We start from the raw sequence: 144,179 nt of genomic DNA on the forward strand, positions 1-144,179 counted from the left end.
CTCTTGTCCAGGAAACAAAAATGCTTTCTTGTAGAGTGGAGAAAATTAAGTTAACCGTGTTCAAGGATTGTGGTGTGCATTACTCTGATGTTGATGGTGCATTGGGTGGTATTGCTTCCTTCTAGAACCCAAGGCTTATCCAAGGTATGGCTATTTTGACTAGGTCTAATCATATTGCCACTAGATTTACGAGTTAAAAGATGGTTCATCTTGGGTCATCTCCAATATTTATGCTCCAAATAGTAGAAATGCCAGAAAATCCCTCTGGAACTCTCTGATTAATGTTAGACAATCGCTCCCCAAGGAGAGGTGGATATTGTTGAGGGACTTTAATACTCCTTTGTTTAATTCTAAGAAATTGGGAGGTGCCCCGATCTATAAGGATAGTAAGTAGGATTTAGCTGATATGATTAACTCTTTGGTTTTATTGGATTTGGACCTAACTGGTGTTAAATTTACTTGGTCAAATAGAAGAAGTGGTTCAAACCTTATTCAAGTTAAGTTAGATCAATGGATCCTTTCCCCCAATTGGCTTCTAGATTATTCTTGTAAACTTTCATCTCTGTCTAGAATTGGATCTGATCATTTCCCATTTTTTCTGAATATCTCGCCCATTGCTGGTATGAAGGCCTCTCCTTTCAGGTTTGAGAAAATGTGGACTCTTAATCCTAAATTGCATGATAAATTGTTGAATGATGGGATGTTAGCATCCAGGGTATAGCTATGTACAGAGTTGCCAAAAAACTTTCTAATGTCAAAGTTAATGTGTAAAAATGGAACAAATCTTCATTTGGTAATATCTTCCAAGGGAAAGATGCTCTCAAAAGGGAACTTGATGGTATCCAACTGCAGATACAAAACTCAAGCAATAATCCCCAAGTTATAGACAAAGAAATTGATCTTCTCTCAAAACTCCATGATATCGTCTCCAAAGAGGAAGAATACTAGAAACAGAGGTCAAGAGCCATTTGTCTCAAAAGTGGGGATAGGAAAACCAAATTTTTCCATATGACCACGTTAAGACATAGGGCCTCCAATAGAGTCAAGAGGATTTGAGTTAACAATCAATGGGTCAATAAATAGGAAGATATGAGTCAGGAGGCTCTCCATTGCTTCTCTTCCCTTCTTTCTAAGGAGGGGCCTCTTGATGTGAGTGCTTAGAAGGAAATATTACGTGAGATCCCTGCTAGTATTTCTCAGGAGATGAACAAGGACCTTACTAGAATTTCATCTTCTAAGGAAGTTAAAAGGGTTGTCTTCTCGTTTAAATGAAACAAAGTGCCTGGATTTGATGGTTTTCCCATGTTCTTCTTTCAATTGTTTTGGCAGATTGTTGGTAATGATATTGTGGATGCGGCCAAAGAGTTTTTTGGATCCCACTCTCTTTTGAAAGAACTCAATGCCACCTTTTTTGTCTTGATCCCCAAGAAGTCGGATGCCAGTTGCTTTCAGGATTTCATACCTATCAGTTTATGTAATTCTATCTATAAGATCTTCACCAAAATTTTGGTTTTCAAATTGAAGAGTGTTCTTCCGCTCCTGATTTCTAAACATCAGAATGGGTTTGTGCCCGAGAGACAAATTATGGACTCTATTATTGTGGTCCATGAGAACAACCATTCACTCTCCATAAACAAGAAATCTAGTTTTTTGCTCAAGATTGATTTTCTCAAAGCTTATGATCGGGTTAACTGGATGTTTTTGGTCAAAATTCTATGGTCTTTTGGTTTTAGTGATCATTTCATTCAATTGGTGAATCAATGCATCTCTACTTTGAAATTCTCAGTGTTGATCAATCGATCTCATTCAGGTTTCTTCTCGGCTTCTAGAGACATAAGGCGGGGAGATCCCCTCTCCCCGTTTCTCTTTATTTTGATGGGTGAGGCTGTCAGCAAGATTATTCAGAGGAAAAAAAGGATCGGTAAACTCAAAGGGCTTCACCCCTCTTCTTAAGCCCAAATCTGTTCCCACCAGCAATTTGTTGATGACACTCTTCTTATGGGAGAAAGCTCTGTTTCAAAAGCCAAGTTATTAAAGTCTCTTCTCAATATTTATGAGCGTGGCTCTACGTAGAAGATTAGTTCTCATAAGAGCTCTATTTTTTTCCTTAATACTCATTATCATAAGTAGATTAAGATTGCAAATATTCTAGGGTGCAAGTTAGGGTCTTTGCTTGACTCTTATCTTGGTCTACCTCTTTGTACAAGCCCAGCTCTTGATGTTTTCTGGTCTAATTTGCTTGATCACTTTCAGAACAAGCTACTAGGTTGGAAAGGTTCTCTCTTGAGCCAAGCTGGTAAGCTTCAACTCATCAAGGCCTCCTTACAAAACTTACTGGTCTATGGTATGAGCCTTTTCAAAGTTCCTTCAAAATTTGTTGATCGAATGGAAAGAATTCAAAAGAATTTCTTATGGACTGGTACTAAATCCAAAAAACGTCTACATGTGGTGGCTTGGAAGCAGGTCTATTTTTTGAAGAAACTTGGAGGCCTTGATCTTAGGCATATTTGTGATTTCAATAAGGCCCTTATGGCAAAGCAACTTTAGAGATACCTAAAGGAATCCAATGAATGGACCTCTATTTTCCATCATAAATATCACATTAATGGCCTTCAAAGTGTGTTGGAAGACTATAATTTGCCCCTCACAGGCTCTTCTCTATGGGGAAAATTCTTCAACACCAAAAATATTATTCTATAAGGATCTAGATGGATTCTTGGGAATGGTAGAAAATTTTGATTTTGGGAAGACTGGTGGGTTGGAGATGGTCCACTGATTAACTTTCAGTGGGCTACTCAACTTAAGGAGAGATGTACGAGGCATATTGGTTTCTGGGTAATTGATTATATCAAAGATGGGAATTGGATCAATCTTATTGGCCTAGACCCATCCTTTCTCCCTCTCCAGTCGTGGCTCTCTTTTATCCACATCCCCTCTTTCCCTATGGAGGAATCTATGGTGTGGAGTGGATCTTATTCAGGAGTGTTCTTTATCTCTAAAGCCTTTCACCTACTCGTGAGATCCTTCTCTCCTGCTCCTTTCTAGTCTTGCATCTAGAACAAGCTATTGATTCCTAAGATTAATATTTTCTTTTGGATTTTTATGCAAGTTGAAGTTCTCTCAATTGACAATTTGTGTAAAAGGGGAATGACTATTCATAATAGATTTTTCTTGTGCAAGGAAGATGTTGAAGATGTCTACCATCTATTGCTCAATTGCACCTTCTCCAAAGATGTTTGGGCATATTTCTTTGAACTATGGGGAATCTAGTGGTGCTTGCCTAGTAATATTCATAATTGCTAGTCCTAGTGGAATTGTCCTTTGGATAACCCTTCCCTCAAAATTTTATGGAGCTTTATGTTGCCTCATTTAGCCTAGGGTTTTTGGAAGGAAAGAAACAATCGGATCTTCAAGGATATTGAGTCTTCTACTCATTACCTATTTTCGCTACAAGCTCAATATGTCTCAGAAGGAGAAACAAGTGCTAAGTATGAAAATAATAAATGTTTTTGTCTAACTTGTTTACTTCATGTGCAGATACAGGAAAGGTAATTTAATATAGCATGTGGGTTAAAATGTGGTTCCCACGAGACTTGAGCCTAGCATGCTGATGGAGATGAATGTTACAAAGATAGATAGATCGCATAAATGTTCATGCTCCATTGCAAAATTCATTTTTGAATTTGGAGAGGCTCAGAAACCTTCAGGTAAAAGCAAACTATAGGGGTCGTGTGACAAAGGAAAGGCCCAAGAAGGACCATTTATCCCACATTGTCCGCACAGAGGAAATTTATCGCATTTATATGCAAGGTCGCATATATCCTTAGTGTCAAAGCTTACGACCTTTTGACAAGGAGCAGTTCAGTGTTGGTGGGCCTCTCGCATACATACGCATCTCAAAGTGGCCAAATTTTGCAGTGAAAGGGAAAATTAATAGGTGAGAAGGTTGCAAAGGATCTGACGGCCATCACTATACCGCTATGCAAAAGTGCTCAATTGTTAATCACCGTGACTTAGCGACTGGTGAGGTGGCATCCAGGTGGAAGTTGAAGTGGCACACGGGTGGATCATGTAGCAAAATAGAGGTGTGCCATGTGGTGACACCGTGGGATAAGAGAGAGACGTTTAGAGAGACTAAAGACCGAGTAGATTCAGGTAGATCAACGGTGATCAAGAAAGATCTTACGGTTGTTGCTATGTTGCGATGGGAAGATAATCACCAAATACTCCCCATGACTTACTGAAAAAGCATGTGCTGAAAAGGGAAAGTTAAAGCTCGAGAAGATCGGAAAGATCAACAACAGATCAAGGAAGATCAGATGGTGCAGTGACATTTGGGGGCTATCCATGACTATTGATGTACTGTGGTTGTGAAGTGCCCGAAATGAATACCCTCGCGACAGGTGGCAGGTCAGGTGGTGTCAAGGTGGACTCTAAGCGTATCACAAGGTGACATGTGGTGACACGCCTCACGATAGGTGGCATGTCATCAAGGTGAATGTCGAACAAACCTTGGCTGTGATAGATCTCTAAATGGTTTCATTGAATGCATCAGTTTCATCAAAATAATAGGTATCGATGAAACTACAGTTTCGATGAGACATAAAAATTGTTTATCGAGGGAGGTAGTTTGGCCGAAAGACTAATGTCGAATAAACTAAAGTAAAATGGTGGGCCCAGTGGTGCTGAGGTGGCAGATGAGGCCGTGCTCAGGTGTATCTAGTGGAAAACCGGAGATTGACATGTGGCACGGATACTTAGAGAGACTAAAGACCGAGAAGATCAGGAAAGATCAACGGTAATCTGAAAGATCTAACGGCCATCGCTATATTGCTATAGAAAGAAGCTCGCCAGTTATCATAGTGACTTGGTGACAAAGCAGGTCCGGAAAAGGTGAGCGGCTAAGAGGTTAAAGATCGAGCAGTTTGAGGATAGATCAACGACCGTCGCTATACCGCATGATGAAGATGCTCGTTGGTTATCTCATGCGACTTGGTGACTGGCAAGGTGGATAAAGGTTAATCCTTGCGACATAGCAACAAGCTGTCAATAGTCCCGACGGTTTCTATTATGTGATGACGGTTAATGTAGGTGGTTAAATCAAATGGTCAGGTAACCGGTAGCGTCCAGGTGAACTCAACGCGAAATGACGTGAAGTTGTGTTCAGTTTGGCTACTCTTTTTTGCAGTTTCAGAAGAGTTTCTCTCTCAGTTAAGCCCCCTGATTTTGAGGAAAAGCTTAGAATTAGTGACAACTGATCCATCTTGGAGCCAAAAATTCAAATTTTTTTTAATTTTTTGCAAGCTTTGGTATAAGTGTTTGTTTTTCACTCTTTTGTAAGGAGTTTGGGAGTTTTGAGATTGTGTAGCAGAAGATACTCAGGCTCCTGTAACTCATTTTTAGGCATTTTTCCAGATTTGTAATGCACAAAGTTCCTTGTTTTCAATAAAGAAGCTGAGTTCCTCCTTAAATTCTTTGGTCTAAGCATTATGATTGTAAGCATTTTGATTAAAATTCTATGATTCTTTTGTAGAATCCTTCATTTTATCTTAGTTCAGATGCTTGGGGCTAAGGTACATGTTATAGTGCAGGTCTCTAATTGTGTATGTGATTTTGTTGCATCAAAAATTGTGAGAACATTATTATTCTCCTTTCTCTGAACATCAGTAAGCTAGCCTTGCAAGAGAATTGTTTATGCAAACATGTATGTTTGAGTTGTGAGTTTAAGTAGTTTCATTAGCTAGGTTATCTTGTGGATTTGTAAGCAATTTGTAGGTCTTTTATCATTGGAGGATCACCTAGTTGTAGTTAATTTTCAGTTTTATGCATATCCTTCTTCCCTTTTCTCAAAAATTCATTTAAGTTCTTTAGGTGATCAAATAGGAAGCCAGCCTATAATCCAGAGGTCTGCTCTCATAATAGGATACCCACAGCCTGAGAGTAGTCCAATGTGTCACTGGATTGCAAGAATTTCAAGCTTGTATCGGATGCAAATCCATGTGACAACACTGCCTTGTCGGTCACTTGCAGGACTCAGAATGCTATCAAAGAAAAAAATTATTTTGTTGCCCTTCTCATAAGGGTGACCCTCCCATTATTACCATATTGCAGGATTGGGATATCATCAAAAGGTGGCATATCAGCTGGGACATATCTATCCCACGGGTAAGTTAAAAAAAGCTAGAAACAATGTTGTTTGGGTCCCCCCTCCTAGTGGGTGGATCAAAATCAATTTTGATGGGGTAGCCAAGGGTAACCCTGGGCTGGCTGGTTGTGGGGGAGTTGCTTAGAACCACAATGGTAAGCTTGTCTCAATGATGGCGCTCCCTCTGGGCACCCAAAAAAACCACCTCGCCAAGGAAAATTCCACTTACATTGGATTACACATGGCAATCAGAGAAGAGTTCAGAAAAGTCTGGCTGGAAAGTGACTCCATGAATATCATTAAATATATTACTAAGCAATCTGAACCTAGCTAGATGATTAAACGCTTAATTGAGAAGTGTCATATCATGATTGATAAGCTCGATGATTTCAAGGTCTCCCATGTGTATAGGGAAGGCAATATGTCGACGAACCACATGGCAAATATTAGTGTAGATTGTGTGGAAGTACGGTGATGGACGGAAAGAGGAACTTTCCCGAAGCACTTATGTGATCTGGAGAGAAAAGATGCCGCTTGTATCAGCTATTGATTACTCATTAATGAAGATAGGTAATCTTTTGAATGGTGATTTTTGGTGGGATTTGTTTTCATATCCCAATATCATAGCGTCTAGACCCTTCCTTAGCGCCTAGTTTTGCATTTTGTGGGTCTGGTTTATTGTGTATACTTCGAATTGCAGAGGCAGAGATTGCATGGGTGGTGACAAAAACAAAATGGAGACCACTTCTTAAGAAAAATGGAAGAAGAATACGGACCTTTGGAATGAAATTTTGGATGGGGGTCTTATTCCCTATCTTGAGAGACTCCATGGGAATTATCCCAAAAAGACTGAAGATTTTGTTAAAGGATGGAATAAGGGCATTCTCACTGTGTTTGGAGAGTAGTTCAGAATTGATAAGGCTTTATTGCAAATATCACGGGCATGCAGATGAAAGGAAAGAAATTATATCATGAGAGGAAATTGGCTGAGGAGGCTATCTCCATCTTCTTTGACAAACAAAGTGAAAGAGACAGGGCTCGCAAAATGGCGGATGGTGGGTATAACAGGAAAGATTTGCAAACCCTGTGGGTGGACATGGCGGAGGTGATAATGAGGTATATTACCCTTGATGGACACTTTGCTAGTATCTTTTCCTATCATTTCATGATTCTTAACCATTTTAGGCATGGTACAAGGATTTCCATTCCCTTTTATTTGCTTTCTTCCCTTGAGAAAAGTCTAGCTAACCATGCCAAGAATCATGTTAATCTTGTTTTACATGAAGGATTAATTGTTCTTATCATGGACTATGCTAAGGATAATGACGTTAAGCCTTCCCCGGTTAACAAAACCCCCATTTCATCCACCAACCCTGAGGTGCGGGTGGTGTCAAATACGGAAATGGAGGGAGAGGAGAGCAGAATGGTCATGGATTGGTGGGATATTAAGATTTAAGAAGACCTTGACTACTGTCCCACTCAAGAGGAGGTTCATGCCCACATGAACCCTGGGACTAGTAGTTGTAGGAGGAACAAACGCTCCAAATGGGCGGCTAGTAAGTATAAGACTCTTGGAATCAAATTGCAAGATTCAGACCCTCCAAAATCAAAAAAGACTAAATCGAGGAAGTCTGTTGACAACAAGGGAAAGAAAAAGGAAATTAAACTTGACATCCCCATTAATGTTGACCAAGGGAAACAGGGGATGGCCACTATTGACTCGGTGCTGAGGAAGCTAATAAAAAAAATTGCTAGTGGGCAAGAGAATTGTTTCCATTGGGTTGGGTAAGGAAATTAACATGCTGAAAGAGGGTATCAAGGGTATCATTGATACATTTACCAATAACCCTAAGCCAAGTAAAATCGATAAGTTGCTCCAGATGACACAAAAATTAACTAAAGATGTGGAGACTATGAAGACTGGCCATGAGAGAAAAATTGGTTATCTGGAATCAAGCTTGGAAGAAATAAAAGGGAGCTTGAAGAATTTAGTGGACATTACTAAGGAAGCAATGAATAGCATTGCAGAGGGCCTCAAGAAGGTAAATGCGATGATTGTTGATCACAAAGCTCAGCCTTTATCCAGCATCCCACCATTGGAGACTAAACAGAAGAAGAAATTACAGGATTCAAGCATGCAAGGAACAGGTTCTCAAACTACGACTAGCCCGTATACTAGAACCAGAAGCAAGAATCAAGAGCAGTTCATTATGGAAGAGCTTGAAGACATAAATTGGAAGATGATCCAGAAGAACTCGGAATTGGTGCACTCTTTCAAGTAGGGTGTTGTTGTTTTATTTTGTGCTTAGCTTGTTTTTTGTAGTTTTTTTACTTTGTGGGCTTGGCCCCTGTTTCGTTTGTTGCTTAGTTATTGATTCTAGTCTGTTTTGTGACTGTTCTTTTGATTGTAAAACTTTGGATTTTAGATCCATGTAAAACCCATTTACCTTAATCAAAAACAAGTGACAAAAGTACTAACTCAAAATCTCACCCTCCTTTTTAGAAAAACACAACTCTTAAATAATATATATTTAAATTATGTCAAATAATTATAAAAAATATTAAATAATAAATAAACGAACCATAAATAATTTACAACATCTGATTTTCATTGATTGACACTATTTTCTCTCACGCCTCAACACCATCTCCTCAACACGCATTCCACTGAATTACCAGCTCTAATACTACTTAATGCTATCACAATTTGCGAGCGAAATTGTAAACAATGAAACCATACAACAATGAAAGTACGAAAATATGTCGGTATGAGGCTAACAATAATCTTGTATATTGTTCAATTATTGATATGGACAATGCATAATAACAACAAGTACAAAATTGACACTAAATTTTATAGCCACCATAATTCAAGCTTTTCCTCTGCATTAGCCGCCCACGCAACCACCAGATCTCCAATCCCTTGATCTCTTCACTACTTAGTCTCCTCCTCTCTATCCTCTCATTATTAATATTATTTTTTATTTACATTCAATTGCCAACTTCATACAATCCCAATTCCCAAGCCATTGAATATATTCTTTCAAGACTGACGCTGAGCTTTGATGAAGATTGCAGCAAGTAAAGGGGAAAATGGAGTAAAAAATGGATATCAGACAGGAGAAGAGTGCGGCTAGGATTAAGGCAATGATAGTAAAAGCAATAGGTACCCACACCCAGAAATACCCACGTTCAAGGAAAAGACACTGTTGACGGGTGAGAGAATAAAGAGAGTGCGTGTTGGAGGATGAAGACAGCCGCAATTGAAGGAAATTTTGTTCACCATGTAATTGTCGGTGATTTCTACTCAAACAGGTGATGCCAAATTAATTGAGATGCTTTTCTAAAATGGCTAAAGATGTAACTATCACAGTATAATTATGGCACCCCTTGACAAGGAGAACCCCCACGTTGGCAATTAAGAATATGTAACTTGCCCATTAACAGACAAGAATAGGAATAAATCCTCAGAGATTACCTCAGTGATCGTCAGAGTTAAAAATGAGAAAAATAATGTTAATGATATCAGATTTTTACAATTCACAATTTTATAAGTTTTTTTTTTAAGATTAGATTGTGTGAGAATTTTTTATATCAATGTTAAGATTCAAAGATTCAAAGATCATGCCAAATTTAAAAGAGAAAATTTGAATTTAAGAAATTTTTTATTAGGATTTCTTAAATTGATAAAAATACAACTATGAATATTGAATATCATAACATGTACCATATTAGAAATCAAATGCAAACACTCAATTGATATTATAAATTCAACACTAATTATTGTTTTTAAATTTTCTTTAACTATTAAGTAACCTTAATATGCATATTCCTAATCTTTCATATAATAGATTTAAGATCACACTCTAAAATAATGTAGATCACCACAATATTAAGATCAACACTCAACATGTCCTAATATGACCATGCAAATATATCTCCAAAATCCCAAGTAATATAGACATGTTACATTGCTCATTTTCCCAATACAATCACCTAATTTAAAGTTCTTTCTTTATCAAATGGGCCCATTGAGTGTCATATGTACCATTAACAAAAAAGAAATTATGATTCTTAATAAATAGGATTGTCCTTCTTAGATAATTAATTCTTTGAAGAAGGTTCAATGTATACTTTAAAATAATATGAAGATTCATTAGATAAATCATTCATTTTCTCTTCTTAGTTGATATTTTTATCAAATTTATTTTAATTTTTATTTGAATCATCATTTGATGCAAGAGAAGATATTGCCCAACTTTTCAAAAAAAATACAAGATCTACAATTCCAAATGTCTCAAAAGACTAACCAAAGGTACTCAACAAACTCTAACACCATGTAACATTTGGATATGGAAATAACCACCCAAGATCTTAAGGTCAAGTAGAAAGCACAAACAAATAAGAAGATCAATATAACAAAAAATAGTATATTCTTGTCAAATAACACAAATAGAAAGATCATTTATGATGTATGAGAAAACCTTGGTTATATAGGCCAAGGTGAGACATTAGATAACATGAGCTTATAACAAGTATTTTAATCTTATGGTATGATATATAAAGTGATAAGTATCCTATGTGTAAACTCAGTAAATTCAACTAAACTAGTGTGAATATGACTTAGGAAATAAACTAATTAGGTAATATCCCCATTAAAATCAAAAATAGGGTTCACCAAAAAGCAAATAAAATTAAACTTTACCTACAAAACTAATCCAATAAAATTTATACACAAACATGATTAACCTAGACAAATTAATTATGATAGCCCTAGAAAATGAGTATTGTGTTAGTAATTGATTACACGATGTAAATAGAAACAAATACATACATAGACCAATAACCAGAGAATGCAAAAAACATGATATGGATTTGAATCTAATATGTCTTAGGATCAAGAGTAATGAGTAATATATTAATAATCACATCTATTAGAATTTTTTGTTGACACTAGGTGGGGATGAGTCTAATAATTTGAGACTAATCTATAATCATTAACTTTTCTCACACTATTGAATTTGTACTATGTACTTTGAAAGCTTCAATTCTTTTCTTTACCTAATCAACCTTGACTTTTTCTTCATCTTCTAATATATGACAAATGACAAATTTGGTGGGGTTATTGTTTGTGTTTCCAATGTTCTTTGCAATCATGAAGACAACTTCATGAGTGTGAATTAGTTGCAAGGCATTAAGATTTTATATCACAATCAATAACATGTGCATAAGAATGAATCCAAACATAAGTATAACAAATCATATGAATGTAGATAAATTAAAAATAAATCTATATAAATATCTATAAAAGGTATGTGGATAGGATAAAATATAAGATCCAATTTTATATAAAATTATATTAAATCATTAATATATCTTTACATCAAAACACTCTCTTATATACTAAATAAAAATACCAACCTTCCAGAATTTGATTGACCAAAAGGCATTAAATACCAACCTCCAAGAATTTGATTGACCATAAGGCATTTTGAGCATTAAAAAAACCAGATTGCCATTAACAAATATTGTGAGGGAATTAACGCAGCTGTATAAAATTCGAAATACTAGTTTCTATCGGTTTACCATTGGCGATTTACTAGTATTAGGTTTATCGGGTTGAAATTCTCTTTTAAGTCTAAAAGGGGTCAAGATAATGCGCGTGGTTGAGTCTTATGGAGATTCCTTGTCTCACAAGAAAATGTTTTTTGTTACAAATGGTCAAGATTTAATCAATCACGGCAAATTTTGGTGCGCCTAAATTCAGGAATTTTTTGACAGTTAAGTAGAAACGCAGCAGAAATTGTTCTTGCACGCACTCATTGAAAGCTACCATCAAGCAAAGAGAAGGCGGAGAGAATATGGATTGGTTCCAGAACGCTCATTCTGCATTAAGCTGTTTGATCTATTTCTTCTTAGCTCTAGCTATGCTTATTTCATGCTGCAAATGCGATTTGTCGGAAGTTACCGGCAATGATGCCCTCTCTTTGGGGGATTCTCTGAGGGCAGATCAGACAATAACTTCAAAGAATGGCACTTTTGAAATGGGTTTTTTTAATGTCAATGGAACCAACAACTGGTATGTTGGGATCTGGTATGCCCAGATCTCTGAGAAGACCATTATTTGGGTAGCTAACAGGGAGACTCCTATCAGAAAAACTCCCGGCATTTTGATGCTGTCTAGAGATGGCTATCTCACTGTGTCTGATTCAGGAGGAAGACAGATTTGGTCTACTAATGATACTCAGCAAACAAAGGCATCCAGTGCTTCCATTCTGGACACTGGTAATTTTGTTCTTTTTGGAGCCCAAAACACTTCTGAGATTGTGTGGGAGAGCTTCGCACATCCCACAGATACAATGATGCCACACATGAAGTTTTGGAAAGGATTACAACTAAGACCCTGGAAGAATCGGAGAGATCCAGCAGCTGGGCCTTTCTTTCTAGAAATAAATCCAGCCCTAGAACAGAAAGACTTTATTCTGCACTACACAAATGGTGTTCCATATTACAGCACTGGACCGTGGATGGGCACCTATTATGCCACCATGCCAGAGTCACTGTCTCGTTCCATATTTCAGGAGGATCTTATAGAGTTGTCTCCCACAAGAATGTACTACATATATTGGTTTACCCCCAAAGCTGGTCCCTTGATGGCCAGGCAAATTGTGACCCCTGATGGTTACTTCCTATCTTTTCTGTGGATTCAGAATAGGTGGAGCATGGATTGGTCGCAGCCCCAAGAAAGGTGCGGTGTATATGGGATGTGCGGGGCTCATGGAGTCTGCTTCACCCAAGCAAACGTTCAATTATGTAGCTGTGCGGAAGGTTTCAATCCAAGAGACGCTGCTGCCTGGCATTCACGACAGTGGTGGTTAAGCGGTTGTGTTCGGAGGACTCCATTGAACTGCTCTGCCTACATTAATGGCAGTGTTCGTACCACCACAGATGGTTTCCTCCAAGTCGGCAATATTTCTTTGTCTGATAATGAAGCTCCCCAATATACCCAAGAGTGGACTCTACAAGGATGCAAAACTGCTTGTCTCAACAATTGCTCCTGCACGGCCTTTGCTCTCACTAATTCCAATCCTGCTGTTTGTAAAATGTGGTTTGGCGATCTGCTAAGCTTGCGGGCAAAGGATACTTCTTCTGAGGGACAGTCCTTCTTTATTAGATTGGCTGCTTCAGATTTGCAGCAGTCATCAGCCCATGTAGGAATTAGCAGCACAGTACTTGCGCTCTCCATTTCAAGTCTTTTGGGCATTGCTGCTTTGGGTATTCTGTTTGTTGGTGTATGGTTGTTTATTAAACGCAGGCGTCGAAGACTGCTTCAGAAACAAGAGGAGTACGACACTTCAACATCGTTTAGAACATTCACCTACAGAGAGCTCAGAATTGCGACAAACAATTTCGCTCATAAGTTGGGAAAGGGGGCATTTGGCTCTGTCTTCAAAGGAACTCTCTCCGACAATACACTTGTTGCGGTGAAAAAATTAGAGGGTTCCCAACAAGCAGAAAAGCAGCTGCGTGCAGAAATAAGCACCATTGGAAACATACATCATGTGAATTTGGTGAGGCTCCGGGGATTCTGCGTGGAGGGGTCTCAAAGAATGCTTGTTTATGAATATATGCAGAATGGGTCTCTAAGCTCTTTCTTGTCCCGCAAGGCCAAAGAGGCAGGCAAGCTTTTGGACTGGAATACCAGATTTGGAATCGCTTTAGGCACTGCAAAAGGGCTGCTTTATCTCCACGAAGAATGCAGAGATCGCATCATCCATTGCGATATCAAGCCAGAAAATATTCTTCTGGATGCGGATTTGTCTCCAAAGGTGGCAGATTTTGGACTGGCAAAGCTTGTTGGCAGAGATTTCAGCAGAGTTCTGACGACAACAAGAGGAACGAGAGGGTATTTGGCTCCCGAGTGGCTCGCCGGATTGCCAATAACAGTGAAGGCAGATGTATACAGTTTTGGCATGACACTGCTAGAAATAATCTCAGGCCGACGAAATCTTGACTTTAGCGTGGAGGGATCTCAGTGCTATTTTCCCACCTGGGCAGCAACTCAAATTGACAAGGGCAATTTTATTTCCATTGTGGACGAGAGGGTTGCCGATCAGGCGGATGTTGAGCAGATAAGAAGAGCGGCTGTGGTGAGCTTTTTGTGCATTGACAAGGATGAGAGTGTGAGACCAAGCATGGGTCAAGTTGTTCTTATGCTGGAAGGCAAATCAGAGGCTGACGGAGTTCAATTTCAGAGGTCCCTGCAACAGCTTGTCGATAACCACTGAAGGCATGTGAGGGCAACAGATCAGAAATCTCAAAACAGGAAAACCCAGGAGGGATGCCATATTGCCAAGTTAAGAAAGTTGCAACTACTTTTAGGTATATTATAATGTAAATATGCACGCATATTAAACGGTTGCTTTGAAGCTTCTCTGTATGTTCTGTAATTTGACCGAGTTAAGGATGAGTCTTCTGTAATTTGAGTGAGTTTTAATAGTATTTTAAAGTCGTTAGTCTTGAGTATATAAAATTTAAACAATATGTGATTTTAGATTTAAAAAAATTAAATCATGTGATGTTATATTTGGGTATCTAGAAAGTAGATATAATGTTGAATAATTATAGTTTAATGTATAATATCTATTGGTTTATTTTTTGGGAGGTTTTTAAATATTTCGACAAAAAGTATGTTGATGTGACATAATAATTGATAATATGAATCTAAAACTTCAATTAAAAGCAAAGGTCTTGCCAAATCGATTATTATAAAAAATGAGAGTGACTTGAAATCATCACATAGAGATTTTTAGAGGCATAAATTCATGGTGCTTGACTACTAGATCCTCTCTCCTATTTCTTTTTAGAAATTGTTGTAAGATCATGTCATGATTGTCAAGTTTAAACATATTATATGATTGATAATAAACTACTTGTAATATCATTAAGATTTAAGCATGTCCTTATTTTTGGTTGAGAATTTAGCAAAGTCGTTTTTATTGATGTAACTATTGGATTATAATGCACCTAAACTAAACCTACAATAGTGTGTCCACTTGTGGGACATTGAAACTTTGCATGGGACATGAAAACAATATTTTATTATTTTCATGCTACTAATAAAGCATTTTCATTTCAAGGTTACCTTTGGATGAAGTTATAGTTTTGTTACTTTTTAAGTATAATACCAAAGGTTTGTATTTTTCAAGTCATTTGCCTTCATTGAAAGAACACAAAGCTCCTACTATTGACAATGATAATGAAATTTGAACCCATGACTAGGTGGACACAACTTGACCAAGTGAGAATATTTCACCCAAGTGGATGACAAACAAGTGAACCCACAATGACATGTGGCCTTGAAACAAAGGTTGAAGGGAGTAGCTTCCAACATGGACATGTTTTACAAAGGTTGTATAATGAGCAACTTGAATATTTCCTTATTTTCCCTTCATTATTGTAGGTTGGATAAAACCCTAAAATTTATATTTCTTTTTGAATTTGATTTGCATTTGATAAAATTATAACCCTGAACTTTGTATTATTAATTGATTTTTATTTAAATCCTAAAATTTATATTATCAATTAATTCTTATTATATTAAATTTAGTTTCTATTTTATAAACTCAATAAACCTTGTACACCACATTTCTTCACAATGAGGCTAGAAAATGAGTGCTAGAGTGAATTTAAATAAATTTATAATGAAAATAGATAGGTTTGTAAGATTTAAGCTAAACTAAAATAACGCAATCGGTAATAAAACTAGGCCACATAATGCAACAAACTTTGCAACATCAATTATTTTTGTAGGGTTGATTTAGTCATATGACTAATACATGACTGAGCTCTTCTTTTTTATTAGATAAAGAAAACACTACTTAAATAATAACACTAAGGTTGGGGACAATGACTAGGGCCTGGATCATTATGTCCACTTTTACCAATGTTATTCTATATATTAGTGCTTCTTTGAAAATTGAGTAATGTGTCTTTCAAGATATGTACAAAAAACAACCTACAAGAACTTACTTTCAACAAGAATAAAACTTTAGGCATTTGTGCTTTATAATTTGCGTGCTTATGCATGTTTTCTCACTTTGTAGACATTTTTACCTTTAGAGTTTCATTTACAAATTCTCACAAAATCCCAATGTTATGATTCAATAAATTTCCACACCCATTTCAAATGGAGGGTCATGAATATTTTTATAAATCTTATAGTGAAATTTAGTTTTCATGTCTACCAAGAATATTTGCTTGAAAGTTTCTAAAAATTTTTCAATAAACCCATTTTGTGCAGATCATGCGATTTCATGTCACTAAATTGTTTTGAGGAATTTTGAAAGAAAAAATGACATCTTAGAAAGACCTTTACAATGAATAATACAACAAATATTCAATAATATAAAAGCTAGTCGCTAAAGAAAGCAAACTTCATCTTCAACAAAGCAAGAAAGCTAAAAAAACACTTCATGAATGGCTCTAACTTCATCCTTGGGCATCCAACTTCAAGAAAAGAATCCACATCAATTTCTTAGGCACCAAGGAAAGATAAAAACTACTTTCATTCCTTTTCCCATTCAAGAATAAAAACTACACAACAAATCTCTCCTCTTAAAATAGGAGATTGTCAAATCTATTTTTTTCTTTAATGTGAAATCTTTGAGTTCAATCCCCTAAATTATATAATCTTGAAACCAGGCACCTATTTTCGAAAAGGTGGACCTGCATTACACCATATCTTCTTTCCTACACAACAAGAAACATGTCATTGACTTCACCAGTCATGTAGGATACCACCTCTCTAAGAAGACCTACAAAGTGAATGAAAAAATTAGGAAATGATCAAGTTCTGATAAATATATATAAACTAAAATAATTCATTTAATTAATTATCAATGTTAGGACTCAAAAGTTGAGACACGTTAATCCCAACATTCTCCAACTTGTCAAAGACTTGTCAAGAGTCTAATGCAAACCACAAAATACTATCACAATTCCATTGTGCTCATGTGATTTACATAAAAAATCAATATAACTTCAAACCTATTCCCAATACACAACTATGAATTCCAAAAAAAATCTTCAAGAAAAAGATCAAACACAAATATTTAAAAAATTCATTAGAACAACAACCATAACTAATTGCTCTTATCAAACTAAAAATCACACATGATTAGAAAAAGTAACCACATCAAATGCCAAACTATCCAATCATTCATACCTCTAAGGTATCAAAAACATCATCAAACTCATGCCATAAAAGAAGAATCCAATCCACAAACCACAAATAAGCTCCATGTGCAAACTTATCAATGAGGAACATACACATCTAGAAACTACCACTGCAAGGGTAAAGCAAGTATAAAAATAACCAAGGCATATAAAGTCTACCAATAATATGACATAGAAGGTGTAACCAATATCATGTTGTACTAACTAACATCCTCAAAGATATGCAAATCATGGAAATAAAACTGCTACATAAACACCTCTCACAATAAGTCTCCAAAGCTCTCCCAATTTCTTCAAACCCAATAATGGAAAAAGAGGAAGAAATGTGATGATTTAGATACAAGTGCCTAGCACTAGAGATTTATCACCTCTAGGAGTTTTTGAACACAAGGGAAATGTCCTATGTACAGTGGTCTAGGTCCCTCCAGATAGCTCTACCTCTTGTGGCCATTCCCCCACCTCGTGAGCATCACCATGGTTGCAGTTCTTCAGCCCAATGTTCTTAGACTCCTTGGTCCTAGGCTCCTCATTGCCACTCTAGTGATGAGAGTGGTTTCGCTGAACAACACTCTACCTCTCCCTCATGTGGAGGCTATGCCTCTAGGTGGGGCTCTGGGGGCTGGGGCTAGATATTGGTGGTGGTAGTGGATGGCCAACTTCTGGTGGTGGTAGTGGTTGGCCTAATTCTTCTAAGGGATTTCCTAGATTGGCTTTAGCTATTTCGCCTATTCGTGATGATAAAGATAAAGACGAAGGAGAAGTTGTTTCTAACAAGGAGTGGTTTGTTCTTGATGCCACTCTAGACTCAACTAATCTATTCAGTAAACCAGATAATTGGGATCCCCCTTTGCCACCCTTTGGGATTGCTCTCATTATATAAGTGGTTAGTCTTTTTATGGTTCTCTACTTCCCAGGCTTTGCCGTGTGATTCTACTTTAATTTCTTGAACTCGGCTTGTTTGACTTTGAGGGGTGACCTTATGCCCCTCTCCCTTTTTTCGTAAATGTATGTATTATATTCTAAATTAATAGAAACTAATATATATATTCATAAAAAATGTACTAATTCAAAATCACATCCTCTTTTTTAATACAATACAACTATTTAATTATATCAAATAATTATAAATAAATATTAAATTTAAGATTTCCAATTTCCAACCATTGACAATATTTTTCCTCTCTCCTCAACACACATTCCATGAATCACTAACTTTAATACTCGTGAATGCACTCAAAATTTGTGAGCTTAATAGAAAACAAACAAATCCATACGACATCACACAATATAACCAATATTGACCGTACCGAACTATGTCATTACGAGGCTGCCAATATCAATGATCTTATATATTGCTCAAATCAATTATTGATATGGACAATGCATAAAAGCAACAAGTACAAAATTGACACTGAATTTTATAGCCACCATAATTGAAGCATTTCCTCTGCATTAGCCGCCCACGCATCCACCAGATCTCAAATCCCTTGATCTCCTCTCTAGTTAATGTCCTCCTCTCTATCTCTCCCTCTATCCTCTCATTATTAATATTATTTTTCACTTACATTGTATCGCCAACTTCATACAATCCCAATTCCCAAGCCAGAAAATATATTCTTTTAAGAGTGACGCTCAGCTCTAATGAAGATTGCAGTAAGAAAAGTGAAAAATGGAGTTAAAAATGGGTATCAGACAGGAGAAGAATGCGGCTAGGATTAAGTTAATGATAGTAATAGGAATAGGTACCCACACCCAGAAATACCCACGTTCAACAAACAGACACTGTTGACAGGTGCGAGAATAATAAGAGTGCGTGTTGGAGGATGAAGACAGCCGCGACTGAAGGAAATTTTTCACCATGTAATTCATGTGGGTGATTGCTACTCAAACAGGTCTTGCCAAACTAATTGAGATGCTTTTCTAAAATTGCTGCTGAAAGATGTAACTAGGTATCACCAAGAATAATGATGGCCACCCTTGACAAGCACACCCCCCACCTTGGCAATTAAGAATTTGTAACTTGCCCATTAACAGACAAGAATAGGAATAAATCCTCAGAAATTACCTCAGTGATCGCTGGAGTAAAAGATGGAGAAAAATAATGTTTTCGGGAAAGCAGAAACTCTAAAGTCCGTGATACTTCTGCATCAATAAATGATCATAATCAACTTCAAATACTTAAATTATAGTATTAACCTTACTTTAAATCATCACAATCGTTTAAAAATTATAATAAGTCTTGTGCATCACTTAGATTTATTAATATTAATATATCATTGATTAAGATCATGAAGATTATTATCATGATCCTTTGATATTTAAAATCCTCCTATTTTTTAATTTATAATATATGATAATATAATAAAATGTTAGAATCGAGTTCAGTTCGTACTTTGAATTCAAAGACAATGGGCTGGTTTGGCACATAAGTTATGAGGGTGAGTTTTCTCAATATCTTTTGGGCATGAATGGATTCTATGAAAATTGTTTCCATTATCTTTGTTGCTTCCTAGGGAAGGTTGGGGGTATCTCCGTTGAAGTGAATGAAGACGTGATTGCTAGCCATTGGTCTTTCAATTAAAGAGAGGATTTGGAGGAAACAAAGTAATGTGATGGACAATAAAAGTTTGGCCTTGTTCTTTAAGGTTGAGGAAAAACCAATTAAACTACAAGGTGGCTTTGACCAAGAGATGCTTATGTCCCCTTGGGACCAAGTATCCCTTATGATCATGAAGTTTTTTAACCCTGGAAGGTAGGTTTAAAATTTACTATTATTATCATCTTCCTCTGTTGAACCACTTCTACCACAATGCCTTAATTTGCATTTCGTTCTTTCTACTCAACTCCCTTGAAAGTTACATCAAAGATGCTCTGGAGGCCACAAAGAATTTTGATAAGAAACTTATTCCACTTCATCAAGGTATTATCTTCAAGCTCTATCAGTTCCACCTTCCACTTTGTCCTCCCAAACCCATTACTATTATTGAGGCCCCTATGCATTTTGACTACTCTATAATGGCCACCATCTTAGACTCCCTTGGAAAAAGCAACAAGAATCACCTTTGAATTTAGGATGTTGGTACAAGAAAAAGACCCATTTCTCCACCCCATCGAATTCTAGCCCAACCACCCCTAAAAGTGTTAAAACCACCCCTATCACTTCCGGACTCCACTCGATGGCCACTGTAGACCTAAAATGGGTGGCAACCTCTCCTTTTTTGCAATAAAAGGAAAAATGACCCTACCTACTAAAAAAGTGAAGCTCCAACCCCACATTGAAGAAATTGAGAGTGGTGGGGAAGATAGGGGTAGGGGAAACACCAATCCCTATATATCCAATAGGTTGGCGGGCAAATCTAAAGGTAAATTCAAAGAGGATATGCAAACAAATGACTCAATTGAAGACCCTGAAGAGGTGGAGGTGACTAATTATGAATAGGTGGAGGTGATTCAGGGAAGGCTACTAGCTCTGAGAGTACTCTTGAGCTCCTGGACCTGACTGAAGTTGTGCATTTATCAAAGGATGAGATCCCAAATGAGAAGATCCACTTAGTGAAAGAGGTACATAACTACATCAAATGTGCTGCCACTATGAAGGACCTCGTTTCTCTAAAGGTGAAAGTGACAAACCTTGAGAAGAATATGGTTGACATTTTCAAGTTCAATTCCAATGTTATGCACAGTTCGGCGACTACCCTGTGTTTGCTACAGAAGAAGGTCCTAGGTGATGATGATGCCAAGGAGGGAAACTATGAGGAGCTCTTTAAATTTCTAACTGAAGACTAGGGCAAAATGTTTTTTTTAATTGCCTGTTGTTCTTTTTTGGTGGTTTTTGTTGTAATTTTATAAACCTGAGTTAGTCTATGTTTAGTTTATGGAAAGTAGGTTATTTGATAAATAAAGTTACAAAAACATAATTGAAGGTGTCATACCAAATATCAATATATCCAATTCTAATTGCATTCATGTAAGTATTGATCATTCCCCCATCAAAATAGGTGTCATAACATAAGGCTTAAAAGAAGAGAATGTAGACTATGAAGAAGACATATAGTGAGAATCTAGAAGCACAAAGAGCTATAGAAGCATTTTCCCTAATCGATGACCTATAGAAGCACAAAGAGCTTGAACTATGTTAATTTTCCAATAGTATGACATTTTTTCTTATCCAATTTTGATAGTTTTGAGTTGGAAGAATAAGCTAAAGGGGAATTTTTGGAAGGTAAAGTATTTTTTTTCTTCTCAAGAAAATATTTTAACTCATCAATTTCCCTCTTATAGTTAAATAATTATTTTCATGTCCAACCTTTGTATAGTGTAAACACTTGTAGGATTATCCTTCTTAGATAATTAATTCTTTAAAGAAGGTTTAATGTATACTTTAATAGAATATGAAGATTCATTAGATAAATCATTCATTCTATCTTCTTAGTTCTTTTGTTTCATATTTTTCTTGTCAATGCCATGTTATACAAGGAAGTCATGAGACTTCGAAGATTTAATAGTTCCCTTCCCATTTTCATTTGTAAGATCTATAATAAAACTCACCTAGAGAAGGAATGTTCATTATCTTCAAAAGGCTCTTTTCATTGTTTGAAGTTTAGAAATAAGCATTGCAGAATCTAGACCAAGTTTGAAGAGAACACTCAAAATTAGTTATGGCTGATCCTTTTTTATTCCATATTGTTCCAAATACAATCTTCAAATATTCAAGTTAGTGAATAAATCCTAAATAGTGTAAAAATTACAAGGGTTCAACCCTATGAGCTCGTTCTTTAAAATAGTCCACACTTCATTTGGTGATTTTATAAACATAATACAAAAGCATAGATCAAGAGTTACTTATATATGTAAGGTGCTAAAATCTTCATCAAATTTGTTAGGCCATTTAGAATTCTCTTCATTATATTTAGGTTATGTATCAATATCCATTATGATCATGTACAATTTCATCTTTCTCATGTGTAGTTCCATTTCATTTCTCCACTCAAAGTAATTATAAGACATGATTAGAGGAATAAACTTATCCATTTTATTTTTATTTTTTCATAGCACAAGAAAATTTGAGAAGAAAACCACGCTTCCCCTTATCATTCAATTGAAGAAGGCCCTAATAAATTATGACTTGGAATTATATAGGTAGTGTAGTTATACTTGTGTCACTTGCCGAAACAACAAAGTGGTTCTCATTTTATTACATCGCATCTATGCCAAATTTCATCACAAAAGTGAAAGTGCATTTTTAATAAAATAAGATGAATTTGACCATACCACTACAAAGTACACAAAAAAAATAATGCACTTTTAGGAAAAAAAACACCAAAATATATTACTATATGAGCCAAAACAAACTTGAAAGTTCTCAAAATGAGACTTCCTAGTAGCACCTACATGAATCTATAAATTCTGAGAAAATCAAGTACCAAAATAAAGAAGCATCTACAACACTATAAAGACTATGAAATTCTACCTCAAATAAAGAAAATTGCTCACAAAAAGGATCTTGGAGACTGAGAAGAAAGCCTGTAAAGTTTGAGTGCCAAATAAAAAATGAAAACAATGAGAGGGGCTAGTTGGGAGATCGATCTATTGATATCATCATCATCATCATCATCATGGATGGAATGTACTCCCTAGTTGTCAAAATATTATGCCTAAGGCACAAAGTATCACTAGTTTTTTAGAACTACTCATATGGGTAAAAAATTGCAATCATTAGGTCACAAAAATAATAATAAAGATTTAAAACCCATTAAAATGTAGGAATAGTCAGTTTATAAGTAACTTAAATTACTTGAAGGTGAATTTTGATGTCAGTTTCTTAATCATCAACAAAATTTTGTGGTGGGGCTTCAATGAAGTTCAAATGAGAGGCCATGTGACTCGTGTGAGAGTCCTAATAGGTCTTCTTGTGTCTTGTTGTGTAGATCTACACAAACCTACACAATAACTATATTTTTAAAATTTTAAAATTGAATTTATTGAAAAATAGATTCACATGGTTAATGCTTGCAAATGCTTAAGATATTTAATGAATTGATAGTCAATCCTTACATTCTTAGACCTCTTGAATTTAATGTTAAAGTTGGATTCGACCCAAATTATATGTACCTTTTGAATCTATCAATCACCTTCCAACTTTAAACCCATGTAGATCTAGCCTCACATGTCCAATTTAGACAAATTAAAACCCATTCTTTTCTTTACCTAATCAACCTTGACTTTTTCTTCATCTTCTAATATATGACAAATTTGGTGTTATTTATAAATACCTTGGTGGGGTTATTGGTGTTATTTGCAATCATGAAAACAACTTCATGAGTGTGAACTAGTTGCAAGATATCAAGATGTTAGATCACAATAAATAACATGTGCATGAAAATTAATCCAAACATAGGTGTAATAAACAAGTAAATAGAATGAATATATATAGATATGTAATCATATGAATGTGGATAAATAAAAATAAGTTTATATAAATATCTATAAAAAGTAGGTGGGTAACATAAAATATAAGATCCAACTCTATATTAAATTATTAATATATCTATAAAAACTCTCCTTATATACTAAATAAATAAATAAAACAACCTTCCAGAATTTGATTGACTAAAAGGCATTTTGAGTAATTAAAAAACCAGATTGCCATTAATAAATATTGTGAGGCCTCGACCAGGGAATTAACGCAGCTCTAGAAAATTCGAAATACTAGTCTCTGTCGGTTTACTATTGACGAAATACTAGTCTCACAAGAAAATGTATTTTATTAGAAATGGTCAAGATATTCATCAATCATGGCGAATTTTGGTGCGCCTGAATTCAAGATTTTTTTGACAGTTAAGTAGAAACGCAGGAGAAATTGTTCTTGCACTTACTTATTGAAACCTACCATCAAGCAAAGAGAAGGGGGAGAGAATATGGATTGGTTCCAGAACGATCATTCGGCATTAAGCTGTTTGATCTATTTCTTCTTAGCTCTAGCTATGCTTATTTCATTCTGCAAATGCGATTTGTCAGAAGTTACTGGCAAAGACGCCCTTTCTATGGGGGATTCTCTGAGGGCAAATCAGACAATAACTTCAAAGAATTGCACTTTTGAATTGGGTTTTTTCAATGTCAATGGAACCAACAACTGGTATGTTGGGATCTGGTATGCCCAAATCTCTGAGAAGACCATTATTTGGGTAGCTAACAGGGAGACTCCTATCAGAGAAACTCACGGCATTTTGATGCTGTCCAGAGAAGGTCATCTCACTGTGTCTGATTCAGTAGGAAGACAGATTTGGTCTACTAATAATACTCAGCAAACAAAGGCATCCAGTGCTTCCATTCTGGACACTGGTAATTTTGTTCTTTTTGGAGCCCAAAACACTTCTGAGATTGTATGGGAGAGCTTCGCACATCCCACAGATACAATGATGCCACACATGAAGTTTTGGAAAGGATTACAACTAAGACCCTGGAAGAATCGGAGAGATCCAGCAGCTGGGCCTTTCTTTCTAGAAATAAATCCAGCCCTAGAACAGAAAGACTTTATACTGCACTACAAAAATGGTGTTCCTTATTACAGCACTGGGCAGTGGATGGGCACCTATTACGCCACCATGCCAGAGTCACTGTCTCGTTCCATATTTCAGGAGGATCTTATAGAGTTGTCTCCCACAAGAATGTACTACACATATTGGTTTACCCCCAAAGCTGGTCCCTTGATGGCCAGGCAACTTGTGACCCCGGATGGCTACTTCCTATCCTTTCTGTGGATTCAGAATAGGTGGAGCATGGATTGGTCGCAACCCCAAGAAATCTGCGGTGTGTATGGGATGTGCGGAGCTCATGGAGTCTGCTTCACCCAAGCAAATATTCAATTATGTAGCTGTGCGGAAGGTTTCAATCCAAGAGACGCTGCTGCCTGGCATTCACGACAGTGGTGGTTAAGTGGTTGTGTTCGGCGGACTCCATTGAACTGCTCTGCCGCCATTAATGGCAGTGTTAGTACCACCACAGATGGTTTTCTCCAAGTCGGCAATATCTCTTTGTCCGATAATGAAGCTCCCCAATATACTCAAGAGTTGACTCTCCAAGAATGCAAAAGTGCTTGTCTCAACAATTGCTCCTGCACGGCCTTTGCTCTCACTAATTCCAATCCTGCTGTTTGTAAATTGTGGTTTGGCGATCTGTTAAGCTTGCGGGCTAAGGATACTTCTTCTGAGCCTGGACAGTCCTTGTTCATTAGATTGGCTGCTTCAGATTTGCAGCAGTCATCAGCTCATGGAGGAATTAGCAGCACAGTACTTGCGCTCTCCATTTCAAGTCTTTTGGGCATTGCTGCTTTGGTTATTCTGTTTGTTGGTGTATGGTTGTTTATTAAATGCAGGCGTCGAAGACTGCTTCAGAAACTCGAGCAGTACGACACTTCAACATCGTTTAGAACATTCACCTACAGAGAGCTCAGAATTGCGACAAACAATTTCGCCCATAAGTTGGGAAAGGGAGCATTTGGCTCTGTCTTCAAAGGAACTCTGTCCGACAATACACTTGTGGCGGTGAAAAAATTAGAGGGTTCCAAACAAGCAGAAAAGCAGTTGCGAGCAGAAATAAGCACCATTGGAAACATACATCATGTGAATTTGGTGAGGCTGCGGGGATTCTGCGTGGAGGGATCTCAAAGAATGCTTGTTTATGAGTACATGCCGAACGGGTCTCTCAGCTCTTTCTTGTCCCGCAAGGCCAAAGAGGCAGGCAGGGCTTTGGACTGGAATACCAGATTTGGAATCGCTTTAGGCACTGCAAAAGGGCTGCTTTATCTCCACGAAGAATGCAGAGATCGCATAATCCATTGCGATATCAAGCCAGAAAATGTTCTTCTGGATGCGGATTTCTCTCCAAAGGTAGCAGATTTTGGGCTGGCAAAGCTTGTTGGCAGAGATTTCAGCAGAGTGCTGACGACAACAAGAGGAACGAGAGGGTATTTGGCTCCCGAGTGGCTTGCCGGATTGCCAATAACAGTGAAAGCAGATGTATACAGTTTCGGCATGACACTGCTGGAAATAATCTCAGGCCGACGAAATCTTGACTTGAGCGTGGAGGGATCTCAATGCTACTTTCCCACCTGGGCTGCAACTCAAATTGACAAGGGAAATTTTATTTCCGTTGTGGACGAGAGGGTTGCCGATCAGGCGGATGTTGAGCAGATAAAAAGAGCTGCTGTGGTGAGCTTTTTGTGCATTGACAAGGATGAGAGTGTGAGACCAAGCATGGGTCAAGTTGTTCTTATGCTGGAGGGCAAATCAGAGGCTGACGTAATTCAATTTCAGAGGTCCCTGCAACAGCTTGTCGATAACCACTGAAGGCATGATGAGGGCAACAGGTTAAGAAATCTCAAGACGGGAAAAATGAGGAGCACGTAGAATGCCATATTGCCGAGTTAAGAAACTTGCAATTATTTTTAGGTGTATTATAGATATACACGCATATTAAAGGGTTGCTTTGAAGCTTCTCTGTATGTTCTGTAATTTGACCGAGTTATGGATGTGTCTTCTGTAATGTGAGTGAGTTTTAATAGTGATATTAAAGTTGTAAATCTTGAGTACATAAAATTTAAATGAGATATATTTTTAGATTTGAGAAGAAACAAATTATGTGATTATATTGTTGTAGTTGTTTCTGAATTAGATTTGAGTGTATGTTTTTTCATCAACGTTTTAGATCACATTCTGTGATCTATTATGAGGATGATAGAAAGCGTAAGTAGATAAAAAAAATACACAATTACAACAACATGATTCATGGATTGTGGAAATCTACTACCATTAAATCTTGTGATGTCATATTTGCATATCAAGAAAGTAGATTTGATGTACAATAAATATAGATTAAAGTATAATAATTATTAGTTTTTTGGGAGTCTTTAAAATGCGTCATCAAAAAGCATGTTGATGTGGCACCTAAAACTTTAATTATAAGCTAAGGTCTTGCCAAATCAATTATTATAAAAAATGAGAGTGATTTGAAATCATCACATACAGATTTTTAGAGGTGTAAATTCACGGTGCTTGGCTACTAGATCCTCTCTCTTATTTCTTTGTAGAAATTGTTGTAAGATCGTGTCTTGATTGTCAAGTTTAAACATATTATATGATTGATAATAAATTTGTTGTAATATAATTAAGATTTAAGTTTGTCCCTATTTTTGGTTGAGAATTTAGCAGTCATTTTTATTGATGTAACTTATGGATTATAATGTATTCCTAGAGTGAACCTACAATAGTACGTCCACTTGTGGGACCTTGAAATTTTGCCTAGGACATGACAAAGGAAAATTTCATATAGATATATATATATATGATAAATTTTATGCAAATGAAAGTGTCTTCATTCAAAGGTCATGTGGAAAGCACCTTGTAATGAAGGTGGACCTTCATTCAAAGGTATTTTCTATTATTTTCATGCTACTAATAAAACATTTTCATTTGAAGGTCGCCTTTGGATGAAGTTATGCTTTTGTTATATTTTTAAATATAATGCCAAAGGTTTGTACTTTTTAAGTCATTTGCCTTCATTGAAAGAACACAAAGCTCCTACATTTTTTACAATGATAATGAAATTTGAACCCACAATTGGGTAGACACAACTTGACCAAGTGGAAACATTTCACCCAAGTGGATGAAAACCAAGTGAACCCACAATCACATGTGGCCTTCAAATAGAGGTTGAAGGGAGTAGCTTCCCAATATGGACATGTTTAACAAAAATTGTAAGGAGCAACTTGCATATTTCCTTATTTGCCCTTCCTTTTCAAGGTTGGGTAAAACTCTAAAAACCCCAAAAGTTATATTTCATTTTAAATTTGACTTTCATTTGATAAGATTTTAAACCCTAAACTTTGTATTATTAATTTATTTCTATTTAAATCCTAAAGTTTATATTATTAATTGATTCTTATTATTTTAAATTTATTTTCTATTTGGTAAACTCAATAAATCCTATACACAACTACAATACACTTCTTCACAATGAGGCTAGGAAATGAATGCTAGAGTGAAGTTGAATAAATTTATAATGACAATGGATAGGTTTGTAAGATTTGGGCTAAACTTAAAAAACACAATGGGTAATAGAACTAGTCCACACAATGGAACAAACTTTGCAACATCAATTCTTTTTGTAGGGTTGATTTAGTCATATGATTAATATGTCTTTTTTATGATTATTTATTATTTATCATCTATCGTGCATCATGTCAACTAGGTCAACCTCGAGGATCAAAATTAGTATCACATTCAAAATATCTAATCTTTGATAATTATTAAGCTATTCATTTTTATCTCATTTGCTTTAGACTTATTCGTTTATGTTATTATATTATTTGATTAAATTTTAAGTATAGTGTAGAATATATTGTGCATATTATGGTTTAGGGTTAGCACTTTATTTATTTGTATTTTTTGTTAACCCAACACACCATCCATATCTTTACCCTAGGTCAAATCATTTCTTCCAAATATGTGATTTGTGCTTTCATTGATAGATCTCATAATTATCAACCTATTTAAACTCATGTTTTTGATTAAAAAAGCAGCGATAACAAGGGCGCTGACCCGATACAAAACTGAACGGAAAACTGAAAAAGAGGAACCAAGAAAGGGTGAAAACCCAAAACAAACAAAGTTAGACAGGGTAAACAAACCCACTGTCAAACCATTGACAAAACAACCTAGCTCAAGGGTGGGGAGGGTCCACACCTTGAAGAAGGGGGGTAGATTTTCCTTTCCGCCTGTGACACACAACCGTCCAGGCAACACTATCATTAGGAATATTCAAAGACAAATCAAGCGGGGGAGACCCCGCAGATACATTGTCAGACTGCTGCAACAAAACACTGGTCGCCTGATGCTGCAAAAACACAGCAGACTGCTGCTGAAGAAGGACAGAATTGCCAGTGGACGAGTGAAGCTGAGGATTAGGAGCAACAGGTGTAAGAGCCAAGGGGACGGAAGAGTCTACCACAGTAGTAGCCTCAGCAAAGGCATCATCAGCAGTAAGGGGCACCTCCTCTCAAGAGGACTCAACCGAGACAGAGTCAGAAGCATGAATTGTCAAGTGATCTTCAGTAGCATCCTTCCACCAAGTAGCAGTGCCTCTGCGGTGGGAGAGAGAGCAGGCTGAAGCCAAGTGTCTCGTTGAGAAGCATCGACGACAACGAAAGGGGAGGCCCTCATAATCCAGCGATTGAGCCCAAGGCTTGTCCCCAACCATAAGCACCACATCCCTGGGGAGGGCTAGAGATGTGTCAATATCAATCAATAGGCAAGCAAAGGTAGAGTGACCCATGGATGTCATTGCATCGTCAACCTTCAGGAAACTGCCAATGGAGTTACCAATAGCCATTTAAACTCATGTTATATTTGCACACATGGTCCATAAAAATGAAAACCTACTTGTATTGATAAGCTAGGATTTATGTCCCATGTGATAACATCCCATCTCTTTTGATTTCTCATGATGTTGTTATCCTTAATAATCGTGTGTAGGATGTTTATCATGTTTTATAACGTTAACCCATATTTCAAATTTTGGTGTTGATTATAAGAAGGGACACACAATTATTATAGAATGTGACACGCTATTTGTTTCCCAACACATGCTTTATTGGACATTGAGGCACTACCTCTGGCTAGCACACGTTACAATTTTTTGGTGCATCACATTGAAACATCAACACAGATGTGCACTGAAAACTCTATCACTTCTAACTTTGTGTTTGTTGAACTTGAACCTCTAAATCTCTAGTATATGATGCGTCATAAGTATTCTTCCTTAACTTTCAAACCATAAGCTATGGAACTCAACTATTGTAGAATGCGGATCCCAACACCATGACAATGCAACTAAATGCACATTTTTGTTCCTGAGCACAAAAATTCAAAAGCATACCATAGTGGTGCAGGAGCACCCTTCAAAGGGCTCCCACCATTTTTTTTGGTTTTGTTCTTGCTTCCTTATGAAGCCATTGTATATAAAATAAAGAGCTATGTGCTCATTGGTCCTAGTTAGGGTCCTAATTGAGATCTTAGGGTCATAAGTCAAGATTGAGATTTTCTTGAAATTTGAGGGTATGTGTGCCTTTGAGGTGTTTAGGGGTCTTTCCTAGCATGGTGGTGTCCTTAGGTTTGCCCAAAATGGGTCTAGGAGTCAAGAAAAGCAACATTGGGAAAGTTGCTCAAAAGTTGCAAAAGTTGCATGACAATTGCATGACAACTTTTAAAAGTTGTCAAGCAACTTTTCCACCATGAGGACAAAATCTTTAGGTTAGCGTGGAAAACCCTAGTATGGGCACACAGACGAAGGAGAGGGTAGTATAAGTATTTGCAAACCCTAAATTAAAGGGTTGGAGGTCAAACATTGTATGGCCCAAGCAAAGTGACCTGACTGAGACTGCAAACTTGTTACCAGTCAGTTTGAATGAAGCAATCGAGCAAGTTAATGGATTGATTTGCGTGCAAAAATGTGTGGAGTGTTTTCTATGGTGTAAATACTTTCATTGTGAGCAATTAGATTAGGTTTTTATTTGCAGGTTGTGTGTGTTTGTAAATAGTGTGTAAATTGCCTTCTCACTGTCCAGTTTTGGACTGGTTTGTGTAAATGGATGCATAACTCCATTCCCCATTGTGGAACCACCATGAAACCATGGGGAATGAGAATGCAGACCTTGTACCATAGTTCAATGCAAGCAGGGCCCTTGAAAATGTAGGGAGGCCATATAAAGACCCACTCCTAGGCGAGACTGAACAATGCCCGGCTAGGAAAGGTCAAGTTGCAAAGGTCTTAGAGAGCAAGGTTGGTCAGAGGAGAGTGCACCCTTTGGAGGAGGTGTAGAGGAGTGTCTAAAGCACCACTGGTGTGAAGGAGGAGCCTCCACCAATCCAGATAAGGTGGCTAAAACACAAAACATACACTGTGACCCAGGCAGACCATAAAAACCCTCACAAAACCCTTAAAAACCCCAAAATTCGCCCAAGGCACTGTACGGCCACTTGGAGGCCCAAAACCAGAGAAATCCTTAAGCCCTTTCCAAATGAATGGTAGTCCATTTTGGGAGTTTAGGTAGTTTGTGCATCGTTTGTGAGAGGGAGCCCTAAAGGATCAGGTAGGAGGCCTAATTGATCCTAATCCTTGTAGCCCTATTTTGTAGGCAAAACACAAAATAGTGAAATCGGTAGGAGGGTTGAAGGTTGTAACTTCTTGGGGGGACATGAATGGGTGGAAAAACCATGAATTAGACCTGACCTAACCTTGCTAAGACCTAGGAAGGTGTGGAACTAGTCAAGCCCTTATTAGCCATAGTAAGTGGTTTTGAGTCTCATGAGTAGGTGAGACCTTGGGAGCAGCATTGCAACTCATTGGTAGGTGGATTGGGCAAGGTCAGGGGATTCCTCAAGCAAGGGAAGTCCTAGAGACCCTAGGGTGTGAAGAGAACACCAGGTGATCCAAGGGAAGGATCCAAGAGCATAGACTAGGCTAGTCTATCCCAAACCCCAGCCCATCACATAGATACCACCAAATAGCATCACATAAGATATACAGTTAGGAACAACTCAAACTATAGCATAATGATAACATTAAGAGAGCTACCTAGCATAGCTTGTCAATCTAGAACTTGAATACTCAATCATCCCATATCATAAGCAATTACATTCAATTCTCATTGATCTACTGATACTTTTGACATCATAAGTTTGTAGCACCTTTCACATCAATGAAAACACAATGTTCAACAATGAGAAGATTCCAAAACATTATAAAGACAAACTTTCAATAGAAAATATAAACTTCCAAATTTGATGTATGTTGCAAATGAATGATTTGATTGAAACAATACCTTCCCAAGTGCCAATATATCCAAGAAATCCTTCAAAATTCAAATATGAAAAAAAAACTTAGGGATGAATCTAGAATAAAGTGTATGGATGGCTTGATAGAGCTCCTCAATACCTTTTCAATATCAAAAGAATACAAAAAATCAAGATTGTGGCAAAAAATTATGAGCTTGGAAGCCAAAATATAAGATCTTATTTCAAATACTAATTAATTGCAACTATATAAAAAAAAAGGCTTGCACCGTTATGAAGTTCTTGAAACCATATTTTGAAAATTGGACACTAGCAAAAATTTATGAGATTTTATAAAAAAATCACAAAGAGGGAATCAAGGGGGGGAAATGGCCCCCTAGGAATTGGCTATAGGTCCTCCCATATGACTATCAGCTTAAAAGAAAAATCAAAATAGTGCCACCACCCATGGCAACAAGGAGGTGAAAGACAACCACCAATGGAGCAATGGCTCTCACATGTCACGAATCCATAGCCCCTCACTACAAGCACATAGGATAGCATGTTAAACACAAAAAGAATTGGGTGCAAATTAATTTTAAACTGTAGAAATTAAAATATTAAAAAATTGTGATCATACTAGAGATTATGCAAGTAATATGTCAACATACACAGAGTGTGTGGTGATGCAATGTCAACGTTATATGTGAGGCCGAAAAAAGAATATATCCTTTGCAATAAATATTCCTTTCTATTGACTAGCTTATGTGACCGGAAGATGTCCATAGTAGCAAGACATGTAAAAATTTATACCATGCATATTTTGTAAAAGTGTACAAAAGAATTTGATGGTGAGACAAATGTGTTCAATTTCAATGATTTGAAAGTTGATATTGAGGTTTTTGGACCTTTAAAACACAATGGTAGGGAGTGTTTTGACCCAAAATGCTCCAAAACTATAGCTACTTTTGGATCTAGCAACAACCTCCCAAATTGAAACCCTCATCAATCTGATGTCATATGTCTAATTTGGATGAAAAAGGAAAAATTGAGTATATTGAACACTCCAAATTCAATGTTGAGGTCCAATTGATACTAAAGTACACCCAACAAAAATAAAATCAAGCTTGATTACCTCCCAAATTTGAGATGCATCTTGCAAATCTAAAGTATTGATATCATTTTAGAGTCACCAATGGACTCAAGCCTCCAAGGTCACCTACAAAACCAAAAAGATGCCTTCCACAAGAGAACAACAAGAGCAAAAATATTATCTGATTATCAACACAAAGGATTATATTTATATTAAAATTTTAATTACAATATGTATATATGATTCTTTGCTTATATAGACAACCTTTATATGTATGATTAGACAATATCATAGCAAGTGTATAATTATTTGACATAAGACAACTAAAGATAAGATAAGATAAGATTATATGATAATTAAGACCTAGAAAGTGAAAGCATATAATACTTTATTGATACAATCAATATGCACTACAATGAATAACATTGGCTATTATAAAGTCATCATTTTCCCATAAAACTAACCTACAGGGATATAACTTCCCACAACTGACCAAACTACTAACTATTAATTATAAACTAATTTTTTAATTTTATTTAATCAATTTTATTTATGCTAAAATTAACTGACTAATGTAATATTCTCCAACTTCCACCCCCCCTTCTTACATTACTCCAAACAAGAGTTGAACATTTCAAGGATAGAACACAACCTTCTGGAGACTTTGATGAAGTGCCTTCACCAATACTCCTTGCTCACCCAGGAAACATCAAACTAACTGCATTAGTGGATCTCTTGACTGTAGAACCTGCAACCATCTGCACAACATGAGGTGACATAAAAGTGTTCCCAACCTCCATGCACAATGAGACACATTTCCTCTTAAATTCCACATCTCCTCTGAGTGTGTCTAATGCCTCCTCTAGTGTTGCACATGAGAAACCTTTCCTCTGAAAGTCCACATCTCCTTCGAGTATGTCTAATGCACCCTCCAATGCAGTGGAAACAATACCTATCTATTGTACACAAATTAACAACAAAACATTTGCACATGAGACACCTTTCCTTTGAAAATTCACATCTCCTTTGAGTGTGTCTTATGCCTCCTCTAGTGTTGTACAAATCACCAACCAAACGTGAATACACGAAGTGCATCCACAAGAAAACTAGCCCCCCCTTGCTCCTTGAATGGACACACAATTCCAAGCCCCCTCTTTTCTTCAAGGACACGAATGTGAAAGGTTCTTCTCATGCAATATATCACCCCTAAGCGATAAGCTAGCTTGAGATGATATCTATATACTCCTGCCTTCATTTCCTCTAGCCTTTGGTTTGACATTTGACCCCGTTACACTTTATCCATTTAATGACTCATGTGAGTCTTTGGATGCCTTGTCAAGTGTAGCAAAGATAGCTTTGAATGTCCAATCAAAATTGTTTAAATATCCATTCAAACACTCAAAGGTTCTTTGGAAAATGGATGGATCCATAGGCATAAACAATGTTTGACATATGTAAAATAATGAACATAATAATATTGATTTCAACCAATGACAAGCCCATATATATACCTCCAAAAATAAAACACACTTACTTTTCTTATCACTCCAAAAGAAAACCTACTTATATCACCAATCATTAAACCACTCCTATCACCAACAATGACTACAATGTACTCAAAAACAAACTTGAGCATATTACTCTTGTTATTGGTTGTGTGCTTAAGAACAGATCATTCATTCACTTCTATAGTTCTTGCCTTAAACTGCACTTCGTTTAATAAAGCTATAACTGCAATGAATGTTAACTTGTAGAAATCCTTACTTACCACTATTTGTAATCTTCTTCTCCTTCATACATTGCCAGAATAATCTCTTTTCCAGATTTTTTCATAGCACACAAGCAGGTAAATGCCACTTTCCAGTTACCAAGCGAACTCCATGCTTGGTTTTAGGGTGCCTAAACTTTATAAATTTCACCTAAATACATCTGAAATCTCTGTGATATTGCCTCATGCTATATGGATTCAATATGCACTATTTTGAAACCATGGTACTAATGACTAACAATTCGAGCATAATATAGGGCAAGTAATCTTTCATACTGCTTCATAAACAAGCTGGTCATTACTCGCTACATCTATAAACACATCAATGGGCATATCACTTGCCATCCATTCATTTCATGGGCTCAAATTCTTCACACATATGTCAGCGAGATACCAACTAAAATATATTGTTCTAGACTCAAATAACTGAAAACTCTATTTGTTGTAAGATGGTATAATAAACATAATCAACATTATACTCACATTTTCTTTGCAAATTCCATCACTGTAGATGAAGTGGTCAGCACATGCTTTGATTAGATCTTTGGTCCATTCTCTAGCTTCCTCTTGCGCTACACAATTTCTAATTTAGGTTTTAATAAACCCACGATTATCCATTCCTGACTTGCATAACAAATGATTAGAGGCTTTCAAACTATCATGTGGCTCCAAAATTTTACAGACAGATCAATAGAAAGCAACTCCACTATTATGCGGCTTCAAGCATTTACTGGCAAAAACTTGGCCATCTTCCATATAGCTTCAGGAAACCGCCTCCATATTCCTTTAAAGTTTTCAAAACACACCCAGCATAAAGAGTTACCATATGAAAGCGCAGAATGCTTTATTGATTCAATCGAGATGTATTACAATGCATAACATTGGTTATTATAAAGCCATAGTTTTTCCATAAAAACTAACTTACAGGAATATAACTTTTCACACTCTTTTGTATCTCAGACTTTGAGACTGTTTACTTGCTATAGTTTTTTGTTCATTGAGTGTGGATTTACTATTTATTTGTTGCAAAATCTTGTACTATCTATTTGCTGGATGATCTTGTGTGGTTGTCTGTGTGAAACCACCTCTATGGGCAGCAACCATGTCTTTTTGTGTTGCTATTCTGCTGTAACTTGTCTAGCTGATGTAAAACTTGATGTAGTCCTTTCAGTTATATATATATATATATATATATATATAAACTAAAAATTAACTTTTATCTTATTTAACTAATTTATTTATCCTAAAACTAATCAATTAATGTAGTATTCTGAAACAAAAAGATTCCTAGGTCCTTAAGTAAACTTAACATGTGAATTTATGTGAAAAACGCTTCAACCAATGTCTAGTTAGATAATATACCTTTTTCACAAGACAAATGGGTAAATTGGATAGAAAAAACCCTTGTTCACACCAACAAACAAAGACCAAGGAATACCAATTTCCTCAAGTGCCTATTTCCTTTGTTCTTTCTCAAGCATGCTTCAAGTCAATGATCTTCATTAGATGCTACAATATTATACTTGTCCTTGAGTGGTCTCCAAATTAAACCATCCTTCATCGATGTTTTAAAAATATCCTCATTTCAAGTCAATTCAAATATCATTGTAATCCAACCACCTTGTTGCCTTGTTCACTTTGTCTAACCCACCTTAGCCTCATGGTACTTATATTTCTCCTTGGCCTCCTATCCATGACCCAATTATATCTATCCCATGTGGAGAAGACATTTTCATTTTTCCATTACCTTGGGTCAATGCTCAATTTTCTAAGTAGTCCAATAGATTTTTGTAGGGACAAAACACTATTAGTCATGAAAATATTTCCAATTTATCCCAATCATCTAGCATGTAAGGATTTGGTTAATACCATTGAGGAGTTTTACAATAGATGTAATTGCATGTTAAACTTCAAATGAAAGAGAAAGACAATGTAATACAAGTCTCTGAAATTTAGTTCCACAATCACATAAAATTGTTTGATTCCAATATCCTCCTAAACAAGGGTCATCTAATGCTCTTTCTTCATGCAATTGGACCAACCTATTATATTCTTTAAACTCCCTATGGAAACCATTTATATGTGGAAGCATGATCTCTAAAGAAACCATTATAAAACTCATCAAAGTTAAATTTTACTATAAGCTCTATCTTACATTGGCTTTTGTATTGATATTGATGATTTTGCAATATCCCCCCTCTCCCCCCCCCCCCAATATAAAGAGTGTACAACCAGAACTGTAATAAGGAGCCCAATTTTTTAGTTAGCACGCTCTTTAATCTCACCCATTGGCTTCCCTTTTTATCAATGTTTCAATATTGTCTTTCTCTTTTTGGCAATCTACAAATATAGGGTTACCCAATTTTGTAAAGATATTTGGATTTGTCAATAGATGAGTAGTCATTGCTTTTGTTGTTTTACAACTCATCTTAATGAGTGTCCTTATCTTGATGTTTGGTATGTAATGGTTGTTTGCTTATATCCTCAAACAAAAGAAAGTTGAGATAGCTTTAACCATAGTCATTATATTTAGACATATAGATGGTTAAATGTTGTCAATAGAATCCAATTGATCCAATATTTTTGTGCATTGGTGCCTTCTTTTTTTTGTTTCTATGCACCCTTAGCCTCATCCTATCTCTTTTACTTGTAATTTCTACCTTGGATAGGAACTCATGTTGTCTAGAGATTGATCACACTTGTAAGCATCATATAGTACCACTCAAAATTGGCATTTCTTGCTTCCAATTATGTGTCATTTTGCAATGTCAACAATTATTCTTGTTGATTGATTAACCTACATACATTGAAAGAAAAATATTGTCCATACTATACTAATATTATATGTGCAATGCTTCACTCCCTCCTCAAATCTAGATGACCTAATGCTTAGTCATATTCTATATGTTTTGTTACATGGATGTCATGTTAGTGTCAACTGCCTTTTTCTTAAGTATTTCAAGTTTTATAGCCAAACATCACACCTCTACTTTTGAGAAGCCACAAATTGTACAACACGTGGAATAGATTTAGGAGACAGTGAGGAATGTGTATACACCCTACATCTTGTTTGGTTGTTCCCCTTTAATATTACAACACCTATAAAACAATAGACTTTTGCAAGAATGGTGATATCTCAACACTAAGTAAAATTTTCCATTTAATTAAAAAGCTCCATAATCTTAACTAGTCGCAAAAGCATGCTTGACTTCTCCCCTACATAAGGCATGGACTATGAAATATTCACTTAAATGATCAAGCATGGAAAAGTGTCTAGAAAATTGGATCCATTATGGTTGCTAAAATTACACAACGTATACACAAGAAGGAAGATCAAATCATCTTAGGGAACAATAATCAAAATCAAGACTAGCCCTCAAATGATGAAAGACTATCCATAATTAGTAAACCTTTTGACACTTTTCGAGCTGTTTACATTGAAAGGATCCTCAAAAGTGTTCTTAACCATCATCTAATTTCCCTCACCTCCTTAAAGGGTTTGCCAATCAAATAATCCATTTATCTTCAAGTTGGACCATCCACTTACCCCTTGCAACTCTTGAAGACAAAATTATGTAAACAAGTTATCAAAAGCCTTACTTTGCAAAATCCATATAACGCATTAAGCTTGGTTAGACTAAGCAGTGAAAATGAGTAATTGTACAAGAATATTAAAGTGCAACAAAATATAACAAATCGAAATGATGAGGGCAACTAATTATACTACCATTTCCATGCCATGGACTTGAAGCTTTTTCACCTATTGAATATAAGAGACCTATTGGATACAATCCTACCATTGATGTGCCTTTGCCAGCGTAATTGCATCGAGAGCGACGTCCTATATTAATATCAAGAACAATGAAAATTTCACTAGGAAATGGATTAGACATTTTTTAAATGATAAACATCTATATGGAGTGAAATAACTTTGACAAAATTATGGAAAGAGAAGCAATTTGGAAAGTATCATAAATGTGATAGAAAGAAATAATGGCACTCACTATATAAAAAGATATTTAACTTGAAAATAACCTTTAAGAAGAAAACCTAGCAAAAAAATATATTGTATAAGTTCAATTACTTGCAATATTTACACCGAGAGGCGTAACACTACAGTGGCACCCACCCATCTTTTTAATCCGTGTAATTTTAATGACTAAAAATTCAAAAATAAATTAAAGACTAAAATCTAAATTAAAAAGAAACATTATTATTATTATTTATTATGACTAGACAACGAATAATTTAAAAATAATTTAAAGACTAAAATCTAAATTAAAAAGCAACTTCTCATTATTATTTATTAAATGTAAAAAAAACTATATTTTTAAATCTAGATTTTAAATAACTTCTAATTTAAAAAACTGTGTTTTTAAATCTAAATTTAAAAGAAATTTCTATTTATACCATTGAATGACCATATAGAGCTCTCCTATGTGTTGTGGCCCATAGGGGAGGATAGCTTGATTGTTTTTCTCGAGCAGCTCGTACTACTCAAGAAACATTTTTAGTTTAGAAATTAGGGAGCCCAGGCGGGGCAAGTGGTTCTTATTCTGACTATCGGGCTCATCATTATGATCTGATGAGGACAGTGTACTACCATAGAGTAGGGGGTCGGAGTTACAAAAGTAATGTTTTTTTGCATAGAAATCATTTCATATTCTAAAATTATACTTTAAATCTAGATTTAAAAGAAGCTTCTAATTTAAAAAACTAGCATACCTATATTTTATAAATTAGAAGTTTCTTTTAAATTTAGATTTTGTAAAACTTCTAATTTAAAAAATTATGATTTTAAATCTGAATTTAAAAGAAATTTCTATTTATTTATTTTTTTCATGCAAATCATTTCTAATTTAAAAAATGAGTGTACCTATATTTTATAAATTAGTTTCTTTTAAATCTAGATTTTAAAAAATTATGTTTTTATATCTAGATTTTAAAAAAAAAAAAAATTGTTGTTTTCATGCAAATCACTTCATATTCTAAAAATTATATTTTTAAATCTAGATTTAAAAGAAGCGGAATTTTTTTTTGCATGTACATCATTTCAGATTCTAAAATAAGACTAAATTTTAATAAACCTTAATCATATGAAATTAATTAATCTATGCTAAAGGTTTTAGATCTTTTAAATTTGATATCTCTCGACATCCTTTACATAAATTTTATTTATAAAATATAGATATTCTAGTATAAGATATTTCTCATTGATGTTAACCCTAATCCAAATACAAGCGTTTATAAGTACACAATTATAGGCAACCCCAAATGTATTACAATGCAACAGTTACTAACTATAAGCTCAGAAAACAAGCTATAATGGCCTAGAAGAAAATCAACCCACTAGCCAAGGAGTTGCCCCAATCACCACTAATTACAACAAGGAGCTCAATCTACAATGGCTGTAGAACATTCAAAATATACAACACTATATCAAAGTCACTTGGTCACACAGCCACTTGGTCACACTTCACCATGATCATCTTCTTATTAAAAAAAGCTTTAAGCATCACATGAACAATATCAGCTACACGAGGTTCTTATCATTCAAAATATCTCATGCAATTCTCCACTTCAGCTTTTAACAATCTTTTATGTATTCAAATCCTTTGAATCAAGATGGTAAATCATCAAAAAATGTGTACATGTGCCTAAAGTAACCCAAATACAATTCTATGTTACCTTGCATGACAAGGATCACTTCCTCTATTTGATAATCCAATTAAAGATTGCATGTTTTGCTTCTCTCAATCACTATTCTTTGTTGACAAGAAACTACATTAAACTTGGGCCCATCACTCTTTGAATAATTAAGGTGCACAATAGCCACATTTTCAATTACACCATTTTGTTGTAGGGATTCCCTTAGGCACAAGATGAATATCAAATTGCTTTCCATCACTACTGAATATGTTGCAACCTACATTTACTCCTCCCTAGAAATTCCCTACAATAGAGGATCAATTCACCAGAATGTCAACTAACTTGCCCTTCATATTATCTCCAACACATTGCACCCTTGCCCTTCTTCCAGCTTTTATTTTAGTGTCTTGCCTACAACCACAACCCACTCCATTACTTTCACACTAAATTTAGCATAGTGCACATTTACAACTCCAAAAGAAAGTGATGATCCAAGCTAATTAGGAACAATGTGTATCTATGCTAGGACACTGCCATCTTTGCTTAACACACGAGGATTGAATAATAAATGCCATCAAACCCTAGGGTTTTACGAACCTCAAAAATTTGAAAGCCAAGGACTTCAATCCGGCAATAATTGAAGAGCAAGAACCTCTTATACCATAAAAGAATCAATTCATGGGTCATATCTAACATTACAAGCATAACTGTACCTACAGCAAGGCAAATATGATAAAGTTCAAAAACCACCTAACAACTTTTTACCAATATCTAGTAATATCAAATATTATCTAAAAAAAAAATCACAAGCTATATTTGAAAGAAAACATCTCATATTTATTGTCACTCTTATCTTAGGGCAAACTCCCTAGCGTTCGTAGGAAAAGTTCATCTTTTTCAATTAGTAGAATTCGAATATGAAAACATGCCTTTTTGCCGCTACAATAAATTTGAGCTTGTAAATAACATTTTGGTCACAATATGCCCATCGGCTTAGTCAATGTACTTGAGATGCTGAATTGATGAAGCCCACCAAATTAAATTACCCACATGTACAACTCACATAGATCAGATCTATTTGTTTCTCAGTTCTAACTTCTGCATGATTTGTCCTACAAAGCTAAACCTCAGAGAAGTGTAACAACTTGCCATATCTTCAGCCCTGAATTTGAGGATGATTAAATTATTAGAGTGCCAAAATTACATCTATACACAGTTTTTTTAGAATCATCCCTCTCACCAATTCTTAATAGAATGAAATAAACGGTATCAATTAATTTGCAAGCCTCTTATGCTTTTCCTTGAGCCATCTACATATCAGCATGAATTATGACAGATTCCCATCTGTGATTATTATTATGCAAACCATACATACACTAAAACTTCTTAACTCTTCATATATTCTGATGATTTGGAGAACAAAATTTTCTCAAATTTATTCAAATACTGATACCTCACCATTCCAGCTGCAGGATGCAACCACTGAAGGTAATAAGGGATGGTAAACAACATCAGTAGATGCATGTTTATACACATGCATCTTCCTTAGAAGTTTTGATGATTTATAACTATAGAAATATATACAACCATCTGCCGAACCAGTAACCAGAAGTTCACCATCCTGACTGAAGTTACATTGAATTGGAAAGCCTGAAACTTCATGCTTTTCAAACCGTTTATACTTGTTCAACTTAAATGGTGGAGTAGATGAGAATATTGCAATATAGTTACCATTTGATTGAGCAACAAAGCTATTTTCAACAGGATGATAGCGAATTGATGGGCAAGTATATGCTTCCACATAGACCTGATGAAGCACAGAATATTTCAGTATGCAGTAACCACAAATCTCCTTCAAAATATCGAAACATCTTAATCTATAATCTTCAAATGCCAACAACATTTAAACGGAATATAATAAAATACTTTGTTGTTTTTCTATGTTTCTAAAGAGGACACATCAAAATTGCCACCATAAAATCAACATAAAATTTGTAGATATTTAATAGACTGAACATGCATAAAGCACAAATATAACATTAACATACTTGTTTTGATAAAGGAACTTGGGTTTGGAAATCCCAAACAACAATAGACTTTTCACTGCAATTTGTCTGAGAATTATCACTGGAGGATATGAAATTCTTCCCATCATAGCTGAAATCAATATCCATGATTGGGCCAAGACCCCTCAAATACTCACGAATTACCTTGCTCATTCGGATGTCCCAAAGCCTTATAGTACCTTTTGATCCACCTGATAAAAATAGGTGGAATTCTTGTGGATGAAATTTCACAACACTTACAACTTGTTCCTCACGGAACACTTGTACTTGACTAGAAGTCTCAACATCTGTAAGTCGGGAAGTTTGATCATAGCCACATGTAAGCAGATGAAGTCCTTGCTTTGACCACTGAAGATCTTTAATTGCCGCATTATGATGACTTAACACACAAGCTTTATTCTGGCCCTCTCTGTTCCAAACATTCCAAATGTAAGCAATATGATCCATTCCTCCTGAAGCAAGAAGATGTCCTGAAAAACTGGCAATTGTCAAAAATTAAAGGAAAAATCATGCAGAAATCTGTGATATTTGCAAAGAAGCAATTTACATTGTTTAAGTTTTTTTGTCTTAAATCGATTCTCCCAAAATAGATTTAAGTATAGTTTCATGGACTCTTGGAATTTTATAAGCTATCTCCTCCTTATAGGAAAGGGAATTACAATGTATACCTTCACGTGACAAAAGGATTGGAGGAATGGGTGCAAAAGTTTTCAAACCTTAAAAGCATAAGAAAGATTTGGCATGCAGATGTTTATATTTTGGAAACAGGATTGACTTATAAAACAAGCCTGACAATTTTAAGGAAAATGCAGGTAGACTAAGTGTATCTGGCTTTTTCCCTATAACATAGAGATCAAGAAAAGAAAAAATGCAGGAAAAGAAAAGAGTACACCAATATTCAGATGAATGTCTCTCTTAGACTCATTGATTAGTAAGAAAGAAAAGAAAATCGTATTAATGCAAATAATGAGCAATGCATTTCAATGGGGTTCAAAAGTACAGCAAATTACAATAGAAGACTTAGAATTTTAATATCACTCTAGAAGACTTAGAATTTTAATATCACTCTACAACTACAGGAAAAAATCTAACTACAAGAAAACAACCTAGGAATCAAAAGAACCTTGCATTATAGACTGTATTGTGGACTGTACATTACAGATAATACCAAATAATTAAGTAAAGCTCCATCTCATGGGAGAGCGCTATTGGAAGGGAGTCAAAAGAGAAAAACGATCTAGCCTGCATTAAAGTCAAAGAGTTGAAGAGGAACTAGAATCCCCATGGCTCATTATGAAAGGGCCAATACAAAGTGACTGTACACAGAGGATTGCCTAGGGTTCGAGGACCTACCCAAACCATCTAGGAAGATCAAAGTTCTTACCCCAGCAATGCCACACAACTCCTTAATTGGCAAAGAGATAAAATTTGTATATTATTTCCAAATTTGTACTCTTTCTCTAAATTTTGAGTATTCAAGTGTTTTCCTGACTTTTAAAATAACCCGTGACTTTGGGATTTTCATCAGACCAAGTTTAGTGGCCAGTAAGGAAAAATAACTTGTCAAGTTTGTCCAGTGCTTGACAACTCCTGTAACTATGCCCCCAAATACATCTTAGTATTCTAACCTCCACAAACCATCTTCCTCCAGCAAAAAAAAAAGAAAAAATGTGTACTTCTCTTGTATTGTGGATTGTACGTTACAGATAATTGCAGAAGGGAACTGTCTCATTCAGCTTTGTCCTTCGTTTCTTCCACAATTGCAGAGTCCCCAATATAATTCTCTGCTTCATTGTTGTTTTAGGTTCATATTCACAGTTGTGTAACTATTTTATCATTTATTTCTCCTCAGAAATTTCTAAATCTCTTCCACTGAAAGAGAATCATATGTTCTTCACATACATTAAAATGTGAAGACTACAATGGAAAGAAGAGACTTGTATACGGAAGGCACATAGAAAGAAAAGAAGAATTGTATCTAGTAATATACAGGAAATGAAGGATGACCTATCCTAAATGGTAAGCAGGTGATTACAAAGAGGAACACATAAATGCAAATGCACAAATTGGAGATAGCTCATCTAGTGGTGCAGGAGCACCCGGGCGAACTGGCAATCAGCACCAACACAAAAAATTTCCAGCTTATTTTTGTTAAATTTTGGTTTGTTTGAGTTATTCATCTCTGCAAATTTTGGAAGAGAACCCAAGCTCTTGGAAGGAGGATGTAATGATTAACGGTTTCCATGCATTATCAGATTTGACAAATGACCATTTGCTGTCATAACCACTTTGGCTATTAAAATAAGAAATGAATCTGAAACATTTAATTAATCATATTATAAATTTAATGACAAATTGGGTGACGGTTTGCATTGAGGTGCAAATTGGGTCTTTTGACCAAGTGGAACTGAATCACCGCTAAAACCTTCCTTGCTACAAACCTCTCAAATTCAAATCCAAAACAATTCGAATGCAGTTGGCAGGTATAAAGGCCGATTCAACGACCTTTGCGAGCATCATCACCGCCTATGACAAAATGAGGACTTTGAAACAGGAATGGGAATCCATCAAAACATAAGGATGGAGGAATTTTGGTAGATGTTAGAGTTGCAACTGTCCTCACAGATATGTATGCAAATTGCGTTAGTATAGACAAAGCCCATGAACTCTTTATATGGTTTCATGAATGCAGATATGCAAGAAAAGAATATGTTGAAAAAGATTTAGAATCTTTCGAACAAATGCAATGGACAGGTGTTACATGGGAACTTAATAAAATTAGATAAAGGTCTTCTGTTTTTTACTCCAAAAAAACCTATCGAATTGGAAACCTCTCAGCTCCCATTGTCAATTATGCAATGAATGAAATAAAGGGAGGACATCATGAAGATGAAGTGAAAACGCCACGGGAATTGAATGGCACATCCAATCAAGTTGTAGATCGAGCAATCAGGGATTGGGAAAGGCATTGGTCATTTGGGCTGTTGTCTATGAAAACTGAATGCAGTTTATGAAATGAAACATAAGTTAGCAAAGAAGGGCATCATGGGTGGAATCGGCCCAAGAAAAGGACAGTTGGGAGAAAGACCTGCGTAGTGAAAGAGGAAAAGCAGGTGCGTAGCCAGAGAAAGACATCCACAGAGGCGTGAGGAAGAGAATAGCCTGCCTAATGCAAGAGATAGAGGGAGTTTTGACTGCGTTTGAACCAGATCGAGGAGCCAGAGCGTGGCAATTGGCTGGAAGACAGAGTTATGAATAGAATGCAAAGAGGGGAAAACGTGGTGAACGAACTGAATTTGTATGTAGAAACAGGGTTATAGCAAAGTGAAGGGAATCATTGTGCAGGGAACACGTGGAAAGAGAATGAAATGCATGGAGACAGATTTAAGGTGTGAAAAGAAATAGTGTGTAAGAAGAAAACAGTATATGATTATGTGAACTGTGCATAAATTTGTTACAGATTTTGTAGTTCTTCTGGCAATAATAAATAAAGTTGAATGTTTTCTTCATTATCTTAGTTTGCACTGCATTGAAAATTTAGTTGGATTGGAATTAAATAGTTACTGCTGCAAATTCCCCAAGTCTGGTAAGACTCTGGGGATTTGTCCTTCATCATCTAGCAAAGCAGATTGACCTCACACCACATTTTGTAGAAAGAAGTGGGTAAGGTTTTAGGAAGCACAAAAACCGGCCATCATCTCTAATTAAGACTTGATAATGCCTTGTGAAACAAGAGATCAACTTAGGCACAGGACAAGAACCACACTTTTCAATATGTGAAATATTTAAGAGCATGTTCTATTAGACATTGTTATTGGGATCATTAAAGCATAGATATTTATGTATGAATATTGACGAATTTAAAGGGGGTTCCTCCAATATCTATTTGCAAAAGTAGTAATTACAAATTAAACCAAGTTGTACCAGTTAAGAGACATCCCTATAGAATGAATCCAAAATCCATTATGTATTTTAAACCAAAACCAGTGATTGGATGCCTCTTTGTCATCAATCCACCATATCCCTGTTGGAGAAAGTGAGCAGCACCCAAACCATGATAAGGAGATTACCAAAAAATCAGGTCTCAAAAGATTGGAAGCTCACACCTTATCATCCAAATGTGAGGTCCTAGATTCAAGTTCAAGTTGATCAGGGAAAATAACATGATCACAAAGCCAACATATGAGCCCCAATGCACCAAAAGTCTAGCTCACTGGGGGGTGTTCAAGTAAATAAGCAATAAGAAAAATGTAATACATGAGACTACCAAAAAACCTTGCCACAAAGAGGGTTGATAACTGATGCAAGAGCATCCCAGGCCTACAAGCAATCTTGCATCAATCAAAAAATATTTGCTTTATTTTATTTTTTACTTTTGCAGGTTGTATTCTCTATCAGTCATCAAAAGTGCATTTTCAATTCCAGTCATAGTTATTGCTGATGTCTCATAACATTCTCCTGGAACTAACATAGCTTCTTAGAGGTGTTTTGAACATAACTAGATGTTTGTTTTGATGCTGCAACACATTATGTAAATCATGGTGTGTCACGCCCTTAGGGAGAGAACTTACAGGTTGTGCATCACTGAATTGGAATTCACACCAGCACTTAATGTCATCATAAGCATTATTGGTCTCGAGGCAGTTCATGGTTTAGACTGCACCAAGTTTGAAAGCCTACATCTCACCACACATTGGAAATTTCCCACTGTTTTCACCCACATGTTTCATGGCAACATGTCTAGTTCCAAGGCATTACTTATGGTGAATTCATTTAATATTGGTCCTATGATCCTTATACTACGGCACATGGAACAATGTACTACATTTTGAAAGATATCACTTATAGATATATAAAGGTGGTGAATCATTCAGCATGGAGAAAAAAAGTAAATGAAGCCAATAGGAGCTAGAAGAGCAGCAGCCAGTTCGAAAGAGGGCAAGTAAAGAAAGATAACTAAAGAAGGCTGACAGTAATTGTATGTGAAACCACTTGCTTGATTTTTGCTTGCTTTGGATTGTAATTCAAAGCTAAGGTCAAAACTGACTGTAAACCCTAGAGGCTAGATCTGTGATGTAATTTTGAAGTCTATGAATCAATAAAGTTCTATTCAGGTTGCTTCTAAATCTGTTGTATGTTTTGTACAACACGGGTCAAGTAATATAAGAAATTTGCAAGTGAATTTGTATTAGACTGCACGGACAGATAGTTCTTAATTTAACCGTCCATCCAAGAAGGTATGGGAGGTCCTAAGTCTTAGTCCTAGCTGGTCCAGGGAAATAGTATGATACCAGAGCTAGTTTACAGGCTCAAGCACCAAAGTGTGGCTCAACGAAGGATGTTAAAAAAAAATGAACCACAACAAAACTGTAATAAAGATCCTACCAAAAAGCCCAACTGCAAAGCAAAGCAGGTTAGTCACTCAGTGGTAGATCACACAAGCACCCAAATGAGAGTTCCTCGAGTTAAGTCCTATTAAAACCAAACATGGCAAAAAACAAGGCCTATGAGAAATTGGAGCACAAACAGTACAATTAGGTCATAAAAAATGCCACTATTTATAAGATGGTAACTTGATAGTGCAAAAAAAAAAAGTGAAACCAAGTACTAACTAGCTACTGATTTAAGCATAAGGAATTACTTATTACTAGGAAAACTTCATCTATGTTGCCCAACGTTCCTAACTTATTTAATTCCCCCCTTAATGATTAAATTTTAAACTAGATACAACCCAAAGTTTATCTCTAGATCTCAACCTAAGTCACCAGGTTCGAATTCAAATTCGAACTTCGACAGCTTTGAAATTCGAATGAAGTTCGACAAGGAAACAATTTGAAATGTATAAAATTTGAATTAAATTCGCCATATGTAATTTTTTTTAATTTTTAATAAATATATGTAATATATCTATAAATTTGCCTAAATAGTTTAACATTGATAAATAGATTTAAAATCATTACAAAAAGATGACACGACGGCAGAGGCGAACTAGCAGGGCGTCGAACACAGCGGCAGAGGCGAACTCACTGGATCGAACACTACCACGACTTCCTTCGGCTTCCACACTTCTCCAACGACGACTCATGGCAAACTGAAGATTGTGGGAATATTAACTTTTTTCAATGTACGAATTTTATACTTTGTTTTAAAGTTCGGCGAATTTCGAACTTCAAGGAAGAAATTAGGCCGAACCTGATGACTTAGATCTCAACCAAGTGGTTTAGTCATTAGGTCAACAACTTGATCTTCTATAGGACAATAATAAAGACAAATACCTCCATTCTTGATCAACTAGCAGAAGTAGTGATGATAAAAACTTCAATACGCTTGATTTTGGTGCAATAGACTAGATTTTTCACCATTTTGAGCAAATGTTGATTGTTACAAAAAATTGGCATTGGTGTTTAATCAAGTTGGAGATCAACCAATATTCTTCCCAGTCACATTGCCTTATAACCAATACTAATGCAACCTTTGTATTCTAATTGAATAGAAGATAAGGCAAATGTTGTAGCTTGTTCAGCCAAGAGATTACCCCTAAACCAAGAGTAAAAACATAGCCGGCTGTAGACTTTCAAGTATCAGTCAATCTAGTCCAACCAGAATCAGTATATCTAGAGAGCATGAAATCTATGGATCACTAGTAGAGAATGAAGTACTTATTTTGAAGCTAGCCAACATTCTTCTCACGGCATGGACATAAATCAAAATACCAACCAACTAAAGATACGCAAAATCAGTTACCAATGGAAAATCAAAATCACTGTCATCACAATCGATTTTGATATACAAATAGGAATCAGAATAACTTGTAATTATAAATCTCTATGATTTTGATCAATTTTAAAATAGCAAGCTTAAGGAGCCTGCTTGATTCCATACAAAGACTTAATCAACCTACAAACCAAATGTTATTTTCTAGGAACTTAGAATCCTTGTGGCTGCACCATGCAGACCTCCTTTGCTAAGTCTCAATTCAAGATGACATTTTTGACATTATTTTAATGTACCCTTCATCCGATTTCATCAACAAGGCAGATAATCTAGAAAAATCTGATCTTTGTTGTGGGGGCAAAGGTTTCTTCATGGTCTGCCCCTTCCTATTCTGCATGTCCTTTAGCAACAATTCAATCTTTATACTCATCCAAAGAACCATCTGATTTAACTTTACTTTGTAAAACTATTTACAATTATTGTAAGCATTCATGGCTGTCCTGTAGCAGAGAGCTACGAGATTGTAGAAAAGACTTGTAATTGGTCTTAAAAGGGTGTTGTCAGGCTTTTGAGTAAATCTGTGGACTGTGTCCAAATATTACAAGCCAATTTGAAGTAGTCACTGAGGTTTCTCACTCTTTTGGTTGATGTTTTACCCACAAGAGGTCTCTCCACATTGCTTCTTGTCTCCTTTTTGTTGATGGATGTCTATAATTTTCTACTTTCATGTTTCATGTTACATGTTCATTCTCTAATTGCAACTAAGAGCTTTACAAAACAGCAAACTATATAGGAGAGATGTATGTTTTCTACTCTAACTAAATTGGGACTAAAGAGTCACAACACATGCTAGTGATCTATGTCCTTGGAAGCTGAAATTGACAATCAGATACAAACAAACATAATTAGAAAACTGAAAATGTTTGTTGCAGTTACTTAATTTGGAACCCCTTCTTGCTGGGATCATAACTCCCAGCCCATTAATTTAAACACAATGTTCCCAGATGCATTAGAAAACTTAGGGCATAAACCAATCGGGCCTCCAAAATGCAAAATGCAAAATGCAAAATACAAAACATGTAAAATACGAAAAAAAATAAAAAAAATCTGAATTCTACCCAAGACTGCCACTTAAATGCTATGTTACCCCAAGTTTCCGAGACGGGGACAGCAGGGGACAAGTTTCTGGGAAGGCAAAGGGGACAGCCATATAATATATAGGGAAAAATTTAAATGTTCATATGAAAAATAGATAAAGCATGTATATATACATTATATTCATATGAAAACATGGATAAAGCAGATATATGTACATTATAGAACCTTAACATACCACATTTGTGTTCAAAATTCATTGTCAATGCTCAACATGCATTCATAATTCAGAATTCATTTTCAATACTCAATATGCATTCATAATTGAAAATACATTGTCAATATGCCAACACTTGTTTGCATGTAGTTTTTTATTTCTTTCTGGTTGGAGGATATTTTGATAGTCTTCCATTTCTATTATGACCTACAACCGCTTCTTTATGCACTACAAAGTTCTGGGTGTTTGTGAAATTCTATACCAAGCTGTTATTCATATTTCTGAGTGCTTTTGACTATGATTCAGACCTGTTTACCTTTCATAATTGTGAAAAGTCCAATATTGCAGACCTGCAACCACTTTTTTACACACTATTGAGTTCTAAGTGTTTGTGAAATTTGTTACCAGGCTGCTGCTCTTTATTTCTAAGTGCTTTTGGAAGTGATTCAGACATGTTTACCCATCATATTAGTGAAAATCCAGTTTCACGGACCTATAATAAAATTAAAAAATGTTTTTTTTGAGCATTTGAGTCTCTTTTTTTTTTTAATGTGCTGGGAAAAGGGGGACGGTTAGGGGATGGGGGGACGTCCCCCAACCATATTGGGGACGGGGGGGGCGTCCCCTTTGAGAATCGCTGCCGTCCCCAAGTGTCTGGGACGTTTCCCACAAATTTTGCAATTTTGGGGACAGCAGGGGGACGTCCCTAGCCGTCCTCAAGTCCCCAAAACGTCCTCGGTACGGGAACGGGGGATTTTAGGCCGGGGACACGTCCCTGGGTTACATAGCTTAAACGGCTTGAAATATTTTCTAGATCATAAAAAGCAATATAACATGCAAAAGTTATGATTAAGATGCTGAAAGATTAAAAAAAATTGAAATGAGCCCTAACTGAAAATGTACAGAATAACAAAGCCAGAACTAGTCTATTCAACAGCTTGTATGTATAATGTGTGTGTGCATACTTTTTTCAGTCATATACATACAAAAAAAAAATCTATTGATCCAATAAATTTACTGGGTACAGCCAATATACAGAACTGATCACCTTTGATATTCTTGTGCACTCTGCACTCTAGACTATGCAAGTCTGAACATGTTGATAATCCTGACAGCCCCTCTGTATGAATCTTCCATCACACTGTACTAATGCTACTCCTGAGGGTTTTCATCCCCAAGATGATTGCCTGTATGATTTTGTCTCCAACCACTCAGCTTCTGTAGCAATGTCACTTTCGTGGAAATGAGAGTTGAATGCTTAAATTTCAGAAGTGTTTTCTTTTCTCCTTCAAGCATTTCCTATACTCCCTCAAACCTGCAATCCAAAATCATAGCCAATTCATCCCTTGAACAGTAACTAGTACATCCATCTCTTAGTTGAAGGGGTTAACTGTACAAAACTAAAAGAGTCAACCTCTTCCTTATTGAAGACTCAGTCATTCCTGATTGAAAGACAAAAAACTACAGTGATGCCTATCTAACTGGTATTCCTATGCTGCTAGAATATTCACTCAGCTAGGGACCTTATTCCATTATTCCACTCTCCTAACTGAAAGTGCTTACAGTCCTGTCTAACTGCTAAAAGTAATTGCTACAAATTACAAAGGGGACATTACAAATTTTAAGAATTCATTATGCAACTGACACAGATCAAGAACCAACTACTAGAAGTAGATCAAGAAGTTAGTGATCTCTTGTTGATGATCATACTCCATGCTCTACCTTCCTCAATCAAAGTATTTGTTGCCTCCTTGAGCATCACCAATCGCCACATTACCTGTAATGAGCTTGTTGGCTTACTTTAACAAGAAGTGCAGCAAGCAAGTAACAATAATAAAGAAGAAAATATTTTTTCTTGCAAACAAAAAGTGAAAATCTCAGCCAAAGAAAACGTAATAAATAACTTGTCACATTTGCTGCACATTGTCCCATGACACCAATGGATGTTGACACAGTGGCTTCACACAGTAAATAAAGGAAAACATTAAGATGCAGAAGATACCATAATCAACAACATCATGCAATGTTGTCAAGAAAGATATTGATGATGTGAGAATGATGATGTCAAAAGAGTTGCGCTCAAAAAGAAGGAATTGACAAGGAGACTTTTGCACCAACTACAAATATGAAAACCATCAAATTTGTTTTCTTTCTTGCAGCAAAATTTGGATGGTGCATCCATCAAATGAATGTGAAAAGTGCATTTCAAAATGAGGATTTCCAAGAGGAAATATACAGGAAACAAGGTTAAGAATTTGAAGTTTGAGGCAAAGGAACATAAAGTGTACATCAAAATTTAATGAAGAACTCCTCACAGTTTTTTCTTCAAGGCCTTTCAGATTACAACTTGTACATACAAGCGGAGCATGGAGCATTCTCGTTCAAATCATGTAAGTCGATGATCTTGTGATCTCTCTAAGCCAGCAAGATGGGCATGACAGCCTTTCGATTTTGTTTGACCGATTGCTCTTCTTCTGCATAGCTCAATTTGATCTGCTTGTTGCCCTAGATTAGAATTGTCTTCATCTTGGTTTTCCATGCAGAGTAGTTCAACCCATTTAGTAGTTGTTTACTTGTGAGCATTAATTTTTATCTGGCTCAGTTTTTCCAACAATCCCTGGTTGAGGAGATAGGAAAATGAAAGAAGCAGACAAAGGAAAAAGTTCACCAAAATCCCTACCAATGATATGTGAATTCAAAAATAGCAAGGAAACAAGAATGGGGAGTTAGAGGATAAGGACTATCCACATAGAATATAGGCTAACTGCCCCTTCTGCGTTCTGTTCAACAATTTCATTCATTTTGGAAAACTGGACGGAAACCCCTTCTTGCACAGTTTGGATGTGGCTCAGTTTCTCCAACAGTCCATGTTTGAGGAGATAGGAAAATGAAAGAAGCAGACAAAGGAAAAAGTTCACCAAAAATCCTACCAATGATATGTGAATTCAAAAAATAGCAAGGGAACAAGAATGGGGAGATAAGAGGATAAGGACTGTCCACATAGAGTATAGGCTATCTGCATGCCTTCCACATTCTGCTCAACAATTTCATTTTGAAAAACTGGACAGAAACCCCTTCCTTCTTGAACAAGTTCCCAAGCTATAACTAAAAAACAAACAAATGGAAGACATTAAATTATAACTGGAGGCCATCTTTGAATATCATAAAATGCTTGTTGGACTGCATACCACACAAGAAATATATTGGAAAATATTCTGCATATTTTTGAATTAAGGTCAACAAGCAAAATAGGTATTTTTGGATTATTATTCCATATATGGCGGGGGGGCAGGAAAGATTCAAATGCAGACCTTAACGAATGTATACATATGTGCAGAGAAGCCTGCTGTTTGTTCAATCCAAGGAAATGTACATTGATGTTACCATATTGCAAGTCGGGAGACATTTCTAGAGGTAGATTGCAATCAAAACCCAGCAAATTATGAAAATTAAAGCATCAAAAATAAATGATGCATATCACTTTTGAGTCAGATGGGCCATCATAGAGGTAGAAAAACTCTGCAAAAAATCACAATAACTGGGGAGTAATTAATTGGCTGTCAGCAGGTTTGTCAATCTAATCTAAATTGAATCACTGATGTTTCCTCCATGCTCATGCACCGTCACCAAAATCCAAAATAGAACTCTTATTGCAATTTTATCTCAAAAACTGCAATCTAATCCTGATTTGGCGTGGATTTATTTTTAAATGCATTTTTCTTATTTTTATGAATTTTACAGCATTTTTTAACTTCCTAATTTTTTCCCTATGTTTTTCCAGATTAGTCGAAAAAAAATTATCTTTTTGATTGTTGAGTCAATCCCAAGAAAGATTTTTGTTACAATGTCATAGATGATTCATGAAAGATTTTTGTTACCATGTCATATAGATGATTCATGAAAGATTTGTTACAATGTCATAGATGTTTTTCCAGATTAGTCGAAAAAAAATTATCTTTTTGATTGTTGAGTCAATCCCAAGAAAGATTTTTGTTACAATGTCATAGATGATTCATGAAAGATTTTGCAAGCCATTTCCCATTCTCTTGAGCAGTTGGTTGACCTAAACAGGAGTCCTATTTTAATTGGTTAACAAGCAGCAAGAAGTATTTAAGGCAGGAAAACATAATTAGACAAAAGGATGCAACCATAGAAACAAACCAAGGAAAAATAATCACGGCTCAGCCCTGGGGCCACGCCAGATTAAACTGATTTTTCTCACAAAACTCACAGGTAATTGAAAACCCTACAGGTTACTCAATAACAAATAAATAACTCACGGGTTATCAAATACCAGCAGATTTGTCTGTCATTGCATATGTAGCCTGTTTTTTTCATTTTACACAACATTTTTCGGTTTTTCATTCCAAAGTCAAACTATTTTGGTACTCAGGTGAATAAAGAAATATGTTGATCAGAGTTTTCAAAATATTGTCATCATCAGCAAATAAGAGCAAATTTCAGCCATTGCTCTCTCTCTCAGATTTCTAAATTTTTGGCAAATTAGGGCAACACTGAAGAAATTCTATATTTTTTGTCTTACAATTGTTTCATTTTCTATGCACTATATTTGGCATGAAATATCAAATAATAATAATTTATATTTAAGCCTTTTTTAATTTGACAGGTTGTTCTCTTTTTAAACTGAAGTAATTGAATTCCATTTAAACTTTCTGTTTGCCATATAAATAGAATGCTATTATGGATGCAGCCATTATGTTATTTCCAAAAGACTTTAGGAATTTTGTTTTCATGTGCTTGCATCCATGTTTGCGCTTGGGTGCATTGGAACAGGAGAAGTTGCACAAAGTGGGTACTTTGCAAATAAAAGGATGACCCAAGCCAAGATCAACCATGGCATTAAGGAGGGATAAGGATTGAGCATGATTTATGCAGCGTGTAATTTCTAGTATCATTTACCTATGTTACCAGGTTCTGGAGGGGCATCCCCTGGGTCCTGGTACAGATCTGGTTCCCTATGGGTTTGGACAGGGTCCGTCCCACAGCCTGTGGGTTTGGCCCTGTGAACCCAAGAAGAACCTAGGAAGAATTTTTACGCTTTTCAAGGGACCTGTGATAAATTTGACCAAAATGTTTTTTTTTTTACTTTTTAAAGTCTTTTTTTTGCCAAAAAGGCAAATCCGACCCCCCCACCCTAATTTGAGCTCTTAAAACACTAAAAAGGTAAAACCTATTTCATTTTGCACAATAGAATGAAAAACAAGACTTCTTTGCTCCATTGCTGAACTTTGTTTTTTGCTTGCCATAAATTGGAAAGATAGGGAAGTGCAAAGAAATTTTGACAAAGGGAATTATACCATGTTGTGAATTGCTTTGATGTGTTTTCAACCTTTCCTCTATGTTGATTTGGGTTGGTAATTCTAAAATGACTAGCATATAGCAGACATTTTTTCAAGGCTTTGTAGATTTAAAAAATAAAATGCAATGGTGAGAGTAAAGAATTCTTTCATTTGGATGAATTATTACTGTCCATTTAGGGCTGAAACATAGTTGTCCTATTCACAAATTTATGTGATTATTTTTTATTATTTAATATTGATCCTTTGGTTTATGTTATAGCCATTTAATTCTAAGTTAACAGTTCAGATTGGGATATGGGGTTTCAAAGGGGTATGCCAATATACCAAAACATAATTGGGAGTTGAGTATGTTTTGACTATTTGAACTAAAACTTTAATATATGTCATGACAATTGAGTTTTGACTATTAATATGGTGGTGTATTTTGCTATGTTATTTAACTATTAGCATAGTGGTTTATCTTGAACTTAACTACTGCTGCATATATGTATATATATTTTTAATTTTATATGTTTTTGTACTAACGAACCCAAAACCCCCCCAAAAAAATTGACTGAACCTGCGAACCCAAACCTCAAACCTGAGCATGAGCCCGAACCGGACTGGCAACTTAGTCATTTACAATCAAGCCTATTGTAACATTAATACCTCATCAATCTATGTTTAATTGATCAATAAACCTATAATCTATGGACAAGCCTTCTAATTGCCTTGGTTCCTACACATATTCACACTCTGGATTGTGGTTTGAACAAGGATGGCACACAGAGTTACAAATTAAATAATGAATGCATTCATTAAAGTTTCACTAAGGCATATTTAAGATGTCCAGTTATTCATGATTGCAACCCTACCACAATTTAATAATGAGATTGGGCATGTCTCGATACCCATTAAATACTACTTACTAAAAAAATAAAGATGGTGGTGAAGGCTCAACTATTTTTATTGGTCACATGACTAATTTATTCTAATGGAGTCAGAGAAAAAACTCTGAGGATGTACAGTAATAATGAAAACATGTTTAGAATGAAAGCCATCACTGCTAAGCAATCCTAACTGTCAACAAAGAGCTATTTCAGGGATTTAAAGGCCTGTCACATTCACATGATTACATATTTAACACCAAACATGTGAGACGTGCTAGAGATCTAAGAAGCCTAATGAAAGGGATTACAAGCCATAAGACCCAATCCATTAACAAAATGGGATTTGGACTAATGAAGTCATTCAAGCATATTTGCTTTGTAGTTGTGATGTACATGACCATCTGAGTAGAAGCGAGGGTTTTGACTGAAATAACAACAATCAGCATAGCTAAGTTCATTTATGGAAAATTGTCACATGATTTGGGTTCTGACTTCCATTAAAATTAACCACATTGATAACTGCTTGCTTGAAAATGCATAATCCATTAATGAAACAGAATTAAAACTACAGCAAATATCTCTTATCCAAATTAAATGCCACCCTCAGATTCACAAGATTAAAAACACCCATTAACAGAAATCAATGTAAGAATTGCTACTTGTCTTGCTTATACTACCAGTGCAACTTATTCCAATTCCAATTAGAGTTGGACAAAGTAAAATGCCACCTTAAGATTCACATAATTGAGACCATCCATTACCAGAAATCATATTAAGAACTGATACTTCTCTTGGATATGCTACCTTGCATAACTAATTCCAAATCCCAATTAGAACTGGACAAAGTGGAGTTCACTTTAGTAGCTATGCTAAGCACCTACCTAATGAAGATTCCATAGCCAGAAAAGTTGAAAACAGAAGATGTTTCTGTAAAACTTTCAATGTCCAAAAGTGATTATTGTCCTTGGCTAAATGAAGCTTTGCTTTTGTGTATATGAACTAATAATTAACTTCAATTACATTTAGATGGAAAAAATAGGTAGTCAAAGATGCAAATTTGTCTGCACAAAATATTTGTCCTTGGTGAAAAACATACTGTCTGAAGGTCACAAGTTTATATTAAACTAACATACCAATTTAAACAGTCTATGGTTTCAACCTTCCATGCTACTCCAACTTAATAATATTCCAAAGAGCAAGTTTGGATTCCAAAATCAAAAGGCTTGGGAAAAAAAATGGCACATATAAAAGGAAGCTTAGCTCATTTTTATTACCATGAGTTGGTGACCATTCTACAGCATTTACAGCTTTTGTGTGACCTGTAAGGCTTATTGGGAGTCCTTTTGGAATCCTGTTATGATGTGCATTAACCTCTCCAAATTGCCTCAATTGTGTTCGAATATGAGAAGGCACCTTTGAATCTGAAATGCTACCGACAACTGAAATTCCCAAGCAGCAAAATCAGTATAGACTTAACAGTCACTATATATTAAAAGCTAACAAATTACAAATAAATTTGCCTGTAAATTGCACTATTATGATGTAAAAATGCAGCTCTTACATAAAATAACAAATTTATAAGCAACAAACACAAAGTTTACACATATACTTGAATATTTTTTTTATTTGTTTTTGGAAGTTTATGAGGCTCAAAGCTCACCTGCTCTCTGCACTTATTGGGCTCTCATGTTCAAGCACAGTTCAGTGGGCACTTACCAGCTGTTGAAAAAGAGTTCCCAACAATCTACGGGTTGCAAGTTTACAACAATTCACTAAGGAATCAGCCAATTAAGTGAACGATAAACATGAATAGAATCACCCCTATAATCCTTGAGAGAAGGCAAGCCCATACTCAAAGAGTTATTAGCTCATTATATGTAGGAGATGGTCAAATAACGTTCTTGTACTAACGTATCTAAGATTTTCAGATACTTAGGTTTGGAGAAGCAGTTTGGTGCAGGAGCACCGACTTGTCATCATCTTGGTTTAAGTGTGATTTAGGATTTTAGAGGATTTTGTTTTCTTTTGGTTTAAATAAAGGTCCTCGGTGACCATTTTGTGTCTATCTCTAATACATTTTCTTGTAGGGTCTGTTTTTGTCTATAATGATAAAATGGTATGAACACCAACAGACAATGCTTAAACGGTGGTAACTGGAACACCAACAGTCATGGTATGACTGTTGGTATCCATATTTCTGATGTTATATATGCCTCGAAAGCTAGGAGGCAGAGGTTGTTGAATGTTATTTTATGGAAGGAAGACTAAAGGAAGAAACAATAAAGACTTTTCATTTTCTGCTGTTCAACTTGGTGTTTACTGAATTTCTTTTCTGTTCATGTTGTTCGACCTGTACGGTCTGAAATAGTTTTGAATTTCAATCTAGTTAATCGTGTGATGGATTAATGTCTTTTGAGTCTGCAGGTGTATCGGGTTAAAGAAGTTCGTAGTTACTGTCATATCAGTAACAGGAAGAGCTCATAGTTAGGATCTTAAGCAGTTTTGAAAGACCATAACATGAACGACCTCCATTCCACTATACTGTAGATATTTTCAGGTGGAATGGGTTGTGGTAGGTTTAGTTTAATGGTAGAAATACGTACTGCAGCAGAGGGTGGAGAGGGGATTGACTCTCTTCAACTTTGAACCTAGCATCTTCATGTGCTAGGTTAGGAAGTTTACCGCTGTCTGTTTGATAGGAGACCCTATGAGAAAGGGAGGTGAATGGTGAGAGAGAGATTAATTTCACCCTATGCTACATCAAAGTGGTATCAGAGCTCGGCTGTAGATCAAAAGGGAAGTGAATGAAACTAGGTGCTAGTAAGTCAAAGTCCAAGATGCCTCCAAAAGGTTATTTTGCAGCTAGGGAGATTCGGGAGTTGAAAGATCAGCTACTCTCGAAGGAAAAACTTTTCAAGGAGTCTCAAGAAGCAACCTTGGCCCAGTTAACAGCTTTGGACAAGAATCAGAGAAGAGGAATGGTTAGTGGTGACCAAAGTGATGAGGAGAAAGGGGGTGACGGTAACAACCCTCCAGATGCGGGTCAGCAGGTGCCAGAGCCACCCATAGACCCTAACGAGTTGAGAATGGTAAGGATGCTCAAGGCTGTGAAAGGGGATGGTGTTACCATGGCGAAGGTTGAAGTGCCCATGTATGGGGGAAAAAGAGATAGTGAAGAGCTCCTAGCATGGATAGATGCACTTGACAATTTCTTTGAATTTGAGGAGGTAGAGGATACCGAGAAGGTAAGGTATGCCAAAACAAAGCTGAAAGGTCCAACACTTACTTGGTGGAATTTTGTTCAAGAAGAGAGGGTGAAAGGAGGTAAAACAAAGATAGTGTCTTGGGACAGAATGGTCTCAAAACTCAAGGCCCAGTTCCTACCAGTTGATTATGTTGTGTAGATATTTAGGAAACTTCAGAATCTGAAGCAGAAGGATATGGATGTTATGTCCTATACTAAAGAATTCCACAAACTGAGTTTGAGATCCAGACACTATGAAGATGAGGTGGAGAAGATTGCAAGGTATCTCAATGGGTTGAGATTCAACATACAGGATGAATTGAGCTTGGCCACCCCAAGAACCATGGAAGAATGCTACCAACTCGCTTGTAAGGCAGAAGAAAAGATCAAGAGGAAACAAGAACAGCAAGGAAGAGGGCATAAATTTTAGAGGCAGAGGGAATCATAGTGGAAGAGGACCACAAAAAGATTCAGTTGAGCAGAATACAAACCAAGAGTCTAATGGTGATTCAAGAGGAAGTTTTAGAGGTAGGAGACTGGGAGGCAGAGGAAGATTCAATGGTTCAGGAAGGGGTTCTAATACTATCTCAGGAAAGTGCTATAACTGCAATCAAATTGGACATCCAGCATGGAAGTGTCTTGATAAAGCTGGTACAAGTTCTTATAATGAAGAGAAGAGGAATCAATTAGTGCGGGAGGAGGATGAAGGGAGTGTGAACTCTCCTTCTGTTCATGTCACTCCGGAGACGAGAGAATCTCTGATGATTAAAAGGACTCTAATAAAAGTACCAACCATCAAGGAGCCTCCCCAAAGGAAAGCTTTGTTCCGAACAGCCTGCAAATCTCAAGGCAAGGTATGCAAAGTTATAGTTGATTCAGGTTCAACAAATAATATAGTGTCTTTAGAAATGGTAGAAAAACTTAAGCTGAAGAGAATCCCTCATCAAAATCCTTTTAAGATATCATGGCTTAATAAGGGACAGCAGATACTTGTGAATGAGCAAGCATGGGTAGAGTTTAATATGGGTCCTTACAAGGATAAAGTTCTTTGTGATATTGTTCCAATGGATGTGTGCCACCTTCTTCTTGGAAGGCCTTGGCAATTTGACAGGAAAGCCCAACACGATGGGCATAAAAATACTTATGTTATTGAGAAAGATGGAGTGTCTTATACCCTTGAACCACTACAAGAAGATATGGGTACAGCTCATGAGGGACCTATTGTGAGGTATTCACACATCGCCCCATCACAAATGGGGACCCCCACTTTTTCCTTGCTTTCTAGGTAGTGTCGTGTCTTTGCTATTAGCCTTTGCATTAGAGGGGTATAGGTGCTCAAATGGCCAGGAGTCAGGTGGATAGTCTTGCATAAGTGTGTAGTAGGTTTGCAAAGTCTAGGCATGATGAGTTCAATCATGAGTAAGGAAGGATTGTAAATTTGCAGGTCACTTCAAGTGCTCCTCTTAAAAACAAACTTCACTTCATGAACATTCCTTGTGTAGTGAATTTCTTACATTTCTCCCATGAAGCGAAGACTCACTCTAAGATCTCATGTTGAGCAATTTATCAGGTATTAAAGTTGAGAGCGCAAGCAAAAAAAATGAACAAAGAGGAGTTTGGTCTTGGTTTGAAACCCACTTCATCTTCAAAGACTCAAGAGCGAATTTCACCTTCAAAGCTTCATGAACTCGGGGATTGGAGCGAATTTTACACAAAGCTTCTTCAGGACTTGCTGCCTTGGAGCGAACTTCATGAGTGAGACTCTTGGAGCGAATTTCACCTTCAAAGCTTCATGAACTCAGGGATTGGAGCGAATTTTACACAAAGCTTCTTCGGGACTTGTTGCCTTGGAGCGAACTTCATGAGTGAGACTCTTGGAGCGAATTTCATGCTTGGGAGACTTGGAACGAGCTGCTTCATATTGGAAGTGGAAGAATGAGAGAGATTTGAAAACAATACCTCATGTTCAAACAATCAAGGGCAAACTTCATGAGTTGAGCTTTTGGAGCAAATTTTTCTACTTCATGAGTTGCACTTTTGGAGCAAATTTTTCTACTTCAAGAGTTAGCACTTTGGAGCAAGCTTCATGAGTTGGTGTACTGGAGCGAATTTCACCTTCAAGGATTCACAAGTGAAATGGAAGATAAAGAGCAACTAACTTCATGTTCAAGCACTCACAAGCAAACTTCAGGAGTTAGCACTTTGGAGCGAACTTCATGATTCCACCCCTTGGAGCGAACTTGAACTTCACGACTTGCTTCCTTGGAGTGAAATTCATCAATGAGCACACATGAGCAAGCCTACATGAGCAAATTTGAACATGAACTTCATGAGTTGCTAAGTTGGAGTGAATTCCCTACTTCATGACTTGAGCAAGTGGAGCGAAATTCATACTTCATGACTTCATGTTTTGGAGCGAACTTCATGACTTTGTGTTTTGAAGCAAACTTCAAGACTTTGTAGTTTGGAGCGAACTTCATGATTTCACCCCTTGGAGCGAACTTGAACTTCATGAATTGGACTTTAGGAGCGAAATTCATGAATAGAGAGATTGGAGCAAATGACATCTTCAAGCCTTCGTAGGAAAAGATGGGAATAAAAGGAATGAAGCAAACTCGAAATTCACAACTTCATGAGTTGCAAGAGTGGAGCGAAATCCTTACTTCATGAGTTGAGCAGCAAGAGCAAAATTCCTACTTCATGACTTCACAAATTGGAGCGAATTTTACACAACATGAACTTCATGAGTTGCAAGTTGCAAGCGAACTTCATGACTTTGCATATTGGAGCGAACTTCATGATCTCACAAGTTGGAGCGAATTTTGCATTTGAAGTAACTTCATGAGTTGGAATACTAGAGCGAACTTCAGGTTTGAGAGTCTTGGAGCGGATTTCATGTTTTGAAAAAACAAGCAAACCTAGCAAGCAAGGCGATTGAAATAAGACTTCAAGTGCACACCATTTAGAGCGAAGTTCTAACACGAACTTCATGAATCCAACCTTTGGAGCGAATTTTGCAACTTCATGAGTTGCCATTGTGAAGCGAATTTTACAACTTCATGACTTTGCACTTTGGAGCGAAATTCATACTTCATGAGTTGGGTTTTGCAAGCTGATGGGATGGGGTTTGGGATAGACTAGCCTAGTCTATGCTCTTGGATCCTTTCCTTGGATCATCTGGTGTTCTCCTCACACCCTAGGGTCTCTAGGACTTCCTTTGCTTGTGGAATCCCCTGACCTTGCCCAATCCACCCACCAATGAGTTGCTTTGCTGCTCCTAAGGTCTCACCTCCTCATGAGACTTCAAACCCCTTACTATGGCTAATAAGGGCTAATCTTGTTCCACACCTTCCAAGGTCTTAGCAAGGTTGTTTCAGGTCTATTTCAAGGTTTTTCCACCCATTCATGAGCCCCCAAGAGGTTTCAAGGTTCTAACCCCTTACCGATTTCACAAATTTGGGTTTTTGCCTTCAAAAAGGGCTACAAGGATTAGGACCAATTAGGCCTCCTAACCGGTCTTCTAGGGCTCCCTCTCACAAACGATGCACAAACAACCCAATCTCCCAAAAAGGACTGCCATTCATTTGGCAAGGACTCAAGGATTTTCTAGGTTTTAGGCCTCCAGATGTCCGTACTCTATCCTTGGTGGATTTTAAGGTTTTTAAGGGTTTTTGTGAGGGTTTTTAGGGTCTGCCTGGGTCACAGTGAGTGTTTTAAGTTTTAGCCACCTTGTTTGGATTGGTGGAGGCTCCTCCTTCACACCAATGATGCTTCACTCACTCCTCTGCACTTCCTCCAAAGGATGCACTCTCCACTAATCAACCTTGCTCTCCAAGACCTCTGCACCAACAGCCATTCCTAACCGGGCACTGTCCAGTCTCGCCTAGGAATGGGTCTTTGCTTGGCCTCCCTGCATTTCCAAGGGCCCTGCTTGCTTGGGACTACAGTACAGGGTCTCCACATCCATTCCCCATGGTTTCATGGTGGTTCCACAACGGGGAATGGAGTCAAGACTTCATTTACTCAAACCGGTCCAAAACTGGACAGTAAGACTGCAATTCACAAACTATTTACAAACACACTCAATCGGTAAACAAAAAGCTAATCTAATCACTCACAATGAAGATAGATACATCAAAGAAGACATTCCACACAGGTTTGATCACAAATCAATCCATTTGTTTGCTCGGTAACTTCATTCAAACAGACTGGTAACTCAAAAACAGTCACAGTCAATATAGTTTGCTTGAGCCGTACAATCTCTAACAACCAAACCTTTAACTTAGGGTTTGTAACATCTTATACTACCCATACCTCGGTTGGTGTGCCACATTTAGGGTTGTCCACGCCAACCTAACGATTTTGACATCATGGTGGAAAAGTTGCTTGACAACTTTTTAAAGTTGTCATGCAACTTTTGCAACTTTTGAGCAACTTTCCCAATGTTGCTCTTCATGACTCCTAGACCCACAATGGGCCAACCTAAGGACACCACCATGATATGAAGCATACTTGCAAAACTCGGCGAGCAATTCAAAAACTCGCAAGTAATCGCGATCCATAATGCCGCGCGAGTTAATCGCGGAAATACTTGGGGCAATTTTTTTATATACTCGCCGCGATTTTTTTGGCAAATACTCGCCGTTAATGGCCAAAACCCGCCCGAAACGCGGCACAAAATGCGAGAAAAACACGACTTAAGTCGTAGGCAAAAAAAAAACCGAAGTCTTTATTCCATTTCGCGGCTCGCGCGACTCCGGAAGGCAAAAAACGCCACGCGATTTGCAGTAGGGTTTGCATTTGCACGCACGACCAGGTTTTTACTTGTTTATTCGTGATCTTTTTGTATTGTTTTATTTCGAATACACAGTCATTTTGACTGTGTATTGTTTGCATTTGCACGCACGACCAGGTATCTTTTTGTATTGTTTTATTTCGAATGACTAAGACTGTGTAATACACAGTCATTTGAAAATGACTGTGTATTACACAGTCTTAGTCATTTCAAATGACTGTGTAATACACAATCATTAGTAATTACAGTCATTTCAAATGACTGTGTATTACACAGTCATCAGTCATTTGAAATGACTGTGTAATACACAGTCATTTGAAAATGACTGTGTATTACACAGTCACAGTCATTTCAAATGACTGTGTAATACACAGTCATTTCAAAATGACTGTGTATTACACAGTCATTTCAAAATGACTGTGTATTACACAGTCACAGTCATTTCAAATGACTGTGTAATACACAGTCATTTCAAATTTTCAAATGACTGTGTATTACACAGTCACAGTCATTTCAATTTTCAAATGACTGTGTAATACACAGTCATTTCAAATTTTCAAATGACTGTGTATTACACAGTCATCATTACACAGTCACAGTCATTTCAAATGACTGTGTATTACACAGTCATCATTACACAGTCACAGTCATTTCAAATGACTGTGTAATACACATTCATTTTCAAATGACTGTGTAATACACATTCATTTTCAAATGACTGTGTATTACACAGTCATCAGTCATTTGAATACACAGTCATTTCCAAATGACTGTGTATTACACAGTCATTTTCAAATGACTGTGTAATACACAGTCATTACAGTCATTTCAAAATTTCAAATGACTGATGACTGTGTAATACACAGTCATTTTCAAATGACTGATGACTGTGTAATACACGGTCATTTGAAATTTTGAAATGACTGTGTAATACATAGTCATTTTCAAATGACTAATGATTGTGTAATACATTAATCATTAATGTACATTGTAATTAATGACTGTGTATTACACAGTCAATTGTGAAATACTCATAGTCATTTGAAATGACTGTCAACTGTGTAATGTCAATGTGTATTAAAGTATTTCATTTAAATTTAAATTTGAAGTTAAAAACTTAAAAAAATACACAACCAATTAAAAATTTTAATTTTAGAGAGTCATCTATTAATAGATGACTGTAAATAAAATACAGTTATACAGTCATTGTAATTTTTGGATGTTTGTGATTTTTTTTGGTAACAATGTTATTTATCTCTAAATGTTGCCTCTCTTTTGCTAGGTTCTTTTCCACATCTTTTTGAAAGAAAATGGATTCAGCTTCTACAGTTAAAGTTGGTGGCAAAAAGAGAGACCCTTGTTGGAAACATGGGAGACCAGGTCCAAAACGAGGAGATGTTTTTTGCAACCATTGTAAAAAAATTGTAAAAGGTGGCATTAATAGGTTCAAATATCACCTTGCAAAAATTCAATGCCGAGATACCACAAGCTGTACGGAATGTACTGAAGAGGCTACGAGAGATGCAATAGCAACGCTTGAAGCATATGATCAAAGGAAGGCAACAAAAAAGAGAACAGCAGAGGCAATGGCAGCCCCAAGGGCAGATTTGAGTTCCATGGGGTCACATACAGATGTGGGGACATCTGGTTCTTCCCTTGGGCCACGGATACGAGCAAAGGGAACTTTGGACAGCAACATGGAAAACTTCTTTATTCCACGTAACACTCCTGGTGCACAACCTGGATTGCTTGGCACTGCATGGAATAAAGAGGCTCACCAACAAGCCAAGGTGGCGTGTGCTAGATTTTTTATCTACAACGATGTTCCGTTCAATGCTATTTCTAGTCCATCTTGGGACCAATTGGTCACCGCGTTGACTGTGGCAGGTAAGGGGTTCAAATCCCCAAGCCGTTACGAGGTAAGTGGACCGTTATTGCAGGATGAGGTCCAAAACACTCATGCATTAGTGGAAGAGCAAAGGACTATTTGGGAAAAGAATGGCTGCACCATTCTTTCTGATGGATGGACAGATGGTAGGAACAGGACACTCATCAACTTTCTAGTTGCTTCAGGAGGACAGTTAGTATTTTTAAAATCAATTGATGCCTCCAATGAAGTGAAGAATGCAGAGACCTTGTGCAACATGTTGGATGAAGTGGTGATGGATGTGGGAGTGCAGAATGTCATCCAAGTTGTGACTGATAATGCAGCTGCATATGTGGCAGCCGGCAAACTTCTAATGGCTAGACATCCGACATTATTTTGGAGCCCTTGTGCTGCCCATTGTCTTGACTTGCTCCTTGAGGACATAGGGAAACTAAGTTGGGTAAAGAAAGTGGTTGAAGATGGAAGGAATATCACCAAATACATCTACAATCACACATGGGTCCTGAATCTTATGAGAGAGCACACTGAAGGTAAGGATCTTGTGCGGTCGAGGGTCACACGCTTTGCTACCAATTTCCTCACCTTGCAGAGCATACTTGCTACATTGCCCAACCTGAAGCGGATGTTCGTGAGTGAAAGATGGTTGGGGAGTCCTTATGCTACAAAACCTGAAGCAGAGAAGGTTGTGATTGCCATTTTTGATACTAATTTTGCCAAGATAGTGGAGGAGATCATCAATGTAAGTTTTGAAACTTTAATTGATGATTTATTATTTAATTTTCTAATATTTCAATCTGCTGATTTTGTTAGATTTTTTATATCTAGGTGTCGGAACCGTTGGTGAGGGTGCTACGAATGGTGGATGGGGATCATAACTCCATGGGGTATCTATATGAGGCCATGGATAAGGCCAAAGAGGCAATTCAACACTTGTATGGGTCAAACAAGACCAAGTATGAACCCATATGGCGCATAATTGATCGGAGGTGGAACCATCAACTCCACCAACATATTCATGCTGCTGCCTACTTCTTGAATCCCAAGTTTTTTTACTCTCCGAGTTTCAGAGCAGATGCAGAGGTTAGAATTGGCCTTGACACATGCATTCGGAGATTAGTTGATGATGAGATCCTTCGAGACCTGATACTTGATGAGTTGCAGAGTTATAAGAAGGCCTTAGGGGAATTGTTTTCTTCACCTGATTGCAAACGTAGGAGAGCCACCTTACGACCAGGTAAAAAAAAACATATGTTTAATTTTTACCATTTATTTCTCTCTTTAAGATTATTGAAATCTTTACAAGTTATAAATCACATTTTGTATCCTTGCAGATTTGTGGTGGGAAGATTATGGTGCCACAATGCCTAATCTTCAAAAGCTTGCCATCCGCATATTATCACAGCCTTGTAGTGCTTCTGGTTGTGAGCGCAACTGGAGTGTTTTTGAGAACATCCACACAAAAAAGCGCAATAGGTTGACTCAACAACGCTTGAATGATCTTGTCTATGTGCGGTACAACATTCGATTACATGAGAAGAAGGTGCTAGGGCAAGATTCACATGAAGCACTTGACTTGGATGACATTGATCCATATGCAGCAGAATGGGTTGCTTCTCCTGATGATGTTGATAATGATTTGGATCCATTCCTTACTAATGAGCAGCTGAGTGAGTTGGAGAGGGCAGGAGAGGAATGGGATGCGGAAGTGGCAGCACGTGAGGAGGAGCAGGAGGTTGATCATGCAGCAGAGGCACCTGTTAGTGTTGAGGATGTTGCCACTACTTCAGCACCACCCACCCAGCGGCCACAATCTGTTTTGAGCTTTAGTCGTAGACGCAATTTATGATTTCTTATTTTCATTGATACCAAACTTTGAACTTGATATGTAATCAGAATTTCAGAGGTTCTTGTTTTGTGGTCTATGACTCTATAACTCTATGAGACTGCCACTATGATACGTTGATATGTATTGAACTCTTATACATATGTTGCACTTGGTTTTTAGTTTATGCTATGATACTTGCATTTGTTGCTATGTATTACCAAAAAAATTTGATTTATATATCATGGAAATCATATATGTTATACAAATTTGGTGTAAATGTGTGTTTTTGAATTATATATAAAAAAAAAATGTATTTTCAAATGTTCGATAAAGTTGCCGAGTTTTGCCGAGTTTTGGCGAGTACCGAGTTTTTAAAATTTTTTGGCCTTGCCGAGTTATTGCAAAATCCGAGTTTTTCAAGCTTGATATGAAGGACCCCTAAACACCTCCAGGACACACATATCCTCCATTTTCAAGGCAATCACAATTTTGACTTATGACCCCTAAGATCTCCTCTAAGACCCTACCTAGGACCTATGAGCACATGGCTCATTATTTTATGTACAATGGCTTCATAAGAAGCATAATACCAACAAAACAAGAAAGAGGGAGAGCTTGAAAGGGTGCTCCTGCACCACAAGCGAACTTCATGATGTACAATGGCTTCATAAGAAGCGTAATACCAACAAAACAAGAAAGAGGGAGAGCTTGAAAGGGTGCTCCTGCACCACAAGCGAACTTCATGATCTCACAAGTTGGAGCGAATTTTACACAACATGAACTTCATGAGTTGAAGTATTGGAGTGCACTTTAAGTTGGAGAGTCTTGGAGCGGATTTCATGACAAGCAAGCTCAACAAAGCAAAGTGATTGAGATAAGACATCATGTGTACACCCCTTAGAGCGAAATTTGCAACTTCATAAGTTGCCACTTTGGAGCGAATTTTGCAACTTCATGAGTTGCCATCTTGGAGCGAGTTTCATGTTTGGGACATTTGGAGCGAAGTTCATACAAGTCTACTTTATGAGTTGATGATTGGGAGCGAATTCCATTCAAATGAACTCCATGAATCAATAAAATGTAGCGAACTTTATACAAAATGCACTTCGTGACTTGGAAGATTAGAGCGAATTTCATGATTTGAAAAAATGGAGTGAATTCCCTATGAAGGTGAACTTCATGTTTGAAGGATCAAGAGAAAACTTCATGAATTCAAGGAGGAGAGCCAACTTTACCTTCTAACATATAAAAGTGAACTTCATGAATGGACAGAGGGGAGCAAACTTCATGTTCCGAGCTTCAAGGGTGAATTTCAAGTGTAAAAGTTACGGAGTGAATTCTACTTCATGTGTTCCTAATTGAGGGTGGATTTGCAAGATTGACTACAGGACCACTACATTGAAAGAGATTTGATCATTGGAAGGAATCATTTTGAGTTGAAAAAATCACTTCATGAGAAGCAAGGCAAACTTCATGAGCAGGGGCTTAGGAGTAGACTTCAAGAGCTCCTCTCCACGAGCAAAAAGCAACTTCAAGTGTTGCTTCATGATGACAAATCCTCTTCATATGCTTTAATTAAACCTATATATCAAGTGTATTTGATACTTGCTTGTTTGTTTTGCAGGAAATGAAGCAAGATACAAGGAGAACCTCTTCAAGAAGCTTCATTAGCTTACACAAGAGTATCAAAGAAGGATAACCTACATGATGGAAGGATGTTTTACAATCTTGAATTCCCTTTGGGAATCCAAGAATCAAAGTCAGTACAATGAGGAGCTACATTTAACCAGTTGCATCACTCACAAGCATGTCGAAACGAAGAAAGATCAACCAAAGTCATCACAAGACCTACATCGAGCACGATTGAAAAAGTAGATAGTTTTAGAAGAGTTAATCAAAGTTTGCTTCTCATCATCATCATCCCTTTGAGCAAGCTAGATAATGTTGAGTATCAAGAAATATCTTCATGATGATGATCTGTCAAGCCTTCAAAGTGCGAGTTGAGGTGGAATCCTAGTCATCGTCCCAGTCATTACTTCCACCAATCAGAGAAGTTCCACATCAGCTCATCTTGATTCAATGAACCTAACTCACCAGTGATGGCACAAACTCTGAGGCACCTACCCTTGTTGTCTATTGATTATCTTAAAATGTTGTAATCATTTCATTGGCCGAATTAAATTTGTTATAACAAACCCTAATTAGAGTTTTCATTGTAAAATCTTGGCCATTGATGGAGATTCAATCCTGGCCATTCGTTGTAAATGAGCTCTCTATAAAAGCTCAGACTCTTCATTTGTAAAGGTTAATAGTTGGTTAATAGTTGGCTAATAGCGAAGTAGAATAGTGAATAGCTAGAATAACAATTAGAATAGAATTTAGATTAGGAGAAGGCAAAGATTGTTGCCAAATCTTGTTGTAGAGAACAATTGATTTCATTGAAATTATGGTGAATTTGATTCGTTACTTCAACAACTTGCATGGTCTTTGCTTCTCAATTTGCTTTCATGTTGATTAAATTGAGTGGATGGATTTGTTGAATGTATTCATGTGGAATCCGTTTTGTCCATACCACTAGCCTCTTACTGATTGTAAGTGAGCCTTGCATGGTCAACTGGAATGATATAAGCTTAACTTTGAATCGTTCTACACTCATTGCTTATGCATTAACTTGAATGGTGATCAATGTTTGATGGTATTGATTCGAACATCTTTGAAACGTCCTTAGAAGATTGCACTGAGCTTGTGTCAAATTGTTCAGTTTGATGGTGAGACCTCGCTCAATAGGATTCCATCTAATCATTCACTCATCTTCCTACATTCTTAAGATTATAAGACTCTCTCAACCCCTCATCTTTTGCCATTTTTTTTTTAAACTCTAGCTAATTTAGGATCAAGAGCATCACCATATAGCAACATCAAATGACCAAGTTCCAGCAAATCAAGCATTCAAGCATTCAAATGTAAGTCCCCTTGTGATTCCAGCATAATCACATCAACCAATGAGCTTATCCACATGTAGTGACCCTACATTCATAAACCTTGGAGTCTTCTCGAGTGATCCTTAAGCTAATCTTCAGCATCCGAGAGATTTTGTTCAAGAGAGGATAAGATACTTTTTGGTATTTTATTATGTGTTCGCATGTGCATGAAAAACACATCAACAGGACCTAGTGTCATGATAGTGAAGGAGGAGTTTTTGAAGGACCTTAGGAGGAAGGATGTGGATATGCCATTGTAACTAAGCCAATCAGCAATACTGCAGCTAGTGACAAGGACGAAGTTCCAAGTGAAGTGCAGGGTTTACTTGCCAAGTATGAGAAAATAGTAGTGGAGGAGTTGCCAAATGCTTTGCCTCCAGTCCAAGATGTAAGTCATCACATTGTCTTAATACTTGGTGCAAGTCTGCCCAATAAGGCAGCCTATAAGTTAACACCTCAACAAATGAGGAGATCAAAAATTAGGTGCAGGAGTTGCTGGATAAGGGTTTAGTGACAAAGAGCCTAAGTCCATGTGTTGCGCCAACTGTATTGGCACCCAAAAGGGATGGGAAGTGGAGACTATGCACAGACTTTAGGGCTATAAACAAAATCACAATTAGGTACAGATTTCCTATACCTCAGATAGAAGACCTCATGGACAGCCTAGCAGGTGCAAGGTACTTTTCAAAGATAGATTTAAGGAGTGGTTATCATCAAATAAGGGTAAGAGAAGGTGATGAATGGAAAACAGCATTCAAAACCAATGAAGGCCTCTATGAATGGTTAGTAATGCCCTTTGGGTTATCTAATGCCCCTAGTACATTCATGAGAGTCTTAAGGGATTTTATCAATAAGTTTGTGGTAGTATACTTGGATGACATTTTAGTCTACAGCAAGACAAAAGAACACTTAGACAGGGTGTTGAGAAGATCGAATGAGGAAAGGCTAATGATAAACCTCAAGAAGTGTGTGTGGATGAAAAAGGAACTTGTCTTTTCGAATTTGTGATCTCCCAAGGAACTTTAAAGATGGATCCCACCAAAGTGGAAGCAATAATCAGTTGGCCTACACCTAGGACAGTTGGAGAAGTTAGGAGTTTCCATGGTTTGGAAAGTTTTTACTGCAAATTTATCAAAAATTTCAGTAATATTGTTGCACCAATGATTGATACCATTAAGGGGGAGAAAAATATCAGATTTCAAAGGACAAAGGAAGCAGATCAGAGCTTTGAATTCTTGAAGAATAAGGTATCACAACAGCCAATCCTTACTCTTCCTGATTTTGGTAAAGTATTTACTATTGAATGTGATGCTAAAAGGTTTGCAATAGGTGCAGTATTAAGTAAGGAAGGAAAACCAATTGCATTCTTTAGTGAAAAACTAAATGAAGCTAAAAAGAGATATTCGTCATATGATTTGGAGCTTTATGCCATGGTCCAAGCACTTAAGAAATGGGGACATTACCTTCTACCTAAGGAGTTTGTAGTATTCATTGATAATCATGCTTTGAGTTTTCTTAACAGACAAGAGAAACTAAGTCACCGACACATGAAATGGGTAGAATATCTTCAGGGTTATACATTCACAATCAAACATAAGAAAGGTCAAGTCAATAAAGTAGCTGATGTATTGAGTAGGAGAGAAGGACTAGTGCAAGAAGTGCAGCTCCAAACTATGGGAATAGATAATTTTAGAGGTATGTATGCTACTGATGCAGATTTCAGTGATGTTTTTGAAGTATCTAGCAATTTCAAGGTTCATTTCATAAGGACTATGAGGATTTTGTGATACAAGATGGGTTACTCTTCAAGAGGGCCCAGTAGTGTGTGCCTAAATGCTCAATGAGGGAGAATTTGGTGAAGGAAAAGCACTGTGGTACTTTAGGGGGACATTTTGGTTGTGATAAGACTTTAGAACAGGTCAAGAGGTTTTACTATTGGCCAAAGATGCACTTGGATGTGAAAAAGTTTGTCGATAGTTGTATGATATGTCAAAGAGCTAAGAGTTCAAGTTCCAATGCCGGTTTGTATCAACCTTTACCCATACCAAGAAGACCATGGGAGTCAATAAGTATGGATTTTGTGTTGGGATTACCAAGGACTTCAAGGGGGTTTGATAGTGTTTATGTAGTAGTGGACAGATTTAGTAAGATGGCACATTTCATTGCATGTAAGACAACTAATGATGCCTCTCATATCGCACATTTGTTCTTTAGAGAGATTGTAAGAATTCATGGTTTGCCATTGTCTATAGTATCAGACAGAAATCCCAAGTTCATTGGCCATTTTTGGAGAACCTTATGGAAGAAGCTAGGGACAAATTTAACCTTTAGTTCTGCCTACCATCCTCAAACAGATGGTCAAACTGAGGTTGTGAACAGATCTTTGGGCAATTTATTGAGATGTCTGACAAAAGAGCATAAGGAAGCTTGGGATTTGATCTTGTCATAGGCTGAATATGCCTACAATAACTCAGTTGACCGTAATATTAGTAAAAGTCCATTTGAGGTTGTTTATGGAATGCATCCAAGGGGAGGATTGAATAAAAGAAGTGCACAAGCTGAAGATTTTGATGTGATCATGAAAGATGTCCATGAGCAAGTCAGAGAAACTTTAAAGAAGAATGTGGGAAAGTATAAGGAAAGTGCAGATTTGAGAAAGAAAGATGTCTAATACAAGGTTGGGGATATGGTGTTTGCTTATCTCAGGAAAGAGAGGCTTCCCAAAGGCAAATACAGTAAATTGATGATGAAAAAGATTGCTCCTTGCAGGATAGTACACAAGTTCGGTCAGAATGCATATGAGATTGACCTCCCACAAGGAGTTGCTATTTCACCAATCTTTAATGTAGCTGATTTATACCTTTTTAAGGGATCTGTTGTTGTAGGTCAAGAAGCAGGTGAACCTAAGGATGTTGATGTGGATTGGGTTAAAGATCTTCCACCTAATCAACCTGTGCAGCTTGAAGCTATCTTAGATTCCAAAGTGGTGAAGAGAACAAGAAGGAAGGAGTATAAGGAATACTTGGTCAAATGGCTTGGTTTACCAAATGAGGATGCGACCTGGATGTCTGAAGCAGACATTAATCAGCATGGAGTCAAAGTTGAAGACCTCATTTCATCAGGAGGATGAAATCTTTTCCTCTCTGGGTGTATGGTGCAGGAGCACCGACTTGTCATCATCTTGGTTTAAGTGTGGTTTAGGAGTTTAGAGGATTTTGTTTTATTTTGGTTTGAATAAAGGTCCTCGATGACCATTTTGTGTCTATCTCTAATACGTTTTCTTGTAGGGTCTGTTTTTGTCTATGATAATAAAATGGTATGAACACCAACAGACAATGCTTAAACAGTGGTAACTGGAACACCAACAGTCATGGTATGATTGTTAGTATCCAGATTTTTGATGTTATACATGCCTCGAAAGCTAGGAGGTAGAGGTTGTTGAATGTTATGTTACAAAAGGAAGACTGAAGGAAGAAACAATAAAGACTTTTCATTTTCTGCTGTTCAACTTGGTGTTTACTGAATTTCTTTTCTATTCATGTTGTTCAACCTGTACGGTCTGAGATGTAAATGTAGATTAGATTTCTTAGTAGATAAAATAGAGGTGTCTTTTAATCTTATTATCTCACAATTGATAATCTTCCTAACCTATGATTCTTGCAGGTTGCTACTAGTATGAAGGGAGATAGTATGTTCACAAGATATATTGAATTCCTAAGTTTCAATAATACTTCAAGTGCTGCTGATTATATCACAACTATCGTTGTGTTTAGAATGAGATCGATCTTCTTGGAATTGCACTCATTGATTTCGGTACACTCCTCATCGATCTGTTTGTGAGTTATATATATTAGATGGGGAGGCACATCAATGGATAGACATGTCTCCACTCGTGTGGAGGCATTTATCTCCACCGATGTGTCTGTCCATCTAACATAACCAATACCGATTCATAATCGGTGGCATTAATAAACCGTTTATTGTTTATAAACTAATACCGATTCATAATCAGTGGCATTAACAATTCGTTTGCCATTACAAACAATTAAATAGATATTGATTCATCATCGGAGGTTAACTATTCAGTTAACACAACCGATTCACAATCGGTATGTTAAACTGAAAAGTTAGTCAATCGGTACACATAATCGATTTAGATAAATCGATACACATTATCGATTTATGGTGGATCGAGGAGGATAGTCGATGCTCTTTATTGACAGTAAGTGAATCCTACATGATTTTTGATTTTATACTAGGGAGATGACAGTCGATATATGATCAATCATTAAATCATTTAATTTACTCATGGAAGGATTATGTATGTATATTAATGTACATAGTAATAATAAACTCAATATATTATTACTATGTATGTTGGTATACATATATGAAATATTCTAATGATGTAAGTTTTATTCATGATCATATTTATCTGACCGAAGCTATTATCTTTAACACTCCCTCTTAGCTAGGGAAGATAAAATCTATCCAAGAGTATAACACAATAGATCCATTAATTGTGAAGGAAGATATGGTATGACCAACAATATCAAATTACATGATATTTATTATATCTCCCAATTATCCATATTTATGGTGTGTGCACTTGACATCATGTCTCATGATGCCTACCATAATGAAAATCAGATCATGGCATATCCACAGATATTAAGACTCATAATATCCACCATGAAGATCTCTTGTAGAGTTATTATGGTTTTATCCAATGATATCAAGTCTCATGATATCTACCATAATGTCTAAGAGATATTAACTATCATGATATGTCCACAGATATCAAGTCACATGATATCCATCATGATAGTGAAATTGATCATTGTAAAGTCATCACCTTACAATATCAATTTGATACAAGTGTTGATTATTGAAAAGTCGTCACCTTTCAACAATGTTCACAGGGGACCCATGAAGTCATGGAGTCACACACATGACAATAAAAGAGTTTACACATTAAACATCTTTAAATATCAGTACAAATTAAAATAATTAGAGACTCAATCTCAAATTTAATTTACATGTTCAACCATACCAAGTTTATCCCGAAAGTGTTCAACCTTTATCTTGGAGAGAGACTTGGTGAGGATGTCTATTGTTTGATCACTTGTACTAATATACTCCAACTGAATCAAATTCTTTTCTACCATGTTTCTAACATAGTGATAAGGAATCTCAATGTGTTTTGATCTATCATGAAACGCTGGATTCACTGAAAGCTTGATGCAGCTTTGGTTGTCACAATGGATGACAGTAGGATTTAAGGGCTGTCCAAACAGTCCTACAAGCAATTTCCTAAGCCACACTGCTTCTCTTGCTCCCATGGAGGCTACAATGTACTCAGCTTTTGTAGAACTCTGTGCAACTAAGGATTGTTTTCTACTAATACTAAACTAAAGCAACATCCTGATGTGCTCTTTCTGTCAGCCACACTTCCAGCCCAATCTGAGTCAGTGTACCCATGTAGATCTAGGTCTATATGTTTGTATCTAAGACCATATCCAATGGAGCCTCGAAGGTATCTCAGAATGTATTTTGCTACAACAAGATGTATCTCCTTTGGTTCACACATAAACTAGCTAAGTGCATTTACTACATAACAAATATCAGGTCTAGTGTTGACCAAATACATCAAGGATCCAATTATCTGTCTGTAGAGAGTGGGATATCTGCAAATTCCGAGTCTATTGCTACTTCCTTCAATTTGTGCAAGTTGGTTTCCATAGGTGTAGACATGGGTCTGCACTCCATCATTCCAAACCTCTTCAGAATGTCAATAGTATACTTTCCCTGATTTAAAGTGATGCCATCTGCTTGTTGCCAAACTTCTAATCCAAGGAAGTAATGTAGGATACCCAAATCCTTCATATCAAATTCTGAAGCTAAGTCTTCTTTACACTGGGCAATTAGGTGATCTTCTCCTGTGATTAACAGGTCATTGTTGACGTGTATTTTGTACACTATCAAACACAAAATAAAATACCCAAGGGTACCTTATCATCTCTTGAGTAAAGTCTCTGAATGCTGAAGATATCGCAAAAAAAGGATCAATCAGGGTGACTTCAAGTTTCTTCGTTGTAGGATCTCTACATGTGGATAAGCACCAGTGGTCGTTGTGAATGTTGTTTCTTCAAGGGGTCTTATGCACTTTGAAAGCTGGTCTATGTTGTTCTCACTCAACTGCAGGAACAGGATTTTTCCTAATACTAACAAATTCTCAAAAAGATCAAAAGATAGGGTTTTCAAGAGATGAATTCTAATCTAATCCTAAGAATGACTCAATGTAGGCTAGACTTGGTAAGATTCTACCAATTTCGGTATTGCCAAGGAATTATAACTCTACTGAAATTGATGCGATCTTCTAAGGTGATTAGTGATTTTCAAATCATCAAGAATTATAGATACTACCATAAAGATACATATCAATAGTTCAATAATGATTGAAGGTTCAAGCAATCTAAATATCTCCAGCTGACCACACAAGGCGTCCTTAAAATCAGTAAGAAGCTAGTGGTTTGGAACATGAATCTCACCAAAGATCAAGCACAACACTTAGTTCTTCAAACTTAAATACTACTTCGACTAAGAATGATTCAAGAAAGTAAACAACCATGAAGATGGCCACAAGAATTGTAATAAAACACCATAACTTCAATATTTTATTGATCTCAAAGCCAAAATAGACAACAATTGTTCGAAATTCTTTCTTCACTACTCAATCTTGCTACAAAATAACTTTCTTCTCTCCAAAGTTCTAACTATTATCTATCTCCTTAATATCTAATGACAAAATAAAAATGAGTGAGGGTATATATAGCATCCTCAATTACAATGGACGGCCCAGATCGAAAGAAGATCAATGGCTGAGATTTTGACACCTAAACCCTAATTAGGGTTTGTTACAAAAAGTTCCCTTTTTAGATGAACATTATTAAATGCATAGCCAAATATTTAATTGGCACAAAAGTCGAGGAAACATAGACCAATGATAATTAAGATGCCACATCATCCTATAACAACCTTTCTTCTAGAACCTTGTTCCCTTTCCAATGCTCTTTCTTAGCATATGCAACGAATCTGGACACAATTCCCTCAACCTCAACAATGGGAATCTCAGAAAGATTCTTCATTCGTTCCTCCAAGTGGATAACCTGATCAAAGGCAGTGAGAAGAGCCGCTTCCCATCCAGGTTCGAGTTCCTTGATCTTATCAATCAGGAGCATAGTAGTGAACATTAGATCCCATTGCTCATCTGTGATGACATTCTCATCTTTGCAAAAGATGACCTTGACTCTCTCCTCCAACTCTTGGAGGTCCACATCCGTCTCAACTTCGATCCTCCTGCCAAGAATGGTACACAACACTTCAAACACCTTATCCTGAATTGGATGGATGATACCTTCAACTTGATTGCATTTGGCGCTGATGTCTTCGAAAAGAACCTCTTTCATCTGGAGTAGAGTTGACCACTGAAGTAGGTTATGAGCTCCTCCCTCCATTATCTTTTCTTGTGCTAGGATCTTCCTTGGTGTTTGCCTGATTACTTGCAGAACAGGAATGATAACATCTCTAGTGTGAGCGAAAGCGGCTACAGTTATCATTAGGTTGTGGACGATCTCAAGGACCTGGATAGCTCGGTGGATTGTCTTCATCATTCTTGTTGTAAATTCAACAGCTACCGTGTGGGATTTGTCAATCCAAGAGCTCATAAGCTGAACCAAGCTCTTGACTCTTTCTGCCTCGCCAACTGATTCAGGGGGAAGTGCTTGCACAGGAGATACTGCTGGATCCTGACGTCTCAAGGGCTGATTGAGATGGCTAAAGTAGCCTCTCCAAGCACTGACTTCTCTCTCAAGCTTCCTATTCTTTTCCATTTCTTCTTTAAGTTTGCCCTTAAGTGCTTCAAATGAATCGGTTACCTCATCCATTGCCTGTTCAGTAGTGAGTGGACCAAGCTCAAATGTTTCTACATCATATTCATCTGCAAGAATTTCACCTTCATACTTGTCCACTACCGGTGTAGCTATCTGCAATTTCTTGGATCCTGTCTCATCCCTTATCACTTTGGACATTTTGGTGGCCTTCCTCTTTTCTGTTACTTCTTGAGAATTTCCTATAAGGCTCTCTAAGTCAATTACATCTTCTTCATCTTCAATCACAATCACCCTTGTCAGTCTCTCTTTCAACCAATCTGGAATGGCAGATCTTGTCTCTCTAACTTGTATTTCTTTAAGTAAGGGTTCATCTTCTCGGAGAGGAGATGTCGCCTCATCATCATTTCCCTGATTCTCCTGTAGCTCATCAATTTGTAGAGGTTGACTTGATGAATGTTGAGGTGTTTGTCCCCTCTCTGGCTTATCATTATGTATCATGGACTCCATAGATTCATCGATCTCAGGTACCATCTTCTCTTGACCTTCAGCTTGACTTGCCTTCTTTCCATGTCGAGAAGATGTGCCTGATGGGCGATCTCGATTGGCCTCTTGCTTCTTCTTGGAGGGTTCCCTTTTCTCAGGTCTCTCTTTTCTCTTTGCGCCTCTAGGATGAGAATTGTCTTCACTTACGCTCGCTCCTCCTTCTTCTGGTCTTCCCTCCAAAGTAAAAGTCATTGTTATGTTCTGCTCTCTTAACTTTTGATGTTGTACATCCACCCATCTACGAGTACATGACAAAACTAGAGCCATCAAAGCTCTTAAGTCCGAAATCTCAGGTTCGCTCCAATCTATCTTCACTCTCTTATCTTCTTTTTCATAGGATGACTGGAGATGTCTGCCATTGTCCTGACCTTGATCAGCTACTCTGTAAACTTTGCATTTCCTGATGAAATCTAAAGGTAATCTGGAATGCATCTTTCATTTCACTTCTAAATCACTTGAGAGATTTATCCAAAAGTCTTCTACTTGAAACTCATGTCCGTACTTCCTAGCAACTGTCTCCTCCATATAACCATAAGGATCAAAATTCTCCCATGGGGCAAAGAAGGTGAATAAATACAAGGCTAATTCCTTCTCTGCATCCTCTGAAGCCTGAGTATTAGGACATACCTCAATTGAATTCCCCAATATGATAGGTACCGGAATTCCATTTCCATGCTTGAGTCTAGATACCTTTGCACAAGCTACCAATTGTCTGGTTACCTCAAGTAGCACTATCCTGTCTGTCGGATACCTCGGCAACATTTAGGGAGGTGAAGGACACCCCTGAACTCTGATATATGTAAACTTTTGAAACTGGATGAACCATGCACCATACCTCTTCACAAGCTCTTGTGCATCCAGAGATAGTCGATTGTGAATCCCGCCTTGCAATATCCTAGTGATGTTCATCATGAAGGTATCATTGACTAACTTGTAGTCACTTCCAGGTGGATGATGCAAATGAACATAAGAGTCACAAACTCTCACTTCTTCGGGTCCTCTTCTGATCACTCCTCTGTGAGGTAGCCCTGCATACTCAAAACTCCTGATCAAGGCATATATGACATATGAGCTCAAGTGGAACGACTTGGTAGGCCTTAGTCTTCTCAACTGCACATCCAGGCTATTGCTAATTATTCTGGCCCAATGAATCGTTCCTTTTCCTTGGACAATCACTTGAATGAAGTAGAACATCCATTTCTCGAAGTAGAAGGCTTGAGGAGCCCCTGTAATTCGATTGAGCAAAGTTATCAAATCTCTGTACTCCTCTTGGAAATCAATCCTATGCGGTGTATTAGGAATCTTGTTCAGGCGAGGACGACTTTTGAGCAACCAATTCTTGTTGATGAGATTCAAACAGGTGTCAGGATCATCTTCATACATTGACCTGGCTCCTTCTAGGCTTTTGTAAATCATATCTTTATGCTCTGGAAGATGAAGAGCTTCGCTTATAGCCTCCTCTGAAAGGTAAGCTAAAGTGTTTCCTTCCTTGGATACGATCGATCTCGATTGTGAGTCATAATGGCGGGCACACTCGATCATCAACTCATGACACTGGACTGCTGGGGGGAAACCGGCCGCCTTGATGATGCCACTTTCAATTATCTTCTTCGCAATAGGTGATGGCTTGCCAATGTAGGGGACCTCTCGAAACTTCTTCACACTGAAGTTTCCCAACTTGGTATCTCCGATATTGCTCCATTTGGACACGATCCTGGTCTCCAATTCTTCGTTCTTCTGATCTTCCTTCATGAGAGCCGGGCGACTAGTAGATGCTCCCGCCTTTGGAGTCGCCATCTTGACACCTACACAACATTTCACAATTAGTAATATATCTCGAAGCGTAGAAATATAGAGTAGAAAGGAAGATTTAAGATTTTAATTAGGAAACTTCATGATAAATCTTGAGTTATCATTTCCTAATTAACTATGCCAAACTTAGAATTTTCAAAACAAAAGTTCAAAATTTAAATCTTCAACAATGGTGTCAAGATGATTTCGCCATACCTCCCTTGGGTATTAAACTCTAAGAAATGATGCAAAGATAGATGAATTTCGCTAAGCAAAATGTAGATCAAAGCTCTCCCTTGGATAAAATGCGCCTCCTTTAGCCTTCACAAGAATCAACTCCACTCAATTCTAGTCTCCAACACTTGAAATAAATTCGCTCCAAGCAAACCAGATTTCGCACCTTCAATTAGCCTTCCAAATTCGCACTTGAAGCAATGATTGAATGATTTGAATTGTGAAAAAACACCTCCAATATATAGAGTGCTCACCCCTTTGCTCCCTCTAGGCCGACTTGGCAAAAAGAGGTTAAAAAATAAATAAAATTCCAAAAAAGGGGGGCCGACTTGGCATAATAAATGAAAATAAGGCTTTGAGTGCTTTACATTTAATTTTAATTTAATAAAAATTAATTTTAAATGCCTCCAAGATAGAAAGTTCGATATTTTAAGGCTTAAAATTAATTTATTAAATGCCAAAATGTCTTTTATTAAATGCCAATTTAATTTTAATTTTTTCAAATGCCTCAAAATTAGCAATTTTGGCGATCTAATGCAATTTGGAGAATATTAATTTTTAAAAACAAGGCTTAATGAGATTTCATGAGGATTTCGCCCTAGACCCTCTCTGAGGGTCAGGAGCGACTTTTGATTTTTAGCCTTGAATATTCCACATTTCAACTTGAAAATCTCCTGGAGGGTAAATTGATATCCTGTTAACGTGTTGCACTTCAAATTTGACATTTTTTATGAGGAAAAATCGGTGAAAATGCAAATTTCGCTATGGGCCCTCTCTGAGGGTCAGGAGCGATTTTTCATTTTTTGCTCAAGTTTAGCACCTTTCCACCTCCAAAATCTCTTCAAGACATTTCAATTAGGTCCTTTCACTGAATTGCAAACTTAGCTCAATCCAATTTTGGAGAAAAGGTGTGATTTTGAAGTTTCTCACTGTGGGCCCTCTCTGAGGGTCCATAGCGATTTTTGCAATTTAGGCTTGATTCTTCATCATTTTTCATTCAAACTTCATTCATCATTTGGCAATGCCTTCCCTTAATCCATTCCAACCAAATTCGCTTTGTTGTTGCAAGGTAAAATGAGGATTTTCAACAATATCGCTATGGGCCCTCTCTGAGGGTCTAGAGCGATTTTTCACTGTGGGCCTTCACTGAGGGTCAGGAGCGATTTTTCATTTTCTGACTAAAATCATCAAGTTTTAAATGCAAAATAATATTCATCCTGCTCTTGGAGGTCTTTTCTCCTTGTCCAAACCTTGCCTTAGCACCATTTTGAAGAAAACATACATTTTTTGAAAATCTCGTTGTGGGCCTTCAGTGAGGGTCCAGAGCGATTTTTTGGTTCTAGGCAAATTCCTTCATCTTTTAATCTTCAAATCACCTCCAAGGTATAACACATCACGTTCTCCTCCTGTCCAAGCAAGATTTTATCTCTATTCTTCAAACCAAGGAGAGAAAACTGGAAAATCGCTATGGGCCCTCTCTGAGGGTTCGTAGCGATTTTTGTAATTGCCTTCAAAATATTGATTCTCAACGATTTCTTTTCACTTCAAGGCTTTTCAAACATCGTTTTTAACCCATGCCTAACCTTAGTTTTCCTCAAACTTGGATGAAAACTTCCCATTTTAGGTTTCTCGCTGTGGGCCCTCTCTGAGGGTCCGGAGCGATTTCTCGCTGTGGGCCTTCAGTGAGGGTCTGGAGCGACTTTTTTCATTTTGGGTTGATTTCTTCTTGTGTTGATCCTCCAAATTATATTCAACGGATAGAACATGCTTTCCTTCATCCCTTCCAATCATAAAATCACTTTGATCTTGTAAGAATAATGCATATTTGAAAATCTCGCTATGGGCCCTCTCTGAGGGTCCGTAGCGATTTTTGCTACCTGGACCAAAATGCTTCACTTTCGTCTAAAAATCACTTTGCCAAGGAAGATATCATCTTGTTCTTTGTTATGAATAAAAATTCATGTCCAAGAAAGGTCCAAAAATGTGCACACAAAGAAAATCGCTGTGGGCCTTCTCTGAGGGTCCGTAGCGATTTTTCCTTTCCTGGGCAAAACTCCTTCAATTCATCATCTTTGATCAAGTCTGGATACTTCATTATGTTCATTCTATCCTTCATCATGTTCTTGACCTCTCAAATCGACCAAATAAAGCTTACAATGATCCTTATAAGATTTCTCGCAGTGGGCCCTCTCTGAGGGTCCGTAGCGATTTTTCTGTTTTCAACAAGGTCCTTCATCATTTCTAGCCAAAACTTCCTCAGGTGAGTGGAGAAAGTCATTTATTTTCCATTTATGATCAAAACTTGGTCTCTTTTCATTGCAAAATGAAGGAAATCAAAATCTCGTTGTGGGCCCTCTCTGAGGGTCCGTAGCGATTTTTCCCTTAGTTTCCAAAATTCACCATCTTTCACGTCTTCAAACCGTCCAAAGCATCAATTCACGTTCAATCATCCTTCCAAGAGACCCTGCACAAAGTAATTTAGAAAAGTCAGTGACAAATATGACTTAAACAACATTTTCACCCTGGGCCCTCTCTGAGGGTCAGGAGCGATTTTACCCTTTTAGGCCAAACTGCTTCAAATTTAAGTCCCAAACTGCTTCACAAGGCAAAGTTAGGTCATTTTCAAGGTCAGGAACTAGTTAGCAAGTTCATCAAAAACAAGAAATGGTATTCAGGATAAATTTCGCCCTGGGCCCTCTCTGAGGGTCAGGAGCGATTTGTCTGCTTCAGGCATCATCTTGCTTCAAAAATTTGATCAAAACTCACCTAGGCAAGAACACACAATTTCACCTTCAAAAATGCTAACACTTAGTCAAAATTGGATTTTACCCTAAAAAATTTTATTAGACCTAACCTGAGACCTATTTGACTCTCCTAAAAGACCTACCTTATTTCAATCATCTCAATCCTCAGGAGGACGCTTAACAGCTTTCAAAATTTGACTGGACTCAGCTTGAATAACATCAAAAAGAACCCCTAAAGCTTAGCCTTGGCCCAGACATACAACTCACTCACCCAAAACCCTAAAAGCAGAGAGAAGAACAAGCAAAACAAAAGCAAAAAAGAGGGGGTCCTGTTGACGTGTATTTTATACACAATCATACACAGAATAAAATACCAATAGGTATCTTATCCTCTCTTGAGAAAATAGTCTCTAACTGCTGAAGATCTGCAAAAAGGATCAGTTAGATAGACTCCAAGGTTCTTTTAGTAGGGTCTCTACGTGTGGACAAGCTCCAGTGGTATGATGTGATTTGCTGGAATCACAAGGGGACTTACATGTGATGATTGAACTTCCGATCTGCTTTGCTGGACACAGGCTCTTACTAACTTAGATTTGAAAAAAATGGAAAAAGGACAAGGGCGAAGAGAGGATCTAATCCTAACACTAAGAATGTAGGAGCAATGACTTGATTTTTGATGAAACTCTAACTAGATCTTGTTTTGACATCAATGGAACATCTACACAAGACTAGTGCGATCTTCTAAGGGAGCTTTATGATGTTCAAATCATCACCGCAGGCATAGATACCATCCAAGTTGATGCATATCAATGAAGAGGCAACAAATTGAAATTGAGCTTAAGCTGAACGATTCCAGTTGACTACACAAGGCAAGTCTGCAATCAACAAACTGCTAGTAGTATGGATGTACGAATTCCACCATCAATCAATAACATTTCCTCCATTCATCTAATTATCTACCATCTAAGATTGAAGACTTCAACAAGAAACCATGCAAATTGCAAGAAAACGACATATTTCACCATTACTTCAATGAAAATGGAATTTGTTTACAATCAATGGCAACAATTTCTTGCCTTGTCCTCCTATTCTACTCTAATTGCTATTCTATCAACTATATTCTAACTCTTCCAACTATTTACAACTCTCTCTAATTCTCTCTAATTAGCCTTTACAAATGAAATGCCTGGGCTTATATAGTGCCCACAATACAATTTGATGGCTTAGATCAATTCAAGATCAATGGCCAAGATTCAACAATGAAAAACCCTAATTAGGGTTTGTTACAACCATTACATAACATTTAATGTTTGACCAATGATAAAATTGTATTGCTTGGACACATGTCCTCTCTAGAAAAATCGACCAATGGATAGCCAGGGTAGGTACATCGGAGTTTGTGCCACCTTCCATGAGTTAAGTACATTGAATCTGGACATGCTGAGGTGGACCTCACTGATTGGAGAAATGATGACTAGGACGCCACCCCATCTGACAATTGTAACTTGGTAGATATTCATCTTGATGTTGTTGAGAAACTTGCTTTAATTAATTCATCTGGATCTATTTTGCTTCTTCAACGAGCCCTTGTTCTAACTCCTTGCGTCCTTGATGTGCAGGAAGATGATGTACCTCGCCTTGGAACGCTGGATTGAAAGAGGTCGCCCATGTCCTGGCTAAGACCGTCCCGGCGAAGACCGTCCTTGATCCGGCTTGATTTTCCTTGATGAGATCTCCATTTGATGCCTACACAACATTTCAAAATTAGTAACATGATTTTGCAATACATAACATAAATTAGAGAGCAAATTTTTAGGAAACCTAATGATAAGTCCTTTGTTAACCATTTCCTAAAAACAATTGAGCTAAGGAAAAACAAAATTTCAAAATTCAAAATTAAGGCAATGACGATCAACGCTCAAAATCAAAACAAAAAATCCATATCGCCATACCTCTTTGAGAGCTTAACTCTAAAATGCAAAATAAAGGAATTCGCCCAGGCAAAATTTGAAATTCGATAGTCTTGATGTGATCTTCAAAAGAACGTTCCTCTTATCAACTTCGCCACCCTTCAAGTCTTGGACGTGATCTCCTCTTCAAGTTAGCAATTTCGCCATCTTTGATATGTCTTTGACGTCCTAGGCAACTTCGCTCAAATGGAAACTTCAAGTTCGCACCACCTTGCTTTGAAATAAAATTCGCTCCTTCAAACACACTCGCACTTCTCCCTTTGATCGCATTTGAATGATAAAATGGTGATGTGAAAATGAAGATTCTCACCCTCCCTTTATAGCGCTCACCTCATACTTACCTTAAGGCTGACTTTGTGAAAATAAAGCAAATTAAACGATTTTTTAATAAATAACAAGGCCGACTTTTATAAACCAATAAAATACCAAGCGCTCCTTTTGATTTTCTATTAATTAATAAATAATTAATTAAATGCCTTTGTCATTTAAATTAACAAATTCGATTTTTTACAAGGCAAAATAATTTAATTAATATCAAGCGCAATATTTAAATGCCATTTAATTGAATTTTCAAAACTTATCGAATTTTAGCATTTAAATAAATTCAAAAATGTTTGTTTAGCGCCCAAAAATGAAAAAGTGGGAAGATACGTACCTCATCGCCCTGGTCCCTGACTGAGGGACAGGAGCGATCCATCAACTTTGTCATGACTCTTGCAATTTTTACGTCCAAGGTCCTCATCTCCACGTTGATTTTGCGATGTTTGTTGGGTCCTTCAAGCTTGAATTTCTTTCTTGTGCGAACAAGTGCATCTCATGACCATTATCGCCCTGGTCCCTTGGAGAGGGACAGGAGCGATCTCCATTCTTTTACGTGAGATTCTTCGTTCTTGATATCAATTCCTTGCTCATTACCTTTCAAGCAACGTTTTAGACCCTTTGCAACTTTGTTTTGTCATGATCTTTGAAGAATAACAAGTGACTTAGCAAATATCGCCCTGGTCCCTTCCTGAGGGACAGGAGCGAACTAGGACATTTGGGTCGCTTGTTGATGTTTGGCAATCTTCAATTTATCTTCAATAGGTTCAACTTGCCCTCTTTCTTGCCTTCAAACATAAAACTTGCTTGATCTTTGCCGAGATCGTACCTTGTGAAGAATTTCGCTCTGGTCCTTCAGTGAGGGACAGGAGCGAATTTGACCCTCTAGGCAAAAACTTCATTATTTCGTTGTTTTTGATCAAGTCTGGATGCTCTATCATGCTTATTTCGTCCTTCACCATGCCTTTGATGTCTCGATTCGTCCAAACAAGGTCAGGAATGGCTCAGCTAAGCATTTTCGCTCTGGTCCCTTGGTGAGGGACACGAGCGATTCGCCTTGGTCCCTTGGAGAAGGACAGGAGCGCTTTTCGCTCTGGACCCTTGGAGAAGGACACGAGCGAAATTTGACTTTTCGCACTCTCTATCAGGATAATTTTTATGGAATATAACATTTAAGTATAAGTGAGTGGTTTCAGACCTCCAGGAGATATATTGCAAAAACTAGTTTTTGGAGGTTTTTTCAGTTTCCAGACTTAGTCAAATTCAGGATCAGGACATTCCAGACTTAGCCAAATTTCAGGATCAGGACCTTACTCAAGCCGGACTTGCCACCCTATTGATCTCCCCGACAGCGCTTCAAGTTATATTCATTTGATAAAATGCACCTCTTTGGACCTTTTCACATCGTCAAGACGTTAAAATCCTGCAAGGACAAAGCAAAATCGGATTTGTAGCTCCGGTCCTTCACTGAGGGACAGGAGCGATTTTTCCCCTGGAGGCATTTCTGTGCTCATGAAAATCTTCAATTTATATTCAATGGAAAGATCTCGCCTTTCTCCATCACTTCCAATTCGTAATTCATCTTGACCCTGCAGGAATAGTAAAATATTTGAAAACGAGCTCCCGTCCTTCACTGAGGGACAGGAGCGATTTTGCTCCTACAGGCCAAAATAACATGATTTTACACATTTTAACACTTCACAAGGCGAAAACAAATCATTAGAGATGCCTAGGATCAAAAATTAAAAATGTCAAAATTTGGTCAAAAATATTCAATTGGACAAAAATTCACATTTCATCTTCAACACTTAGACAAATTTAAGCTCTGCATTCAAAATTCCAATTGAAAATAGACCATTCTGGCGAATTCATTTCATTCAAAATTTGCATTCTAGAAAAGGAAATTCAAAAAGCTCCCAAAACCGACTGGATTCAAACCAAAACCCTAAAAAGCAAAGCGAAAACGAGCAAAAAACATGGGTCCCCATTTGCAATGGGGCGATGTGTGAAAACGTCACAACAGGTCCCCATTCTAATGGGGTGATGTGTGAAATGGTCACAACAGTCATCAACATATATAATAAGAATTAACATATCACCATCGATTACCTTAAAGTAGAGGTTTGGATCTGCATCATTCTTGGAGAATCCTAATCCCAAGAGGTAGTGATCGATCCTTTCATACCAGACTCTAGGGGCCTATTTGAGTCCATACAAGGCCTTCTTCAATCTACATACATGTGATTCAGCCTTATGTATAACAAATCCTTCAAGTTGCTCTAGATAGACTTCTTCCTCAATAGTGCCATTTAGGAATGCAGTCTTCACGTCCATTTGATGGATCTTCCATCCCTTTGATGCTGCAATGGCAATTACTGCTCTGACTGAAGTGTATCTGCAACAGGGGCAAAAGTCTCTTCATAATCAATTCCTTCTTTCTGAGAGAACCCTCTAGCAACAAACTGGGCTTTGTATTTTTTAATGCTACCATCTGCAGCATGTTTGATTTTGAAGAGCCATTTTGATGATACAACAGATTTTTCTTTAGGCCTTGGTACGATGTCCCAGACATCATTTTTTACAATGGCCTGATACTCTTCAGACATAGCATCTTTCCACACTTGATAATTGAGAGCTTCTTTAACATAGGATGGTTCTGAATTTATGATCTCACTCATCAATGCTACATAGCTAGAGAATCTATGAGGTCTCTTGCTTTCCCTGAAGGTTCCCTTTGGTGCTGTATAATTCTTGGCTTCCTGAATCATCTTCGTAGCCCAAAGTTGTCTCTTTCGGTTTGCATCACTGGGTTCATCTAAAGGAGCAATTTGATCTTCACTGTCAATTTCTTCAGGAGTCTCCCTCTGAATCTCATGAGCATGATCCTCTTCCATATTGTTAGGAGGATCTTGATCTTCTATCTCAAGAGAGCCTTTGGATTTCCTGAAGGCAATGTCTTCCTCAAAGATGACATCTCTACTAAGTTCAATTAATCTTTGGCCAGGTATGTATATCCTATAGGCTTTAGATGTTTCACTATAGCCTACAAACATCCCTTTTCTGCCTGAGGGTTCTAACTTAGACCTCTTTTCTTTAGGTATATGTAAGTAGACCAGACAACCAAAGATTCTTAGATGACTTATATCAGATTTGATGCCAGTAAATGCTTCTTCAGGTGTTTTGTTATCTAGAAGTGAATAAGGGCATCTATTTTGGATGTAGACAGTTGTTCTAGAGGCTTTAGCCCAAAATGAAGTTTCTATGTTTTGATCATACATCATAGCTCTAGCAGCTTCTACTATGGTCCTATTCTTTCTTTCTGCTACCCCATTCTGTTGAGGATTATAAGGTATAGTAAACTCCCTCCTAATCCCAGTATTTACACAAAACTCCTTAAAAATGTCTGAAGTATATTCCCCCCCATTGTCTGTCCTTAATGTTTTGATTTTCTTCCCTAACATGTTTTCTACAAGAGCTTTGAATTCCTTGAACCTTATAAGGATTTTTTCAAACTCTTTACATTTAAGAAAATATATGAAAGTTTTCCTAGAGAAGTCATCTACAAATATTACATAGTACAAGAATCCTCCTATAGAGGTTACAGACATGGGTCCACATAAATCAGAATGAATTAGTTCTAATATATTTTTAGATTTGCTATCACTATTGTGGAAAGTTCCTTTTGTATTCTTTCCTAGGGCACAACCCTTGCAAGTTCCTTCATGATTTTGATTCAGCTTAGGCAAACCAATCACCATTTTCTCTATGGAGGGTAGAGCACGAAAATGGAGATGCCCTAATCTTTTGTGCCAAATCTCGTTTGAATTTGAAGTCTCATGAATTAGGGCTTGAGTGAGAGTAGTGCATAGTTTGTAAAGGCATCCATGTCTAATTCCTATAGTATGAGCCTTCTTGATTGTGAAGTTCTTTGGCCATGCTAGAACTTTGCCTTCCATGAAGGTTATCCCATACCCTTTGTCTTCCAGTGCAGAAATGGAGACTAGATTTCTCTTTATTCCTGGCACAAACAATACTCCTATAAGTTGAAGAGATATGCCTGATTTTAAATTTATGGTACAAGTTCCAACCCCTTTGACTGGGTAGTTAGAATCGTCCCCGATGGTTACTTCCTCATCAGACTTTTCCACCATAGTGTCTAGGTGTTCTCTGAATCCGGTGATATGGCGTGAGGCTCCACTATCAATTACCCAGGTGTTGAGATTGGTTGATACTTGGCTTGATAAGGCTGAATAGAAGACAAACTTCCCAGGTTCATTCTCCATGCTGGCCTTTTCAACTTCAACAATGGAGGCTTGTTGTTTTGGCCTATCCAGACACTTCATGGCATAATGTCCATACTTATCACATCTGAAGCACTGCACTTGAGACATGTCCCTCCTCTTCTTGGAAGAGCCTTTTCTATTGGTGCCCATGTCCTTCTTCCTCTTGAAATTCCTCTTCTTCCCTTTCTTGTGAGAGTGAGAATTCAACACATAAATGTCTTCATTGATTACATTTTGGTCAGTCCCCCTGGTAATCAATCTGGATTCTTCTTGAATGCAATCCATCTTCAACCGATCGAACTTGGGAAGTTTTGAACGTGCACTTATCCCTTCAATAAATGATTCCCATAATGTTGGGAGTCCATTTAGAGCCATCAACGTTAACTCCTTGTTGTCAATTAGATGACCAATTGTGGAAAGTTGGTCCCTCAATTAAGTGATCCTCATAAAATATGATGTGACAGTTTCTCCCTTATTCATCTTTACATGATGGAGTTGTCTTTTCAACGTGAGAGCTCTGCTGGTATTGTTTATTTCATACATGTCTTCAAGTAATTTAAACATGCGGTATGTTGTGTCATACTTTGAAATAATTGGAACTATATGGTCTCTAACTGCATCCACGATCACTTTCATGGCTTTTCCTTGTTCTTGTTCCATTGAATTTTCTCAACATCATCATCTGGTTCAGGTATGTTTCCCTTTATAAATGAATCTAGTTCATTCTCTTTTAAGGTAAGCATGATCCTAAACTTCCATGATACAAAGTTTGTTGCTCCTTCAAGACGATCTTTGAATCTGACTCCGCTTGCCATTATGAAGAAAGGAATGTGATTTTTCCTATTGAGCAAAATGATAGTCTAGATTAATCTACTATCTCAAATCTAATCGGATCTGCCTTGACCTTGCTCTGATACCATGTTAATGTAGATTAGATTTCTTAGTGGATAAAATAGAGGTGTCTTTTAATTTTATTATCTCACAATTGATAATCTTCCTAGCCTATGATTCTTGCAGGTTGCTACTAGTATGAAGGGAGATAGTGTGTTCACAAGATATATTGAATTCCTAAGTTTCAATAATACTTCAAGTGCTGTTGATTATATCACAACTATCGCTGTGTTTAGAATAAGATCGATCTTCTTGGAATTGCACTCATTGATCTGTTTGTGAGTTATATATATTAGATGGGGAGGCACATCGACGGATAGACATGTCTCCACTCGTGTGGAGGCATGTCTCTCTACCAATATGTCTGTCCATCTAACATAACCAATACCGATTCATAATCGGTGTCATTAGTAAACCGTTTATTGTTTATAAACTAATACCGATTCATAATCAGTGGCATTAACAATTCATTTGCCATTACAAACAATTAAATAGATATCGATTAATCATCGGAGGTTAACTATTCAGTTAACACAACTGATTCACAATCGGTATGTTAAACTGAAAAGTCAGTTAATCAATACACATAATCGATTTAGATAAATTGATACACATTATCGATTTATGGTGGATCGAGAAGGATAGTCGATGCTCTTTATCGACAGTAAGTGAATCATACATGATTTTCGATTTTATACTAGAGAGATGACAGTCGATATATGATCAATCATTATATCATTTAATTTACTCATGGAAGGATTATGTATGTATATTAATGTGCATAGTAATAATAAACTCAATTTATTATTACTATGTATATTGGTATACATATATGAAATATTCTGATGATGTAAGTTTTATTCATGATCATATTTATCTGACCGAAGCTATTATCTTTAACATGAGACAGTTTTGAATTTCAGTCTAGTTAATCGTGTGATGGATTAATGTCTTTTGAGTCTGCAGGTGTATCAGGTTAAAGAAGTTCGTAGTTACTGTCATATCAGTGACAAGAAGAGCTCACAGTTAGGAACTTAAGCGGTTTTGAAAGACCATAACATGAACGACCTCCATTCCACCATACTGTAGATATTTTCAGGTGGAATGGGTCGTGGTAGGTTTAGTTAGATGGTAGAAATAGGTACTGCAGCAGAGGGTGAAGAGGGGATTGACTCTCTTCAACTTTGAAGCTAGCATCTTCATGTGCTAGGTTAGGAAGTTTACTGCTGTCTGTTTGACAGGAGACCCTATGAGAAAGGGAGGTGAATGGTGAGAGAGAGATTAATTTCACCCTCTGCTACATCACAGTTTGAGGAAATAAGTTTGGAAGATAGTAAGTCTTCTTGCATTAATGTTATTTCATGTTACAGACACCTCCTACTTCTGTTAAGGACCTTCATTACCTGCCTCCATTATCTCAGACTGGTGTTTATATATCTGCAGATAGTGAAGCCAGAGATTCTGCTAATATTTCTATGAACACATTTGATATCAAACAGGAAGATGAAGATAATGAACATGGCCAAGATCCTTGATGCAAGCACACCTTCATAATTATCCATGATAGCGATTAACTTGTTATTTAGACTGACTGCATTTTTTATGAGTGGTTTGCAATTCCACTTACAGACTTAGCAGTATTACAGCTTTGTAATTTTTTATCCGGACATCACAAAAGTTTGGAACATGAAGAGACTATGACACGGGCTTATGTTTTGTCTTCAAATTAATATCAATATAAAAAAGATTGTGTTCTTTTGCTCATACACACAAAGTTGCATGGATACGGATACGGACACAAATACGATACGGTATCAGATTCGGATACGGCCATTTTTAAAGACCCCCAATATTGATACGGCTGGATACGTCATTCATAAAAACACATATACATATATTTAACACAATTTTCTAAGTTATTCGAGGAGATTTTCATTACTTCAAAAGCAATGTAGACACATAATTGCTACATATGATAAGCTGATTTAATATTTTACAATATGCAAAAATAGTAGAGTTGCATTGGAAGATTACCCAAAAAATGGGTCACCGAAATAGAAAAACATTTCATTTGGTGTAGGTTTTGTTTATACCATTGTTTTTTTTTTTTAATGCATGAATGAAGTTTTTTGAAATTAAATTTAGGAAGATTTACGTCAAATTTCTAAAAAATCAAATCACATAGCATCTAGCATGGTTGGAAATCAAGGTTTTTTGGGCACGCATGGGTACATTATATGACATGTATCTAGGCTGTATCGGTTACGGGAACGGATACGGGGACATGTGTGCCCAGGGAGGGACAAAGGAGTTTCCAGCTACCCTGCATGCACATTGTCCCACCAGAGGCATGCACAGCCATAAACCTGAATCAAATTGACCTCACAATGGAAGTAACATTCAAACTTCTTGACTTTTCAGCCTAAGTTCATAGTAAATGTAGATATGAAAGAGCTTGGCACCATTGTTACAATACAAACACAATGGCTGTTGCAAAGAAGATTGTTTGAAGAATAGCTGTCAACATTTATGAGGCTTGAACCTAATTGCAAGAAACAGTATTTGGCACTTTTATTTATGTAGCTAGCACCATGACACATTGCATTGCAAAGTAATTTTTTAAAATCATTTTACATGTTTTTCTTTTGATGAATTAGATTCATATATTAATACCAAAGTAACAATGTACGGTCAATCCTCAGAAGATAGAGGGCCAAATGGAATCACACTGACCAAGCCAGGAAGCAAAGTATCAAGAGGCCTCCAAAAAGGAAGCAGCCACAACAAAAATGGCCCAAAAAGGAAAATAGTTGTCTGCACCTTCATAAGTTCAAAGTTTATAACAAACATAAACAAAAGTATGCAGGTAAAGCTATGAAACCAGCACTAGAACAGAGGAGCCTAATAATCAAGGTAACCCCACACACTATCAAGCAAGTTTTTCCGTCTTCCACAAGCTGGGATCCTCGCGTGTAGGAGAAAACAAAGAAGAATTTCTAAGTTCTATGGTAGATTGGATGCACTAATAGTGAGATGCCCCATACACTGTAGTGTAAGTAAATTGTCTGGTAATGGGCCAATACTGTGATTTCGAGCTCATGTACTCATGCAGCCCTTGATGGGCATCTTAATAGGAATTAAGAGATATCAATGTAAATTGCTATTGAGGTTAAGAGGTTCTAGGGTTTAGGAAATCATAACATACATCAGAGATCACACTAAGGCAAACCAAAGGAAAAATTAACATTAAATTTAGGTAGGCTAGTCAACGAATTTAACATATAAACAGAGGGGAAATTCATAAAAACCAGCTGATGGTCTTGTCGTGGAAGGAGTATCAGACGTCTGTGCTTCCCTGCGCTGACGCTTTGAAATGTAAGGAGCAGCCACATAATTACATTCAACATTGCTCTCCTCCCATACTTTTCTTCTCTCTGTATTCTTATTTCCTGCTACAGGCAATATTTTTTTATTATCATTTGAAAAATCTTTTTCATATTCACTGTTATCATCTGAATATGCAGCGCGCAGCAAATCCATTGTTTTCCTACAACACAAAATTGGCTCTCCCCCTAAATAGCAAGAGACATTATTCATATCAATAGTGTGTCAATAATGATTATTTTAGGGTAGAAAATAGTAAAGCATTTGGATAGAGTAAGGAGAAATGTTTATCAATAGTGTGTCAATAATGATTATTTTAGGGTAGAAAATAGTAAAGCATTTGGATAGAGTAAGGAGAAATGTTACGAATTAGGCCTAGAAAGAAAGAGAGGAATATAGAAAGAGGGAAAAAAATAAAAGAGAGAGAGTGAGGTAGATGAGAGAGAAAGGGGGGTAGAAGGGAATATAAAATATAGAGAATGAGGGGAGAAGGAGAGATAGAGATAGAGATGTAAGGAGATTTAGAAAGAGGGGAAAAGGTTGAGAGATAGAGAAGTACATATAGACAAATAAAGAGGGAGGGAGATCAAGTATTGTTACTTTAGAGTAGAAAAGAAAAAAATATTGTGTATGATGTTTTTTATAAAGTATATCAATTGTTGTATTTAGTTAAAATATTAATTATTTATATTTATTCATAGTTTTCTCTTCCATAATGTATATTTAGTGTTTAGTAATTTGATAAATTATTTTTACAATAAAATAAAATAAAATAAATTATTTTAGATTTAAAGGTGATTTTCTTTATAGAATGTAATATTATTTATTTATTTAAAATTTTGATTTAAATAAAATGTAATTACTATGATCATATTTCTTTATTTCCCAATTGAGGATGATTGCGATTATTATATTTTTCCAAACAATATGATAATAATATGAAAAAAAATAATAAATATTACATAAAAAATTTTAATATTAATAGCTATTATATATAATTAAATAAATCATGAAATTGTGAATTGATTTTTTATCTTATTAATAAACTTCATTTAATTTAGATTTAAATCTGAAATTTATAATTATTTATAACTTTTTATAAAGTTATAAATAATAATTTAAAATAACTATTAAAATATATTTTATTTTAAAATCATATAAAAATAAAACATTATAACTATAAAACTATAATAAGACTTTGACGATCTATGAAAAATCTCTCATTAGATTTTAAAAAATCAGAATACATCTATAGGAGCATATGATTGCAAATTGGATGTTTGCCACATTAATTAGAATTCAAGTCAAACTTATTTGGACATACTAATTATTCTAACATATAAATAACTAGCAATTGCACCTTGGTGTGCAATGGGTATGCCGAAAGAGGTGTGTAAGGTGAATCAAGAAAAACATTGGTCTATTTTTTTGCATATAATTGGGTAATGCATAAGGTCACTTGGTAGGTCATAATGTTGTTTGTGAAACAAGGTTCTCATTAGAAAAGTGATAGCTTCAAATTAACTATGCATCTACTTACAATGATCTAATCATAATTGAAACAAAACCTTTAAATTGAGAAGAAAATTAAGTTTCATTACCAACAAAATATGGTGAGAGCGAGAGAGAGGTTGAGATAGTGCTAGAAGGAGGGAGAGATGGGGGGGGGAGAGGAGAGAGAGAGAGAGAGAGAGAGAGAGAGAGAGAGAGAGAGAGAGAGAGAGATGGGTAAAGAGATAAAGATATAGATATAAATAGAGTTAGAGATAGAGATGGAGAATAAGGAGATGAATATAGAGAGGAGGAGAGAGATGTGGAGAGATAAAAGAGACAAGGGACAGGAATAGAAAAAGATGGAAAAGAAAAATAAAAAGAGAGAAAGGGAGAGATAAAAAGATAGAGATAGTAGATGATATATAAAGAGAGGGAGATATATAGTGATAGAGATAGAGATAGAGATAGAGATGGAGATAGAGATAGAGATAGAGATAGAGATAGAGATAGAGATGGCAAGGGAGAGGGAGAAATAAGGAGTGTGTTTGTGTGAGTGAGAGAGATATAGAGATAGAGAAACAGAAGGAGAAATATGGAATGTGTGTGAGTGAAAGAGATATATAGAGATATATATAGAGGGATAAAAATATATAAATAGATATAGTGAGGGAGAGAGGGAGGGAGGGAGAAAGAGGAAATAGAAGTATAAATATATAAAAGAGGAAGTGAGAGGGAGAGAGGAAGAGATAAAGAGATAGATATAGTAGGAACATGATAGAGGGGGCAAAGAGAGAGATACATGGAGAGGTAAGAAGATATAGATAGCCCAGAGAGAGATATTGATGGACATAATAATCAAATGACATGTTTCCCTTAGTATAACTCTTCAAGGACACTACCATCTATAAATTATTGGTATGAAATGATTAATGAAAAGTTAATTTCTCTCTCTTACTCTCTTGTTCTAAACATTTAATTTAGGTTTTAAGTTGGAGTTTATTTTATTATATAAATTAAAATAAATTTTAAATATTCAATTACTCTAAAATAAATAAAATTTAAATAAGACAAAAATAAAAGTTAGATTAATTCTAATATCTTTTAATTTTTATTTGCAATTTCATAAGAATACATAAATAGTTAAAATTAAATTTTAACTTAATAAATAAATCATCTTGGAAAAAAAAAGAAGTAGAAGAATTAAAATAAATTAAAAAATAGAATATCTAATAAAAGAAGGTAACATCAAAATTATTCTCATCAAATTAATAAAAAAAATATTTAAATTCTAAATATGATTATTGTACAATAACTAAGACAAATAATTATAAATTAAATTAATTTTAATAATTTTTAATTATTATTTGTAATAAAAATACATAAATAACTAAAATAAATTTTATACTTAATGAAAATTAGTCATTAAAAGAAAAAGAAAAAGATGAATTAGAATAAAGCTAATTACTTTTTTTAATATTATTTTTTTTAGAAACTTAATAATATATTTATTTTCCAACTATATCTTTTTCTTTTTTAGAAACTTAGAAAACAAGATAGAATATCTTAATAAAATAAATAATATTGAAAAATATTCTTATTAGATTTTTCTGTTATGAACATTTTTTTTTCTAATTAATAATATTTAAATATGTATTTTTTAATTTTTTAGTCATAAAAGATATATTTTTTTTAGATTAATATAATTTTAATCATGTGGTTGTGATTAATTCTATAGTCTTGCATCCTTCTCCTCAAATTTGAATCGTTGATTTCATAAAGTGAGTGGAAAACTTCATATAAGGTATGCCTTCAGCATAATTATATCAATGTTTTTATAGTAGTTGGGAGTTAAAAGTAATTACGTGAGCGGAGGGAAGTCTGCCACATTATACATTTCAATTAATAAAGTTTTGTACATGTAAATTGCAAATGGATAGAAAGAAATTATCAAATATTATGATAGGCTAGTTGCTTGATAGTGACGTGAGAAGCAATTGTATTTATATAACAATAAATGATGTATTTATTGTAAGTATGGTAAATTTATATTTTTTTGGAAAAAATAACTTTTTATCCACATAAATCAATAAGAATATAGAAAAATGATATTTTTATAATTATATAAAATTAAAATTAAAATTAAAATTAAACTATAGAATTTTTGATGAAATTTTTTAATTCTTTGTATTGATTGATTAAATAATTGAAAAAAAAATGCAATAGTATCCTACCTTTCTTAGGAACTAAAAATAGGGAAAAGGAGCTAGAAAATGAGAGTCAATAATTAGAAAGGAAAAGTTTTGTGGGTTAAAATGGGCCACGTTCTAAAGTTTTTTTTTTTGAAATATTTTTTGTTTTATTGTTGAGCATGGTATTATGGTGTTTCATTTAATGGATTTTAATGTATAAGTCATTTAAATTGTATATTTTCAAGTCTTTTATTAGACTTATCTTTTGTGGTTTGAATTTAATTTAGGTTTTTTCTATTTTTCATCTTAATTGACATAGTGGGTGTGATTTATATACATGAAATCACAAATCACATATATACCTCATTCATCTCCCTTATTTACATTCCTCAAACCAAAACCCATCAAAAAAAATTGAACCATTATCTACTTAGAAATGAAATCTTCCAAAGTTAACACTTAGGATGATGTATTTGTAAACATTCTAGATCAATTCAACTTAAGCATTTGAGCATCAAAAAGAGCATTCAAGTTAACACTTTATATAGCAATAGTGATTTCTACATAAGACATACTTTAGGAGTCTTTGAATTCTTTTCATACAAATTATTTGGAAACAACAACAATGAGTTTTAACTTAGGCTCAAGATAAATATCACACTTAAATCCTAACAAAACAAGCCTTTTAAAGTGGTCTTTAACACCATTTTGACCCAATTTAGTTTTTACAATACAAATAAAGATTAAAGAGAAGGTAACCAAGAAATTTTGAATCATGTTGTATTGAATAAAATTGTGGCAACTCTAGAATAAAATGCAAATTGCATCTAATTGCAAAGAAAAATATTAGGACTTGTCTATTTTAGTTACTTTAAGTTTGATATTTCGCATATCTCCCATTGTGTCAATTATTAGTATCTAGTTAATTATAAGATGATATTTAAGAATAAAATGATATTTCTAACAATAATAATAGTAAGATTTTTTAAAGAAAAAACTATATGTATTTTTTTATCAATAAAGGGTCGTAGCTGAAATTTTTTATTAATTAATAAAGAAAATTTACAACAACCTGGTTCAATAGAGCATACCGACGGGAAAGAACCGGGAAGAAAACCTTCAGTAATAGCTCAAGAAGACCTAAAGACTAATCAATATTACAACAATCATGATATAACCATAAACAACCTAAACGAAGGCTTCTATTTGTTGCACCACCCTATTACAATAAATTATGCCATCATTTGATGATACCAAAAATATCTGAATCTCAAGTCTACCTGATAGACATTTGTGTCCTTCCTTCTAATGGTTGTCTTGTCGATTCACCTCCCTGATCAGCCAACCTGTATAGCATTCCACAACTTGAAGACAAAGATTAGTGTAGCATTATCTTAACCATTTACAAAGAAGACCCTAGAGTGTTAGACTTGACTGATCCTTGTTTATTTTATTAACAATTGCAGAAGCATGGATTATGAGAGTTATGTTTGTTATTATTGTCCTTATCTCATTTACAATCTAAAAGAGAAAAGCTACCATACCTCATATAAAATTTAATTAAATTGCTAAAACTATCCTCAAATATCAAAACTCATAAATCCAAACTGCATAAACATATCCTATGGGCATCTATCAATCAAAAAGAAGGTGCAAAGAGCCCTTCTTTTAATCCCCTAACTGAGTACTTGAATTTCTTTGCATTTCTATCAAGCCTACAATCTGTAGAGGGTTAAGCGCCCTATTATTGATTAAGAGCCATAAAACCTTACTTAAAACAAGAGACCAAGGTTAAATATTTACTACTCATAATCTCAATATAGAATTGTTTCATGAGAAGCATTATCAAATATATTGCATCAAAGACATAATTGTACAACTCCCAATCTTAGGCCTAAGTTAGTAGATCAAAGGAAACACAAAATTCAGAAGTCTTGTTTAATCTAAAAATATATGTTAACAGCTAACATTATGGAGAAACCACCACCATCATCCTACTTAAGTCATTAAACCAACTTACTAAATGAAAGTATAAACAATAAACAACTCCTATTTAGGAATGAAAGACCCAACAAGACCATAATAACCTACCTTTAATAACCATAAATATTGTTTCAAAATGTAAACCCAAATTCACAGTCCAAGTTTATCATTACTATGTAATGTTCATAACAAGATCATAAAGTCTTTATACTTGCTCTCTGAAATTAACCTTACTATGTGTAGCGTTGTAAATTGTACGCACTTGCTAGGGTGGTACAATTTCACACCTAGTTTAGCACCTGCCTTGGTGCATTTTACATTTTGCATTGCATTTCTCCTTTAGTACTTAATTAATCAAATTAATTAGGTCTAAGGTCCTATTTCATCGTCCTCTACATCATAAAGTTGGGCCCTTTCATTAAAGCGTGCCCTTTTCATTGTATTCCTCCAATACATCATTCAATCAAAAACCCTAATTAAGTCCTATTTTGAGCTTGAGGGCTTGGTTTCGGGGGTCAAAACATCTTGAAATCACCTGTAACTTCGGGATTCTCTCTAAAATCATCATATCTGATGGCCCTGAAAATTTGGTGAAAAGTTGTCGGGACCGTGGCACCCGGAGTGCACATGGTCCCGGACATTTTTCCCAAAATTTTAGGAGCACAATCCAATCACAAAATAAAGCTTAACCCCAAGAAATTGGTGAGAAATTCAATCTCTAGGTTGGCCAAAAGACGAAATTACGATCTAGGGTTTCCTACATAAGAGCTCTCTTTCTTCATTTGAAAGGATCTGATTTTTGTTTTCAGGAACCTCATATGCAGCGAAAGAGAAGATCTTTGAAGGCTTCAACAACGTTCAATATCCTTCTATCAAGCATTTATCAATTTCATTCATCCATTTAGGGCTTGGAAGACATTGAAGAACAATAGGAGATTACCGACTGAAGATTGGCTTGTACTCCTCCCTTGGGGGTTGGGTATGATTTCATGTTGTTGTCATGTCTTTGCATAAGCTTCAATATATCCTTTATTCATGCTTTAGATCACTTTGCATCTTGATTTAGAGCATTTACATTATCATTCACAAGCAATTAGGGTTTACTTTCTAGGTTGCTCTAGTTTGCTTGCTTGCATTTTAGGACCTTGCACACACACTAGGTCTGCACACACAATACATTTTACAATACAACTTGGCTATTCGTGGAGGTGGAAATCACCGAAGCGGGGGTTTGACTAAGGCAAAACCCTATATAGCCACCCATACCCTTTTTCAGATATAAGTGCAGGTTTCGGGACTCGGACGACGCCGCAGGTGACAGATCCGGGAAAAGCAGGTCGAGACAGCACTCCACATCAAATTGCAGAGCAAAAGACCTGGACAGGGGTGTTGGGCGCCCTGGTCCTTGGGACAGAGGTGCTGGGCGCCCTAGTCCTCCTGACAGACAGCATTTTTTGACATTTCCGACAGTTTTCCAGAGTGCAAAATAGCAGTTTCAGGTGCAGTTTTCGGGATAGAATCAGGACAGTGGCGCCCGCACCCCCGTCCTGAACATTTTCAATCAAATTTTGACTCCGGGTACGCATCTGCATTCTTATTTCATCCTTGTATTTACAGCTGTTCATTGTTTAATCTCAATTCTACAATCTTGTTATTCGTTTGTACATGCATTTTGGGATTAGGACTTGAACTTGCATCATTTGATCTTTCAATTTCAACGAAGGAATAGAAATCCTAATAGGTAGCCTGTGGCTCTCTCTTTCACAAGAAGAAGTAGCCAATTGTGTGATACCTCTAGGCTCTTTCGTATTCCATAATGTGTGTCAAAAGGTAGGAATAGGGCATGTTAACCTAGTCTCGCTTTTTCCCCTACACATTTTGGTGAACCCGATGTGAAACTATCATTGCTTCCTCTTGCATTACATTTGTTAGATCTAGATCTAGATTTAGTGTGTTTTCATTTTCATTTTCATTAAAAAGAAAAAAAAAGGGGTGTGTTTCTTTGCATTGTGTGTTTAAATTTTATGCAATCTTTATTTCAAAATGTCAGATTTTTATTTGCAAAATGTTCGTGCTTTTGATGATTATTATGAGTATAGCCAAGACGAATTAGATGAAGCTTTAGATGAGTTTTTAAACCCTAAAGATGCCAAACCTTCATTTTACCAAAAACTCATAAACCTTGTTACTATGCCATTTAGATGTGATGAGAAAGATAAGTCGAATGGTTCCTCTCAAGGGTACATTCCTATCAACTCTTCCACTCAATCTAGTAACATGGTTGTGTTCAATAATCCCCTCTATGAGGAGATGTCTCCTTTTGAATCAAAAGATAGACCTTTTAATCGATATGATCATGCTTTGTTGGATGATGCTCTTGATGACTTTGTGGCTTTATCGAAATCTTTAAACAAGAACAAGACTTCTAAATTGGTTAACATGATGAACTTGAATGAGCATAACAAGCCTCTCTTTGAAGTCCAAGGTGCTTATCCTTCTCCCACCTTTCAAATTCCTAAATCACCTCTCCTTACTGTCCAAGGAGGGTATGATCATGATTCCTTTCGTACCCCGAATAAATCAATAATCACCGTGCAAGGAAGAAAACCTATAAGTTCTTATAGTTATGCCAAGCAAATAACTAGAGAGAGTTATCATGCGGTTGCCCATACTTATCATACCAGAAGTAATAGGCAACCTAATCCTCCTCCTGTTATTCCAGTTTCTCTTCCTAATCCTCAACCAATTCTTCCACAAGCTCCCCGTATTTCACAAGTTATGGGTAAGGAATATGATCTCATAGAACAACTTAAAGCTACCCCTGCTAAGATATCCCTCTGGGATTTGATTCAAACTTCTTCCGCTCATCATGGAATGTTACAAGATGCCTTGAAAGATTTGAATGTTCCTCCACCGAATACATCTAGTAATATAGCATCTTTGGTTAACTCTGTGATGAATCCTAAAGCCCAAATTGTGTTTACCCAAGATGAGTTGCCTACTAGTGAAATTCAACAACAATATGATCCTTTGATGATTGTGGTTATTATGAAAGACACTGCTATAAGACGAACATTAGTAGATAATGGCTCTGGCCTTAATGTGTGTAGCATCAATCTATTGCATAAAATGAATGTGGATACATCTCTCATTGAGCCTGACTCTCGTCCCATTCGAGGCTTTGACAATGTGGCTAAGACTTCATTGGGTATTGTAGACACCCAAAATTGTCCAGTCTAATTAAATAAATATTTTATTTATTTAATTATCTAAGCCTAATTCTTCTATTAATTAAATAAATTTTTATTTATTTAATTAATTCATTTATCCCCTTCTAGCCTTATTTCTTATTTAAATAAATACATTTATTTATTTAAATTATCCCTTTCCTAAATTAAATAAATATTTTATTTATTTAATTATCCTATTTCTTCTATTAATTAAATAAATCATTCATTATCTTTTTCTACACATGACACATGTCATTCATCTCTTAATTCCTACACTACCTACCTCTTTCATTATTTTACTATTTCTTTTACCTACCCTCTAATCCTAGCCGACCTCTCTTTTTACACCTCTCAATCTTAACCCTCCATTTCTTATTGTGTCTTCTATTTAAGGAGATGCTTTCTTCATTGTCAAACCCTAATGACTGATTTTGGAGTACTTGGCTACACTACGATCCTACTTGCAACCACATTCCGTTCTTTGTTGAGCTCTTGTGCATACAAAAATCTGAGAGCAAATATATAAAGCAAGATCAATGGAGATAGGAAGAATGGAGATCAAAACCCTATTGGACATGTGATGGTATAATCTTTGTGATTTTGAGTTATTTGCATTGTCTTAGGTAATCTTCATATGTTATGGTGGATCTTTGTTGTTGTTAGGCTAGGGTTTGGTGGTTGAATTCATTTAGCCTTTCAATTTTGTTATTATTGTTATCCATTTTCACCATACACAGGTATTATCACCCTACCTCTCACAGTAGGACCTGTTACTTTGCCTACTCCTATCCATGTTATGTTGGGAAATTTAACATACAACTTGTTATTAGGGAGGCTTTGGATTCACAGTATGCAAGCTGTCCCTTCTACATTGCATAGACAAGTTAAATTTATCTATAACAATAAGACATATACCTTGATAGGTGATACTAATTTCCAAGCTTGTCTACAAACATCTACTTCCAAAGGGGGTTCTTCTAAGCCATCCTCGTCTAGTGATGACTCTTTAAACAAGATACCTATCGATGAGTCCTCGCTCTCTGATGATCAAAATTCTTTGGATGAGTCTGGAGCTCCTGAAGAAGATTCTTCTCGACTTGAATCTACACATAAGAAAGATTTTGATCCTGAGAAGGTTCTCGAAGAAGACGATTGGGGATCTCTTGATTTCAATCCCACCTTTGTAGGTGAATATAAGGTTCCTTCTAGAGAGCTTAAAGTTGAAAAGAAGGAAGAAGCTAAAAATCAATCAATCTTATCTGAACCTATGAGTAATAATTTTGTGGCCGCTTCTCAAACTTCTTCTCCTCACACCTCTAATTATGAAGAGTTTGATTCTTTGTCTTATGAAAAACCACCTTCTCTTCCTGAAATGGCTGATCGTTATGGTCGTGGTTTTCGCATTTTTGCTAAGCATGGGTATCATGGAAAAGGTTGTGGTGCTCATGAACAAGGGATAAAAGTTCCTCTAGAGACTAATTTTCACAATTATGCCTTTGGACTTGGCTATAATCCCTGCAAACGCACTAAAGCTTCTAAAAGACCATGCATTAGTGTTAATGCTATTTCTACATCTCTATCAATGCAACACCCCGAGTATATTGATGGGGATCCTTCGTGTGCTTGTGCTTTGGATGTCTTCCCTACCGATGATGCTTTAGCTGAATTTTTGGGAGCCTATGACACTCTTCCTCGTTATCATCACAATAGGGGACTCCCTTATTGTTTGAACACTGAAGCCTATTTTGGAAAAGAGATTGATAATGATGAGATTGTGAAAGAATTCCCTCAGTTAAAGGATACTCCTCAACAAAGTAATCTTCTCATAAGTGACACCACTGATGTTAAGATGGATCCTTGCAATAAAGAGAAAGTTATTAAAATTGGAAAATGTTTGGATGAAGAGGAACAAAAACAATATGAAGATTTATTGCATGAATTCCCCGAGATCTTTGCTTGGACATACTCTGACATGTCTGATATAGATCCTACGATTGTTACTCATAACATTGTCTTAGTTCCTGATGCTAAGCCTGTGAAACAAAAGATTCGAAAAATGAATCCTAAGGTGGCTCTGCTTGTTAAGGTTGAGATTGAAAAATTATTTGAGGCTAGATTTATCCACCCTATTGACTATTCCCCATGGATTTCAAATATTGTCGCTATGGCTAAACCAGATAACAAAATAAGAATGTGTACCGATTTTCGAGATTTAAATAAGGCTTCCTTGAAAGATGATTTCCCTCTTCCCAACATTGACATGATAGTTGATTCTACAGCATGACATGCCTTGTTATCCTTCATGGAAGGTTTTTCAGGATACAATCAAATTTTCATTAACCCTCAAGATCAATTTAAAACCACTTTCACCACTCCTTGGGGTACGTTTTGTTGGATAATGATGCCTTTTGGACTTAAAAATGTCGGTGCAACTTATCAACGAGCGATGACCCTTATCTTTCATGATTATATGCATAAGATCTTAGAGGATTATGTTGATGATATTTTAGCCAAATCCATTCTTTGCATAGATCATATTAAAATCCTTCGTCAAATCTTTGAAAGAGTTCGTAAATATCACATGCGCTTGAATCCCCGAAAATGTGTTTTCAGTGTGGATAGTGGAAAACTATTAGGATTCATAGTTTCGCATCATGGGATTGAGGTGGACACTAAGAAAATAGATGCTATTGTCAACATGCCACCTCCTAGAAATGTGTCTCAACTTAAAAGCTTACAAGGAAAGATTCAAGCTATTCATAGGTTCGTATCTCAACTTGCGGATCGTACCTTTCCTTTTACTCAACTTCTTAAAAAGGATATCACTTTTCAATGGAACGAAGATTGTCAGCAAGCATTTGAAGATTTAAAAGTGTATTTGGCTAGTCCTCCTATTCTTCAACCTGCCGAACCTTCTAAACCTTTCCTTCTGTATACAGCTGCTTCCTCTCATGCTCTCGCAGCATTGTTGGCACAACATGATAAAGATGGTAAGGAATGTCCAGTTTATTACATAAGTCGTACCTTACTTGATTATGAGACCCGATATTTTGCGATAGAAAGACAATGTTTGGCCTTGGTGTTTGCGACTCAGAAATTGAGACATTATCTTTTAAATTCAGAAGTCCACGTCATGGTAAAGTTTGATCCTTTGAAGCTTCTTTTCTCTAAAACTGATTTATCAGGACGCCTAGCTAAGTGGGTTATGATGTTAACTGAATTTGACCTTAAATTTGTTTCACAAAGAGCAATTAAAGGACAAGCATTGACCGATCACTTAGTTGAGGCCCCTTCACCTTTCTCCTACCCTAATTCTGAGTCTTTCCCCGATGACTTCATTCTTTCTATAGAGAAAGATGAAACTTGGGAATTATACTTTGATGGTTCTAAGTGTCGTACGGGATCGAGGGCAGGTGTTGTTCTGATTTCTCCTACAAGGAAATCTATTCCCTTATCTTATCATCTAAATTTCCTGTGTACCAATAACATTGCTGAGTATGAGGCTCTTATAATGGGAATAAAAGAAACCTTAGCTCTGAACATAAAACACATACATATTTATGGAGATTCTCAATTGATTATAAGACAAGTAACAGGATTGTATCAAGCAAAACAAGACAAATTATCACAATATAAAGACCTTGCCATCTCTTTATTACAAAAATTTGATTCTTATACCATGGAACCTGTTCCTCAAAAAGATAATCGACATGCGGACGCAATGGCATGTGTGGCTTCTCTTGTATCTTTAGAGGACCCTGTGGTTGATCTTAAATTTGTTATTCACAACCTTATTTCTCCAGCTATTGTAGACGATTCTAGCTTGGTAACATGTTGTGACTTTGAAGATTTAGACGAATGGTATTCGCATATCGTAAGATATTTGACCGATGGTACCTTTCCTGATTCCGCCAATAGGAACACTAGGGCTAGAATCCACAAGCTGTCTGCTAGGTATATCATTCTTTCTAATGTCCTTTACCGAAGGGGTTATGACGGTCTTCTCCTTCGCTGTCTTAACAAATTGGAAATCCTTGTTGCTCTTGAAGAGGCACATTCAGGTGCCTGTGGGGGGCATTTTGGAAGGAAATCCTTGGTTCAAAGATTGCTTCGTATGGGATACTATTGGCAAACTATGTAGAAGGATTCTTTTTCATTTGTTAAGAAATGTCATCAATGTCAACAACACAATAATCTGATTCATGCTCCTGCCCAAGAACTTCGTTCTCAAGTAGCTTCTTGACCTTTCTCCACATGGGGTTTGGATCTCATTGGTAAAATCTCTCCTCCTTCATCTCAAGGACACACCTTCATTATAACTGCAATAGATTACTTTACGAAGTGGGTAGAAGCTATTCCCCTTTGCTCTACTACTGCTGAAGTGATTTGTCAATTTCTTCTAGAAAACATCATTTCTCGATTCAGGATACCTTCCACTATAATCTCAGATAATGGGACATCATTTAAGAACAAGGACGTGAAGAAATTCCTCGAGAAGTATCATATCAAACATCAATTTTCTACACCATACTATCCTCAATCAAATGGTCAAGCCGAATCATCCAACAAGATAATTGAACAAATTCTTCGCAAAACCGTGAATAAGCATGGTAAGGATTGGAGTAACCAGCTAATCTATGCTCTTTGGGCCTACCGAACGAGTGTACAAATTGCTACAGGAACTACTCCTTATAATCTTGTTTATGGTGCTGACGCTATTATGCCTTTAGAGTTAGAGATTCCATCACTTAGGGTTTCTCTTAAAGGTATAGTAGATGATGACTCTTATAGAGAACAACGACTTCAACAACTTGAGATGCTTGATGAACAGCGTATAAACGCTCTTGAGCATATTCAAGCGTATCATAAAACTCTACAACGAAGCTATAATGATAAGGTTATTCAACGTTCCTTCTCAGTCGGTGACTTAGTCCTCTATGAGAATCAGCGTAATGTGAATGCCTTACCTGCAGAAAAGGGAAAATTTAGTCCTAATTGGCTTGGACCATACATCATTATTGAAGATTATGGATCAGGTGCTTACAAAATAGCGGATGTAGACGGTACGCCTCTTAAAGAACCTATCAATGCTATGCACTTGCGTAGATTTATGCTTAATTCTTCATTCCTTATTTATTTTCTTTTCAGTTCTTCAACATTGGGTAATATGTTAGTATCTCCTAATTAGAGCAAAATAGAATTAAATGTTATGGTGTTTAATCTATATTGCTTCGTTCTTGACAAGCGTGTCTCCTTACTTCATAGTTTGTCTTGAATTCATTTAATGTAAATTGTAAAAGATTTACATTTCCATTATGCTAGCATATTACGTAATGTCTTATGTGTTAAGTAGGATCGTATCATGTTGTGTTTAAGTTCAAAATTAAATCACACTAGTTATATGATTCTTAGACTTAATGCATATTTCTACCCTATCATCAATGTAGTACTTGATTAAATATTTTAATTAAGTCACACATGTATCAATTTAATCATGGAGCATTGAGAAATCAATCACATGGCAATTAAATCCTGAACATACATGTACATCTACCAAATGTATTAGATTTAATCAAAACAAAATATACGTTGTTTTAAGCATTAAAGATAACACATTTGAGACAATGAGAAGCATGTATATATATATATATATATGTTGATCGTATACAAATATAGGTCATTGTACATCCAAAATATGACCTATCCTGCATCATAAAATCATCTCCTATCCCTAGGGCTGGTGGCTGGAGAGTGTCGACTAGATGCTCCCTCCTGATCCGGCTGTGTAGGTGGACCCATAGGTGTGTAGTGCGATATAGACCGCGAGTGACTCCGAGAGGAACTCCTACGATCCCTATCCATAAGGATCGCGCGATAGGAGGAAGCCTCGGCCTGAGCAGCTGCTAGATCTCACCACGCCCACTGAAGGTCCTCTAATAGGACTCTCTCTCTCTCCCTCCATATGTCTACCTTTACTCGGAATGGGGAGAACAAGTCCTCATGCCGACCCGCGTTCCCCTGAGGCCTATAAGCGATCTGTGAGGAACTGGGGATCTGTGCCATCATGGAAATGTCTGTCACTGCTTGCTGAATTAGGGAACGCCACTCCTGTACATTAGCTGTAGCAGTAGAATAGATTTTTGTATTAGTACCATTCTATATCATCAAAACATTAATCAATCAATATAAACCTACTATACCTAGATCTCCCTCACGCCAGTAGGGATCATGGTATGGTAGCGTCTGTGACCGGGAACTACTAGGCTCCCCTCGCTCGAATAATCTGTGCACGATGGGTGTAGGCTGGACGGTACTAGGAACAGGTCTCCGTATCGCCTCGTGTTCCCCCTTTTGTGGAATAAGAGGAGGATCCAGAGCTATGGTATCATCTCCTGAATGGTGGGGAGCTGCATCTGACCCCTCCTCATCATCTCTATCCTCCTCCTCCTTCTCCTCCTCCTCGTCATCCTCATCCTCGTCCTCGTCTGCATCCTCACCTGCATCCTCCTCATCCTCATCTCTATCTGTGTCCTCCTCCTCCTCCTCCTCGGCGCTAGGCTGATCTCTTGTGGGTGGATCAAGATCTCCTACCTCCTCATGACCCTCTCCCTCCTCTGGCTCCTCTAACCTGGATCCTTGGTCCTCATCTCGGTCTCCATGTCTCCATGGGCCTGGATGACCTGTCGGGTGATCTGGTGGAAAGATAGGCCCTGGGTATGATCTCATAAACCATGAGACATACCTGCGCTGTGCTCTAGGCTCTGCAGAGTAATCAGTAACTACATCCTGATCAGATCCCTCTATATCTGTAGTCTCGATGTCATCTATCGTCGGTCTTGCTACTGCTCTAGGTCTGGGAAGGACTCGTGAGTGTCGAGTATAGATGGGCACATCGACTGGAACACACTGCTCTAGCCCAAACTGCCTCTGTACTCAGTCAAAGTAGAATGGGACTATGATATGTGAATATCGTCCCCGCAGTAGGCAGTTCCTCTGTAAGCATGCTAACTGTCTCTCCATCCCATCCCATCTGTGCATCCACAGATAGGGTCTCCATACGATCACCTCGACTGTCAATCTATCAAATATCACTCTCCAATATAACAGATCTCCAAATCTCCACTCGTTGGTAAGTGGATAAGAAAACACCCTAGGTCACTCGCTAACTGTACTCATCGGAAAGCTGATAGGCCTGGTGCATGTGAAGTACTCAAATACCCACACCTGCAGAAGTGTGCATGTCATCAAGCTGCAACCCTGTCCAAACACATACTCCTCAAGGTCGTGATAGAGATGTGCAAGCATACTCCGACCCCAAGCATACACTCTCTTGTGTCTCTCCATAGCTCTGATGCACCATGTGAGACCACCATGCATATGCGTACCTCACCCATTAGGGCAGACGGCTAGTGCTATGATGGCGATCATAAGGCGTCTCACAAGGGGCACCTCTCCTGTAGGATGTAAGAGCCAGCTGACCATGATGCGACCTCTCGTCTCGCTCGGCATGACTCTCCCTATGCAATATACCTACTCTCTCTGATGGTCCTCCGCTGACCGATCGGTCGCGTATGTAACAGTAGCTCCTCTGATAGGAAGACGAAGTATGCGGTACACATCCTCAAGTGTAACCGTCAGCTCCCCTACTGGAAGATGAAATGTGCATGTGTTAGGATCCCATCGCTCCATCAATGCCATCAGCATCGCAGGATGGAACCGAATGGCTGGCATGAGGATCGCATACCATAATCCCACGATCGACAATGTGTCTCTCTCTGCCTGAGTCAGCCACGGAATCTGATCTCGCAAACTGCGAAGAATATGTCCCGCCGTATGCTCTCTCATGTATGGGAGACCCTGCAACACAAAAACATAACTGTAATCAGTACTCAATCATCAAAATCACTCATGCAAACTGTCGAACATCGTATGCTAACCCTGAAATCCCTCGCCAAGCCCTGATTGGGACCATGGCGCCTTGTCAGGGACCATGGCACCCTATCAGGGACCATGGCGCCTTGATTGGGACCATGGCGCCCTGTCAAGGACCATGGCGCCCTGAAAGGACCATGGCGCCCCACAGGGACCATGGCGCCCTGGGTGGGGCCCGGGTTAGACTTTAGGGCCCGCAAACGATCACAAAAAGTCAAAATGCAGAAAATCAAAAGTCAATGCTTAGTCAACTCACCTCGTCTAGTGGCTCGTCATCGATCACGGCCTGGCGCAGGATCTCAATCCTCGTGGGACGCTCCGGTCGTCGTGAAGGCATGATGATGGCTATGTGGGCTCCGCTGCAATGAACAGTATTCCAAAATCAACAAAGTGACAAATGTAAATGTCACTTTCAAAGTATATACTTTCATTTCTTTATCTTTACTTTCGAAACCCTAATTTTCCTCTATCATTCATTTCATCATAACTTGAGTTTGGGAGATGCGATTTTCGAGCCGTTTGTTGCGTAGGAATCGTATTTTCATTCCCTTACTTTAGGGATGTTCCAAAAAGTGCTCTGATGAAGCCTATTCAGTGAACATCCCTCATCAATACTCTCTTACACAATTTGTCGTAAGTAAACATGCTACCCTATTTCACCTCCCTAATCAGCAAGTCGAAACAGGGGGGGGGGCATATAGCTACTCACAAATTTCATCACTTTCCTTAGTAAGCATTAGGTGATTTTATGATCTAACGTGTGTTTTGTAGGGTGCGGTTCCTAACTGTGTACTGCAGATACTGCTGGGGGCTTCGTCCGACGACTTATGGATATATCCTTTTTCAAATGATGTTTACTTTTCTGTACTTTATCTTGCATATGCACGTAGTACTCATATGACTGCTAAAGTGGGAGCTAAATGTAGTGTCGTAAATTGTACGCACTTGCTAGGGTGGTACAATTTCACACCTAGTTTAGCACCCACCTTGGTGCATTTTACATTTTGCATTGCATTTCTCCTTTAGCACTTAATTAATCAAATTAATTAGGTCTAAGGTCTTATTTCATCGTCCTCTACATCATAAAGTTGGGCCCTTTCGTTAAAGCATGACCTTTTCATTTTATTCCTCCAATACATCATTCAATCAAAAACCCTAATTAAGTCCTATTTTGAGCTTGGGGGCTTGGTTTCGGGGGTCAAAACATCTTGAAATCACCTGTAACTTCGGGATTCTCTCTAAAATCATCATATCCGACGGCCCTGAAAATTTGGTGAAAAGTTGTCGGGACCGTGGCGCCCGGAGTGCACATGGTCCCGGACATTTTTCTCGAAATTTTAGGAGCACAATCCAATCACAAAATAAAGCTTAACCCCAAGAAATTGGCAGGAAATTCAATATCTAGGTCGGCCAAAAGATGAAATTACGATCTAGGGTTTCCTACATAAGAGCTTTCTTTCTTCATTTGAAAGGATCTGATTTTTGTTTTCAGGAACCTCATATGCAGCGAAAGAGCAAATCTTTGAAGGCTTCAACAACATTCAATATCCTTCTATCAAGCATTTATCAATTTCATTCATCCATTTAGGGCTTGGAAGACATTGAAGAACAATAGGAGATTACCGACTGAAGATTGGCTTGTACTCCTCCCTTGGGGGTTGGGTATGATTTCATGTTGTTGTCATGTCTTTGCATAAGCTTCAATATATCCTTTATTCATGCTTTAGATCACTTTGCATCTTGATTTAGAGCATTTACATTATCATTCACAAGCAATTAGGGTTTACTTTCTAGGTTGCTCTAGTTTGCTTGCTTGCATTTTAGGACCTTGCACACACACTAGGTCTGCACACACAATACATTTTACAATACAACTTGGCTATTCATGGAGGTGGAAATCACCGAAGCGGGGGTTTGACTAAGGAAAAACCCTATATAGCCGCCCATACCCTTTTCAGATATAAGTGCAAGTTTCGGGACTCGGATGACGCCGCAGGTGACAGATCCGGGAAAAGCAGGTCGAGACAGCACTCCACATCAAATTGCAGAGCAAAAGACCTGGACAGGGGCGCTGGGCGCCCTGGTCCTACCAGGACAGGGGCGTTGGGCGCCCTGGTCCCTAGGACAGAGGCACTGGGCGCCCTGGTCCTCCTGACAGATAGCATTTTTTGACATTTCTGACAGTTTTCTAGAGTGCAAAACAGCAGTTTCAGGTGCAATTTTTGGGACAGAATCAGGACAGTAGCGCCCGCACCCCCGTCCCGAACATTTTCAATCAGATTTTGACTCCGAGTACGCATCTGCATTCTTATTTCATCTTTGTATTTACAGCTGTTCATTGTTTAATCTCAATTCTGCAATCTTGTTATTCGTTTGTACATACATTTTGGGATTAGGACTTGAACTTGCATCATTTGATCTTTCAATTTCAACGAAGGAATAGAAATCCTAATAGGTAGCCTGTGGCTCTCTCTTTCATAAGAAGAAGTAGCCAATTATGTGATACCTCTAGGCTCTTTCGTATTCCGTAATGTGTGTCAAAAGGTAGGATTAGGGCATGTTAACCTAGTCTCGCTTTTTCCCCTACACACTATGTAACCTTCAAAGCCAAGCAAAAACTTGACATTTACATGTTATATATGAAATTCTAAACTCCTTATAAGTGTGCTCCTATTTTTCTAGAAAGATTATATCTATACTAAAGTATGCAAAAAACAAAACCTAAAACAAGAGTTTTCAAACCAAGATGTTTTAAGTATTTCGCTGCTCCATATTATTGAGGACCATGTACTTGCAATCCATTTCCACCATCCTTGGAGTTAAAGGTTCTACTTCGGCCCTTGCCAAATTCACGTCACTTGAGGGACCTCTGCAACCTTTCTTAGCTTCTCCCTTCACCATAGAAGCCGTGATTATCACCGATGATGAAATTTGCACATTCTCTATAGCCACATCTGATAAAGACTCTAATGCTTCATATCCTTTGGCTCTAATTTAATCAACCCACCAATTATTATTTCTTGGTGCCTCTTTAAATGTAGCCACTTAAGAAGGAAGGACCTGCATTTCTTAGAATATCCTCTCTCATTTGTTCAAAGGTTACTCTGTCCCTTATTACTAGAAGCGGTCGTTTGACAATTTGAACATTCTTCCCTCCTCTCGAGCCTACTTCTACCCCATAGTATTTTGGGAAGGGGATCCTCATGTGCTCATCCACACTACCCATCACAAGCTCGAGGTTTCCCTAAAATTCCTCTCTAAACACATTTTTGCGCAATTGAATGACCTCATTCTTCTTGATCCCTACCATAAGAAAAATGGCCACAAATGTGGTCGAGATGTCATAATTGACCCTACATCGAGATTCATTGTTGATAAACTCATCTCCCAAAATCTCTTTGATCGCTCTGCTAGATAGGTCATCCAATTCGAGTAACACTCTGCTCCATCTCTCAAGTTTGATCTCTCCTCTAAAAGCCATGAACCTAAAATCTATGGCAGAAATGAACCTAAGGTTTGACTCCATTTTACAATAAACTCTAACTATAACACTTGCCAAACTCTATCAGAAATTGCATAGTCAACTCAATTAAAAGTTGTTTAATAGCTCTCTTCTTCAGATGATGATGCGTGATATGGCACATGAAAAACTCCTTATAATTATAAAGTAACTATCGAGGTGATCCTTCATCTACAAGCTAATAATAACTATGTTAGCTATCTCGAAAGTTCCTAATGCCCACTATCCATAATCATAGTTATATTAATTATCAATTCTAAAAGCTGAGATATGACCCTGCTCATTAAAACTACTCGTGTGGTTTGTAAGTTTAAACTCGAGCTTACTCTATAATGCACTTTAGCAGACAAAAGGGTAGCCATTATCTACCTTAGGATACACATCCTATTTTTTGTATGAAAAAACCATCTACCCCCAAATTAGCTAGCTTATCTGCCTCTATATTCCATTCCCTATATATGTGATTTATAGTGGATTCTTCAAAAAATTCAAGTAACTAAATAGCTTTGTCTAACCTAGAATTCAAATTCCAATTTGGAGTATTTTTAGTCCTTAAAGCATTTATGATAACTTGAGAATCCCCTTCAACTGTCAATTTCTTTATGTTAAGGCCTAAACTGAATAATAATCCTTCCAACAGAGCATCCATTTCAACAATATTGTTAGTGACTTTGTCGATTGGCCTAGCTAACTTAGCACATATGGAACCATCCCAATGGTGAATGATGCATCTGATACTAGTTGTACCTGGATTTCATCTAGATGCTCCATCAAAATTTAGTTTATACCACCCATATTTTGGTTTTCCCCATTTACATTGGATTCTTTTTAGAATGCTCTCTTGGCCCCCCTCCCCATAATGTGGGGGTATTATTAAACCATACCATTCCTTTCTAATTTTTCTATCCCAAGTTGAAAATGTACAATATTTTAGATTTCATCTCCTACTTCTATTATTTGTGGTCTCTACAATAGTTGCTTCTATCTTATTGCAAAGGTTAAAAGATTCCAATTTCTTACCTTGAAAAATCCTTCTATTTCTTTCTTTCCAAATTTCCCAAACTAGGATGGAGGGGGCCAATTTTTAAATAACTCTATATAAACTCTTATTCAAGATTACAAGCCAACTCTTCATATTGATCATTAATTCATTAGATAGAACTAATTTTCAATTTATTTTACAACACAGTCGAGCCCAACATTCTGATGTGTAAGGACAACTCATTGAAAGATGGTCTACTGTTTCTTAATTTGCTTCATGAGTGTGTAGATGGAAGGTCCTTCAAAACCAATTTTCCTAAACCACTCCGCAATTAGGATTCTTTTCTGTAATGCCACCCATAAGAACATTCTTCCTTTAGGTAGGCATATTTTTTCCCAGAATAGATGAGTGAGGATGTTTGTCCTTTCCCAATGTTGAGATTTGATCTGCTCCAAATATTCGTCTTTAACTTTGTAATCTCCTGAGTTTGACCCTAACCAAATTAACTTATCTCTACCCTTCCTAAAAGTGATAACTCTTTCCACTAATATGCCTTTGAATTCCTTTTTCTTTGCCTCAGATAAAGGTGTTTGATCCAAGTTTTTCCATTTCTATCCTAAGACAGGGTCCCCATTAGGGAACTCAATATAATTATTCAAATAATCTCCCCACAAATCCTTAAGAACTTCCTTGATTCTAGGGCTCATAGGCACGTGATCTAGTGTTGCATGCCCACTCCAAGAATCACTCCAGAAAAGAACCTTTTTTCCATCTACAATATCCCAAGTCAAATTATCTAGAATCAGATTCTTGTTTTCTAAAATAAAGTTCCAAACCTGGATACCCTAGGAGAGTTTGAAGTCCTATATTAGATCCAATCAGGTATTTCTTGTGTAGAATCTTTACCCATTTGCTGTCAAGTTCTTTGTATATTTTCCATAATAATTTTGCTCCTAAAGCCTTACTCTACCAGCTTAGGGTTTTTAGCCAAATTCCTCTTGCATCTATTGGTCTACAAATATTATCCCATTTCATTAAGGTTAATGTCTTTTCCGCTGAAGATCCTTGCCAATAAAACGTTCTCATCTTTTGGTTCAATTTAGCTTTGACTCCTTGAGATAGAGGCACACATGACATTTGGTACATGGGAATGGTAGAAAGGACTTATTTAAGCATAGTGGCTTTACCAACTTTTGAAAGCCATTTCCCTTTCTAGGAATCCATCTTATGTTTTATTTTAGTTAAGACTGGATCCCATAGTTTACTAGTTCTTATACCTTTATCTAAAGGTAATCCCAAATACTTGCACAAGAACTTCCCCTTTTTGAAACCTAGAATATGACATATTCCTACCTCATCCCTCTCACAAGTGTTCATAAAATAAATTTCAGATTTATTTGCATTGACTAGCTTCCCGAAGGCCATATATTTATTCAAAATTACCCTAAATTCTTTTGCTTCAAACTTATATCCTGCCCCAAAAAGCATTGTATCATCTATGAAGTGTTGGTGAGTAATGTCAACAACACCCTCTGTTAATATAATTCCCTTAATCTTTTTACTATAGAGTGATCTTTACTAATTGCCTTGCCCATTGCTTCTACCATGATGATGAACAAGAAGGGAGACAAGGGATCCCCTTGTCTCAATCTTCTTGAAATATTAAAGTACCCCTCTGGGGAACCATTTACTAATATCGAAAACTTTGGGCTGGAAATGCAATTAAATATTAGATTGATGTGTTGTTTAGCAAAGCCAAAAGCTTCCATACATTTATAGAGAAAACGCCAATCCACTTTATCATATGCTTTTTTTATGTCTAATTTAACCAGCATGTTGGGTACTAAGTTTTTTTGAGTTGAATGAATAACCTCATGTGCAATAATTACTCCATCTAAGATAGACCTGTTAGGCACAAAGCCTATTTGTTCCTTTGATATGATAGAAGGCAACATATTTTTGATTTCGTTTGCTAATGCTTTTGATAGTGCTTTGTAGATTGTATTACAGAGCAAGATTGGTCTAAAGTCATCCACCTCCTCTACTTTATCTTTTTTTGGTATTAACATTATGAAGGTGTTGTTTATTTCCTTTAGAATTCTTTCAAAGTTTCTCATATTTTCTATAGATTCTCAAATCCCAATGCCTAGGAAGGACCAACATTCTTGGAAGAAACTTGCTTGAAAGCCATTAGGCCCTAGCGCCTTTTCAAGGCGTAGCTATTTTACATCCATGTGGATTTCCTCTAATGAAAATTTACTTGTGAGCATCCTATTATATTCTTCTATAATTATCTTGGGAATGTTTGCTAGCATAAACTGTTGTTATTGGAGATCTATGACATCCCAATTATTGAGTATATTTCTAAATGAGGACACTATTTCCTGAGCTATTTCTACCATGTCCTCTAATAAGATGCCCCTACCATTTTTTATCTGATGAATTCTATTCACAATTCTCCTCTACTTCGTGTTGTTATGAAAGAATCTAGTATTATTATCCCCTTCACTTAGCCAATTTTCTCTTGACTTCTACTTCCAGAAAATCTCTTTTTTAGTCAAGATATCCTCATACTTGTGGAGTAGCTCTTTTTCTTTTATAAATTTCTCATAATCCATACCATCTCTAATTACACTCTCATTCAAACCCGCTATCTCTACTTTAATGGCTCCTTTTCTTTAAATATATCTCTGAAATGCTCCTTATTCCACTGTAGTATTTTTTTTTTAACATTTTTCAGCTTAGTAATAAAACAAAACATTTTGGAGCTAGACACTTGTACATTCTTCCACCAGGATTCAACCAAGTTGAGGAAATTTATTTCTTGGATCCACATCCTCTCGAATTTGAAAGGGCAGTTCCTGGGTCTCTTATCCTCTTTTATGCTTAAAGCAACTGGGAAATGATATGAGCCTGCAATAGTTAGGATTTCAGACCTCAACAAATTGCTAAACCTGGCTTGATCTCCTTTGAAGAAAAATCTATCTAGCTTCTTTTCTATGTAGTTGTTGTGTAGTCTCCTACTGATCCATGTGAAGTACCATTATCCATTTGTATAGTTAACAAATTATTGTTCCTGACCCAACTTTTAAAATCCTTCTAAGTTGTAGATTCTACTAGTATGCTCCCTACTTTTTCTGACAATTCCAAAATAACATTAAAGTCACCACCTAAAATATAATTCTCTTCTGTGTTTTGAGCCAGAAGGAATTCAATCTCTACCCATACTTCCCTTTTACTTAAAGTGCTGATAGGCCCATATATGTTAATAAGGAAAAAGCTAAGGGAGTTAGTACTGTTTGTAACCCTTCCACCTTGCCATTGGGATTTCTTAATCACCTCTTCAAAGCTTACATTTCTAGGATCCCACAAAATGGCTAGACCCCCCACAACTCCTACTACATTTGTAAAAGTTGCTTTCCATAATCCCGGTTTTTAACAAAATAAATTTCAATCCTTAGCTCTAAGTTTAGTTTCTTGAAGCATCACTACCTCTAAACCAAATTTTGTTAGACAACGCTTAAATAAACATTGTTTATTAGGTGCATTCAAGCCCCTACCATTCCATGATGTCACCTTCATTGCTCCTTGGGAAGGAACTTCCCCTTTCCAGCTTGTAATAGAGATGTGACTTTAGCTTTCCCTTCTGCCTCACCGACCAAATCCTGAAGTTCATCGAGAGATTTCTTTCCTCTCTTTCTTGTAGATTTCCCATAGTCTGAGATCTCTTTACCAGAGCAATTAATGTCCAAGCCTAATTTAATTCCTCTCAATATTTCCCCTGTGCTTAAGAGAATCCTCTAGACACTTTGTCTCCATATCCTCAACGTCCTTAGCATCCAATTCCAAGATTGCCTAAATCAGTCTTTATTTTTCATTGGCAACTTCTACATTATCTTCATCTTTTGATTCTAACTCTACTTCTAGAGCATTATTGATACCTAGTAGATTATAAATTACTTCCAGTTTTGCTAGAATTTTTTCTTCCTTTGTATCCTTAATTTCGCCCTCCTCTAAGGTATTGGCATGCTCAACCATCTTCCTTTGCTCCTCAACATCACCGAACATACTCTTGTCTGACATACTTCGATAATTGGCTATGATAGGTGTTGCCGAACTCTTCTCTAAAACCTCTTTATTCTAATTTAGAGGCAGATTTTTGTCAGAGGTGCAATCCTTAGTAGTTCTATTATATTTATCCTCTATACCATAATTCTACACAATAAAACCCACTATCTCATGGTTGAGAGAAATGCTGATTCCCTCTAATGGCAAGGTTTTGTTACTTTTATGTTTGTTTGGAGACAATCTATTTGTTTTAGTCACTAATTTGCCCAACATAGGTCCATTGTAAAATTCTGGTCTAAAATGGTAAGCCTCCTGTGCAGTTATTAATTCCAGAAGATCTAAAAATATAGAATCTACACTAACACCCACTAGGATTCTAACCTTTATGGAGTTTAAAAAGTTACAATCCTCTGCTCCTATAAAGGACCCTAGGGCATTCCCTATCTCCACTAGGGTTTCAAACTGCAATATAACTCCATCGGGACATATAGAATTCTAATCCATTTTGGTAGTTTTTAAAATTCATGTCACTGGATTAAAGTTTCTTTGCCAATCTAAGAATAGAAAACTGTATCCCTCATAAAAAATTGGTTTCCTAAAGAGAAATTCCATCTTTAAAGCCTCATTTATGTAGACTGAGAAAAGAAAGTTATTAGGAAGGATCAATATACTTACCTGATTGGGTAATGCTGAATTCCACCAATTCATAATTTGTAATGTTGAATGGCCCGATCCACTCCATTTAGCAAATAAACCAAACTTATTGCACTGGTTCTATCTGTCTTCTGTAAATTTTTTATGAACCACAAACATCGTATAGTCACCCTTATTGCATTCATCCTTCCCAAATGAACTGCTCTTTGAAGCATTTCTTGGTTGGTGATCAATTACCTTGGAGCCCCTCAATCTTCCAAGATTTGCGTTCGGGTTTGGACTTGGTTGATAATTAATATTCTGAGCATGGTTGGGGGTTGTCCATTGTCTCTTCCAATCTTGTCTTAAAATATGGAAACTATTGTTTTCCCCATAATTTGATATGAATCTTGATTGATTCTTGGGGTGAACAACCGCGTCTGATTGAAGATTAGCCCAAATATGCTTTCGTCTTAAGTACAAATTTGGGAATTTACGAAGCCGACTTTCCAATTTTTGTGTTCTCTTGGATTTGACCATTTGTCATCCATTCTCTAAGCTTGTTTGAGGATGTTGAATGGCTTGTTTCCCACTTCTTGCTTGACTATTGAAATTAAAATCCCTGTTGGCCAAGCCTTGCTGAACAGAGGGAATTGTCCTGATTGCACATTTATCGACCCATCTTCTATTTTCGAAGAGCCATTGCGAGCGATATCTTTTAATCGTGGAAGATCCTAGGGCTCTGATATCTCCTCTTGAATAAGAAGCTTGGAATTTTGAATTTACACTAGCCTTGTGAAGCCTTCCAGCTATACCATTTAATCCTACTGATCTATGGTTAATTCTTGTATCAGTGTGAGGATGAGTAACAGGCATACAGTAATCCCTCACTGCTACCTTTCTAGTGTTAGGTATTCTTTGTGGAATACCATTTCTATCACCAAATATTTGTCGTGTTTATAGAGGGCATAAAATTTATTGGTGTGTGAATAGAAATTTTGTCGCATTGCTGCATATTCAGAGTAGAGCTTTTTTAAGCCTTCAAAAAGATTTGATTAAAAAAAACTATATTTTAATAGATAAAATAATAATAAAATTAATAATAATTAAATAAAAAAATAAAAGAATATATTATAAAATAAAATAATAAATTAAAAGATGTAGTTATGAAAAAAAAAGAGAAATAGTTAGTGAATTTGAATGAGTGATTGTAGGAAAAATGTTAATAATTCCAATTCAAGATAATCATTGTTAGAGTTTATTTTGTAAAGGATGGTCATTTTGTACTTGATTTTATGCTTGATCGATAGAAAGAGTAATTCTTAAACATCATTTTCTGTTAGGCCTAAGAATTATAATTGAGCAGTAGAAGACCAAAAATACTATTGTCTTTTGTATATTGTCTTGGTTCTTTTCATCTTATTGGTTTTGTTGTCAATAACTTTTATTTAATTCTTTTCCCTATCTAGTGATGCCACTTGTCCTAACCTAGTACCCTCACCCTCTCTTTGTCCACCTCTTCTTATTGTGTCTGGGTCTGCAACATTATCCATTTTCTCCTTGTGCTCTTTGCTTTCATTGTCATGTTGGATCACAAAGTGTGATCCAAAACGTTGATGCAAAAAAGCTCACAAAATCAAATGTAGAAGCTCATATAGACATACTAATGGATTGTGGAAATCTAATGATATTGGTTTACTATTGTCTTATTCACAAAAAAAAATTGCATTTAAAGGCATAGAGGACAATTAAACTATAAAAAAAAAACTGCCTCAATGAAACTAAAAAATAAACTAATGGGAAGAACCTGATGATTAATACATTAGCATCCCCTCCTTAATCTAAAGGGGTTACAAGAAATTAGGCAATATTTTGAACTGCTCACTTCTTCTTAACAAATTCACACTTATCCAAGTTCATGGTTAGCTTTTCATCATACAATCTTTGTAGCACATCTTGCAAATGATTAACATGATCTTCCCTATCCTTACTAAAAATGAGAATATCATCTAGATATACCACCATAAATTTACCTATGAAGTCCTTCATCACCTCATTCATGAGTCTCATGAAGGTGCTTGGAGAATTGGATTAGCCAAATGGCATTACAAGCCATTCATAAAGACCCTCTGTAGTCTTAAATGCAGTTTTCCACTCATCACCCTCCTTAATCCTAATTTGGTGGTATCCACTTTTAAGGTCAATCTTGGTAAAGTACTTGGCTTCCCCTAAACAATCCATCAAGTCTTCTATTCTAGGAATTGGAAACCTATATCTGATGGTGATCCTATTTATAGCTCTAGAATCAGTACACAATCTCCAAGTACCACCTTTCTTTGGGGCTAACACGGTAGGGACAACACAAGGGCTAATACTTTTCCTAATTAGGCCTTGGTCTAAGAGCTCTTGGATTTGCTTGGCAATCTCAGCATTTTGTTGGGTAGTCATTTTGTAAGCTGCCTTGTTAGGTAAGGATGCTCCGAGAATGAAGTCTATTTGATGGTTTATGGTTCTTTTAGGAGGTAAGGTGGCTGGCTGTCCATCACTCACTATGCCTTTGAACTTCTTCAATAGGTCTTGAACTTCTATTGGCAAATTTGGCTGCTCTTTCTTGTCTTCCTCCTTAGGCTTCACTACTAATGCAAACCCTATACCTTCACCTTCCTCAAGTGTCTTCAAGAACTATTTTTCACTCACCAAAAGAACATTAGGACCTACTGCCCTCTTTTCACCTTCTTCAAGGATAGACTGAATCTTGAATGTGAGTCCATCTTTCTTGAATGAGTATGCATTCTTGGCTCCATCATGAATACCTTGTCTATCAAATTGCCATGGTCTTCCCAATAGAAGATTGCATGCATCCATGGGTAGGGCATCACATACCACCTTGTCCTTATAACTCCCAATGGTGAAATCCACCCATGCTTGCTCATTAACTAGGACATGTTGGCCTTTGTTCAACCAAGTGACTCTATATGGGTTGTTGTGAGGTATCCTTTGAAATTTATGCTTACTCACTGCCTCTTCTGACACAATGTTGTCTATTGACCTTGAATCAATGATCACTTTGCAAACCTGGTCCATAATCTTGCATTTAATCCTAAATAAGGATCTTCTTTGGCTAGGCTCTTCTCTGGCCGGTTCTTTGATCAAAGTTCTTTTTATCATCAATTTGTCACCTACCTCTGATTCTAAGGAAACCTCTTAAGTCTTGCTTCTTGAAGATAGTTCACTCTCCTTTCACTACCTTGTGGTGATGATCCCTTCTCTGGACACCTATATGTTGGATGACCAAGTTGGTTACAATGATAACACTTCATTATTGCAAAATATAAGAAACCTCTGCCTTGTCCACTAGATCTTTTTCTAAAACCACTTTTTGACCCCCTTCCTCTATTGAATCCTCCTTTACTAGTGCCACTCTCTTGTTGCTCAGTGAGTTTAGACTCACCTTGTGTTCTTTGTTCATAACTTCTTCCTCTAAAGCCTCCCCTATGGCCTCTATTGTCTTTTCCTCTACCTCTGCTCCTATTGCTACTTGAGTCATGTCTTCTTTTCAATTTTTCTTCCACTTTAAGGGCAAGTTGATAGGTTTGATGAATTGTCTTTGGGCTCATTAGACTGATTTCTTCTTGGATGTTCCACTGTAGACCATTTAGGTACCTAGCAACTTTGAGACTCTCTTCTTCCACAACATGAGATCTAAGGCTAAGTTTATGGAATTCCTCCATATAACTATTGACATCAAGGTCTTTTTGTCTTAAGCTTTGTCTCTTCCTATGAATTTGAACTTCATATTCATCAGGGAGATAGACTTCTTTGATTTTGACTAACATCCCTTTCCAAGAAGAGATGGGTGCTTTGCCCATTTTCACTCTCTCATCTTGCAGAAATTTCCACCATGTGAGAGTAGCTCCTCTCATCCTTGACTTGGTCACTTTAACTCTTTGGGCTTCAGTTATGCCTTCACATTCAAAATGGTTCTCCATGCCTTCAATCCATTCTAAGACCACTTATGCCTCCATCTTACTAGTGAACAATGGAAATCCTTCTAGTGATTTACCACTTAAGGCCTTCAATGCCTTTAGGAAAGGTTCTTGTTCTAGGACAGGATTAGGTTTAGGTAATTTGACTATCTCTAACACTTCTTTACCCTTCCCTTCTGCTCCTTCAACCTTTACCAACACTTCATCTGCCTTGTTTTCAACCTCACCAAGCTTACTTTCCAATTATAGCAACTTCTCCTTCAAGAGTCTATTCTCTTCCTCCTGATCATCCACTTTATTTGCCAACTCTGCATTGATCACTGTTGGTGTAAATAATTATTCATCATGGATATTATTACACTTACTTAAGTTTACTTAGGATAATGCATTTCATAGTAGTTTGGATATGAGACACTTGGGTGTTTGTGCCACATTGAGATAGTGTGTGTAGGAGAAATTCCACCTCTTATGGTGTTGATCTTGTTATTACACTATCATATCCACTTATTGTGGAGTGATAATTCCACCTTCGGTGGGTGATCCACCTCATGTGGAATATTATATTATTTCTCCTACCTACCCACACCTATTTCCTACCTACCTTTGTTTCTTATTGAGCCACATGTCATATTTGTGTGCTCATACATATCCCTAGCCTTGCCTATATAAGCAGGCTCATCTACATTGTATACAACAATTATTGATCATTTTCTATTGATGAGAATACAGTTTATTCTTATCCCATATTATGTCTCTATCTTGTACATTTCATTGACCTCTTGATCTTGGCAAAATCCAACATGGTATCAGAGCTATTGGGGCTTCATTGATTCGTCTTGAAGAGGCATTATTGTGACGTCAGGAGGCAGATCTGAGGAGCAACATCTTTTGGAGGCATCCTAGACCAGATCCGACCTCACCATTGCGTCCGGAAGGCCATTTCCATGAATTTTGGTTATAAAGTTGGCCTATTTTGGTGAGAAATTTTTTTTTTCCATTTTTGCCCTATATCGTACGGATTTCGAAAATTTTTTATATTTTTTTTGGAAAAATTTATTTTTCCTTTTTCAGAAAATTTTTTCAAAAATTGAAAAATCAAAAAAAAAATTGAAATTTTTTTTTGAAAAAGATCAAAAAAAAAATTGAAAAAGAATAAAAAAAAAACAAGGTTTTGTTTAGGGGTCCGCAGACCCCCGTACCCCCGCATGACCCGTTTTGCAGGTTGCAGGACCTACGCAGAACGTACCCGTTTTGCAGGCCGCAGTACCTTCCACCAGCGCCCGTACCGTCTGTCAGCCTGCGCATCGGCTCCCGCGAGAGTCCTCCGTCCGCGCTGCGTCCGTTCGAGCGACGCCTCCCGCGTCCACGCTCCGTGCCTTCCGCCATCTCCAGCTCCGCCGAAGCTTCCTCCCGAGCAGCTCCTCCTCTGAGTGGCCCCCGCAGCGCCGCCCAGCAGCGCCTCTCCGGTATCTCCGGCAGCTTCCGGCACCGCCCGTCTCTGCCGGCGCCACTCGTCTGCAACCGCCGGTTCCTCTCAGCTCTTCCAAACCGCAGCCTGCCACGCGGACACAGATCGGAGACACCCGCGCCCGCCACGTGGCAGGCGGCCACTGGCCCGCGGGTACACCCGTACTGTGACATGCAGAAAACCATACACACAGTCATCAGTACGGACTGCCACATCAGCAGCCACATCAGTCTGCACAGTCAACATTCCGTACAGTACAGACTGTACAGTCATCTAGCCGCGTCATCCATCCGTACAGTACGGACAACCAGTCAGCAGGGCGAAGTTTTTGCGACGGTCATACGGCCATCAAATTTAATCATGTGACTTGCTGACATCAGCGCCACATTAGCAGGGTTTGAAAATTTTTGGACCCCCTCTCATTTGCATTTTTGATTTTGCAGTTCAACTTCAAATGGCCATAACTTGCTCATTTTGCTCCTTTTTGGGTGCAATTTTTTTTGAAATGGGCTAGAATTTCGTGCTCTCCGCAGTGGTGAAAGAATTTTTTGATTTTGATGCACGGATTTTTTAGAAAATGCAGTTTTTGGTGACTGTCCCTGAGTAATCCCAGTTTTTGCAACTTTAGAGGCTTCGTTTAGGGTCATCCGACCTCCTTTTTAGGTGCCGTTTTTTTTGAAAGTGCGTATTTTTTTGTCTACTTTCACATGATGCTATCAGATTGATGTCATTGTAAGTAGAAATTGTACTTTTAGATCTTGGGCATTTTTGGCTCTCTTGATACTTGTATATTTGCTTGAATCTCAGTTAGATTCATTGCACTATTGATTGAAGTCTCTTGTATCTCATTTGAGAAGTTGTAAAATTTGCATCATAAGTCCACTTTGCCTTGTTTTGCAAGTGGCTCATTGTAATCGCACTAAGTATAAAGTGCCAAAATCATCACTTTTGGGGGGGTACTTTGATTGATTGAATTTGGGGGGTGTCTCTTGTGCTTTTATGCTCTTGTGTTCTTTCCTTTTGCTGCTATGGGTTCTTCTAAGTTTCCTCTCTTAACTCCACATAACTATGCTACTTGGAAAATTGATGCATGAAGTAAACTTATGGAAAAAGGACTCACTCATTACATTGATGGAACTATTGTTGCTCTAGCTGATCCTAAGGCTGATCCAGTTGGTCACTTAGATTGGCTCACTAAAAATATCATGGCAATTGGTACCTTAAGAAAGTATGTATCAAAGGATCTCATTTTTCATATTGAGAAATGTACTCTAATCAAGGATGCTTGGCAAAAGTTTCAAGACTTGTATGGTCAAGTTGATGAGATTAGGGGATATCAAATTGATAGTGATCTCACCATGTTAGATCCCAAGAACTTTGATACTATACAAGATTATGTCACTAAGGCAAATGAGTTGAGGGCACAACTCAAAGATTGTGGCATTGATAAAAAGGATACTCAATTGATATTCAACTTGATAGGCAAGCTTCCACAAGAATATGCAGCATTTGTTTCTAGTTTCCAAACTCATAGAATGACAATGGGTTCAAGCTACAAAATGCCTACATTTGATGCTTTCAATGAAATGTTGATGATGGAACAAACTAAGTTGATAAGCATGGGCATTCTTAAGGCTTCTTCTAAGTCTCAAGCATTAGTGGCAAATCAAGGGAACAAAGGAAATCAAGGAAAGGACAACTCAAACAAGAAGAAATGGCAATCAAAGCCTAAGGAAAAAGCACCATCTTCTCCACAACAAGGAGATTCATTATCTTCCAAGAGAGATAATTCACCAAAGAGGGAAAGACCTACTTGTGCTTATTGTAAAAAGATTGGTCATGAGGAACATCGTTGCCATACTAAGAAGATTGATGAGCTCACACATATCATCAAAAAGCATAACATTGATTTGCCTAAATTCTACAAGAAGGATGATTCATCAACTTCCACTTCCTCACATTCAAAAGGAAAAGGGCAAGCATTCATGGCTTCTACAAGTAGAAAGACTCACTCTTTTGGAACAAGAAAAGGAAAAGCTCTATGTGCTACAACAAATCATACTTCAGAGAGATGGCTTCTAGATTCAGGGGCTTCTCATCATATGGCATCTTCACAGTCTATGTTCTCTACATTTGAGCCTTGCACCATGCCACAGATTTTGATGGGCAATCATACATATATGGATGTGATCGGGAAAGGATCTATTGACATTGGGGATAACTCCTTCAATGATGGGTTGTGTGTACCCCACTTGACAAACAATCTCCTTTCTATCTATCAAATCACACATGGCGCAACTAAGAGAGTTGTGGAGTTCACACCCGACTCAGTTTTTATTAGAGACATGGAGACTAGAGCTATCATTGCAACTAGGGTGGTTGATCATGCATCTCGGTTATACTCCTTTTCAGATTTTGTTGATGATGATGATTTCACATTTGATGATTCTACACATGATGATCACACTTATTGTGATGATTCAGATTTTGAGGAGAACTTTGGACACTTGAACATGGGGATTCTCACATGTAACCCAGTTCTTGAGTCTTGTATTTCATCTTCTCATATTGATATCACATCACCTATTGCACCTGATGATGCAGATAGTGCGACAGTTTTGCTTTCATGTGATTCAGTGCAGCAGGATATACATTGTCTTCCAGCTTCAGATTCATGGGATGATCACTTGACAGATATTGCAGGTTTGTTTGTGGAATCCTACATTGCAGATTTGGGAGACATCATTGATGACATACATCTTCTCTTTGATGAAGATGATCCTTCTTCGATTGTTGCGAGGGCACACTCTGACCCTCTTGTTCATTCTCTACATGATCATTCTTTCGAGGTTGACATGATTGTGGATACTTATGTACAACAGTTGGAGGAGGTCTCTTTATTCTTTGAGGAGACACATGAGTCTTTGGACATTGTTCTACATCCATCTCCACTAGATCTTGGAGTGCCTTTTTCAGCAGTGTGGCACAGTTTACCACCTTTGGAAGGGGTATCTTTTAGCATCGACATGGGGACACTTGAGCAGTTTTCAGAGATTCCTTTCTGTAGCGTCCTAAAATTGTGACACTTGCAATTTCGACTGCATTTCGGTCTTCACGATGGCGACGCAACACACAACCTGAATGGAGACCCTGAAACTTGCTCACGACACTAAAAACTGCATTTTTCAAGCACCTTGGCCTGAACCTCCTTGCACCTTGCTGTCCCGGGAGGTGGGACCAGAGCGCCCAGCGCCCTGGTCCTTCAGGACCAGGGCGCCCAGCGCCCTGGTCCCCAGGACCATGGCGCCCAACGCCCTGGTCCCCAGGACCAGGGCGCCCAGCGCCCTGGTCCCTGGGTCCTATTTTGGGCCCGGTCTCCTAAGGGGTCTCGGGTCTTTTTGTTTGCAATTTGGAAATTAACTTTCCTGGTCGGCCTAAGGTCGGGAAAATCAGTCTATCAGCCCTAATTGACAAGTATATAAACTACATTTTTCTCTCTCATTTGGGAGAATGAAGAGGATATGATGTACAAAGCGTGGAAATTATACTCAAGCATTCAAGCATTCAAGCATTCTTTCAAGCAATTGATCATTTCAAGTCTCCATTCAAGGCTAAGTGTTGCATTCAAGACAAGGATTCAACCATTGAAGAGGAGATCACATACTACATGCTACAACATACAACATACAACATCTAAACCTTCGCACATAAGGATACAAACATCCTTAGAACAAGGTATTAGTACTTGTTTTACATACATTTACATTTACAGCACTTGCTCATTTCTTGGTTAATTCCAAAACCGGGGTTTGACCTAAAGGCAAACCCCTAATCCCTAACCCCCCAATCGTCTTCGCTTTTCTGTGTAGGTTGCAGGTACGCGGCTGAAATTGAAGATCTGGAATCCTTGTGCAGAGACGAACAAATCCCCCTTCGTTTCGCGGATTTTTCGGAGGACCGTGGCGCCGGGCGCCATCGTCCCGACAACTTTTGCTCAAATTTGCAGGACAGCGCCGTATCGACATTTTACTGCTAATTCCAGGTCCGCAGCTTCATACTGTATTCCTATCTCAGTTTATAAGCGAATCTTTATCACTTTCTATGCATGCTTAGCTTAATTCTCCTATCAACATTCTTTACGAAAGAGGGTAGCCTTGCTGTCTTAACCCTTGAAACACATTTAGCATCCAATCTTGCATTGCGTGGGATTGGATCTTGTGGGTTTCAACCCCTCTTTTGAATGTAAAGTCTCTCCCCTAAGTGAAAACCATCGAATCCTAGCGAACCTCCCTTCTCTCTCCTCGGAGTTGGAAGAGGGGAGAACAACTAGGGTTCGATCGCGATTTTCCGCTTAACATTTTGGTGAACCCGACGTGAACATCCTTTCTGATTTTTCATGCTTAGATCTGAAAAAAAAATTTGATTACATTTTCATGTTTGATCTTTTGCAAAATTTTAGAGGTGATTGCATAAAAACCCTAAATTTTCTTTTTAGTAATTGAACCTGCGAAATGTCTAAATGTTAATGCCTGTTTCAGATCTGCCCTTCTATTACAAATTTTCAATTCATATTTGTGCTTTAATTCTGAAAATTAAGTGGTTAAATGTCAAAACCCTAATTTTTGAAACCCTTTTGATTCAACCTTTGTCCGACAATTTCACTGATCAAAACATCTCCAAATCAGCTGTAACTTTGGATTCCACAATAAAATCACAATATCTTTCATCCCTGAAAATTTGAAAAAAAGTTGCGAGGACCGTGGCGCCGAGCGCCATCGTCCCCGACATTTTTTCCGAAATTTCGGGAGCGAGATCTTACTGTATTTTCCTACTAAAATCCAGAATTTTGGCTGATTTTATCAATTTTAACACCTTCAAAATAACAGTCAAAGTTGGTCTTGTGATTGCTTGGATTAAGGCTTCTAAACATTTAAGAATCATTGAAATTGAAATTTTGTGTCAAAATTGTGTTCTTACTGTCCTAAATCTGAAAAGTGTGTTATCATTCATTAAAAATTTCAGTGCTTTATTCAAATTCTTGCATTTTGTGACTTTTGAAATTAAGTGCTTAATTACAACAACTTTGATTTCCGCTTTCAAAATTGAATTTTGCGTGAAATTGAGTCAATTTTCAAATTCTAAAATTTGCATTGCTCTTGACATTCCCTCTAAAATCATAACATTCAAAATTTCAGTTTCCCTCTCTTTTTCAAAATTCAAATTTTTGCATTTTTCGACAATCTTGATAAGGTTCAATTTTGAGATTACAACTTTAATTTGGCCTATCTACAGATCGTAAAATCAATCAATTTTTTCAGATTAGCTCTAAAATCATCATACCTTTCATCCCTGCAAATTTCGAAAAAAGTTGCAAGGACCGTGTTGCACTCCGGGCGCCACGGTCCCGGACATTTTTTCCGAAATTTCGAGAGACTGTTGTGATTGCATTTAACAGCTTAAATCCAGAAGATTGGCTGATTTTACTGAAAATTGCTACCTCTAAATTCAAAATCTTCTCTCTTTTTCTAGTGCATGAGTTTTACAACAATAAGCCCTACTTACACTATTCCCGTTAGACGAAGCCGTAGAATTAAGTCTTTCCAAGGTTTAACTACTGAGGAGATGGAACCTAATTTGAATAGCCTTTTTAACGAGGACATGGGTAATTCCTCTAATCCTCCTAATGATGAAGAAGCTCTCCATGAGGTTTCTGAAGAACAACTTTCGAAATTGGATAACCAATTTGACGATTTTCGACAATGGATGTCTCAAGAATACCCTGATAGTCAAGCTCTTCCTTTAATTGAGGGTCTAAAACGTATGCTTCAAAGTGATAAGAATGGAATTGATATTTTGCGTGGTATTGCACACATTGTGGATTCGAATGTGATGCCTATGAAGAGTTGTGCCGAATCTTTAGGTTATACACAACCTCCTACTCAAGTCAATCATTCTATTCCTTTGACAACTCCTATTGCTAGTATACCTGCCTTTACATCAAACATCATGGCTACTTCTATACAAGACATTCCTCCCATGATTATTAGTCATGGGGGCAACCCTTCTTCTTCAATTAACCCTCTTCCTTCATTCAATCCGACTTCTTCATTCATTCCTTCAATGAGTGTCCCTATTATATCACCACAAATGAACATAACGCAAGGGGGCAATTCATTTAACCATTCTATTCCTCCTTGTAGTATTCCTCCTGCCCACTCATCTCCTATGACTAATTATCATAGAGTCCCACCACCTTACTCTTTACCTTCTTTCAATAACATAACACCTCCATCTCAATCTAACACATCCAATATGAACTCTTCGACTGAAGCGACCATTAACAATCTTGCACAAACTGTCTCTTCTTTACAGCAACAAATTGCCTCTATGAATCAATCTAAGTTTAGTGTGCCCACATTTGATGTTGCGAGCCCACTTTCTCTTGACATTGTTCGAGCTATCCCTCCTAAACATGTTGAAATCCCGCATTTGGAACTTTATAATGGTAAAGGAGATCCTCTAACACATGTTAAGACTTTTCAAACAATATACATACTGATTTTGCTTATGACCAAAGGTTGCTTGCAAAACTATTCACTAGAACATTAAGATACAAAGCCCTACAATGGTATTGCTCGTTGCCTTCTTATTCTATTACTTCTTTCGAACAACTTGCAAATGCTTTCATTCAACAATTTCAAAACAATATAAGTCCTAAAGTTACTTTGATTGATTTTAATGCATTGTAAACAAGGTGTTAAAGCAAAAGTGACTGATTTCATTGGTAGATATAAGCATTTGTATGCTCAAATTTCTTTTCCAGTGCCTGACAATGATATTCAAAGAATCTTTATTTCTAATTTACAAAAAGATATTCGAGACAAACTTCTGTTTTCTGAGTTTACTTCTTTCCAACAGTTGTGCGCCACTCTTCACAATTATCAACTGACTGTGAGTCAAATGGAACAATCACATCCTATGGCTCCGAGTGATAAGGGTGATAGCAGTCAACAACCATTTGGGAAGTTTAAACCGAACAGAGATTCCATCAAATTCAATGAAAACATCATCAACAACAATGTGAATGCAACATCAGGTGTGCCTCCTATTTCTAAATTTTTCAAGAAAGAAAGAAAGTATACTCCTTTGAATGAATCATTGCATAGTATTATGAATAAGTTATTGGAACAAAATGTGCTTACTCTTCCTCCTATAAGACAAATTGATCCTGCAAAGATTACTTCACCTTATTTTGATAACAAAGCTTTTTGTCAATTTCACCGTCAGCCTGGGCATGATACTGAAAAATGTTTTTCTTTAAAGGGTAAAATTCAAGATTTGATTGATAATAATACTATCTCTGTTTCTGGAGTGAATGATAAAGGCAACACATCTGTAGCTCCTCCTAACCAAAATCTTCAGATTTTCACTGATCCATTACCTTCTCATACCTCTAATGCAATTGAGGCTAATGATTCCTCTCTCTCATCTGATGGTCTTGTGTCTATGACTCCGAATGTGATTAACTTTGTAGAGCAGCAAGAAATCCCTAAAGAACCTTCCATCACATTTGATTCCAGTGAAACCATTAGGGCACCTGATGGTCCTTTATACATAGTTGCAAAAGTTAAGAATACACCTTGCCGTGGAGTGCTTATTGATCCTTCGTGCATGATTAATGTTATTACTGAAGAATTTCTTTTTACTTTGCAATTGAATCAGGTGATATATGACAAAACAGATGTGATTGTGAAATTATTTGATGCATTTTCTTCTCCTGCAATTGGTTCTATTACATTGCTTATTGAGGTCCATAACAAATCTCTTGATGTGAACTTTGCTATTATTCCATCTTCCGAACAATTTCGTGTGAAGCTTGGCTATCCTTGGCTATCTTCCATGAAAGCTATTGCTTCTCCTATTCATAAGTGTTTGAAATTTCCCCATAATGGTGAAGTTGTTACTGTCAATCATAGTCTCTTTAAACCAGCTGAAAGAACCTCTAGCGTTCCTATTGATTACTTTTGGCCTAAACAATTCCAATCTCTTCCTTCGCGAAGTGATCATCTTTTCAAATCTTATCAAAAGTGGAAAATAGATATTATCCTATCTCTAAGTGAACCTAGAGCACCTAAACTTGATATTCCTATCATTCTTGAGAAGGAAGTTCTTTCTTTGAAAGATACAACTAATGTCTTTCCTCAAGAAGATTCTCAACCCATCCCTATGGATGTGACTATGTCTATACCTAATAAACTTCCTAAGAGTAGACCTATACCTCCTCGTCATGATGGACTTGGTCTTCTCCCTAAACCAAATATTCCTCCTTTGTATGGAGCAGTTCCTCCTCCTTCTTTTTATAGAGAGAAGAGACCTTCTTCTTCTCCTATTATCCAGCCTAAGAGACCACAACCTAAACACCCAAGTGCTAAGGATGAGAACATTCCTCCTCCTCAGTCTTCTCCACTTCCTACTAAGACTAGACGAAATCGTTCTGCATGTGAACGCCGACGAAAGCGTCGTCTTAGGGCTCAGGCAGCCGCTTCTCAAACTTTGCAATCTCCAAAAACACCTTCAACAAGCATTATTCCATTTTCTCCTCAACCAGACATTGAGCCTAAATCTCCTAAACATAAGATGCATGATGGTCTTGATCCGATGCGAGTTAAAGATCCTATTTTTATAAATCTTGATGATGATATAGATGAAAATGTTATTCATGATGAAGATGTTACTCCTCTTGCTTCTGATAGTGAATATGAACTTGTTGATGTTGATAACCATTTATCTAATGAATTTTCTAAAGCACTTATCCTAGCTCCTAGACAAGAACAATGTGGCTCGGAACATGAACATAGCCCTTGTTTGGATCTTGTGATAGCTCCATCTGCTGTGTTGGATGTTCCTCCTCTAGCGTGTTCCCTGCCTTCCCGAAACATTGATCAGCAAGATCGGGGGGTAGATGACATGCTAGACTAGTTACATTAGCATAGCAGATTCTCTCTCCCTCTCTTTTGTTACTTCTTCTATATGTTATTCTCATTCTTCTATTTGTTGTCCTTGGTGTTGTCTACTTGAGGACGATGCAAAGCATTGAGATCTCTCGATCTCTCTCATGTTGACTCAAAAGACACATGTGTTCCCTTCTTCTAGGTGACCTTCCTTGATTGGGGAATGAAGAACAATTATGCATACATACATATGATATATATACATGAATTATCATACAGCATACTGACCCCGAGGAAAGTGAAGTCACCTTGTGCTTTGTGTTTTGTGTCTATTATCCTTGGGCTTATCTCACACTTGGGGGCTAAATCCTTGCGATAACGTGCTCCTTTCCTTTCTCATTTCTTATATGTATCACTACCTTAAAGCAATCACCCCCGGTGAGGCGTGTGCGATCGCTTTAACGTAGGGGGGCATACATCCCGTTCATATCTTTTCAAGATACTTGAAAATTTCTTGGCAAATTTAGCTTTGCCTTGAAAATTTTTGATATCTTTCTTGCATGACTCATAGTGAGGGAGCCTTACTACTGACAGTCATGGTTCTCCCTCGTGATCTTCCCTTTTACTTTGTCAATCGAAGTCGTAAGATCCTTAGTCCACTGGGGGCTTGGTGTATCTTGCCTCCTTGACGTGGTGAAAGCCTTTCAATGTTGTTTCCTTGTACTTTACCGAAAGTATGAGCATACATACTCCCGCTAAAGTGGGGGCTAAATGTAGCGTCCTAAAATTGCGACACTTGCAATTTTGACTGCATTTCGGTCTTCACGATGGCGACGCAACACACAACCTGAATGGAGACCCTGAAACTTGCTCACGACACTGAAAACTGCATTTTTCAAGCACCTTGGCCTGAACCTCCTTGCACCCTGCTGTCCCGGGAGGTGGGACCAGAGCGCCCAGCGCCCTGGTCCTTCAGGACCATGGCGCCCAGCGCCCTGGTCCCTGGGTCCTATTTTGGGCCCGGTCTCCTAAGGGGTCTCGGGTCTTTTTGTTTGCAATTTGGAAATTAACTTTCCTGGTCGGCCTAAGGTCGGGAAAATCAGTCTATCAGCCCTAATTGACAAGTATATAAACTACATTTTTCTCTCTCATTTGGGAGAATGAAGAGGATATGATGTACAAAGCATGGAAATTATACTCAAGCATTCAAGCATTCTTTCAAGCAATTGATCATTTCAAGTCTCCATTCGAGGCTAAGTGTTGCATTCAAGACAAGGATTCAACCATTGAAGAGGAGATCACATACTACATGCTACAACATACAACATACAACATCTAAACCTTTGCACATAAGGATACAAACATCCTTAGAACAAGGTATTAGTACTTGTTTTACATACATTTACATTTACAACACTTGCTCATTTCTTGGTTAATTCCAAAACCGGGGTTTGACCTAAAGGCAAACCCCTAATCCCTAACCCCCCAATCGTCTTCGCTTTTCTGTGTGTAGGTTGCAGGTACGCGGCTGAAATTGAAGATCTGGAATCCTTGTGCAGAGACAAACAGATCCCCCTTCGTTTCATGGATTTTTCGGAGGACCGTGGTGCCGGGCGCCATCGTCCTGACAACTTTTGCTCAAATTTGCAGGACAGCGCCGTATCGACATTTTACTGCTAATTCCAGGTCCGCAGCTTCATACTGTATTCCTATCTCAGTTTATAAGCGAATCTTTATCACTTTCTATGCATGCTTAGCTTAATTCTCCTATCAACATTCTTTACGAAAGAGGGTAGCCTTGCTGTCTTAACCCTTGAAACACATTTAGCATCCAATCTTGCATTGCGTGGGATTGGATCTTGTGGGTTTCAACCCCTCTTTTGAATGTAAAGTCTCTCCCCTAAGTGAAAACCATCGAATCCTAGTGAACCTCCCTTCTCTCTCCTCGGAGTTGGAAGAGGGGAGAACAACTAGGGTTTGATCGCGATTTTCCGCTTTACACTTTCATCATGAGTTTTCTTCATACATCTTCCCTTCATGATTGGGGAGACTTCATGGATACACCTTTGGTTTTGTTTCTTCCTAAGGGGAGGAATGTTGTTCGATGTTTGTGGAGCAGTTTCTTCATACATCGAGCTTCTATCATTGGTGCAGATTCTTCATTGAGGGAGGATCATAGTTTGACTTCTCTTCTTCTCTCATATGGGGGGGACTTTTTCCTCACATGGGGTTTTGTTCCTCACATTCTTCTTTGAGAGTTCTCTTGTATAGCTTTCATCTCTCTTTTGGGGGAGGGTTTTTTCCCATTGGGTTTTTCTCTCTTTCCCCACTTTGTGAGAGATTTCATTGCATTGGTTTGCATGCATTTGCATTTGTTCATGGGTACCTAACATGGCCTCATAGCCGGGACCCATCTTGCATTGCTTAGTTGCATTGTAGACTTAAGTGCATCCCCCTAAGTTGCACTTAAGGGGGGGTGTTGGTGTAAATAATTATTCATCATGGATATTATTACACTTACTTAAGTTTACTTAGGATAATGCATTTCATAGTAGTTTGGATATGAGACACTTGGGTGTTTGTGCCACATTGGGATAGTGTGTGTAGGAGAAATTCCACCTCTTATAGTGTTGATCTTGTTATTACACTATCATATCCACTTATTGTGGAGTGATAATTCCACCTTCGGTGGGTGATCCACCTCATGTGGAATATTATATTATTTCTCCTACCTACCCACACCTATTTCCTACCTACCCTTGTTTCTTATTGAGCCACATGTCATATTTGTGTGCTCATACATATCCCTAGCCTTGCCTATATAAGTAGGCTCATCTACATTGTATACAACAATTATTGATCATTTTCTATTGATGAGAATACAGTTTATTCTTGTCCCATATTATGTCTCTATCTTGTACATTTCATTGACCTCTTGATCTTGGCAAAATCCAACAATCACCATGTTATTGTCTCCTACAGATTCCACTGAGGAAATCTTCTCACCTAGCCCAAATCTTATTGGCTTTGATACCAATCTGATAGGGAGGCTCCTAGTTGCTTGAGTCAGCTTGACTCGCTCCAAGGCCTTTTCTCCTAGCCTATTCTGGGAATACTCTTCTCTATTCCCCTAATCTACTCTAGGACCTCACTATCAAGGTTTGTTCCTCACTCCTCATGAATTCACTTTCGTAAATTCATCAGCTCATTAGACACCTTGCAAGGTTGCTCTACCATAGTTTAATCTTACAACTCCTCTCGAGTTGTTTCTCAATCATCCTAGGAACTTCTCTCCATTTGATCCCATCTCCCCTGTCCTGAGGCTAATAGCCTAGACTCCCAAACAACCCTGCTTATGATTTTCCTTAGTCACTAGTACCTAGTCGGGCTATCATCAATCTCACCTAGGGCCAGTCTACTGAAACGGTCATCGCCATTCCTTGGAATCCCATCAATGGAACCCTATAGTACATGTCTGACTCTTCTTGACAACTTCTAATGGTCGTGAGGATCCCACGATGGAGCTTCAGGACAGAGCCATGGCTGCAATTACTTGTCACCAACATGAAAAACAAGAAAAAAGAACATTAAGGCTATCTATAGAGCCAAACTTGAAACGATTACAGAATTGAAACTCACACTATGCGCGAAAGAAACTTCTACACTATGTACATCACCATCTAAAAATTTAAGCCAAAATTAACAACAAAGAGGAAACCAGGAAATGATCTTTCGATTTATTATTCACAGAACAAAACTATCTTATGGAAAACTCCAAAATCCAACTGAACCCTTTATAGAATGCCCATTGGGTCTTATAGCTTCTACACATGTTGTGCATCATCCCTGAATGCATGAGATGCACCCTTGACACAATCAGTTGCCTGTAGTAACCATCCTTCAACCTCCAACGAGTCATCGGGTCAGCGCAACAGAAATACTTGGCTTCCGAAGAGTGGCATCGAACAAACTTAAGCTACAATGAGCCCCAAAAATGTTCCATCGACAACTTGGTTTCATCGACATCGAGCAAACGCAGGGCACTTTTATCGACATCGAGAAAACTAAGGCCATGGTGAGTCCTGAACAAGTTCCATCGATGGGTCAATTTCATCGACGTCAAGTAAACTTAAGGCGGTTTCATCGACGACCTCTGGTAGTCACTTTCCTCTTGGGTCCGTGGGGTAGCTCGAACAAGTCATGCTGATTGCCGATGGTGGGCTCCACTGCTAGTGGTCAAGGGAATATTTACAAAAAGAAGACAAAAGTGCTCCAAGCCACTCTAAGCTTGAAATGCAATCCTTAGAAAAAAAAAATAAAATGAAAATTTGCAAAACTTCAAGGGGTATTTGTTCACCCTTAGGTGCCCCTGCACCATACAAGCACTAAGATCTAGATATAATTAGTATGGTGAAATTGATGAAGTTTTAGCTACAAAGTGGATTCTGCTTTAATTTATAGGTATCCTAGTATTCATATCTATTTGTATAGTAATGTTGTTTACCAATTTAATTGTAAAATTGGTTATGTTCAAGGAAATTATCCTTGTAATTGAAGTAAAGTCACTGGTTTGGTAACAAGCATGGTCTAATTTCAAAATTTGAGTTGTTATGTTATGGTCCATGTTTGCCCCATTCTAATGGGATGAAAGGTAGCTTGAAGCAAGAAGGTTGTGGCTGGAATGTAGTTTTTGTTTTGAACAATTTTCTTGGTAGAAACAATTCTCATGTGAAAAGAAATGAAAGTTCAGCAAAAATAGTATTAGTCTATTAGGGCTTTTAGTATTTTAGAGGAAAAAAGGTGGAAATGCTAACTATTGCAAGCACTAAGATCTAGATAAGATTATTGTGGTGAAATTGATGGACTTTCAGTGACAAAGTTGATTCTTCTTTAATTTATAGGTATTCCAGTATTCATATCTATTTGTATAGTAATGTCATTTACCACTTTAATTGTAAAATTGGTTATGTTCAAGGTTTATCCTTGTAATTGAAGTAAAATCACTAGTATGGTAACAGGAATGGTAATAGGCATGGTCTAATTTCAAAATTCGAGTTGCTTATGTTATGGTCCATTTTTGCCCAATTCTAATGGCTGGAATGTAGTTTTTGTTCCTTACTTGAAAATCTGCTACAATCAAACCATCCATCACACAAGAACTCCACTCTTAATAACTCTTTTTTCTTCTAGAAGGAGTTTGAAACTAGAAATGTTCAGTATACTTTGGTTCAAGTTTCAGAAGATGCTTCCTTTGTAAAATACACTAATGAAATTATCTAAATGTTGTAAGGCCTATGTATGTGTGAGAGGCTGCTTGCCCGTCCTCCCCTCCCTAGACATTTATATATCTGTATAAACTACAAAAATATACATATTGATATACTTATGACACAAATACACATATACAATACACACACACATTATTGTATTTCCTTAAAGCTTTAAGAAATTGACATTTTGAAAACTTTAGACAGTGATAGTATAGTTCAAATGATGCAATCTTATCTGCATCTACAACTTACTTGTGACTCTCTTACACACCACATAACATATAAATTATCTATCACAATAGGTCAAATAAAGAAATTCTAAAGTGAGGCTAGCTGCAATTTTTGGTGAGGGTGTTCAAAATAACACTTTTTTGTACTATTTCTCATGTAACTTTCCAAGATAGAAGCAACTAGAAAGTGTCTTTGAAGTAATTTATGCACATCGAAATTCAAAGATAACAGTCAAGCTTTCAAAGTTAGTAAAATTGGTTTCCAACTATATCTTGTGTCTAGGCAAATGGGAGTTTCAGGTAAGATATATAAATAATTTTTATTGCATCTTCTAGAGAAAATTGAACATATGAGTTAATTGTTTCATCATTCAGTAACACTGTTTGAATTTCAAAGACTGGAAAATTGAATCATATTGTCTGTAGTAAAATTAACCACTTGCCACTATGTTTTAAAAATGACCATGTTCAGACAAAGTGGCATAACCAAATAGTTAAGGTCTTTGGCCCACCATAATATTTTTACTACTAAGTGTGTTTGTAATATGTGCATTCAGGATGGGAGAAGTTGTTTGTATCCTTTATTCCTATCGAGACTGGAAAGGCTTCAGCTAAGACAACAAAAGTTTCTATCTGCAATGGAAGTTGCAAATGGTCTAATCCTATATATGAGACAAGAAGACTTTTGCAGGACATGAAGACCAGAAAATTTGATGAAAATTTATACAAGCTTGTAGTTTCAAGTTCAACAGTACAAAATGTGGTGCCTTTTCTGTGTTTCTTGTGTCTGCCAGCTTTGTTTGTCATTTCATGTACAAGAAGTGTCAAAAATGGTGATCTAGCAAGAAAAATGGAGGTTATTTCAACTGCAATGGAGTGCGGAAAGGAGGAAAAGTTTATCATTATCAAATAACAAAGGAAGAAACTTCTGCCCAAGATTTGTGCAAGTGCTTTGTACTTTATGAACCTAAGAGGATGGCTGTGATAGTTGCTACAACTGGTTCTGCTGATGGTAAAGAAATATATTAGGGTTTTGATAGAGCGTGTTAGAGTTTTGATACTTACCAGTTAAGTTATGTCCCAGACTTGGGACTAGTTACTTCTGCTATTGCTATTTTCCCATGCTCTCTCTATGCCTGTGCATTCAACGACTTGATAGAAACTATTCCAAAAATAAATAAAAAGCTTTAGTAAATCTCGAGCAAATATCCATGAAACTGGAGCAAATTAAAAGCCCTGTGTGGAAAAATGTCAAAGATAAGATTTTACCTTTGGCGAATTTTAAACCTTTAAAGAACCATCAAGAAAATAACTTGAAAACCTTGAGCAAATTCACAAGCCTGCCAAGCGAGAATGAAAAAATATTGTGGAAGAAGGAATATACACTAGACAAAATTTAAGGAATGCCAAAAACATTAAGAGTGCAGCTGGCATTTGTAAATGCCAGCTGCAGTCTTAATGCTTTTATTCAGAAATAGTACTGCCTGTAATAAACATTATAAGACGTGTTTTATTTTTTGCTTGTCATTTTTCACGATTTCTTTTTTCCAAATTTTTTATTAAAACCTCAATAAAATATTCGGTCACCAATCAGAAAACGCCCAAAGTTTTATATAAGACACGGACTAAAAATGAGATCAATTAAAAAGTCAAATCCTCTTTAAAAATAAATAAAAAACAAATCCCAAAAAAATTACAACTACAAATGCGAGCTGCAGTCTTAATGCTTTTATTCAGAAATAGTACTGCCTGTAATAAACATTATAAGATGTGTTTTAATTTTTGCTTGTCATTGTTCACGATTTCTTTTTTCCAAATTTTTTATTAAAACCTCAATAAAATATTCGGTCACCAATCAGAAAATGCCCAAAGTTTTATATAAGACACGGACTAAAAATGAGATCAATTAAAAAGTCAAATCCTCTTTAAAAATAAATAAAAAACAAATCCCAAAAAAATTACAACTATCATATAATATGAATTTATTATTAACAACTAAAATATGACAATTAAAAAAAAAAAAAAAAACCTTTCAAAAATTCTTATTAATATTAATACATAACACGTTAAGAATTATAACTAACATTAATAATAACTACTTTACATTAGCTAGTTCATCGAAAACATTAATAATTAGATAACTACTAATTTCTAGTAAACACAATGATTATCTATGAGCGCTTGCAAGCACCTCTCGTATTGTTCCACGTTACTTTCTGATTTGGCTTCCAATATTCGGACAACTTGAGCCATGCTTGGTCTCGCATTCTCATCCTCTTGAATGCACAGAATGCTTACCACGGCTGCTCTTCTCACCTCTTCAACATCTGCCTTATCTGCAATTCTTTCATCCACAATACCAATTGTGTTTCCCTTGAGAATTTGAGTTGCTGCCCAAGTGGGAAAGTAGCGTTGAGATTCCTGCACACTCAAATCACTATTTCGTCGGCCTGAGAT

The 144,179-nt window shown here is 37.0% G+C and overlaps 3 protein-coding genes across 3 annotated transcripts; 2 read left to right on the forward strand and 1 right to left on the reverse strand.

Moving 5' to 3' along the window:
* The first annotated feature begins 11,814 nt into the window (after positions 1–11,814).
* On the forward strand, positions 11,815–14,701 carry LOC131036403 (G-type lectin S-receptor-like serine/threonine-protein kinase At2g19130). The gene has a single exon (XM_057968289.2). It carries the CDS (start codon positions 12,007–12,009, stop codon positions 14,431–14,433), a length of 2,427 nt encoding a protein of 808 aa, XP_057824272.1. The 5' UTR covers positions 11,815–12,006; the 3' UTR covers positions 14,434–14,701.
* A 9,423-nt stretch (positions 14,702–24,124) lies between these two features.
* Positions 24,125–26,969, forward strand: LOC131036404 (G-type lectin S-receptor-like serine/threonine-protein kinase At2g19130). Its single transcript, XM_057968290.2, has one exon. It carries the CDS (start codon positions 24,301–24,303, stop codon positions 26,728–26,730), a length of 2,430 nt encoding a protein of 809 aa, XP_057824273.2. The 5' UTR covers positions 24,125–24,300; the 3' UTR covers positions 26,731–26,969.
* A 14,582-nt stretch (positions 26,970–41,551) lies between these two features.
* On the reverse strand, positions 41,552–96,013 carry LOC131036408 (uncharacterized). The gene is made up of 4 exons (XM_057968293.2): positions 95,711–96,013; positions 58,278–58,442; positions 42,770–43,257; positions 41,552–42,528 (listed from the first exon to the last, which is right to left on the reverse strand). Exons 1-4 carry the CDS (start codon positions 95,997–95,999, stop codon positions 42,157–42,159), a joined length of 1,314 nt encoding a protein of 437 aa, XP_057824276.1. The 5' UTR covers positions 96,000–96,013; the 3' UTR covers positions 41,552–42,156.
* Between the last annotated feature and the right edge of the window lie 48,166 nt (positions 96,014–144,179).

The sequence above is a fragment of the Cryptomeria japonica genome, chromosome 6 (genome assembly GCF_030272615.1).
Source record: "Cryptomeria japonica chromosome 6, Sugi_1.0, whole genome shotgun sequence".
Classification (NCBI taxonomy): domain Eukaryota; kingdom Viridiplantae; phylum Streptophyta; class Pinopsida; order Cupressales; family Cupressaceae; genus Cryptomeria; species Cryptomeria japonica.

Coding starts and splice junctions, on each gene's coding strand:
- LOC131036404 (XM_057968290.2), top strand. CDS start 24,301: ATGGATTGGTTCCAGAACGATCATTCGGCATTAAGCTGTTTGATCTAT.
- LOC131036403 (XM_057968289.2), top strand. CDS start 12,007: ATGGATTGGTTCCAGAACGCTCATTCTGCATTAAGCTGTTTGATCTAT.
- LOC131036408 (XM_057968293.2), bottom strand. CDS start 95,999: ATGAATAATGTCTCTTGCTATTTAGGGGGAGAGCCAATTTTGTGTTGT. Junction 43,258..58,277: donor AGAATGGTCACCAACTCATG/GTAATAAAAATG, acceptor CCAGTTTTTCAG/GACATCTTCTTGCTTCAGGA. Junction 42,529..42,769: donor AAGTTCCTTTATCAAAACAA/GTATGTTAATGT, acceptor GTGCTTCATCAG/GTCTATGTGGAAGCATATAC.